General features: G+C 39.2%; 1 protein-coding gene across 1 annotated transcript; it reads left to right on the top strand.

The window, feature by feature from the left end:
- The first annotated feature begins 80,350 nt into the window (after window positions 1-80,350).
- On the top strand, window positions 80,351-143,946 carry LOC113115692 (netrin-G1-like). The gene is made up of 7 exons (XM_026283244.1): window positions 80,351-80,670; window positions 86,391-86,987; window positions 107,828-108,471; window positions 133,600-133,772; window positions 137,286-137,312; window positions 137,507-137,551; window positions 142,784-143,946. Exons 2-7 carry the CDS (start codon window positions 86,715-86,717, stop codon window positions 143,032-143,034), a joined length of 1,413 nt encoding a protein of 470 aa, XP_026139029.1. The 5' UTR covers window positions 80,351-80,670; window positions 86,391-86,714; the 3' UTR covers window positions 143,035-143,946.
- The last annotated feature ends 233 nt before the right edge of the window (window positions 143,947-144,179 follow it).

The following is a 144,179-nucleotide window of genomic DNA, read 5'->3' as shown; positions in this document are numbered from 1 at the left end:
ATGGTAACCGGTGAAGGGCCTGGTTCAAGACATACAAGTCCAAGATCGGTAGTAACCCACTGCCTTTGTTGGGTACAATGAAGTAGGGGCTGTAAAAACCCTAGCTCCATATCGGCTCCAGGGACAGGCTCAATTACATTCTTAACCAGTAAGACTGCAATCTCCACATGCAAAACAGGAGCGTCGGCTCCTGCAAAACAGGAGCATTCAGTTTGTCAATGGCAAAACGGTATGGGTAGCCAGGTACCAACACACCACACAAGCTGGGTCAGCAGGATCACATACATACCTGCGGTGGGGAAGCGAGGTCCAATAAAGGGACCTGAAGAGGGGTCAGAATGTGCTATGAAACACTTACTTAGTTCCATGGTTTGGCAGAGGGTGCATGAGTAGGGCCTTTGGCGATGCCCTCGAACCACCTGCTGATCCCTGCTAGCAAGAGAGGAGGATGAGTGTGGTACAGTGTTGGTCCATCTTCAACTCTCCATGCCCTTTTAGAACCAAAAGACAGAGAAAACCACTCTACTGTTGAGATTTTTGGAAACCAGATTCTCCACCCAACACTCCTCTGGGGAATGGAGAGGAGAATCCTTCTCTCTCTGTATTCAGCGGGCTGCTGCAGCTGGTGAACAGGTGGAGGCAGCAGCTGCCAACCAGGCAAAAGGTCGGACTGCCTCAGTCTGCTCCTGTGAAGTCGAGAACTGCTGGGCCATGTTCTCTACTGCATCGTTGAAAGGCCAGTCTGGAACACAGGGACCTTGAGGAAGCTCTTTTAGAACTTCTGCGCTATTTTAGAACTTCTAGATCATGTCCAACCATGTGCAGGTCTCTCATGCAGAAGAATCTGCAGTAATTTTTCAGGAGGAGGCAGGTTCTCCACAGGCTGTAAAAGTATCGCTGGCCAGATGAGTATCTACAGACACGGGATGGAAGGCATGGTTCTCCCTGCCATGTTGAGGTGGTATTTGGACACAACTGCATCGCAACCAACCACTCCATCAGGGGGACCCCCGTATACACCCTAGCTGCACCACCGTCGAGGGTGGTGAGGGAGGAGGAACCAGCAGATTGGTATCCGACAGTAAAAGGTCCCGTCCATGACTTCGGGAAGAAAGGCACTGAGGCAAGGTGACGAGAGCTAGATTAAGGCAGAGGCAACGGAGCTCCACCCCTTTGAGAAAAAGGAGCTTGGCCCAAGACTCTGATATGATCATCATACCGCAATGAGAACATGACTCATCCACAAACACCATCTCAGTGTGTTAAATGCCCAGGCAAATGAGGCAGCAATTGTGACCAACACCCAGTGCCAGGTAATGATCTCATCCAAAAACACCCGGTTGATAAATTGTCTATAGCAAGACCCTTCATCATCTTTAAAAAGACGTGACGTGACATCTTTAAAAAGACACACCCTTAAATGCTCTTTTAGGAAAAAAATCTCCTTTAGCATGCTGAAGCCACAGGTGGGATGGCCACCTGCAACACAAACAGGGGGTAGTGCAACCTGATGTGTGCAACCCACTCAACACAGAATACTACCACAGCCTAAGTGCCTTACCGCAGACAAAAAGAGCTCTAAATGAGCAAACTGAACTCATTCAGTCTTCTTCTCTCAGCAGTGTAGTCAGGATGATGTAATCGCTCATCTCTGAAGCAAAAAGCTGAATATGTGCTGCACATGCTGCCTACTTATACTCACACTGTAAGCAGTGGCTGCTAGGTGCAATAATAGCATGCCAATGTGCAGTGGGTCATTTAGTTTACACTCAAAGTGTATTGGTCTCTCTAAGTGAGATCACAATTTGTCGGTCATCCGACATGACATTGAGAGTGACCGACTGCAAGGGAACATTTCTTATTATCCATGATGAAAACAGATGGTCTTATTATTTTTTTTGTGGAAACTGTGATATATATATATATTTTTTTAATTCTTGATGAATAGAAAGTTCAAAGAATAGCATTTATTTATACATTTATAAAAATAAAAAATAAACTTACTGACCCCAAACTTTTGAAAGGTAATGTAGTTATTTCTTAATAGGCTTTTTACAATAACATTTAGCCAAAACATCTGTTTGTTTAATTATTAACTAATTAAATATTATTTTTAGGCCAAAAAATTGGTCATACCAGAAAAAAAAGAAAATTCTGCTGAATTATTCCTAATTATCCCTCAGGAATTCACAGTAGTTCTGTTGTAATACAATTATTTTTATTTTTTATGATAAACTAACAAAACAATTTTGTTCAGTAAATTTCTAGTGTGTTCTCAAATGGCATATAGTATGTAAACATACAGCTCAAGTTTCCGTGTTCATTAATAAGACCAAACTCAGTTTGCCATGACATACTCCTGTGGAGGGAGCTATTAATCACAGAGCCAGTTCTTGTTTACTGTGAAGTTTTTCTTCTTAGTGTAACCAATGTTTTGCATACTTAACCATTCGGTCAATATGTTACCTAGAACCAGCACATCACTGCAGCAACAATTAATTAATGGCTGTCTAGTTACACTTTACACTGTGGTGAATGTGACTTCCTTTTAGTGCTGAGAAGCAGCAGATAAAGCACCAAACTAAATTATCTTGGCACACAAGCAGCATGAGTTTAAAAGAGTTTCTAGACAATAAATAAATAAAAATTAGAAAAAAAGTTCACATAGAAATTTCATGAGTTAAAGCAGTTAGGAGGCAACTGTGAAATATAATTTTGGTAGTGGTGTGCATTATTAATTTTATGCATGTATGTATGCTTATATGGTATGATATATATATCAGGGCTATTCAATTGGCGGCCCTTGGGCCGAATGCAGCCCGCCAATCATCTTCATCCGGCCTGTGAGAAGAGTATGTATAGATAGCATTTTTGCCTTGAATTGTGTTTGCACTAATTAAGTTAGCTTGTCCACAAGGTGGCAACACTGGCCTGGGTCAGCCGGAAAAGAATAGGAAGAGACGGAACAGTGCCAAGTCCGTGGTTTTCCAGTGGAATTGGGCTACTTTAACAATGTTGCAAAGGGTTGTTTTTCATGTCCGTTGGTTGAAGCGACTCTAAAATAATATTTATCCCCTGGAATGTGAAATTAAGCAGGGGAACCCTACCCAAAAAAATGAGATTTTTAACTGGGGACCCCCTCGAAATGCGACTGGGCTAGTTTTGGGCTTGTTTTGAGTAGCGTTGGGAGGGTTTTCTTGTGAAAACCTGACAACAACTACAAACTACCACAGAACACAACATCAATAGATGGTGGCGTTGACAAGAGCTTGTGTTAGGGAGTTATGAGATATCCACAACTCTAGTTTAAAACAAATATAAAGACAGTGTTATCGTACATGACGCTGAAATAGTGAGACTGGACGAAGGTGATTATCAAATGCAGTAGCTATAGTTTGAAAGTCTGCTGAAAATTCGGCTGAAAGTATATGCTGGCTAGCTGCTTCAGACAAGCGTGCCAGTAGCACTTCAAACGACAGAAAAAACACAGACAATTATGTCAAAATACACAGTTTTGGCATGTTATTTTTTTTAAACATGGCCTTAAATTTGTTATAAAGTCCAACATGATTGTAAAGAGCTGGGAGAAAACCTGATATGTGTCAGATACCTCATGCACGTCAGATTTTAAAGAGACAGCATTGCTTTTAAAGTTAAACTTGCTGAGGTCTGTCATTGATGGAAATCACAGAAACGAAAAAGAGAAATCACTCGACTGTTCTAGTCACTGATTAACTTTTCTTGCTTTAATAAAGATCAATCTATATAGTTTATGCATATACAATCTTTAATTTATGTGAAGATTATTTTACATTCAATCAAAATAAAAGTTGTTATATTTTTCAGAGCCTAGTAAATAACACTTAATAATTATACTGTAATGTTGAATGGCTATAATTAATGGCTAAAATTGAGAGGATGATGCGTTTAATAGACATCATCAGCAGTATTATCAAAATATTTGTTAATAAGACTTTGCAAAGAGATGTCATCAAATATTTAAAATATGCCATTTTTAAGTTGTTTTTACATTCATTTGGAGGTTCAGTGTGAAATGATGGCAATATATTAGCAATCAATTAGTCTTGATTAATTACAGAAAATGTGTGATTAGTTTTATTCTGTTATTATTATTTTTTATTTTTTTGTGCATGGTCTTATACATAGTATTGCAGAAAATGTACTAATAGCAGTCATCCATGATTAATTAATTAAGCAAACGTATGAAGTAATACATTGCAAATTCCTGTTGGAATGATTAGAATTCACCAACAAAAAGTGACATAGCAATGGTGAATTTGATCGCACCTTAATATGCTGATTTTTAAATAAATGAATAGATAAATCATTGAACACATTTATTTATTTATTTATTTTTACATTACAAATGTCTTTACCATTACTTTTGTTTGATTTAATGCATCCTTGCTGAATAATTAACTCTTGAATGGTATTGTGTCACAGTTTCCATAAAAATATTAAGAACCAAAAACAGTTTTCAGCATTGACAAAAACAAGAAAATTTTTTGAGCAGGAAATCAGCATTTTAGAATGATTTCTGAGGGATCGTAATGGCTGCTGAAAATTAATCTTTGACATCACATAAATAAATAATATTTTAAAATCATTAACATGTAAAACAGTTATTTTACATTTTAATAATATTTCTCAATATTTTAGTTTTTACTGTATTTGTGATCTTTTTTTTTTTATTATTATTTTAATTTTTTTATTCCTTTTGGCCACCAATGTAAACATACTCGGTATATTCAATATGTAAGTGGTATCCACTAACAGATGATATATCTGAATCTCCCATGCTCAAGCACATGACGACACTTTTAGAACAATCTCTGCTTTACAGCATTTGTGTTGGTAGTTTGTTTTGGTCTGTTCTCTTGTGTATTTCCGTTTGAGTTTGAACAGCTGCGTTTCAGGTTTGTTTATTTTTCTTTGACAGGCCTGACTAACAGAAGCACTTTTTTTTTTTTTACTGAAAGAAGGCCATTTGATGAGCATATGAGCATTTTTTTATCCCCTAAAAAAGGGGGATTCTAGGTGCAAAATGCCTTCCTGATTTAGTAGCGGCCATCAAAAAGAAGCAATATGCTGAAAACGATTAGTTTAGCCAGGATTATTTCGCAAAACATCTTATGCGAGTTAGTGGCTTTTTGCCAGCATTTCTGCCTTTTATCAGCAAAATATAATTATGCCTTTTCTTCTCCAGCCAACAAGTTTCTTTTATTATGTTTAAACATGCAAAGTTCCATCCTATTCAAAGCCTTGAGAATCATTCCCTCCTGTCCAAACATTGGTCACGTAATACACACTTTGTGTTTCACAAAGCAGTCTGCAGAGTGCTTGTATGAAGGATTAATTCCTGCTGCCAATCCTGAACACCCAGGGAGGATAGACCTCCAGAGCCTAGCTCTCACCTGAAGCTGGATATCATTATTATCCAGGATAAAGCCTGAGCATTAACCACCAGAAGGAATTTCTTGATTGAGTATTGACAATTCGCTGCTGCCTGCAACTTTTTTAATTGACTTGTTGTTAGGTGATGCCTGTCAAGGGATCAGTTGAGTAGATGACAGGCGAGTCTTTCCCCACCCATTAATATTTTTTTTTTTTAATTGCTGGTTAAGATTAGAATCCATGGGAGACTTAAATTATTAATTCAAACAAAAATAAACATAATTTATACTATAATTTACTCACTCTTATATTGTTGCAAACCTGTATGACTTTCATTCTTAGGTTAAAAACAAAAGGAGAAATGCTGAACAATACACTGGTTAATTTGTCCATACAATTACTGTACAATGTATGGGCACTAAAGCTTTCAAGCCAGAAAAATGTTGCAAAAGCACCCAAGCCAAAAACGTCTTGGTTACGTATGTGACCCTCATTCCCTGATCATGTTGGATGACCGACGAATTGGGTATTAAAAAAAAATCTAATTTCTCGAGTATAGTTAAATTGTGGTACTTTTACTTTTACTTGAGTAAAATAAAACTAAAGCATTCCACTTTGCTACATTTATTTTTTACCAAAAGTACAAAGTACAAAAAATAAAAATAGACAAAGCAGCGCCAATTGATGGGCACTTTTCAGCTGCTGGGATGGAGCCCTGCGCTTTAGCTAATGACAGACAGGTCAGACTAGTATGCAAAACCAATTAAAACTTCCAGTTCGGTTGCAGGGACAGTTCATTCAAACCGTGCTTTGTTTTGACTGTCAATCACCTGCGTTTTTTCTTGTGCGTTTTAAATAGCTCACACATGCTGCTTTGTGGCCCTTGTTTCTGGTTAATAAACAAATTAATGCTATTCTAAAGGTTTCCTTGGTTCATTCTGCTTATCCTTTTTACCCAGTAGTAGAAAACAAATTTAAGTGTTGCTCTCTATTCCCTAGTTCCTTTTAAGGGTAAGAGCAAGGAGCAAACACAAACAAGTTTCCGGACAGCACATTTTACGAGTTTCTGATGCCCTCCGGTGGCCATGACAGGGGACTTGAGCCCTCCCTGGGCTTACATGAGGATCTGGGGCCTTCCCTGGGCTCAACTAAGGTTCTGTAGCCCTCCCTGGGCTAAACGGGGAATCAAGAACCCTCCCTGGGCTTAACGTGGAATCAGGAGCCCTCCCTTGGCTTAATGGGGGCTGGAGCCGACATTGGAGTGAGATCTGGGACTGGAGCCGACATTCGAGTGAGCTCTGGGGCTGACAGGCTTGACTTTAAAGCTGCCGACATGCTTGTCTTTGAAGCGACCAGCAGGCTGGAGTGAGACGTGACCGGTGAACTTGACAACGGCACAGCTGGCAAGCTTGACTTTGGTGCAGCTGGCGGGCTGCAGTGAGGGTGGGTGGGCTTGACAACGGCGCAGCAAGCAAACTTATCTTCGCAACTCACAACAGCTCACCAATAGTGCTGTTTCAGGCCCAGAATTTGAATGGCACAAAGCAACCTCAGATGTTTCTTACTCCCGAGGAGGAGGTGGTGGACAAGTTGTGACTTGACAATTGATGTGCCTCTGTAGTTGGGGGCCAGTCAAAACCCACACACTGCAAGCCTGTTGAACACAGCACCCCAGCCGATGGTAGAGGCATCCATGTGAACAACAGCATGCCTGGAGACCTGTTCCAGGGGAACTCGTTCCCGGAGAGATGCAAGGTCTGACCAAGGGGTGAAGGATTGAAACAACTCTCCATGGATATCCTCTCAATGGAGAGTTTGCTCTTTTCCCAGTTGACCCAAAGACCCAACCGGCTGAGGTGAAAAAAGTACCAAGTCCCTGTGTGTACAAAACGGAGACTGAGCTAGTACAAGCCAGTCATTTAGGTAGTCATTAAAGCAGCCTTTCAGAGGAAGCTTTAATTCTTTAAGTTACCTCTGCAACTTACATAAAGACTCAGGGCGATAGGGGGAACCCGGAGGGCAGGACCTCTTACTGATACGCTCATCCTTAGCATGCAAACCACAGCAATGGTCTGTGGTGCAGACAGGGCTGGGGAGTAACAAAATACATTAAAAGGCATTACGAATTTAAAATACAAAATATGAGTGTAGCGGGGGAGGCGTGGTTCAGTGAGGTCTGCGGCGGGTCTCCATCCTCTTTACATGAATGAACTTTGTTACAATGAGTAACTGTATTTTGTTATAATTATATTTTAAATAAGGGGTAATCCGATTACAGTTAAATTTGAAAAGGATTTTAGATTACCAGTGATTACTTCATTTTCATGTAATTTATTAATTTAATATTTGAGTAAACAGTTTGGGGATTTCAACCTATACCGCCACTGATTCTCCATTGAAACAAAAAACTGCATGCAGCAGCTGTTCATTTAGAAAAATAGTGAGCATGCATGCATGCTCATCATCACGACACAAACATTCTCCTAGAATTCACACTTTGCATTCAGTTAACAGATCTATATATTTAACGAAACCAGTGTGGAAAACAATGGTTAACAAACTGGATAGATCTCAGGTGCAGGGCTCGTAAAATCGCTAGCCAGACGTCCCGGGGCTGTTGTGTTTTCTATCTTTAATAGTAATGCTTTATGTGCTTTACAGATTAACTTGAAGTCTTTATTCATTTTGAAATGTTCAATAATAGATCATCTTTTACTTGAAGAAAGTTCATAATCTGATTCGTGAACAGATGATTATTTTGAGTCAATCTTTTAAAATAATAATTTATTTTGTTTAACGAAACCAGTGTGGAAAACAATGGTTCACAAACTGGATAGATCTGAGGTGCAGGGCTCCAATCACGAAAAGAAGATCAGTGGGACATCGACGTGGAGTGATGGAATGAGAGCGAGCTCGTTTGACTAGCCTCTCGATTCCACAGATGGCCCAACAATCACACGCCCCTTAGGGATAATGGGAATGTGTGACTCGGAGCCCTCAGAGGAATCAAAGAGGCGGGACAAAACATCAGGCTTGACATTCTTTGAGCTGGGTCGGTAGGAAATTGAAAAGTCGAAACAGGTAAAAAAACAATGCCCAACGAGCCTGACGGGCACTCATCCTCCTGGCGGAACAAATATATTCCTGTGATCTGTCCACACTATGAAAGGAACACAGGAACCTTTCCAGCCACTTACGCCATTCACCCAGCGCCAGGCGAATAGCGAGTAGTTCACGATTGCCCACATCGTAATTACGCTCAGAGGGGGATAACCGATGTGAGAAATAAGCGCAGGGGTGGATCTGACCATCGGAGGCAGATTGCTGGGAGATTATGGCCCCAACGCCTACCTCTGACGCGTCATCCTCGACAGTGAACTGTCTGGAGGGGTCGGGGGTCATAAGGATGGAAGCGGACGTGAAAAGGTTCTTAAGACGGTCGAAAGCCCTCCGGGCAGACTTGGTCCACTCAAAACTGGACTTGACAGAAGTAAGGCCGGTTAGAGGCGCGGTGACCTGACTGAAGTTACAAATAAAGTGTCTGTAAAAATTAGCAAACCCCAAGAAACGCTGCAAGGCTACATGAGAGTCAGGGACTGGCCAATTAATAACCGTCTTAACCTTAGCGGGGTCCATGCTAATGCCCTCCCCTGAAATGACAGACCCCCAAAAAAGTGACCGAGCGCGCATGGAAGGAGCATTTCTCAGCTTTGATGAATAGTCTATTCTCGAGAAGCCTTTGAAGAACATGGCGAACATGCTGGACGTGCACCTGGAGGGAGGGTGAGAAAATAAGAATATCATTGAGGTAAATGAAAACAAAAATATTGAGCATGTCTCTAAGACATCATTGACCAATGCCTGAAAGACGGCGGGGGCCTTTACAAGCCAGAGATCGGCTGAACACCATCCACAGATCGTGATACTCCTCCGGCACCCCAGACAAATCACCTGGGTCCTCCTGAAAAACAGAGATAGAGGATACAGGAGGGATAGCAGAGGTTAAACTGTCAACATGACAAGAAACGTTCCAAGATACAATGGTAACCTTTATCCAGTTTATCTGAGGGTTGTGCTGTATTAGCCAGGGGTGCTCTAAAACTAACTGGAAATATGGGGAATGAAAAATTACTGGTTAAAGTTAAAGTTAAAGTTACCAGAGATTGTGAGAGTTGAGGGAGGAGTCTTACGACTAACCCTCAGGAGAGAGCTTCCGTCTAGAGCAAAGAGGGGAGAGGGTGCGTCTAACTCCTTCAGGGGAATACCTTGTGCGCGAGCCCAAGACTCATCTATGAAATTGCCCTCGGCTCCAAAGTCAATCAGGGCCCTGCAGGAGGTATAGGAACCAGGCCAGTGAAGATGTATAGTGAAGGTGGTGCAGGAGTTAGGAGGAGAGACCAGAGTGGTTGCACTCGCCAGTAGCCCTCCCCTTACTGACGAGCTCTGGCTTTTAACGGACATGCGGAGACAAAATGCGCAGGTGAAGCGCAATACATGCAGAGACGATTGACAACTCTTCGCTCTCGCTCCGTCGTGGATATGCGGATGCCGCCCAGCTGCATGGCCTCGGGTTCTGAGGAGGAGAGTGGAAGGGGATCGGCGGGTGGTGAAGCCAGTAGAGCAGACTCCAGACCTCGAGCGCGGTGGCGGAGGTCGAAACGCTTCTCGATCAGTAATGCAAGGTCATTCAGTGAATCCAGACGAGTAGGGACCTCCCTGGACAAAATCTCATCCCTTACTTCACTGTTGAGCCCCTCCAGAAAGTGAGCGAGCAGCGCGGGCTCATTCCAGCCACAGGAGGTTTCCAATGTGCGGAACTCGATAGAAAAGTCTGTAACAGAGCGCTGACCCTGACGAAGAGAAGACAAGAGGCGGAAGGCCTCCTCCCCATAGACAGACCGATCGAAGACACGGATCATCTCCTCCTTGAAGAGGGAAAAGCGCTCGGTGCACACGGCCTTGGCCTCCCAGACTGCCGTCCCCCACTGGCGAGCTCGTCTGGAGAGAAGAGAGATAATATAGGCGATCCTTGCCCGGTCTCCTGAATAGGTTGACTACTGGAGGGAATACACAACCTCACATTGGGTTAAAAAGGAACGGCACTGGGTGGGCTCACCGGAATAACACCGCGGGTTATTAATTTGAGGCTCCGTGGAGTGAATAGATCCGGACAGGGCTGGCGGATTGAGACAACACTGGTGGAGCTGCTTGGTGAGATCCGTCACCTGTGCGACCAGGGTCTCCACGGTCTGTCTCGCGGCCGATAATTCATCCTCGTGCTTGCCCAGCATAACCCCCTGGATCTCGACGGCCGTCTGGATCGGATTCTCTCTTGCTGGGTCCATAGCTGGCCAGATTATTCTGTTGTGAGGAAAGAGGACCAGAGAGAGCAATTCGCGGAGTAGATACAGTCTTTAATAAAAAAAAAAAAGGAATAATCTTGCAAGGCAGGTAGGGAGGAGAGGGAAAGAAGTAGGAGTGCTAATCAAAGGAGAAGGGGGAACAGGTGCGGGAAGCCAAGTGCAAAGAGTAGCGCAATGAGGAGCAGCTGAAGGAGATTAACAGAGCAGAGGAAAGGTGATTGCGAAATAGGAGAGGAAGATGGAAAGAATCTGAGTGAACAGGGAGGGAGAAAGAAAAGAGCCACGGTCATGACATATATTGGATCCATGCACTCTGTCTTAAAGGGGTAGCAGCCTTTAAATACCTGCTGTTCCATTAGTGGCACCTGCTGTCAGAGAGTGACATTTGCATCTCATTCACAAGGGTAAAATTGGACCATTCTGTTTTTACTTCAATTTTTTTTAATTACATAATCCAAATAACATGTATTTAGCATCTTTTTTTTTTTGGATAGTAATTCAAATGTTTTTCTCTGTTTTAAAATAGAGCACAGACCAATTTTTTGTTTAAATGTAGATATTGCTATTAGTATTAGTGTGATTTTTTTAAATTTGATTTAGGATTTGTCTTAAAATTTCAAGTTAGTTTTATTATTTAACATTTCAATTTCACAAAGAAATATTCATCAGTTTGAATTTTGTCTAATTATAATAGGACACGTTTTCATTTATAATTAGTTTTAAATCTCATTTTGTGAAAAATAAATAAATATATAAATAAATTGTAAGAAAATTGTATGGTAATCTGTATTATGAATTTTATCGCATCGTAAGTTTATTGAATCGTTACATCCTGATATGCTACTAGTTTTTGCTGACCATGCTGATTTGTCCATAGTAAAGTTTGCTGATGTCTTTTTTTTATTTTATTTCGGGCTAGTTAAATTCATTTTGGGCTACCAAACCCTGAAGAGTGCCTGGGGACTACCAGGGATTTTGAAATTTTGCAACCCCTGAGGTCTGTTTTCCAAAAGCATCGTAAATAACAACATTGCTTGCGACAATGGGAAAACTTTCAATTTTGACTTACTGATTATTTTGCAACTCTTTTTCCCTTAAAATTGGTCCATTCATTAAACAAATCTATTGTATAACTTGAACAACTGTGCCAGTTGTTTTGGCTACTTTTATTATGTGTTTGGTGTTTCTGGATTTGTTTTGAAGCTTGGAATGCAGCATGAAATGGCATTGGAATCCCATTCATTTTATTCAAATAGAATTTATATTGATTGGAACATTTAAATGACATTACATTTTTTTTTTTTTGTTCATAGAAATTATGTGGAAAATTGATGTTCTTAAAAAGAAAATGTAAAGAAAACACAAATCTTACTGCTGGTAGATGTCAGAAAGCATGAAAACAAGACATCAAGTTAATACGTTCCTTTGTGTTACAAAGCTTAAGTATTTCAAAGTATTCTGAAGTAATGGAATAATCTAACAAAATATGTTACTGATTACTTTTTAAAGCTTGTATTTTGTAATCTGTAGTGAAATACATTTTAAAAGTAACCTTCCCAGCCCTGGGTGTGGATGGATCTACATGTGAAAGTGCACGTCCTTCAGGTCATTCACTGCAAACCAATGTCGAGGATGGATGCACCCAAAGATGCATTCCGGCATCAAAATCTTGAACAGTAACCGATGAAAGGGCCCGATTGAAGATACGCAGGTCCAAGATTGGTTATAACCCATCGCCTTTCTATGCCACAACAAAGTAGGGGGTTGAAAACCCCATCTCCATTTCGGCTGGAGGAACTGGCTCTATCACATCCTTCGCCAGTAGGACAGCAATCTCCACACACAAGGCAGGAGAATCAGTTGTCTTCACCAGGAGAACTGAATTGCATAGCAGAGTCTTAGGAAGCAATAGCCAGGTCCTAGATGCTGAGCAAGTGACTCCAATGGAACTACAGACATACCTGCAGTGGGGCTGCTAGGAAGAATGCAGGGACCTAGCCCGTGCATCTCATAGCCAGTACGAGGCTAGGTCTGAGTGTGTGTAACTCTTACCTGTGTCCGAGTAGTGACGAGAACATCAGACCACCTCAGTCTGCTCCTGTGCAGCGGATAACCGCTGGTCATGAGCCCTATGTGACCATATGTGTGTATTTTTCAAGCTCTAAATGTATTGCTTTACTAGTATTTATGTGTATTTAAATGTCTGAAACCTACAATATGCATTACGTGGTTAATATCACTGCATTGTTGTGATAATATAACAAGAGCAGTGTACGTCTCCCTCTGGCTCTGCACCAGCCAACGGGCGAAACCACAGTTTGAATTTGGCATTTATGCAACATCACTAAATGTTCTGAATCCCATATGTGGGACCATACTCCCAGGGGCACGGAAATAAAAATCCCATATGTGGGACCGTACCGCTCAGACAGTTACGGGAAAAAGCTCTTTTAGCGTGCTTAAGTGCACAGGGGAGATGTTCACCTGCAACACAAACAGGGGGTAGTGCAGCCTGATGTGTGCAACCCACTCAACATGGGAAGACCACCACCACTGAAGCCAACATGAAGAGCTCTCAAAGAGCGTGCTGAACTCCTCTCAGGACTCAGTAGAGTAATCAGGAGCAGAACGATGTGATCGCTCATCTCTGAAGTGAAAAGCTTAATATGTACTGCACCTGCTACCTACTCATGCTGTGATAATATGCAATAACCGCATGCCAATGTGCATTGGCTCATTTAGTGTACAAACAAAACAGATTAGTCTTTTTAAGCGAGATCACAATTCGTTGGTCATCCAACGTGACGTTGAGAGTGACTGACTGAAAGGGAACAAATATTCCAATATAATACAAGGCTTCTAATGTCATAACTTTGACTGAAATTAAAAAAATAAAACCATTAGTCATTGATAATCATCCCCAGTGGGTTGCTTAACACTGTAGTACAGATCACTGAATCAGAGTTGAACCAGATCAGTTCAATTTGTTAACAAATCATTCAGAACGTTATTGAAAACTTGATAAAACGATCTAAAAAGTGTTGATTTTCAAGAACTTCACTACTTTTGTTCTTACAGGTTTAGAAAGATATGAGGGTGAGAAATTAATTACACAATATTTACAGGATTTATGATTGACCTATTTGTTTAATCATAAATATTAACATGCACTATTGTCTCAATATTTCTACAGAAATTAAAACATAATCGGATGGCTGTGTGGCTGATAAATAACATTTTACATACATGAGTTTAGGGTAAGGTTACATAAATCCATTAATTTAAACCGTTTTTATTATTATTATTATTATTTTGGTATTGTAAGCTGGGAGCATAAACTTATGTACTATGAGACTTTAATGAGCTGAAGGACATCTGAGGGCAAATGCATTCAGCTACTATCAGTCGCCCTCCACGGCACCATTATGCGGTTCATTTTGATGCAGCTATAGCATCTAGTGAATTACAATTGGTGTTTGGATGATTACATCGTTGGACAGAGATATGTTCATTGCGCAGTGATCCCAGCAGTAATCAATATCTTTATGCAGCCCCTCTCCGACTCCTGCATGTAAAACATTCCTAGCACACCATCTCCCATCCACCCTAACATTTATTCCCTCAAAGAACTCATGGCCCTGCGGCATCGACACAGCTGACTGGAAATCTGTTGTTTAACCTACACAAAAGTTCTCTCAAACAAGCTGTGTCCATGTTATTGGAGAGTCATGGGCTAGTGGTCACATATTCACTGGAGTAAAACGTGTGACAACTAACCCCATTTTCTGTTACACAGTAGATATAAATAATTACAGCAGTAATATATATATATATATATATATATATATATATATATATATATATATATATATATATATATACACACAACCATATGGGTATATATTCTCAAGGAATAATACTATAGAAATTAAACTTGGATATACAAACCTGATTCCAAAAAAGTTGAGACACTGTACAAATTGTGAATAAAAACAGAATGCAGTGATTTGGAAGTTTCATAGATGACATATCAAATGTTTAAACTGAGAAAATGTATTATTTCAAGGGAAAGATAATATTTTAAATTTCATGGCATCAACACATCTCAAAAAAATTTAGGACAAGGCCATGTTTACCACTGCATGGCATACCCTCTTCTTTTTATAACGGACTGAAAATGTCTGGGGGCTGAGCAGACAAGTTGCTCAAGTTTAGGAATAGGAATGTTGTCCCATTCTTGTCTAATACGGGCTTCTAGTTGCTCAACTGTCTTAGGTCTTCTTTGTCACATCTTCATCTTTATGACGCCAAATGTTTTCTATGGGTGAAAGATCTGGACTGCAGGCAGGCCATTTCAGTACCCGGATCTTTCTTCAACGCAGCCATGATGTTGTAATTGATGCAGTATGTCATCTTTCATTGTCATGTTGGAAAATGCAAGGTCTTCCCTGAAAGAGATGATGTCTGGATGAGAGCATATGTTGTTCTAGAACTTGTATATAGCTTTTAGCATTGATGGTGCCTTTTCAGATGTGTAAGCTGCCCATGCCACACACACTCATGCAACCCCATACCATCCGAGATGCATGCGTCTGAACTGAGCGCTGATAACAACTTGGGTTGTCCTTGTCCTCTTTAGTCCGGGTGACATGGCATCCCAGTTTTCCAAAAAGTTTAAATTTTGATTTGTCTGACCACAGAACAGTTTTCCAATTTGCCACAGTCCATTTTAAATGGGAAGTCGTGGCCTAATGGTTAGAGGGTTGGACTCCCAATCGAAGGGTTGTGGGTTCTAGTCTCTAGGCCGGACGGAATTGTGGGTGGGGGTAGTGCATGTACAGTTCTCTCTCCACCTTCAATACCACGACTTAGGTGCCCTTGAGCAAGGCATCGAACCCCCAACTGCTCCCCGGGCGCCGCAGCATAAATGGCTGCCCACTGCTCCGGGTGTGTGCTCACAGAGCAGAGTGTTCACTGCTCTGTGTGTGTGCATTTCGGATGGGTTAAATGCAGAGCACAAATTCTGAGTATGGGTCACCATACTTGGCTGAATGTCACTTCACTTTCACTTTTTTCACTTAAATGAGCCTTGGCCCAGAGAAAACGCCTGCGCTTCTGGATCATGTTTCGATATGGCTTCTTTTTGACCTATAGAGATTTAGCCGGCAAGGGCGAATGGCACAGTGGATTGTGTTCACCGACCATGTTTTCTGGAAGTATTCCTGAGCCCATGTTGTGACTTCGTTTACAGTAGCATTCCTGTATGTAATGCAGTGCTATCTAAGGGCACGAAGATCACGGGCATTTAGTATGGTTTTCCAGCCTTTACCATTACGGACAGAGATTGTTCCAGATTCTCTGAATCTTTGGATGATATTATGCACTGTAGATGATGATAACTTCAAACTCGATAACTTGCATTTTTTCTCTGAGAAACTCCTTTCTGATATTGCTCCACTATTTTTCACTGCAGCATTGGGGGAACTGGTGATCCTCTGCCCATCTTGACTGATTAGAGACATTACCACTCTGAGAGGCTCTTTTATACCAAATCATGTTGCCAGTTGACCTAATAAGTTGCAAATTGGTCCTCCAGAATTTCCTTATATGTACATTTACATTTTCTGGCCTCTTATTGGTACCTGTCCCAACTTTTTTGGAATGTGCCCTGCTAATAAATTAATTATGATCAGCTGTTCCTCCATCTTGGCTTATCTTTCAGATTTTTTATGGGAAAGGATGTGCATGACCAGCGGTTCTGAAAAGTTTAGATGTTTCTAATTTAATTTTCTACCTGTTTTATTTACATCTACACCTATATAGCCTTAAACTTACTATTTACAATAAATAAATACTAATTAATGTAGTACAGTATAGGGTTTGCAAGACTGCTGGTTTCGATTCAATTTCGTATTAATACTTGAGTTACTCGACTACTTGTGGTATCCAGATCAGAGGGTCACTGCAGTCACCCAGATCCAGTACGTATCCAGACCAGATGGTGGATCAGCACCTAGAAAGGACCGCTATTGCCCTGAAAGACAGCGGAGACCAGAACAACTAGAGCCCCAGATACAGATCCCCTGTAAATACCTTGTCTCAGAGGACCACCAGGACATGACCACAAGAAACAGATGATTCGTCTGCAAAATCTGTCTTTGCTGCAGCCTGGAATTGAACTACTGGTTTCGTCTGGTCAGAGGAAAACTGGCCCCCCAACTGAGCCTGGTTTCTCCCAAGGTTTTTTTCTCCATTCTGTCACCGATGGAGTTTCGGTTCCTTGCCGCTGTCGCCTCTGACTTGCTTAGTTCTGGTCACTTCATCTACAGCAATATCGTTGACTTGATTGCAAACAAATGCACAGACACTATTTAACTGAACAGAGATGGCATCACTGAATTCAATGATGAACTGCCTTTATCATTTTGCATTACTGACACACTGTTTTCCTAATGAATGCTGTTTAGTTGCTTTGACGCAATGTATTTTGTTTAAAGCGCTATATAAATAAAAGTGACTTGACTTTGGGAGACTGAGACTCGCAGTGCAGCTGTTTGATTGGTGAGGACGCTGTGCTTATTCCACTCATTCTGTGTATAATATTGCTCTTATCCCAAGACTCAGTTATCTAGCAAACACCAGACTGTGCCAGCTTCAGCTGAGTACGCAGTCAGAATTATTCATTGTCCGTTATTAGTTTTTGAAGCCATTATACGTGCCATTCGAATAAGGTATTCGGCTTCAGGCACAATCCTAATTATTACATAACACATTTTATTTTTACATGCAACATAGTCATAGAAGTAACAGCTCCATGCAATATTGTAATCCTAAAAGTCACATCATACTTGCAGACTCTTTGTATGCATTGTGGTTAAAACCTGTTACCAGGCCAGCGTACCGCCCGCGGGCCACGCAGTGCTTTGATGGTTAACTTCGTGAAACACCAAAAAAAAAAAAAAAAAAAAAAAGGGTGAAACGTGTTATATATTTTTGGAAAGCTTAGCTTCTTGCGATTTGAATGGTACAAACTATTTTAAGAAACAATTAACACAGCAGGTACAATCAGTGCCTTTGTCTGACCAGCAACAACCAGAAAAAAAAGTAACAAAACTGAGGAAACTCACCTATAATGCCTTTTGTTGGTCCAAAAATCCATTACATTCCAAAAAAAAAAAAAAAACGGTGTAGTTTCACTGGAAATGGTCCAGACTATCCAATTCAGTTAAATATTTAGTCTATAGCACATGTATATGTTGATAAACATCCACAGACTGAAGTAGTATCATTTCAGATAAGCCGATAGAGCAATCAAAACATCGGTGTTTTCTCATGTATAACTAGTGTTTGCTTGCACAGATCACGAAAACAATGTTCTTATGAGGTTATGGCTGCTTCTATGAGGTTTTTATGGCCAGTTATAGCCAATAACCTTCACCTTGAATGGACTGGTCAGCCTCTCTTTGATGGACAATAGATCGAGCCTATTGCATCAGAGTTTGGAAATGACTGTCGTTTCTGATAGCCAATGAAATTCAGAGAAGATTAATATGCATTTTTAGCTGGAGGGATCAACCTATCAACACATAGCTCCGTGCGCGAGGTGTGAAAGTACTTTGTGCGTCATGCGCCATGGGGGGTGTGCAAAAGACACTCGTATAGTGGACCGATCACAGAAAGTTTTTGAGCTTGGAAAAAGTTTGACAAAGAGAGCAATGATGAAGAGAACGACGAAGACACACTTTTCACTTGAAGAAGTTGTGGAACAATGCACTAGGTGTGACAGTGATTAGTCGGAAGATGATATCAATGACGAAGAGAGCTACGTTTCATCAGTTCCAAGGCGGAGGATCAACTCCATAGCGAGGATCTGTTTTTGGACGTGAGGACGTCACTCTCGACAAGTAAGCGTTTCATTATATTTGATAACATTTATTGTATGTACTGAGGTATTAGGTGAGTCCGTGTGTTTGTTCATTTATTCGCTCATACAAAAGTTTGATGCTGGGTCTAACAGACGCAAAGAAGGATGATGTTTAAGGATTAGTCAAACAGCTACCACATTTTGATGAACTACTGCAGTACTACTCACATTTCCTGTTTCCTGAACTAAGAGAGTATAGATGACCACTTTCCAAAATAAAAGTCCTCACTAAACAGACACATACAAAATAATACAAATTTCTAATGAATCAAAATAAATTCAGTCCAGCACACTCCCCGCCTGGGATTTTAACAATCCCAAATCAATCTATCCATCAGGGGACAGAAGAAGGATAAGTTCAGAGACAGGACGTGACAATATTTTTTGAATAATAATAATAATAATGCATTTTATTTCATGACGCCTTTCAGAACACCCAAGGTCACCTTACAAGCAATATACAGGTCACTGCATTAGACAGAAACAAACAAACAAACAGCATATACATATAAAGTGGATTTAAGTCTCAATAATTTTTTTTATAAAAAAGCCTGTATAAAAATATATGTCTTAAGACGCTTTGTAAAAGTCAACAAGCAATCGCTATTGCGAACATCGAAGGGAAGAGAGTTCCATAGGCGGGGGGCAACATAACTAAAAGATCTGGCACCCATAGAAGTAAGTCGAATCCGAGGTACCACAAGAGAAATTGAAGATTAAGATCTAAGTGCACGTGAAGGAGTATAAACCTGGAGAAGTTGAGCAAGGTATTGTGGTGCAAGATTATGAAGTGCCTTATAAGTGAGTAGCAAGATTTCGAATTCAACTCTATATTTTACTGGAAGCCAGTGCAATTGCTGGAGAACCGGAGAAATGTGATCTGTATAAGGTGTTCTAGAGAGAACACGAGCTGCAGAATTTTGAACCAATTGAAGCTTATGCAGCAATTTGAAGGGAATACCTGTGAGAAGAGCATTGTGTCACAGGTCGGAGCGGACCACAGATGTCGTGAGTCTCGCCCCTCCCTAGTTTCCACCTCGAGGAGGTCCCAAGAACACCCTAATGACCAGACACACGAGAGAGAGTGAGTATAATTAAAACAACTTTATTTAAATTACTTAAAAGGTGTGAAGGGAAGGGAAAAGGGGATCTAAAATCCACTCTCGGGGCCAGAGAGTATAGGTCCGAGTCGCTTCTGACTCTGTCACGGGGACTCTCAGGTAAGCCTTTTGGTGATTTGTGTCCTTTCCTTCACGTGACTCAACAGGGTTTCCCTCAGTAGTGCCTTTGAGTTCCTCCTGCAGAAGAACCGTCGGTGGGGCACTTCCAGTCCCTGCACGCGGAGTAAAGAAGGTAAGTAATTCTGATGAATTGGGTGGGGTGCGTACCTGACGCCCTTCGCCACGAGATTCTGGGTCTGCGGTTGGAAACGCCTAAAAGGTCCACAGGTAAGTATGCAGGTGAGTATGCAAGGGCGATGCACTGGTATTTCACCCGGGGCGTACAGGTAAGTATACAGAAGGACGACTGGGTCTTTACTTTGGACGTACAGGTGAGTATACAAGGGCAACTAGAGCTTGACTCTGGGCATACAGGTGGGTATTCGATGACAATACTGAATGGATACAACTCACAGACCCTCGAAGAGGTGGACGTCAGGCTTAAGCCCTTTTCAGCTCGGGAGTCTAGAGAAGGTGTATATGTCACAACAACTGTGGTCTTCTTCACCGGGGCAGACTTCCCAGACCAACACTCAAACCGGTCACCTCCAACCGTGGAAACACTCCCACGATGACTCAGAGCCTCAAGCTCAGCCCTGTAGGACTGGTAACAGACAGACAGAGTTCCTTCACAAATTTACTTAGCTTCAGTGAATATATGGAGAAAGACACCACCTCTCGAATATGAACAGGAGTGGATAGAAGTACAGACTGAAGTTGCTGCACGTTGGGCCTTCCACGGCCTCAGCTGGTGCCACCACCCTGGGTGACTTCAGGTAGGTTTGTGCCACCGGGTATGTACCTCAGGAATGACTCGAACGCTTCCCTCTCCTCTCTTCCAGACAATGGACCAGAGATCTAGACAGGGGCGAACCTCTGAAAGCACTCCACAAACAGGTATTCATACACAAGGGGTACACAGCTGGATGTTCACATAGCACGATCTCCTTCCTGCAATCCTAGCAGATCTTCAATGTGTGTTAACTTCACCTCACACAATGCATCTGAGCAAAATGCTCCAATAAAGATATTCGTATACTCAGCCCTGTGTATGTATCTCTCTTTGCCCAAGCTCCACAGTACATCCACCAACCACTTCCTGTGTTTCTGATGCCCTATTTATGTGTCTCCTCTTCACCAAATTGCCCAATCAGTGATCGCCACGCTCAATTAGACACCTGTTCCCAATAACACGCCGATTTGGGTTCGTCAGCGTTCCCGGAAGCGGCGGTGTTTGCGATATATGGTCCAGGGCGGAACTAATGTTCCTCATTTTTGGTTCCGCCCCGTCACAGTCACTCCGTGACAATTGCAGTAGTCTATACGTGAGGTGACTAGTGAGTGAATGAGAACTGCAGTATTATTATTTGAAAGAAATTGACGTAGACGATTAATATTGCGCAAATGGAAGTATGAAATCTGTGTGATATTATTAATCTGGGCTTTAAAAGATAGTGTGCTATCCATGATGACACCAAAGCTTTTAACCTGAGAGGAAGGACAGATTGCAGTATTATCAATGTGTAAAGAGAAACAATTAGATTTAGACACAACAGATCTAGTGCCAACAAGCAGAGCCTCAGTTTTATTGCCATTTAATTTCAAGTTCGCTGAAAGCCAGTCTTTAATTTCAGCTAAACAGCTTGACAAAGATGGCGGAGGAAAAGAACCAGTAGGTTTGGCAGACAGGTAAAGTTGGGTGTCATCCGCATAACAGTGAAAATTAATACCATATTTCCTTAAAATATTACCAAGAGGGAGCATATATATAATGAATAGAAGCGGGCCCAAAACAGAACCTTGGGGAACACCAGTGGTGACTGTAGATCTTCTTGACCTAAAAACTTTTAATTGAATACGCTGACTGCGTCCAGATAGATATGAACTAAACCAAGACAGAGCAGTGCCAGTAATACCAATGGAGACTAATCTGTCAAGAAGTACGTTATGTGAGACAGTATCAAAGGCAGCGATCAAGCCAAGAAGGACAAGTATAGTTAAAAGCCCAGAGTCAGCTGCCAACAGTAGATCATTTGTTATTCTGACAAGAGCAGTCTCAGTGCTGTGGTGGGGACGAAAACATGATTGGAATTGTTCATGCAAGTTATTATTGGACAGATGTTCATGAATTTGAACTGCAATACACTTTTCAACTACCTGCCATCCTTAGTCACTTTAACGTCAGCTTTCCTCACCAGTCCATCTTTGCTTGGTGAAGTTTTCTCAACAATTGCCATTGGCCACTCATTTCTGTTAACCTGAATGTTCTTTACCAAGATAATATCCCCTTGTTTCAAATTAGATTTTCTGTCTTGCCACTTTTGTCGGGATTGCCAAGTACTAAGGTATTCCCTTTTCCACCTTGTCCAGAAGATGTCTGCTAACCTTTGTACTTGTTTCCATTCTTCCCTGAGCAACTCATTATTCCCAAAGTGTCTGGGAGGGGGAGGTGTTGCACCAGTCTTTTGTGTCAAAAGAGTAGCAGGGGTGAGGATAAAGGGAAATTCAGGGTAGGAAGAAACTGGAATTAAAGGCAGTGAATTCATGACTGCAGTAATTTCCGCCATGAATGTCATCAAGACCTCATGTGTGAGACGGAAATTTCTCTCAACAAGTAACATGCAATCAAGGATGCGAAGAGCAATCCCAATCATTCGCTCCCAGTGGCCGCCCATATGAGAGGCGTGAGGTGGATTGAATATCCAGGTGCAATGCTGTTCTTTTAGATATTTATGCACATTCTCCGAATTGACACAAGATGTATCCATTCTGAGTTATCGAGAAGCTCCAACAAAATTTGTGCCACAATCTGAATATAGATGCTTAACTGACCCTCTGATTGTGAAAAATCTTCTCAAGGCATTGATGAAACTACTAGAGCTCATTGCCTCTATCACTTCAATGTAAACTGCTCTTGTACACATATATGAAACATAAATGCCCACCTCTTGGAATTAGCATGACCTCCACTGGTCTTATGGGCAATCGCTTCCCATGGTCCAAAAACATCAACACCCACATAGGTAAAGGTTGGAGCTATTGTAAACCGTTCCACAGGCAGATCAGACATCTGCTGATGTCCTGTCTTCCCTCGCAGCTTTTTGTATTTTACACACTTGCAAAGCAGACTACGTATGCACTTTTTACCTCCTATTAGCCAAAACCTAGCAGTTCTGACAGCACCCTCCGTGAAGTGTGTGCCCTGATGTTTCACAGCCTCATGATGCCATACAATCAGTGTTGCCACATAATGTGTACCTTGGATGACGATAGGGTTGACTTCACAAGTTCTCAGATCTGACCTCACAATGCATCCACCTACACAAAGTAAGCCATTATTGTCAAGAACAGGAGATAGTTTCCTAAACACACTCTTACAAGGAATATTATGAGTGGCAATGATTCTCTGAATATCTGTTGGATGACTCTCATATTGAGCACTTTTCAACACAATAATTTTTGCCACTCTTCTTCAGTAGGACCTTTACAGCAGATATGCCACCCTCTACAACTATCATCTTTTGAGTGTTTGGAGGAAGAACTGGCAATGTGAATCAGATGTGCTATCACTCTAATGAGAGTGTTAAAGTTAGAGAAAACCAGACCAAAACTGGAAATTATGCAAGAAGTGTGGGCCTGTGAGCCATGAGGTGGAACCTAGGAAAGCTGCAGGTACATATCTAGATCCGTGATCTGCTGGGTTAAGTTCTGTGGGAACATATTGCCGTTGTGCTGGTGAACTGGATTTTAGGATTCGTTGAACTCGGTTGTTCACATAGACATAGAACCACCGTGTTTGATTACAAATGTAGCCTTCATCTGAATCATGAAACATAAAAGTGTCTGTTGCAACATTCCAGGACACACCAAGGCTACGTAGGATAGGAAGACCATTTGAGAAAAGTTGCAGATTCTTAATTCCATCTGCACGATCTTCTGAAGGGAAAGCTTTAATCACTCTTGGACAGTTGGAGATAATCTTGTGCAGTCTAAGATTAGACACTGCAAGCATCTCTTGTGTATGTTTGATAAGATCGATTGCCTCTGCATCTGTAGCACATGATTTCAGCATGTCAATAACATAAAACTCCTTCTCCACCAGCTTTCTGGTGTTACTGCCGAAACTATCTTCATATTCTTTGGCTTTTCTCCGTAGGCCATAGATAGCCACTGCTCGTAATGGGCTATTCCCGAAAACATGCTCACGCATTCGGTGATCCACAATCTCACTGTTAAAGTCATTGTTTCTGTACCACAGGAACCTAAGATAATCCTTATGATCCTCCCTTACCAGAAAACAATCAAACATGTGCTGTATGTCAGCAGCAATAGCCACAGGCTCTTTACGGAATCTCATCAGGACTTCTAGCAAGCTATTATTCAACTCAGGGCTTGTGAGAAGCACGCTGTTCAGTGAAACTCCCTCACAGGGCGCACTTGAATCGAACACAACTCATATCTTATTAGGCTTCTTAGGATGATACACTCCAAACAGCGGCAAGTACCACACTTTCTGACCATGCTGAAGAGGCGGTGCAATCTCTGCATGCTCATTTTTTAGCAAGTTGTCCATAAATTCCAGGAAATGTGCTTTCATTTGTGGTCGCTTGTTAAGAGTGTGTCTCAGTGCAAGAAGACGTTTCAATGCATAGTCTTTGTTGTTAGGTAGACTTTGTCTGGGCTCATGAAAACATAACAGAGCAACCCAACTATTACAGCTGTCTTGGAAGACCTCTTTGTCCATGATCTAGAGAAACCTAGTGTCCTCCACAGATGAAGCAATCTTATGGTCATGTATAGGAGAAAACTGAACAACCAATATTTTCACCATCAGACGCTAACAGAAAGGGGTCCTTGAGTGAGGCTTCTAGAGATTGTTGCCATTGTGGATTAACATCCAACTTTTCTTTTACCTTGATTTGACTGTAGCATGGACTCAGAAAGCTGTGACGGCCACTTTCCAAGATAAAAGTCTTGAAAGTATGAACTGACGGTGGACTATGAGCTCCCTTGAGACAAACATCCCCGACGACAACCCAGCCAAAATCAAGTTTTTGAGGGAAGGGCGCATTATTTGGGCCATTAATTTTTTATGCACTTTGTGCACTTGAAGGATGTCTCTGCCCAGTAATAGAATAATCTCTGCATCAGAGTCAAGAGGTGGTATTTCCTGTGCCATGTGTCTCAGGTGGCTTTGATGGAATGCTGTATCAGGAGTCAGAATCTCTGTACGATTGTTTGGAATCTGATTGCATTCTAAAAGAGAAGGGAGATGTACACTTATCTTTCAATCAATGGATTCCAGAATGAAATCAGAAATTCTTCTACCTGCTGTCTCTAGAAGGCCTGCACAGGTTTTTAATGTATAGGGCAAATTGACTTGTTTAATGTTGAAGATGTCAAAGAACCTTTTCTAACCAAAGACTGATTGCTTTGCTCTAGGTTGGCGTACATCCTCTTTGCTTTCTCTTTTTGTCCAGCTGGATAAACAGAAACTAAACAACTAGACCATGCACTCAGACCTTCTCCGCAGACTTCTGTGCATTCAGATGTAACTTCATGACTATCTGATTGGTCTCACTCCCCACCATGCTCTGAGGTGGGGGTAAATGCCTGCGATTTCCATGGTGCAGGACCTGGATGAAGAGCTGAAAGGTGATGGTCACTACCGCATTCTTTGCATTGAATTTCCACAGTGCAGTTTTTGGTGATATGATTTCTCTTTGAAACCTCTGCATCTTCTTAAAGGATGAGGTTTTTCATGCATTGGGCAAATCTGATTGGGACTAACTGATCTCTTTTTATGTTCAGACGGCACTTTAGTTGAGATACAAACTTGAGTCTTTTGAACAGTTATTGGAATTTGTCTTGGTTTCTCAAATCTTTCTTCTTTCTCATATTTTGTATGAGGAAATGTACTAAAACTGGGATCTGTACGTGCCTTTGTTTCTGAGCGGACAACATTCGCAAACACTGAGAAAGGTGGGAAAGCAACACGATGCTCTTGTTTATATTTAGATCCAGACAACATCCATTTTTCTTGAATATTATAGAGAAGTTTCTCAACAATAGGGTTCACTCCCTTAGAAGTGACCAAATATGCCAGACCTGGTAAGTATGCAAATGTACGCACGCACACAGCTCTTTTGCCTTTTGTCAGGAATGAGTCATTAATACATGGTTTAACATAATTTATACATGACTAACGTAATAGGCCACTTGGAAGTTTGAACAAAGAAATAAAATAAGTCCTCTGTAACATCGTAATATCTCAGCACTCTATAAATAGCCCTAGGTATAGGCTCATTTAGCATTTAAATAGGCCAACACACAAATAAAAACAAGTCTTTCTTAAAAGATGTAATTAAGATAAATTCTAAATTAAGATGGGTATTTGGCAATAATGAAATTAATTAAGATAAAGGCTCTGCCGGATTTGCTTCACCATAGCAGCTGACATAATAAAATAATAATGCCAACATTAGCTTATATAGCCTAATCTGTCTACATTATGCATTAAAGACTAAAAGACTGAAAAACTTTTACTCACCAAGATTAGGTAAGGCCTACCTGTTTTTGTGGAGGAAAATGATTAAATCCACTGTAGATGTCTTCAGCGCGCTCCTGCGCTCACTGATGGTGCGTCATTATTCACTCATTATTCTCATTATAAACAAGGTCAAAACTTTGCTTTAGTTGCTGGTGCTACCAAAATGTAAACGTCAGAGGCAAGCCTCTGTTTCAACTACTAAGCATACATTTTCGCATCTTGCTCGCGCTAATCGAAACACATTACTGTACATGACAGCTCATTTACCGCACAAGCCCGAGCACGGCCCGATTGGTTCGATTGGCAATGGGCTTCATCACACTGCCTGAACATGTGCAATTGTGCTTTTGAAGACTACTGACCATGCGCACCTGTCCACACGCTCGTCTGCTCAGAGCCTCGGTACACACTCTCCGATGGTAATGTTTACATCATGCCTACCTAGCGGTCCATAGCGGACTCGCAGACGCAGAAACTATAAGAGGCTTTAAGATGCAGTCTGTAAGACGCGAACGGGAGCATGACCTGACGTGCAACATTGCAGAAAATGTGCGTTCACAAATGTAGCCTATGTTGATCCAAATATGGAAAGCACTTTCAAATTTAATAATATGAGGTTCTCTCCAGAGATGTTTTGCCACATTTCTTCAATTAAGGATGATTGCTGCGTAGTATATGGTGTTGTCAAGTCGTTTATGAAGTTTATGAACTGTGAAACTGTAAAATACACAAAGGTTACAATTACTAAGTATGAAATTATTAATTAACAATGATTATGCAAAGACAATTAAGCTAAGAAAATATGCAAAGGATGATGTTTAAGGATTAGTCAAACAGCTACCAGATTTAGATGAACTACTGCAGTACTACTCGCATTTCCTGTTTCCTGAACTAAGAGAGTATAGGTGACTACTTTTCAAAATAAAAGTCCCCACTAAACAGACACATACAAAATAATAAAAATTACTAATAAATCAAAATCAATTCAGTCCAGCACACACACACACACACACACACACACACACACACATATATATATATATATATATATATATATATATATATATATATATATAACAAATAGCGAAATTACCTTTGCATTTATTTATACTTGGACTTAAATTTAACAAGTAAAAACAATAAACACTCAGGTGACACTTTACAGTTTACAATAAGGTTTAATTTGTTAAAATTAGTTACCTACCTAACATGACCTGATATGGCAAATACTTAATATGAACCTAAGTTAACTGTAGTTAATATATTAACCTAGTTAATTTCAACATTTACTAATACATTAAGAACAAACATTGTGCCTCTTGACAATATATAATGGATCTGAGCTAACATGAAGTAACAAAGAACAGTTGTTGTTTTTTAATATTATCAAAGATTAATGCATATTGTAACCGATGTATTGCTCAATGTTAATTAATGTTAATTTCATCATTTACTAATGTTAAACATTTACAATATTTACTAACATATACAACATTTACTAATGCTGGATACTCCACCCCAAAATGAAAATGTTGTCATTAATCACTTACCCCATGTCCTTCAAAACTTTTTTGAAAACCCTTTGATTATGTAGATTCAATCCAGAGATCATGCACAAATGAAAAAAATAAATAAATAAATGCTTTAGCAGTGGAGCCCATAGAGGTGTGCTGCATTAAACAGGCAATCAATAGTGCTGTCGATTTGCTGACTTTTAAGCACATTAAAGACTTCAGTGGCACTAGACCAGAAAACTACCATCTTAATGGTAGCGCGATCGGACATGGTCTTTAGCTATATGCTTTATTTTAATTTATCTGTGATATTGACTGATTTGTTCCACTAAACTTTCAGTTAGTCATTTGATTTGTTTTATTAAGTTTGTCTTGAAGATGGTAACCCTGAATGTGCATTGCAAAGTGAAACAGAGCTCTCTGCAGACAACAAACAAACATGTAGCAATGTAGCAATAAGTTCTGTATATAGCTCTCATGGCCAGAATAAAGCACAAATACTATTGATCCCCTGACTAAAGCACACATTAATATACAGAGAACAAAAAGGGATGAGAAGAATCTGGCTAACCCTGTAGTGAAATAATCATGATGGTGGGCATTTCTCCACTTTGTATTCACTAACAAAGCTTTTGAATTCCCCTGTGTAACTTTATAGTCACATGCAAAACCTTTGCATCACTCCAAGAATCTCTTCATTCTCTTGTAAAAAGGTTTGTTTTTCCCTAGAAAAGTTGAGTTTACTTGCAAAACGTTTGCATTCTGATGAGAAACTGTGCCTTTTTTTTTTTTTGCATTCTCTGGAATAACTTGCCATTCATTCACATAAGTTTTTAATTGCTATGAGAACTTTGCGCTGGTTCACATAACTTTTGCTTTCCTCAAAGAAACTTTGAGAAAGAAAAGTTTTGTGTTCCTACGAAAAACTGCATTCATCTGCAAAACTTTTACATTTCTCTGAGAAACTTTAGCCACTTTTCCACCATAGGTACAAAATGTCCATTCCATTCTGTGCCATTCCAGCCCAACCATTAAAATGCATCAGTTGTTGCCTTGGTAAAGCAAGTTTATACATACGATATGAGATGTAAATGGCGATAGCATTATGACAAGTATTTCTGTTTACTTAGCTCAAATAGCACGCTTTACCAGCTATACAGAGATAAACTAGTAGCCAGACAACAAACAAGTGACCAATACTGAGTGGCAGGAGTACCAAACGCTTAGCCGACCATGCAGAGAATTCTGGGCCGAGAATAGTTTGTAATTGGGCCGTGCCGATTAGAACGATAACATGGAAATATAACTGGAACCATTCCCTATGATTCAGTACTATGATGGAAAAGCAGCTTTTGTGTTTTTCTCTCTTAAACGTTTGTGTTTCTCAAAGAAACATTATATGCAAAGTAAAGTTTCTTCAAAGTTTTCAAAATTATACCATTATAGGAGACAGCTTGTTACTGGAGCAGTAGCCTCAAAGGGGACAACTTTGTACCTCTAAAGGGTGAATATTAGCACCATGAAAATACAATACAATACAGTACAATTACTACTCTAAGCAACTCATAGGCACCTTATAGGGGTAAAGAAGTAACAAAGTTGTCCCTTTGAGGGTACTGCCTCAGTGTCAAGCTGTTGTACCCCTAAAGGTACAGTTTTTGTACAATTTTTCGAAAGTGATGAATGCAAAACTTTTTAGAGTTAATGCAAACTCATTGAATATATATTTTTATTTTAATTACATTTTTATTTCAATCTTTTGACTTAATGGCCAAAAGTACGTGGAGACTTTTAAATAACTGGTTATTTCAGCTTCACCCTTAACTAATATTAAAATCATTGCATTAAAATTGAGCTATTACAACTTCTGCCTGGAATCACAGAACTTGTGATAAGGGTCCATTGAACACCTTTGGAATGGACTGTAATGGCCACTGTGAGCCAGTCCTCGTCAGTATGCCAAACATACATGTCTGACCTAATTTGTGTCCAAAAGGGAGCAACTCCTCTTGGAACATGGTCAAACATCTCATGATTTACCTAAAAAATACAGAATTGATGGAAAGAATATAATTCACTCAAGTTCCCTTGTTTGTCATATACTGACCACACTCCAGTCTGGTATATGGCAATAATGCACCTTTAAAATTGGTTGTCAGCCACCAATCAAATCAGAAGAAGAAGAAGAAGACAAACCAAAACCAAGACAGGGGATCATACTCCGGAATCATAACACGGGAACATTTGGTCACCATAATTTGGTCAAATCGACATATTAAATAATAAAGTACTTTTGATAATTTTTTACTTATTTATTTTGTATATTTCTAGTTTGTTTACTTGTTTTGATTGGTTTTTCAGGCTTATTTTGTCCTACAAGCAAAATCCTGATCCATATTTTATTCCAGTTGGTGGCAGAGAGACGTGCACTGCTCTTGTCGTATTATCCAGTGTTACTAACCACATAAGGTGTATATTAGGTTTCAGAAATTTAAATACACATTAGTACTAGTAAAACAATACATTTGGAGTTTGAAAAATACACATGTCTGTGGAAGCAACAATAACAATCCATTCAAATTTAATTTGCAGATGTTCTTTATTTATATCAGATACACATGGTGTAAGTAACTATAAAGTTCAATCTATTTTTCACCCAGCTCATTGGCCACTTATTACTTGTATTTCGGTAGAAATTAATGAATTCACATGCTGTAAATCCGACTGACAGGACTCTCTGCACTACAGCACGAACAAAGATAGTGGTGCCCATATCACATAACAGATCACGATCAAGATCATTTAGAAAGGTTTTTAAATGACTAAACACACTCATTTACACATATGTATGAAGCAGAATATCAGATTGTTCTGTACCTAGTATGCAAATTTGTGCAGTTGTGGACACATTCAGAGCTGGAGGCTGTGGAGACGCCGATCCGTTACTTTGTGGAGAAGCAGGCCCAGCTGTGAGAGCAGAAAGCCATGCTGGACACATCTCAGGCTGATGCTCACAAGACCTGGGTAAGCATACAGCTCACTGCTAATACTCCCACCACCTCTGCTTCGTGTGATTCTCTACACAGGCCCCATGTGGAAGACACGAGTAAGGTCCCAGACAAGGACCTCTCCCCTGCCACCTCCGGCCTTCGAGATCTCCACCCGGAACTGCTTTGCCCCCTCCGTAAGATGGAACGCGATGCTATGTTTGTTGGAGACTCCATTGTCCAACACATCCATGCTACAATAGCTAAAGCACACTCACTGTTTTCATGGTGCTCGTGTTCTCTATGTTTCTGCGCAGATACCTGCATTCCTGAAGTGCGACAAGAGTATCGGAGCAGTCATGCTGCACGCAGCGGTTAATGAAACCAAGCTGAGGCAGAAGGAAGAGGGACTTTGGAAGCCTGAATAAGATGGTACGCAGCACATCGGCCACGGCATTCATAGTTTCAGGACCACTTCCCACATATTGTCGAGTATACGAAAGGTTCAGTTGACTCTTTGCTTTAAACGAATGGTTATTGTCATGGTGTAAAAACTGTAGGAAACTGCGCTTTGTAAATAATTGGAATCTTTTCTGGGAGCAACCAAGACTTTTTTACACTGATGGCACGCACCCCAGCAGAGTCGGAGTGGAACTCCTGTCGGACAACATCTCAAGGTCTCCAAATGACTAGTAAGCCATTTTTCAAATAACTGCTATGATGGCTTTTGTTCTACCCACTTAAATTATGTAAGTACTTGCACTGTCCAATCTATAAAGACTTTAGTTTGTTCCACAAATAGTGGGATCAAAATATAAATTTAATCAGACTCTAGAATCAATCTGATTGTGATAAAACCAGAAAAATGCTCAATAAATATATATATATATATATATATATATATATATATATATATATATATATATATTTAAATATATATATTTTTTTTTGTATGGGCTTCTAAACATTTGATCAGTTGCACCAAAAGCAATTATTGTAAATTAAAAGATCACAGGTAATAGTTTTGATGTATTCTGCTTGACTGAAACCTGGCTCAAACCAAATGATTATATTGGTCTAAATAAGTCTACTCCACCAATCTACTGTTATAAGCATGAGCCCCATCAGATTGGTTGTGGCGGCGGTGAATATATATACTGATATATACTGATATTCTCAATGTTACTCAGAAAACATGATACAGGTTTATATATTTGAATATGTATGCTTATGTTACACTGTCAGATCTCTCCTATCTCTTGCTCTAGCTACTGTATATAGACCACCAAGGCAATATACAGATATCCTAAAATTAGCAGATTTCCTCTCATACTCCTTCGGTAAATGTTGATAAAGCAGTAATTGTATGAGATTTTAACATTCACATTGATAATACAAATGATGCATTAGGACTTGTGTTTACTGACCTAATAAACTATTTTGGAGTCAAGCAAAAAGGTCACCGGGCCCACACAATTATATCACATGGAATTGATCTATCTGATATATATATATATATATATATATATATATATATATATATATATATATATATATATATATATATATAGATAGATAGATAGATAGATAGATAGATAGATAGATAGATAGATAGATAGAGTACCTCAAAGTGATGATGTTACTGACCATTTTCTTGTGTTGTGCATTCTTCGTATTACTGATATTAACTATATGGCTCCCCGTTATCATCTGGAACTATTGTTCCAGCCACCAAAGACAGATTCACAAATAACCTGCCTGATCTATCTCAACTGCTCTGTGTACCCATAAACACATATGAACTAGACGAAATGACTAACAACATGGGATAGCAAAGTCCACTAAATGAGGTGGAGCTTTTTTTCATTTGGCTCCCAAACTCTGGAATAGCCTTCCTGATAACGTTCGGTGTTCAGACTCACTCTCTGTTTAAATCTTGATTAAACCTCTTTGGACAAGCATTCAAATAATGTATATACTGATATTGTACTGCAGTTACTGTATATCTGATCAAAAGCACATTATTATTCCTTAGCTTGGGTTGAACAAATCATTTTTCTTGTTTCTCTGGTTTTGCCTTACTAAGTAACTAGGAATTACACAAGCTTCAGGTCTGGTTCCAGCCCTTACAAAGACCTGAGATGACCAAACACCTGAGAATAGATGTTGCAAACCTCTCAGAGGACCTCAGATGATGCCAACCCTGAAACAACATAAACTACTAGATTTTGCTAAAAGTTTGGTTGCAAAATATAATCATTGCTGTTAATAGTGTTCATCGTCTGTTTGATTATATGATTACCTGAAATGCACAGTACATTTCTGCCATTTGTACATCAATTTAACTTCACCACCACACTTTTCTGTAAAGCTGCTTTGCAATGATTTGTATCGTGAAAAGTGTTAAATAAACTTGAATTAAATTGAAAAAGCTGTTATATAGAAGAATCAGCTTCCATGATTTTGAAATGACATACTCCATGAAGTTGAAATGATTTTGAAATTAGTTCAATTGCTCCACAAGCACTTATGCGTGTTGTGTTTGGGTGTCTGTATACTTTTTGGCCATGTAGTTTGCCGCTATGGGAGTCACTTGTGTCGACTGATCAGTATTTTGGCATTCTCCCTGATGTGTTCAGACAGTAGAAAATAAGAAATTCCCTGTATAGTTACAAACATAAGTATTGCAAACATAATTAGAAAAATAAATGAAGCCTGATTTACTGAAAGGACCAGGTGTAGCTTTTATGTACCAGGGTTCACCCGATAGACCATGCCTCATTGGTGCTGCTGTCCCATGTGTACTTCAAATGCTTGATCTGTCTGTTTGAAGATTCTCTTCATGGACAAAGTCTTGTGTGTATTTTATTATTGTCAGTCAGATGGATCTCAGCTGCATAAGCTGCAGCTAAGACAGAAGGCACAAACAACAAAGAAACAAAAACGAGTAGATTCGGTGCGGTGCAGTGCATGTGAGCTTGAGAGCTGTGATAAAGGCATGTGCAAACAGAATTATGATACTAAAGAGTGTTAATGACAAAATTAGCTAAATGTCACAGACAAATTACAATAAAGGGGGCATATGATGCTAAACTAACATCTAACAATGGGAAAAAAAATTCTTACCTATGGTTCTCTAACCATAGAGGCTGCTGTGTAATTTGCCCCCTGACTAAGCATTTAAATAATTTAGGGGAAGCATTTAAATAATGCTGTGAATGCACTTAAAGAGTGCAAAATCTAATCGTTATAATCAAATGGAATTAAACTGTGAATCGAATCATTCTAAATGTGCAAAAATCGTTCTTGAATCGATTTGAAAACCTGTGAATCATGAATCGAATCGAATTGCTGCCTAACATTCAATAAGTATCCATCTAATCTATCTAAACTTTCAAATTTTAAGCTTTACAACTTTTTCTAGTGTTAGGCTTTTTCAAGCCAACTTCAAAGTTTGTTCACAAACTTTACTTATCTAGTGAAATTTGTAAGAATATCAATTTACATTAAATAACAACATGTAATATTAATTAGTTAATGTTTAATAAGTTTATTAGTAAACATTAATATGCACATCATCTCATATTTCTTTCTGTTTGACTATTTATTAACTAATGATCTGTTAAGCTTAATAATGATTGTTAATGATTTATTAATTATTAGAATTTTTAGTTTTAGAATTATTAGTGTTACTTTAAGGGAAAAGTTTTGAAAGTCACAGTGCAGCAAGTCAATAAATTATATGATTTTTACTTCTTATATATGATTCAACTGTATTTTACTATAAAATTACATAAATGTCACATATTAGATCAATTATAGTTTTTCCACTGTATATAGTAAAATAAACTACTGTTAGCCAATTAATGAGTTTTTTATAGTAGTGTTTTTAGTTGTTAAATTAATTAAATTAAATTATGTACTTTCCTTCCTGGTAAATTCAAGAAAATAATATATTTTATATATATTTAATAAGAATTATAAAACCTTTTTATTTTTCAGCATAGATGGAAACCAATCCCTGCATGTATTCAGATCAAAGCATAAAAAGTCACAAAAAGTAAGTGTATAAGTTTTAAAAGTCATAGTGCAGGAAGTCAATAACCTGGGGAGGTGCTAAGAATAATTTCCTATGGATTCACTGCAGTAGCTATGGGTTAAACACTGGCTCACTAAAGCTGTAATGTCCTACTGTGCCCTGGCTGTAGTGACTCACAGGATGGATGGAATGATTAAACCACTCAGTGGAGAGCTTCTAACAAAACACATTAGAAACACTATGAGCAGCAAAAACAGAGAAATTAATTCACCTAACCTAGCTCTAACATCTGAAATTAGAGCCAGTTATGTTTTTGTTTCTTTGTTTTAATGACCTTTTCTGTGTGCAATTTGCCCCTGAGAAGCTTTTATTTTATTATAAAACTAAGATAATCATAAAGGGGTTAAAGTGAGAAAATGCAATCCAGGGACAGATGATGTAGGACTGTGCAAAGAGGGCTAAAGTCTGCGAAGTAGGGAAAAATCCATATTCATGGAGGTTTTCCAAAGAACAAGGGCAGGAGAAAACACGGAGTATGCAGCATGGTTTAAGTTAAGAGACTTGAATAGGCCTTATAAATTATTCTAGGACATAAAATTTCGTATAGTTTCAAACACAAAAATGTACACTGCACATATATTTTTCTGTCATGTTTGCTTTCTTTTTGTTTGTATTTATATTTAGAATACAGAAGGTTAAATAAAAAGTAGATCTTTAAAAAATCATTTGAACAGCAATATGCTGATTTAATGCTCGAAAAATGTTTCTTCTTATTATAAATGTTTTTAAAAAAATTGTGGAGACATTTTTTTCGGGATTCTTTGATGAATGGAAAGTTCAAAAGAACAGAAATTAAAATTATTGAAGTAAACAACAGAACATGCATTTGTATTTTTTTTTTTAAAACTAAATCTAATGTAAGGAATAATGTACAATCAGCCAGCAAATAGTTTGATAAATAATTAAAATAATATTAGCACATGAATAGAAAGAGACCACAAAGTGATACGACAGACATGAAACTAGCACAGTGTATGAGATTGTCATTACACAAAAGTATTTCAATGCAGAATGTCACAATTGTTAAATCAGAATCAAGTATTCTAAAAAGCCATATATGTTACAGTCTCTCTTAAGTCTCTCTCTCACATGGAGACGCTTTTAGCTGTATACACATACATTTTGTATCATGTAGGCGTTTCGTCCATACGGATCCGCCATTTTGGGAGAGTGAAATCGATTCTTTGAAACCGAAACCCAGATTGGATAAATCTGAAAACACCACTCTTATGTTTTCATCTGGACAGCGAATCCATATATTTTGTGAAACGATGACATCATCAGCCCAAATCTCAGTCCTAGTCAGACACTGCTACGTCACTTAACAGAACCAAAAACATGAGCAATCACTGAACGATTGACTTTTTTAACTTACATTAACACATATGTGGCCTATGGATTATAAGGAAACGCCACACAATACAAAAAAAGTATATTTTATGGGTTTTATTCTGACAGCTGTCTCTCAGAAGGACAGCGATCTTTGGGAGTAAGTACTGATGAAAAACAATCATAAAATAAAGTAAATCTTAGGACTCTGTTGTGCTTATTTGACAAAAAAAACAAAAGATCAAGCACTGATTTCAAAATGTGAGAAATACAATCCAGAAATAGTCTCAAACTTTAAAAGTTCAGAGTACAAATATGGGTAATTTTTGTATTTCTGAATCACCCTTGAGTGAAATGAAATGGAGTAAAATAAAATGAAATGAAATGAAATACGGTAGAGCCTAATATTGAATAACAATAACAGCACATTAGCCTACCAGTAAACTCCACCGTTTTCATGAAATACATGAGTACCAAAAAACACAATCTTTTAATACATTCTAATAATTTTATCAAAGTTGTGATATGTTTTAAGTACACTCATAATTGTTGCTAACATGAATTCCAACATTCCATGTAAACAGATTCAACGACAGGAAAATACACTGGCTTTAAATAAGGAAAATAAAACTTCAGTAACATTCACTGTACATACCCAGTCTTTGCACGTGTCCCAAAATGTGATCAAACCTGATCCACCTCACACATGCAAATCCATAAACGTCCTAAAATGCGATCCATGAAACATTCATGAGTAGCATACTATGTTCATATACACACTTTATGCAATTTGTTCACAACTCCTGCAAGAATGTACATTTACCTTGCCAAAATCAAGATATTGGCACCAAACTTGAGCACCCGTTTGCTTATGTTGCTCTGCTCACTCATGCGATACATGCAGGAGTGCCGCAAAGCAAGTGTTGCAAACACAGTTTCTTAAAGGACCCGCAACCAATTTATGCTCAACGTTACGTTTTGTTAAATTTCTTCACTTGGCTACATTCTCCCCTGCTAAACCTCATTGTCCTCAATGATCAAATACATTTTTTACTTCTTTAACAGCCTCCCTAAAGAACACACTCCCTAAGCTTGCCAACACTTGTGAAAAGACTTCAGGACTGAGTGAGACTGTATTACATGCAGACTTCGGTTCATTGAAAGGGTTTGAATGCACACCCGCATTGGCTCTTTTTGTTCTCCTAGGGGTCGGTACAGGCTTTTTCAGCAGGGTTTCTTCTGCACTGAGAGTGGCACTGGTGTCAGGCATAAATTGCTCAGGTTCAGTATACCTCGGGTCAGTATCCTCTAGAATAATTTTGGGCTGACCTACAAGCACTTCACCTTCTGCCGAAGAGCTTCCAATCGCTTTTCTCTCTTGCATACTAGGGTAAGTGACGACTTCTAGCACAACAAAATCAGGATCAGACTGAACTTCAACTTGCTCAGACTCTGCTGTTCTCTCTTGCTTTGTTTTAGGATGATAGTTCTCAGTGAATTCCAGCTCAGGTACAGAATTGACACAGGGTCTCAAGTCAGCTCGATGAAGTCTCTTGATAGGACCACCCTCAAGGGGCTCAACAGTATATGTAGTACCTTGCACATCTAGAACCTTGTATACCGTAGGACCCCATGAATCTTGTATCTTGTTCCTACCCAAAGGCCGGTGACGCAGATATACCTGTTGACCAACATTGATAATGGGACAATAGACCTTTTCATTCAAAGGGGCCAACCTCTCAGCAGCCTTGTGTTCAGCATATTTTCTTGCCTGTTCGTGAGCCTCTCTCAATCTCTCTTGATGAATCACTAACTAGTCTTGTTTTCTGTCTACAGGTTGCTCATGACCCAGCAGGGCATCAATTGGAAGGTGTGGATGGACTCCAAACAGTAAGTAGTATGGTGAGTATCCAGTGGTTGCATGTGGTGTGACATTTTAGGCATAAACCAACTCCGCTAGGTGTTCCGGCCACCGTCTTTTCTTTTCAGGGGGTAGTGTGCGCAGCAGATCATGGAGCGCTCGATTAAAGCGCTCACATTGGGCATTACCCTGAGGCCGGTATGGTGCAGTGCGGGTTTTCTTCACTCCATACATTTTGCACAGCTCAGCAACAACTTCGCTCTCAAAATTCCTTCCCTGATCAGAATGCAATCTTTCAGGTACACCGTATTTCATGAACCATTCCTTTAACAAGATTTTTGCTGTAGTGTCAGCTCTCTGATCCCTGGTTGGAAAAGCCTGTGTGAATTTGGTAAAAACATCGGTCACGATTAATACATTTTCTCGACCATCAGATGATGGCTCAAGCACAGTAAAATCAACTGCCACTACTTCAAGGGGTCTTGATGCAAGAAAGGACTTCATAGGGGCATGGATCCTTGGCTGTGGCATCTTTGTTAAGATGCACCTCTGACACTTTTTGATCCATTGGTCTACATCATTATACATGCCAACCCAGAAACAACGTTTCCTCAACAAGCTGATTGTGCGCTCTATCCCTTGATGTCCCATATTTTCATGAACACTTTCAAGGACAGATTTTTTTAGGCATGCGGGTAAGAGCAGCTGTTGACATTCACCATGACGCTGATCGTTTACAACTCGATAAAGCAAACCATCTCGTTCACAGATACTTTTCCACTGCTTTATCAATGATAATGTAGACTTTGATAGATGAGATCTTTCACAATGGGAAGGCTGTCTCCTCCTCTCCCAGAAGGGTCTGAAAGAACTGATGGTAGGATCGTTCTTCTGGAAATCTGCCAGTTCTGCAGTCGTGTAGCTTGGCAGAGTAGGTATGCTTCCCTGATTATCATTGTCTGCCTCTCCACCAGATTCCCACACACGAATCTGGCGGACTCTGTAACACCTTTCACTGGCAATTACTAAGTCAGGTTCCAGGAATGTCCCTTTACTGATTATGTTACAGATGGCAACACAGTCATCATACTCGTCCGGAGTGGTAGGCTCCCCTGCTAGAGGCTGCCTAGAGAGGGCATCAGCAGCAGTATTATGTCGGCCTGGGCGGTATTTAACTTCAAAGTCAAACACAGATAATTGAGCAACCCACCTTTGCTCAACTGCACCAAGTTTGGCTGTTTTAAGATGGCACAGAGGGTTGTTATCTGTGATAACCATGAACTTAGAACCTAGCAGATAACCACAAAACTTTTCAGAGATTGCCCATTTGAGAGCCAGCAACTCAAGTTTCATGCTGCTATAGTAACGGTCATTTCTTTCTGCTTTCCGAAGCCTTCTGCTTGCAAATGCAATGACCCTCTTACAACCACCCTGCTGCTGATACAGTATTGCCCCTAAGCCTTCATGACTTGCATCAGTCTCCAAGATGAATGGGAGACTAAAATCTGCATACCCTAATACAGGAGCCGTGGTAAGTTTCTCTTTCAGTAGCTCAAATGCTGACTGGCACTCAGATGACTACAAAGCACAGAAATTCTTCTTCCCTTGGCCGAACTGGCTAATACACAGACTCACTAAATCATGAAGGGGACCAGCAATTCTCAAAAAACCCTCTATGAACTTTCTGTAGTAACTACAGAATCCTAAGAATGAGCGCAGTTCCTTTACTGTGTTGGGGACTTTCCATTCCTTTACTGCCTCAATTTTCCCTGGATCTGTAGCAATTCCTTGAGCTGACACTTGATGACCTAAAAAGATTACTTCCTGCTGCAGGAAGTGGCATTTCCCAGGCTTGACTTTGAGACCCGTTTCCTTTAACCTCTTAAAGACTGTTTCCAACTTCTGTAAGTGCTCTGCGAAAGTGGGTGCATACACTAGTATGTCATCCAGATACACTAACATGATTTGGAAAATAAGATCACCCATTGTAGTCTGCATAAGACGTTGAAATGTTGATGGGCCATTACAAACCCCAAAAGGCATACGGCAGAACTCAAAAATTCCAAATGGAGTTGTAAAGGCTGTCTTATGTCTGTCACGCTCATGAACGGCAACCTGATGATATCCACTCGCCAGGTCAATCGAAGAGAAAAATGTTGCTCCCTGAAGTGCATCAAAACTCTCATCGATTCTAGGTAAAGGGAATGCATCTCGTTGTGTCTTGGAGTTGAGCTGTCTATAGTCAACGCATAGCCTGAGGCTACCATCCGTTTTTCTTACCAATACAATAGGTGAAGCAAAAGCACTGTTACTTTCTCGGATCACTCCTTTCTTGAGAAGCTTACTGATATGTTCTCTAACTTCCTTGTACTGTGTGGGTCGTATACGCCTGTAAGGCTGTGTCACTGGAATATCATCGGTTACATGGATCTCATGTTGCACCTTATCAGTGAAACCAAGATCTTCATCCTCGAGTGCGAACACATCAGAATACTGCATCAACAAATTACTCAGCTCTGTTTGCTGCTCAAGGGTACCACCGATATGGAGCTTACTGAGGAACTCTTTTGAGCTGTTCTCCAATACCTGATCACTTTTGGTGTTAACAGTTATTTCCTCAGTATCAGCTGAAATACATTGGAACTTAACCTCACATGTCTCATTCAATTTCAAACTCTCAATGTGAGTTACAGTCCCAAGCCTGGTTCGGGCCTGCAACCAGATGTCTTCTGGGGAAAGATTCACCACTTGCACAGGAAACAACTGTTTCCCTGCGACCACCAGACAGGGAACAACAATTAATCCACCTGGTAATGGTATATTCAGTGGCTCTAGTAGGTAGTCAAATGAGTCATCATGTGACATATGTTTTGTGCGTTTAGCCAGCACAGTCGCAACTGAAGAAGCAGGTATGTGTACCATGTCTTTTCCAGCTAAACAAACGGCTGTCCTTCTCTCTTGGCTACTTGCATGGTGCAGTTGTTGAAATGCCTCTCTCCAATTAGACTGCAATTTCCCACCAAGGGTGGTGTCAAACTCTGCATGTACCAGTTGTCTGCATCTGCTGATAATATTCATGCCAATTAGTGCTGGTACAAGAGGGGAGTTCAGTGTGTCTCTGACTACAAGGAAGCCGCATTCAGAGAGGACAATACCCATGGTTTCAACTTTCAACTCAATGTAACCGAGATAAGGTATGTCCAAACCATTGGCCGCAGTTATTTTCAGCCATCCTGATGTTGAGAGCATATCTTTATCCTCACCACACAGGTGTTCCCTGAAAAAACTCTCAGAAATAGTGCTGACTTGACTTCCTGTATCCAGCAGACAAGTGGCACTCACCCCATTTATTTTGAGATTAGCAATAGGACATTTTCCAACAGCACGTTCAAGTAGTCTATCACGACTAGTATCTACACTAGTTGAGCCAACTGACTGCCCTCGCATTGCCTGGTTCACAGCAACCGAGGGCGGGTGTTTCCCTGGGGCCCAGAGCTAGTAGCTTGGTCTGTAACAGCCTGTTTGTTTCTTCTCATGCACCTCTTAGCGATGTGTCCTACACCATTACACCGGAAACAAATTGGCTGCCCATCATCTGTAAACCTTGGCTGCACATTGGGGTTGCTTTGGGTTACAGGCTCTGACTTGAAGCACTTTGTGGTGAGTTTCTCCACAGCTTGGGTTAGCTCTCCTATAGCTCTTCCTTGTTCTGCTACAATTTTCTAAACTTCTTCAAGACTAACTGTTTTTGTTTCAGGTGCAACAGCAGCACATTGGGCTTCAACGGTCTCAGATACAACACTATGATTGCTGATTACTTTTGGGACACGAGGCTTGGGATCTTCTAAAGACCACGTGAGAGCTTCATCTCGCACTTCAATAAGTGTTGACTCTGGATTGTCTCTAACCAGCTTTCGAAGGTCTCTCCTAAGGCTAGCGTCTCTAATGCCCTCAATAAATTGATCTCGAATTGCCATGCTCGCATTTGCAACAGCATTTGCGGATTGTTTCTGAATAGAGATCAGAATCTGGGACAGTGCATGGGAGTAGGCACGAATATCCTCCCCTTCTAATTGTTTACGGCTATAGAATGTTTGCAATAGCTCAGATACACTGCGCTTTTCTCTGAAAGCTTCTCTCAGATATTCAAAAATGTCACATGGATGTTTTGCATCATTCCCCATTCGCAATCTGACCTCCTCTAAAGCTGCCCCTTTAAGAAGTGAGAGGACAAAGTCTAACTGGTCTTCCATAGTCTGACTTCTAGCATGCATCACCCTCTCTACCTCTTCAATGAACTCGTCAACATATCTCCCATCTTTGTTCAAATCACCACTGAATGGTTGTATGTGACGTTGTCTTGGTACATAAATGTAAGACCTGGTTGGCTCTCTACTTAAGTTAGCAATTGCTGCCATAGTTTCCTCAAGCTTTCTATTAAGTTCTTGAATTTGTACGTACATGTCATGCCTACCACTACTTGCACCCTGTTCATCACCATACTCATCAACTGGTAAAAGTGGAGCAACATCATCTGATTGTGACATTGTTGCAGTATACAATTTTCTTCAGTTTAACAAAATGGAAACAGTTGCTTTGGACAAAAATAGTCTCTTAATCAGTTCGTTATTATTTGGGAGTCAAAGGATATGTTCTCAGCTCCTCATAGAATACACCCCTCTTCCTTTTTAGACAGTCTCTTGATAGGTGTCTCCTCGGAAAGCACGATGCAGACCACAATGGATAAGGCACTCTTCGTCCTCTCGCTTAGCAGTATTGTCACCTCCAGCCGGCTGACGTCTGTTCGCTGGACAACCGCACCGAGGAAGTTTGCCTTCACTCCGTGTTCCACAAGCACCTATCTTCAGCTCTACCGTATTTAAACTATAGACTCCCAACAGTCAGATACCCCACTCCTGGTACCAAAATGTGGCCTATTGATTATAAAGAAACGCCACACAATACAAAAAAAGTATATTTTATGGGTTTTATTCTGACAGCTGTCTCTCAGAAGGACAGCGATCGATGGGAGTAAGTACTGATGAAAAACAATCATAAAATAAAGTAAATCTTAGGACTCTGTTGTGCTTATTTGACAAAAAAAACAAAAGATCAAGCACTGATTTCAAAATGTGAGAAATACAATCCAGAAATAGTCTCAAACTTTAAAAGTTCAGAGTACAAATATGGGTAATTTTTGTATTTCTGAATCACCCTTGAGTGAAATGAAATGGAGTAAAATAAAATGAAATGAAATACGGTAGAGCCTAATATTGAATAACAAAATAACAGCACATTAGCCTACCAGTAAACTCCACCGTTTTCATGAAATACATGAGTACCAAAAAACACAATCTTTTAATACATTCTAATAATTTTATCAAAGTATGACATGTTTTAAGTACACTCATAATTGTTGCTAACATGAATTCCAACATTCCATGTAAACAGATTCAACGACAGGAAAATACACTGGCTTTAAATAAGGAAAATAAAACTTCAGTAACATTCACTGTACATACCCAGTCTTTGCACGTGTCCCAAAATGTGATCAAACCCGATCCACCTCACACATGCAAATCCATAAACGTCCTAAAATGCGATCCATGAAACATTCATGAGTAGCATACTATGTTCATATACACACTTTATGCAATTTGTTCACAACTCCTGCAAGAATGTACATTTACCTTGCCAAAATCAAGATATTGGCACCAAACTTGAGCACCCCCGTTTGCTTATGTTGCTCTGCTCACTCTGAAAAACGTTCACATGCGATACATGCGGGAGTGCCGCAAAGCAAGTGTTGCAAACACAGTTTCTTAAAGGACCCGCAACCAATTTATGCTCAACGTTAAGTTTTGTTAAATTTCTTCACTTGGCTACACATATTAATAAATATATTGTTCCATGTTCGTTTGTATACCACGTGCAAGGTTTATGCGTATAGTCCAAGTCTTCTTCTCAGTTTTAAGTGTATCTCTGTGTGAATTACAGTGCCACTGTTCTGGCATGAATACAACATTGTTTTGTGTCAGTTTTGTGGTTTCGTGTGGATGCAGATATTTCTTGAGACAAGGGGGAAAAAAAGATAGATTAGTGAAAGCTCTGGCTTCAGTGGACATATCCTTAGTTTGGTCTTTGTTGTCAGTGTGCACTGTTTTCCATTGTTAAGTTGTCATGGTTTCTGATTAGTTACCATTTAGTTCAAGTGTTTGTATTTAATTAGCCTTGTTTGCATTGTGAATTTAAGTTAATCTTGGTCTTTTCTTTTCTGTTGGGTCTTGTCCATGTTATGTGTTTAAACTCTCCTTTTTGTTGGGATTATCCTATTGTAGATTTATTAAAGACTGCCTGCAACCTTCATCATCATGTTCATGTGTACTATAACAGCATTGTGACGTATTCTGAAGCAATATATATATATATAAGTGAGTGAAAGTGAAGTGACATTCAGCCAAGTATGGTGACCCATACTCAGAATTTGTGCTCTGCATTTAACCCATCCGAAATGCACACACACAGAGCAGTGAACACAAACACACACACTGTGAGCACACACCCAGAGCAGTGGGCAGCCATTTATGCTGCGGCGCCCAGGGAGCAGTTGGGGGTTCGATGCCTTGCTCAAGGGCACCTAAGTCATGGTATTGAAGGTGGAGAGAGCTGTTCATGCACTACCCCCACCCACAATTCCGTCCGGCCCGAGACTAGAACTCACAACCCTTCGATTGGGAGTCCAACCCTCTAACCATTAGGCCACGACCAATAATTAATATTTGGTTCTCTGTATGAAATATATCTGAACATCACAGTATATGGCACTAGTATTATGAGATAGAAAAATCAATAAACAAAAAAAGAAAAAGGTTAGCTGTGAATTAAAGACGTTGATCAATACGCACTACTGGATATTTATAAAATTAAACACCATGCTTCATATTTAGGGTAGCCATATGCGCCGTTCATACAGGACATGTCCCAGCCAGGATTTTAATAATGCCTAAAATATCCAGGTTTTGGCTATTTTCACTGTGCATGTTGATAATTGTGTAACAATCATGAGAGCTATAAACAGCAGAGCAAACGGCTCCTTATGCTTTCGAATCACGTTCACGTGTTTGTCCATTCGTTTGATTTGAAGCATTGTGGTGCACTTTTTTTTTTTTTTTTTTTGTATTTGTGCACAGCAAAGCTTCAAGTCAATCGAACGAACAAACACGTGTGCATATTTGCATCACTTTGATTGTTCCCTCTAGATCTCACCTTCTCACACGCAGCCCCACGATTGGCCGATTATGTACAATACCTGCATGTTATTGATCAAACTGCTCTGGATGTCATAGGCAATATTAAAAAACTGTCCGGGACGTGTCCCGTATGAACAGCGCATATGGCCACCCTATACATATTTATATAACATATTGTCTAAAAGTATGTAGAACTCTTCTAGCTTGTCTGTCAACACAGAGAAACAGTATCAGCTGAAGATGGTGCCGAGAATGGCCGCCGTGTTGCAAGCTCTGACCCAAACTGGCAGCTTTTTGTTTGTTTTGTATGTAATTTGGATGTTTCTTGTTCTGAATGTTGTCTGCCTTATTGTTTACAACTGACAAACACTTGATATTGGTTCTACAATTACTCACCTCAAACCGAGCTTTAACTTCATCAACACCGACCCTTTGTTTGGGCCGCCCGACCATGACGTCGCAATGGAGCCGGAGGAGAGGAAAGAGAGCCAGTGTCCTCATCAGATTAAAAAGCAGTGCAGAGTGACCACCACTTCCAAGTATATTGCCTGATCTCTCAGGGAAAAGCAAAGGAGGAGGTGTATGCTTCATGATCAACAACTCATGGTGCACTCAGAAAAATTTATATCCTGTACAATCCCTTTGTTCTTCAGACATGGAATACCTCACGCTTCTGTGCTGGCCATTTTGGTTGTTGAGGGAATTCACAGTAGTCACCATTACAGCTGTTTACATCCTCCCTCAGGCGGTAATAGATGCAGCACTCAAGGAACTGTATGGGCATTTATGCAAACAGGAGACCATGCACCCTGACACTGTGTTTATTATAACGGTGATTTCAGCAAAAGCCGATCTTAGGAGGATTGATCCAAAATTCTTCCAGCACATATCATGCAACACACGTGGAGATTGGATGCTGACAAGTCCCTCCCCAACAAACCTCTAAGGCAAATCAGATCACTCTTCTGTTCTGCTCCTGCCTGCTTATAGGCAGAAGCTAAAACAGGAAACACCCACCCTCAGGATGATTCAGCTTTTGTCAGACTCTATGTTACAGGACTGTTTCGATTATGTTAACTGGGAATGTTCAGTGCTGCATCCAATGACGACATCAATGTTTACACAGACACCGTCACATGCTTCATAAGGAAATGCACAAAAGATGTTGTACCGACCAAAACAATCAGAAACCCGAATCAGAAACTGTGGATTAATGCAGATGTTTGCACGGCTCTCAACGCTTGAACCTCTTGCTTTAATTCTGGTAATGCGGAGGATTATAAACAAGCCAGCTATGCCCTCCGCAAAACCATCAAGACCGCAAAACTCAAATAAAATTGAAGCACAATTCACCACTTTCATATACAGAGACATATACAACATCACGGTGTGGCGAGTGGGGCGGGGCCGAGAGCCATGGGAATGGGGCGAGGCCGGTGGAGTGGTTGAGAAATTAGCAACACCTGCTCGACCGACCAGAGGAAATGGAAGGATATAAAACAGGAGCGATGACAGTGATGGATGGGCAGGGATGGGCAGCGAGCTCGCCCATCCCTGGCAACTCACTCCAGCCCACCGCCTCGAGCGTCCATGGCGACACACTTCCTTACCTGCTCTATGGCACTGTGGATTCACCACAGCGGTGAGGGATCTTCAGCAGCCTGTCCCTCCTTCTCCCGGGCTTCGGCACCACTGTAACAATAAAAACTTCATAATCCTGGGAAGAAGGAAGCGGTAACCTGCGGACAATCAAAATCACAACTTTAATAATAAAATATACACAAAACAGCACAAACAAAACCAAAACACAAACTACAATCCAGGCCTGGTCCTCTCTCATCCTTCATTGTCGTCCCTTCTGTTTTATATTCTTCCATCTCCTCCGTGGGAATCGAGACAGGTGGGTCGAGCAGGTATTGTTTCTCAATCACTCCACAGGCCTTGCCCCGTTCCCATTATTCTCGGCCCCACCCCACTTACCTCACACAGACTACAAGGATCGTAATCACCCTGCTACAAACACCGCTTCCTCACTGCCTGATGAGTTCAACGCCTTCTATGCTCACATCGAAGTCAGTTGCTCCTCGCCCACACAGAGCACTCCCTCAGCCAAGACTGCTGAGGTTCGTCCACTCTCGGTGTCTGTAGTGGATGTTACCTGATCACTCCGGCATGTGAATATCTACATAGCGCAGGTCCAGACTGCATTTCTGGTCAAGTCCTTAAAACATGAGCTCACCAAAGGGGGAAGTCGTGGCCTAATGACTCCTAGTTTGACTCCTAACCCTAAGGTTGTGGGTTTGAGTCTCTGGCCAGCAATACCACAACTAAGGTGCCCTTGGGCAAGGCACCAAACCCCCAACTGCTTCCCAGCTATTGCTGCATAAATGGCTGCCCACTGCTCAGGGTGTGTTGTCCTCCAATGTTTCAAAGCATCCACCATTGTGCCAATACAAAAGACACCCAAAGCTTCTTGCGTGAATGACTGGCACCCTGATGCTCTGACTCCCATCATCAGTAAGTGCTTGGAGAAGCTTATTAGAGATCACATCTGCTCTATATTACCAGTATCACTTAACCCACTTAGATGTTGAATCATCCAACAAAGAAGAGGTGGGCACCCTGACTAACTTGTGCCACAACAACAACCTCTCTCTGAACTTCCTCTGAAAGAAACTTAGGAGCTGGTGGTGGATTTCAGGAGACGAACCAGTGAGAACTCCCCCATCACCATCAATGGGACTCCAGGGGAGGCGGTCAGCAGCTTCAAGTTCATCAGCATTCACATCACAGATAAACTCACCAGGACTACTTACATACAGTCAGTAGTGAGGAAGGCCCACCAACGTCTCTTCTTCCTCAGGCGACTGAAGAAATGTGGTCTGAGCTCAAAAATCCTCAGACAGTTCTACAGGTGCACTGTGGAGAGCATCCTGACTGGCTGCATCACCACCAGGTATGGGAACTGCACCACTCTGCACCAGATTAACCTGAAAGCCCTGCAGGGAATAGTTCAGACAGCCCAGCTCATCGTCGGGGCTGAGCTTCCCTCCCTCCTTAACATTTACACTCAGAGATGTGTAAGGAAAGTGTGGAAGATCATCAGAGACTTCTGCCACCTGAGCCACAAAGTCTTCTCACTGCTACCATCTTCTCACTGTTACCATATTGTGGAAATGTGTATATTGTATACAATTGTCTATTAAATATTGTGAAAAATGTGTACATTGTGTAAAATGTGTATATTGTTATTTATGTATGCTGTTAAATTGTCATGTTTTGTTGCTTATACTGTCATGGCAGAGTCTTGTACCAAATAATTTCATCATTGTTACACCTGTGTAAATAATGTGTGACAATAAAAGATTTCTGATTTTGATTTGACATCCAACACATAGGTTAACACAATCATGATGCAAACCAGCGGCATAGCAATGTAGTGGTTAGATCTGGGCTGTCAAGGATACGCGGGACTCAGATGCAGGTAACAGAGTTTATTAGCCCACACTGGGCAAACAGGGAAAAAAAAACAGAAGAATGGCTACTCCTCAGAGTAGAGCAAAAGAAATCTCTCAGCGGGGACCAGTCCAAGCGTCTTCTGTGACGCAACGTCAGGTCTCATCCACCAGAGCGTCGTTGGGGGGACGCAGCGTCAAGTCACACCAAAATCCCTGAAGGAAAGGACAGAGTGCAGAGAGGAGCTGGGGGTCAGGTCTCAGAAGATCCAAAAGAGAGGTGAGGCAGGGACCGGAGGCAGAACCAGTCTAGACTGACAAGAGCAGTACCCGGGGAAAGAATACAAATCCAAAAACACGACAAGGCAGGACTAGGCAGACAGGTTGAAACAATCACACTCGAAGCACAAAACAATCACAACGGTCTGACAAAAGACAGAGCACGAGAGGAACTAAAATAGAGGAGAGCTAATGAGGAAGGAGTGGCTACAGGTGTGACGGAACACAGGGAATTAAGGGTAACGAGTGGGAGGGGGAAGAAACACTGACAGCAGAACACATGAGCTGTCAAAACAAAACCCATGTGTTCTGAGACTAGACACACAGACAACAAGACAAAAATATAGCAACACAGACCTAAGTCATGACAGTACCCCCCCCTCCAGCTGCGCCACCAGGCGCAACCCGGAGGGTCTCACCTCGTCGCCGGCGGAAGTCCTCAATCAGAGTCTGGTCCAGAATATCCCGAGCCGGAATCCAACTCCTCTCCTCAGGACCGTAGCCCTCCCAGTCCACTAGATACTGGAAACCACGACGTCTAGCATCCAAAAGCTTTCTCACAGTGTAAACAGGAGTACCATCCACTAGACGAAGGGGGGGAGGGGGTATGGGGGAAGAGACAATGGGATTAAGGGGGGGGATCTAAACACAGGCTTAACCCTGGACACGTGAAAGACAGGGTGAACCCGACCAAGCGTGGGAGGAAGCTTGAGCCGCACTGCCACCGGACTCAGGACCTTGGTGATGCGACATGGCCCAATAAACCTGGGTGCCAACTTACGAGAAGGCTCCCGGATGGGCAGGTCTTTGGTGGAAAGCCATACCTTCTGTCCGCAAACGTACTGGGGAGCCGGAGTCCGGTGACGGTCAGCCGCCAATTTGATCCGTCTGGAAGCCCGGGCCAAGGCCTCCTCAGCCCTCCTCCAGGTGCGCCGACACCTACGGACAAAGGCCAAGGCAGACGGGACCGCAGCTTCGGGTTCCTGTGCAGGGAAAAGGGGTGGTTGATAGCCAACAGAACATTGAAAAGGAGACATACCCGTAGACGCCACCGGGAGGGAATTGTGGGCATATTCAACCCACGACAACTGCTGACTCCAGGAGCTCGGACTCTGTGATGCTAGGCAGCGGAGAGCACGCTCAAGATCCTGGTTGGCTCGCTCGGCCTGCCCATTGGTCTGGGGGTGGAAACCTGAAGACAGACTCGTAGAGGCCCCGATCTGTCTACAGAACTCTCTCCAAAACCGGGAGACGAATTGTGGTCCTCTGTCGGAGACCACATCAACCGGAAGACCATGTATCCGGAAGACGTGGTCCACGACCACCTGAGCTGTCTCCTTGGCGGAGGGGAGTTTGGGTAAGGGGATAAAATGGGCCGCCTTGGAGAAGCGGTCCACCACCGTCAGAATAACAGTGTTACCCCTCGACGGGGGAAGGCCAGTGACGAAATCAAGGGCCAGATGTGCCCATGGACGAGAGGGAATGGGTAGGGGCTGTAACAGACCAACAGGAGACTGGTTAGAAGTCTTATTCTGAGCACAAACTGAGCAAGCCAACACAAACTGCCTGACATCTTGGGACATGGATGGCCACCAAAATCGCTGACGGATGGCAGCCAGCGATCTCCGAACCCCTGGATGACAAGCAACTCTGGACTCATGACCCCACCGAAGGACCTCAGGACGCAGCGCAGCCGGTACAAACAACCGACCCCCCGGACACCCCCCTGGGACCTCCCCCTCCCGCACGGCCTCTCTTACCCGTCGTTCGACATCCCAAGAAAGGGACCCCACCACCACCTCTCTGGAGAGAATGGTACTGGGGCTCACCTCCTCACCGGGATTCTCGAACAAACGAGAAAGGGCATCAGGTTTAACATTCTTTGATCCTGGCCGATACGAGAGGGAGAAATTAAACCGCCCAAAAAAAAGTGCCCAGCGGGCCTGGCGGGCATTCAACCTCTTGGCCGAACGGATATACTCCAAATTCCTGTGATCCGTCCAGACCAAGAAGGGCAACGCTGCGCCCTCCAACCAGTGGCGCCACTCCCCCAGGGCCAGCCTGACTGCCAGCAGCTCCCTGTTACCTATGTCATAGTTTCGCTCGGCTGGGCTCAGACGGTGAGAAAAGAAGGCGCAAGGATGCACCTTCCCATCCTTGGGGGACCGCTGGGACAGGACCGCGCCTACCCCGACATCAGAAGCATCCACCTCAACAATGAATTGCCGTTCCGGATCTGGGAGACAAAGAACAGGAGCAGAGATGAAACGGGACTTGAGAGCACCAAAGGCCTCCTGAGCATGTACATTCCATTTGAACGATACCTTAGGAGAGGTGAGTGCAGTTAAGGGTGCAGCAACCAGGCTAAAGTTCCTGATAAATCGCCTATAGAAGTTGGCGAACCCCAAGAACCGCTGCAACGCCTTCCGTGAGTCAGGGGTTGGCCACTCGGCCACGGCCCTTACCTTAGCGGAATCGGCCTTGATCCCCTCCGTCGAGATAATATGCCCCAGGAACGAAACCGACTTGGCATGGAACACGCACTTCTCCGCCTTGACGTACAGCTGGTTCTCCAGCAGCCGTTGTAGCACCTGACGGACATGTTGAGTGTGGACCTGCAATGAGGGAGAGAAGATGAGAATATCATCAAGGTACACAAAGACAAATCTGTTCACCATGTCTCTCAACACATCGTTCACCAGGGCCTGGAAGACAGCTGGGGCATTAGTAAGCCCAAAGGGTAGGACCCGGTATTCAAAGTGTCCCGTCGGGGTGTTAAATGCTGTCTTCCACTCATCCCCCTCACGTATACGGATCAAGTGGTAGGCATTACGGAGGTCTAGCTTGGTAAAGACCTTGGCTCCCTGTAACAACTCAAAGGCTGATGACATCAAAGGCAGAGGATACCGGTTTTTTACAGTGATGTCATTGAGGCCACGGTAGTCAATGCAGGGTCGCAGGGAGCCATCCTTCTTCTTAACAAAGAATAACCCAGCCCCAGCAGGTGAGGAAGAGGGCCGGATGAGGCCGGCATTTAAGGAGTCCTGAATATACTTGTCCATGGCCTCTCTCTCAGGACTAGACAGGGAATACAAACGACCCTTGGGCGGAGAAGTGCCTGGGAGGAGGTTGATGGCACAGTCATACGGCCGATGAGGAGGCAGGGATGTGGCCCGGGACTTGCTGAAGACCTGACAAAGATCACGGTACCCCTCCGGGACCCCGGCAAGATCACCCTCCTCAACCTGAAAAACAGGAGACACAGAGCCAGGAGACAAAGCAGAACCAAGACAAGACGCAAGACATGACTGACTCCAAGAGAACACAGAATTGCCGGACCAATCCACATGAGGGTTGTGCTGCACCAGCCACGGGTGCCCAAGGACAACAGGAGCACCCGGGGAATCTAGGAGGTACAACTCAATTACCTCACAGTGATTGCCGGACACAGTCAAACTTACAGGGGTAGTGGAATGGGTGATGGAAGAGATGAGGAGACCATTTAGGGAGCGAACAGAAATAGGAGAAGGAAGAGGAATAGTAGGAATACCCCACCGTGCTGCAACAGAGGCATCCAGGAACCGCGCTAACTGGGCAGCTGCCTCATCGCCCTGAGCAGAGCGGTCAAACAGTTTGATCATCTCTGCCCTGAAGTCCTGGAAAGTGGCACAGAATGGAGCACGGGCATCCCACACAGCTGTTGCCCAGTCCCGGGCCTTTCCTTTCAAGAGGGTGATCACGAATGCGACTTGGGACTCCTCAGTAACATAGCGCCGAGGCTGGAGGGCGAAGACCAGAGAACATTGGGACAGAAAGGCACGGCAGGAGTTAGGGTCCCCATCATATGGCGGTGGACAATTGGCATGGGGTTCAGGCTCAGAACGAGTAGCCGATCTGCTGGCCAAGGCTTCAAGCTGGAGCCTCTGAATCTGGAGATTGAGGTCCGCTACCTGGGCTGTGAGGCCCTCAACCTCCCTAGTGGTGGTGGTCAACTGGCTGGAATGCTGTCCCAGAAGAATGCCTTGTTGACTGACTGCGACTCTTACTTGGTCTGCACCTGCTGAATCCATCGTGGTCAGACCGTTCTGTCAAGGATACGCGGGACTCAGATGCAGGTAACAGAGTTTATTAGCCCACACTGGGCAAACAGGGAAAAAAAAACAGAAGAATGGCTACTCCTCAGAGTAGAGCAAAAGAAATCTCTCAGCGGGGACCAGTCCAAGCGTCTTCTGTGACGCAACGTCAGGTCTCATCCACCAGAGCGTCGTTGGGGGACGCAGCGTCAAGTCACACCAAAATCCCTGAAGGAAAGGACAGAGTGCAGAGAGGAGCTGGGGGTCAGGTCTCAGAAGATCCAAAAGAGAGGTGAGGCAGGGACCGGAGGCAGAACCAGTCTAGACTGACAAGAGCAGTACCCGGGGAAAGAATACAAATCCAAAAACACGACAAGGCAGGACTAGGCAGACAGGTTGAAACAATCACACTCGAAGCACAAAACAATCACAACGGTCTGACAAAAGACAGAGCACGAGAGGAACTAAAATAGAGGAGAGCTAATGAGGAAGGAGTGGCTACAGGTGTGACGGAACACAGGGAATTAAGGGTAACGAGTGGGAGGGGGAAGAAACACTGACAGCAGAACACATGAGCTGTCAAAACAAAACCCATGTGTTCTGAGACTAGACACACAGACAACAAGACAAAAATATAGCAACACAGACCTAAGTCATGACACTGGGCATTTCTAAAATAAAACTGTCAGAATGGTTGTGCAAGAGTGATCTCTAATCCTTCAATTCATAAGGAAAGCAGAATTTGAGGGTGAAGAGCCTTGTCAGAAGGATGCTGCATGGAATATTGAAAGGGCAAATGGCGATGGGAGATGGAGGATAGTATGTCACATGTTCTGTTTCCTGTCTGTCAAGTCTTGAAAATCCATTCAGTCAGTTTTTTTTGTTTATGTTTGTTTTTGTTTTCTTTCTTCATTTTTTCTTTTTCTGGAAAATATGCTAACCGCATTGTGATAAGAATATAAATTACAACGAAGGCTTTTTTGTCAGTTTTGATTTGAAGGATGATTGTAGGATAATTCTTCATAGCTTCCTCAGCTGTGGTCCTGCAGTAATGACAATTCATTACAATCTTTTTTAATTCACTATAAATAAGAAAAAGGTCGGAGAAGCTGTAAAACGAAAAATATACGGCAGCTACCACAGTCACCATTATTGAATTATCGTGGACATGAGCCTCCAGCATCTCTTCAATAACAACAAACAGCTAAAGAACATTCACAATACTAAGGCGCGGATAAAGGAAACCAGTGTTGATTAGGGCAGACTTAATTTCAATAAAAATATAGCTTCGTTATAGATGGCTAGCCTTGAGTCAGGCTTTATTGGACATAAGAATAATCATTGTTGGTTTATGGGAGCTTTCCTACATAATTAGTTTATTAATATAATCAGCCAGCAGCCTTTCAGGCAGCTTCAGGCAGCTTCATGCAGCTTAGACTAGGATTGTTGGAAGAGAAAACAGAAGAAAGGAAGGAAAACTTAATTATATTCATTAATAATCTTCATATATTTTGAATGAGAAAGCAAAGCAAATGAAATGAATAGGCTAGACATAAACAGACCAAGTTATAGGGATGCGGGGACCTTTTTTCTTATTGTTTTCTTTTTCTGTAAATAATAAATAAACAGATCACACCTATTACGATTCTATAAATCAATAAACGCTGTTGTTGTTTTTATTTTGGTTTTTGATATCTTATGCTGTCATATCAGAGTTAAAGTGGCACCTAGTGGTGTGGATGCATTTCTTTTGTTCTTTTTTTTTTTTGGAATATATATATATATATATATATATATATATATATATATACACACACACACACACAAACAGGACATTAAATTTTTTTTACAAGTTCACATTTTCCCAAAACCCAATTGGTGATTAAATTAATGCCCAAAACACATTTTCAAACACAGTTGAAAATGTTGTCTTGTAAACACCCTCAAGACATGTTGCGTTCTGGGTGTTAATGCCGCATGATTTATTGAAATACTCTCCTTCCATAAAATTCGTGTCTAAAAGGGAAATTCATACAAATGCATATGCAATAAGGTCGGCCTTCAAAAATAACTGTTTCACCCCATCTGTTAAGTAAATCCTGACAGTAGTTTTTCATTGCCAAAAGAGGGTAGGTGCTATAATGTTAGCAAATCTGGCCCTAAGCGTTAACACAACTTTTAAAGATTAACTATGTGTAGTTATCCAGATTCAGAAAGAAGAGAAATAAAGTGATTTAAATGGACTAACAAGCAAAACCACAGAACATAACCATGAACATCTTACACTCACTGTGATTTTGGCTTAGGGAGCACCAGCTCCAGTCAGTCACAGACAAAAGCACCAGAATGGGAACCAAGGCATGTCCAGCAGATCACAGGAGTCAGTGGAATCAAAGAGGTAAAAATCTGAACCGCTTAAGTCTGTGATGAGGGCAGATAAAAGTCCCTTTCATCAGGGCCATGTATTTTCAGTATTTTCATACACCTAATGTTTGTGTGTGTACAAAGGCTTTGCCTCGTGTCACTGTCTCAGCTTTTAGAGACAATCTATAGAGGCAATGGCAATTGCATCAAGATTTAAACTCACATTTCCTTGAGTGCTTTGCAAAAACAAAAAAGAAATGAAAAAAACAAAATGTGCATGAAGCCTATGTTTCTAAGTAATGATTTTAGCAGACTTGTCAAAGTTTATTATGCTGAGCACACAAAGGTCTATTGAACTTGGATTTCCTATTATCCCGGCCTATCCTGTGTGAGTAGAGCTATAAAGAAGTCCACACATGAGTGAGTGGGATAAGGTGGTGAGCACAGTGGAGGTGAGGGTGAATAGGTATGCGTGGCAGCTCTCAGGCAGATGGAGAAGCTGTACTTCCACACGGTGGGATGAGCCTCAGGCGTTTCTCTCTCTCTGTTGTTCCCCTGAGACATCATCCTCCAACCTCACACTTGCTCAGTCTGCCTAATCCACCCATGACAGGATGAGGCCAGCACACACATACATACACCTATGCTCAGACAAATATACACAGACAATTGACAGTCCATTTACACTGTTAAAACATCTACATTTTTCACATGTACACAAAAAAAATTCATGTTTCTCATGATATTTTGAGCTGACATTTTTGCTTAAGATGCTTGTAATTAGCAAATTTGCTTGTAATTGTAATTTGTAAATTGTAAAAATGTAAATTGGTCTCGTGTTAACAGCAAGTTTATTATTAAACATCAGTTTGATTATATGTTTATTTAGCTTTTTCTTTTCTTAGATTGGAGTCTTAAGATCTTTATATTATTCTAAAAATGTGGAAATATTATTAATAATAATTATAATAATTAAATGTATTTATAGTGCATAACCAGTTTATATATATATATAAAAACATATATATATATATATATATATATATATATATATATATATATATATATATAATAGTATGTTAACAATACTAAAATAACACTGATGTAAATAACAACATGTTTTATTAATTTTGCATTGGTATATTATGTCATCTTTGTCAGTCCTAAAACAACAGTATTTTTCCCCCTCAAATTTTACCCCTGGTATATAAAATATAATATCCATGTCACACTAGGGAAATCACAATGTTATGTTAACCCTTTAAAATTAGACAGAGAGAGAAATGTAATAGTGCTTGGATATATTGATAATCTTTCATTTTTAATTAGATTTCTAATTTTTATCGCCATATGTAGCTTTGTAAATCTCTTCACTCTTTTGTGGATGCCAATAACATGATTCACGTGAAAGTTTAATACAAAATGTTGTTTGTGTCTTCTGTTCCCTTCTGTTGTTTTTCACAAGTAAAGCTGGTAGTGTCATGCCACATTGACTTTTGTCTCCATTCTCAAGGTCAGAAACTATAAAAAGCTGTCCAAGCAGGATCAGGACAGGGCAAAGGAACTGACGCACTGACCCCTTGTCTTAATGAACAAGAGATGACAGAAGCATTCATTATTCACGGTGGGCTGTGGTAAGATTGGCCACAGACACACTTCCAAACTATGTAACTTCTAATCAATTTGCCACAAGAGACTTTATAAAAGTTCACGTTTCTGCTTTCTGAAACTCAATCCATAAAATTTGTATACTTAATAATCTATATATCAATCATTCTACATTACTGAAGGCAGAGCCTTTCATGTGCTCTCAAAACTTGCTCTCAATATTTTTTTCATACAGCTTTTGAGATTATCTAATATGAATGCTTCCATATTGTTTCCCAGTAGCTCAAAGGTCAGCAATGTGAGGACCAATAAACAGTCCAATATGAGAAATGTCTCTGGATTTACACAAGGAAAGGGTTTGAAGAAAAGTTTACAGGTTTATTGCAGCCCCTGACTGAAGATCAAATCCTCTTCTATTCCGTTATATAATCCAGAAATGGGTTTTGAATGTGTAGAAGGTCTGAAGATTGAAGATGTTATGCGGTGCTGAAAAACAAATGGCTATTGTTATCATAGATCAACCCATTTCAGTGACAAGGCTCTGACCAAAGAAGGTCTTGACCAGTGTGTATGACTTTCATACTTTACAAATTTAGAGGCAAGAGAAAATGACAGAACTCTCATCTTTAAGATAATTTACTTAAACAGTAAGTAAGGTGGATGTTTACTCCATTAGTTCAATATTGACTGATGTCAGGCAGGTTATCGATCTAATAGATAAAAAAAAAAATTAATAAATAAATAAAAAATAAAACTACTACCCACAGACTAATAAAGGTTTATTAATAAAATAAAAGCATTGATTATGTTCTGGATTCAGATTGCCTGCTTTTGAAAATAGCATGTTAATTTAACGAATCACGACCCCACAAAGTACACTTTTTTTACTTTTTTTTTGGTTTTATGGTGAAGTGCTAAAAAAGGACTATTTTTGTTTGGCAAAAATCAGCGGTTATCGTAAACAAACATCAAAAAGCTATTAGATGTAAGAGCTGAATAAAGAACAAAGTAGACAAGGCCGTGATCCCCCCTCAGGTCACAAGAGTACTTGAAGGTCATTTTTGCTTTATTTTCAACACAAAAACGCCAACATTCTGTCAGCCATATCCTGTTATGCGCACCATGGTATTAGCATGTCCGCTTATTCATTACGATAAACCTCATTTTTTTGTGCAGTGTGTTTTTTATCTGTTCCTTAGTAACTCAGAACTCTCTGACTTGAAAGAGAATGTTACAGTGTTTCAATTTCACATTTGATCTCTCAAGCACAAGATTATCTTATCTTCATACCATACACTTGAATCCATTACCTCACCATGCTATGTAAGCAAAAAGTTATCAGAGAACTGATTTTAAGGAGGCATGATTGCTGTTAAAAAGTAATATTTTCCTCTTCTTTTCTGAATTTAGCTTGAAAAACAGTGTCCCTGTGATGTTCTAAGACTTGTTTTACTAGAAAATAAGATGATACTTAATAGAATACTGCATGTTGTGATGTTACAGTTATTCTAGATAACTTTATTTAACATATGTCATTTTTCAGTTCTCACTGCAGTGCCTCAGTGCGCCTAATTTACATCTGATGAAGAAAATTTGATGAAGAGAAGCAAGAAGATTAAGTCATCTAACCACAAAATTATGGACAAGGCACTGTGAGGCCATTTGCATTCAAGAGAACTTGAACAGTTTTGTAACTAAGAATTGAATAGCTGTGAAATTTAAAATAATTTAATAGGAAAATGGTTGGCCCTTTTGAAAAATGAGCCTGTCCTTAGTGTGATCCTCAGTCACCATGTAATAATAGATTCACAAGCATCATACATCCAGGGTTTCCAAATTGCTCCTATTAACCTTGTAAATGGACCTACCATCCTTTTGCACAGCACAATTATAACTGCCTAGTGGTTATCCATGTGATAAGAACAAATATACAGTGATTAACACAATGTCGAAATCTAATTTAATCAATATACATACTACAAGAAGTTTCCAATGTAGCAAGAAAAGAATGATATATAAACAACTGCATTGTCATCAAGGTATAAGCCAGAAGTCAAAAAATGTTACAGAAGAAAGTGGATTTTTCGCACTTTCTGCTGTAGCTGTGTTTAAATGCATACATTCCTGCCCCAGAGGAGCTGTAGCTTGTTTAGACGCTCTTCCAGACAAGAGGAGGTGGAAGACTGAGTGCTGAGGTGTCTCCAACACACTCTTTTCCACAGATGCTCTTTCTGCCCGCTGTCAGGAAGAGACTGTCAGTAGAAATGCACACTCCCTGAGGTACTAGTTACAGAACAAACAATATGAGCCCCGCTACCTTAAAATGGCATAAACAGTCATCTTCTTGAGCCTCCCATGTACAATTGCAAGGCTTCCTGTACGCATTTATTGAATCAATTAAATAAAATATGTTTTTCCATAAATTTTAGTTAAAATCAACAATTTTCTTAGAGTAATCATTGATAGATTGCTGATTGTTGGTAATACTTTACAATAAGGTCCCAATAGTTGATTAGAACAGTAATGCATTAACAAACAATGAGCAATACAATTGTTACAGTAATTATTGATCTTTGTTAATGTTAGTTAATAAAAATGCTGTTTTAATAATTAAATAATAATACTAATAAATAACAATTGTAATAATGCAACAATAAATCAACATGAATTAAGATAAATAAATGCTTTAGAATTGTGTTTCATTATTACAGTAGTTTGTGTTATTTAATGTCACCAAATAAAACCTTGTTGTAAAGCATTACATAACCACCAAATATAAACCATATATAGACTTTTGTTTTCTACCACCGTGCATTGTAAGCATTGCAAACATTATAAAGTTTGTGTTTACAGTAGCTACTGTCTATCATTTGTTGGCTGCATGTCAGAGGAGGCAGCTAACTTTAGCCAGGGCAAAATCTTTATTATTTAATTTATGCATTTTTTCCCCACTGAAAAAAAACTACAGATTTGCTATTTATTTATTCATAGAAACAGCCCCTAAAAAATGCATTACATGATGGCACATATTACATATTAGCCACAATACTGAACTGCTGTTGTATGTGAATGCTTCAGGTGTTTGCTTCTTTACTTAATAAATCAGGGATGAGACAGAGATGAGCCAGATGAGATGACATCACAATAAGCTCTTAGCATTATCTAATATTTTGAAGAGGGTGGTGACTGCTCCATCACAGAAAATAAAAAAGATGACTCATGTTATTGTTGCATGAAAATGTGGAGAGTGCTGCAGTAGGGTGCTAACAAACACTTATCCGTGCTGTCAGGCTCATATCATTATGAAAAGAAAACTAGCAATATATGCCCCAAAATTTCCAGGAAAGTCTCCATTGTTACTTGAACAATACAGCCTACGGCCTGAACATTTTGAGTGTACTTCCTAGTGCACTCAACCTGGCTGGAGAGTTCAAATCAACACTTAGCTAAAGTGAAATCTCAGTGTGAGAGAGCTCTCCCAGGTGACTATACAGCATCACTAATGGCCTTGTTCGGGGCCTGGCCAGCACAGCCTGTCGATAAAATTTGCTTCTGCGTTTTCCGGCTGCCAGGTCCCATCTGGAGCCAATTCATGATCTCAGACGGTGTGCACCTTTCACCAGCCACTAGCTCCCACTCTGCTGCAAAACACTCTCTCTCTCTCTCTCCATCCAGCAGGTTCTCTGTCCCCAGCCCTTCTCCCGTCGACTCCTGTGTTCGCTGTGACTGGCTTGGAATGTGTCCCCATGAGTTAAGCTGAACTTTATTGGTTCCGGTAAAGCAAAACTACTTCTGCCACTCTTGAAAGGACCCTGCAGCATAAACATCCTTTATGACTTTAGCAACTGAAAGTATATTTGCTTTTATTTTGCACTTATTCTTTCAGGATGGAACTTAATATAGATTTATAAAATATACAAAAAGCAGATTCTGCCGGATTTTGTTCACCCAATATCCATTTTAGCAGGGATGGGCGGATGATCTGAAATATGGATGCTAAAATATTAAAATGTCATGTTACTCTATTAAGAAAATTGATTTACAAAATTATGGATTGAAAATAATAATAATAATAATAATAACAATAATAATAATAATAATAATAATTCTATTATTTATTTAACAAGGAACTTGATGTACAGTATCTCATCCTTTTGGGTAAAAAAATTGCATACAAGAAGAAAAATGTTTGTTCAGACAATTTGAGCAGCAGTGTAGCACCTAAACTAAAGTTTTTAAGTTAAAGTTATTTTTTTATTTAATTTTATGTTAACAGTTAACAGTATTGGTACCATATTCATATTAGGGAAATTGGTCTTAATATTGCTTGGTATTGAAAAAAGTAATAATAATCAAAACACCCATTTCCACTTTTCACCATGAAGGTATCGTGATTCTGAATATAACATGCCGCCTAAAATTGTTAACTGAAATGTTCTTTGTGTAATTCAAAGGTTAATTGCGCTGAAACTTCCCCCTCATTTAAGCGGAGATTCTTTTTTAATTTCATCAGAAGAGTATTTGCCATTGCCATGACCAATGAAATGTCACCCATCTCATTTCTTTGGTTTCATCAGGATGTGAAAGTCAGGTGCTGCAGTCATTCTGCTGTTGCCTGGACATGCATGATTCATTCGTTTTAGACAGGGATGACCTTGATCTCATCCTCTCGGTCTCTCTCCTTTTCTTTTCTCACAGCATCACCACTTCTCTACAGACATACTGTGGATGAATCACACTTTTAGGAGTTTTAGGAGGAAGTAGTGGGAGCTTTTTTTCTCACTGTTCAGGAGCAATGAGAAACCAAGCATTTGTTCAGTGACAATGGATAATTGTCTGGAAAATCATGTAATGTTTTTAATAATAGGTCATTTATTAATGCCAAAGAGATATCATATTATAATAAAACACATTTCCACTACATTTAATAAATTTTATTTAAAAAAAATTGTTAATAAAAATAAAATAAAATAAAACTAATAAATGGTGCATAAAATTGTGCATTGCTTTTGACTTTATAATAGTGCTATTTAATGAGTAATAATTTCCTGTCATCTTTAAAATGCTAGTTCACCCCAAAATGAAGATCCTTCATTTCCTCACAAAACATGTCATTCCAAACCTGCATGACCCTATTTTTTTTAACGTGGAACACAAAAGGAGATGTTTTTAAGGCTGTGCTAGTTGCTTGTTTCCATGCCTTTACAATAAATGGACACATGAATGGACATTTCATAGTTGACATCCACGCGATTGGAGTTTTGGAGCTTGTGAGCAAGAACTGATTTATTTTGTTAATCAATCAAATTTGCCAAGTTGAACAAGAGAAATCTTCTTAGTTTAAAAGTGAATTCTTTGTGAGCCATATATTTATACATTTAGCAGACACTTTTATCCAAAGTGACTTGCAATGAATAAATTTATCACAGAGCCAAAAATTATCGCTGTATACAATGCCGCATTTATTAAAAAGCTATATTAGGAAACAAGCTAGAGCAGAGGGGAAATATAGAGAAGATAAATAATAGGATTTTTGTTTTCTTTTCCACTGGTTTAGGGTTGTGAAGTGGGTAAGTGCTAGTGAAAAATGTGTCTTCAAGCTGCTTCTTGAAAAGTGTGTTGGTTCCAGCAGCTCAGGTGGAGGTTTGCAGCTCATTCCACCAGAGAAGAGCAGAAATTGTGAAGGTTTTGGAAGGTGACTTTGTGGCTTGTTATAAAGGAACAAAAAAAAAAAAACTGTGTGGCTCGTTCTGTGACTGCAACTGTAGACAATGATCAACACACAGTACTATGCACTATACACTCCTTTTAAGCCATATGATAGCTTTGTGTCAAAAACAGTCCGAAATCTTACTTTATAATAATTACTGATAATTACTAAACACAGAGACTGTGATATATACAGTTGCATTTGTGATATTAGAATTAAATTGCAGTCCATCAACCAAGTACTGTGTCAAACATATTTCATTCAGTCATGATATTCAAAGTCATGTTCTGTTGACCTAATCAAAATTCTAAATTATGGTTGATCTGAATTAAAATATTCCCTGCTGGTTTTTACCTCTATAGAGTTCTTAGCCACAGCCTTGATGTACTGGGTCAGCATGAGGCTATGCTAATTATTAGAGTCAACATTGTGAATAGAATTGAATTTGAAGATTTTAACAATAGAACACTTTTGCCCTGACAAGAATTATATTTTGACAAAATAAGTAAATTTATTATGCAGATATTATCAGTAGAACATCAATGCCCTGAAGCAAGCCACACTACCATTCAATGTTTTATGGTTGGTAAGATTTTTTTAAAGTGCCCCTATTCTGAATATTGCCTTTCATTCAGCCTGTAATGTAGCTATATGTGAAGGTCAACAAACTGCAAAGAAAGAATTAACTCTGAAAAACCTAAACGAGTCGTCAGTAATACAAATCCCACTTCTGTGACAGCTACATGTCACAGGGTAATAGATTTGCATAATGCTTCCCTATGTTTTATGTTGGCTGGACACGAAAAACTTGACCTGCCCTCAAAAACTGTGGCTTGTTCATGTCGAGAAGACGCGGTGTCCTCCGTTGTGAAAGTAAATTTGTTTCATTTTCAGTTCTGACAAATTAGGCTCCAAAGAATAAGTGTTTAGTTGTACTAGCTTTGGTGCATTTCTCGAATCATCTTTAATATTTGCAAATAAATATGTGCACCTGCAAAAGCCTGTAACCTCCTCAAAATCTTTAGTTCATATCTCAAAAGTAAGTTTTTTTACAGTATGCCAATGAACAAATCAGTGCCAACAGAATGAAAAGTACTTGTGTCATTGTTCACAAACAATATAGTCAACATGCTTGATCATGTTGTTAATATAACAGTGCACAATGTTAGTATTGCCAAATGTAAACTATGGCCAAAGTTTGGATGACAGTTACTATATTGAAATGAAGAAGGCTGTGCTTCATATGCCATATATCCATTTCAAAAGTACAAATTTACACATCACTGTATGTGGGATATTGATTTAAAGAGACTGGATAGGATTTATAGTTACACTTTACTAGTGGTCCAAAAAAAAAATTGCAGTGCCATTATGACATAGAAAGAAAATATGAGCACAAAGGTGAAAATACAAAATTAGAAAGGCAAACACAGGAAACACTCCTTAGGCAGAACTTTGCTTTTGCATGCAGCACTCTATGAAGAATTGCAGTACAGTCTGTTTACACCTCCTGATGTGCCAGTCCGTTGGCCAACTGACTCTCATCGACATCAATGCAATGCAACATGGAATTGGAGTCAAGTGAACCATCTCACATCTTCATATATGTGGATGAGCCTGGCTTCAGCCTGACCAAAAGCAGAAGGTGTGGTTGAAATATCCAAGAAATGCACCAAAGCAAATGTAGCAAAAGTAAAGCGAAAGCAAAACTGTAAAATTCTTAATTTTTCCACTGTACCACAGCAGTACAACTCTGACTGCATCTCTAATCTATGGGAGTTTAGAGTGGGATTCACAAAATCCTTGCTCTTGAAAGATGGCTCAGTACCCAGTTTATTTGGACCAGCTGGCTCCACTACATCACAACCTGGAAGCATGATAAATAATAGATGTTTACATTTTCTATTGAGGGATCAAAATAAGGAACTATAGTAATGGACGTATCGCTTCCGGCACATGCTGTTTGTCATCTGACCAATCAGAGCAGAGTAGGCTCACAGAAAAGAGGGAGTCTGAATCTCAAAACAACATTGTGAAATATAATTACAATTTAAAATAGTAATGTTCTATTTAAATTTATTAGAAAACATAGTTTATTCCTACAATGACAACTTTTTCAATTTTTATTTGATTCAATTTTTTTAACTGTTTTGCCTCGTATGTTAATAGAGGCTGTGATAATTTTTTCAGGATTCTTTGATTAATAGAAAGTTCAGAAGAACCTAATTTATTTGAAATAATTTTGTAAATTTTAAGTGTGGAATAAAAATGTATCATGGAATAAAGGTATACATTTATCTAAATAATTATACATAACCATGTCATAAATCAAAATAGTATTACAATATAAAGGATACATTTAACATGATGAGAGGTAAAACTGTAGCTCATCCCACACTGAAATAAGAAAATTAGACACATTCATCTTTGTCTATGAGGCAAATCAATATCTCTGGTGAAAATATACCCACGTCTAGTCTTAGACGAAATGAAAGAGAGCAGACCATAGAGGCAGCGAAATACCACTGGAAAACTTGTCAATCCATCAGAGAGAACTGGATCTAAGTCAGAATCATTTCCCCACAGGACCTATTGAGTTTTATTACATAGACACTTTGATATCCTTGGGCTCCATTGGTAAGGATGGGATGGATCCACTGATGTGTGAATCTGAGGATCACATTTAAACATTTAGCATGGATGAAATGATATCATATCAGCTATCATAGCAGCCACTATGGTTCCAATCAACATCACCATCTAAATACAGCCCAAATACTCACAAAAGCTCTTTTGAAAGCAGAGCTCCCAGTGAGCTAGAGTACACTCACTTGTTTGCCTTATCTTTTTCTTTGAAGGGCATACAAAAAGGAAAACAGAGACAGGCATGTAATTTGAGGTAAGTGAGTGCATCAAAGTGCAGAGTTTAATCCCTGATTTGTTCTAAATTAAAAAAACATGGAGGGGTTGTCAAAGCAGGTCTTTTGACATCATTTCTTCTGGATTAAATGTATCTTCTTGGTTCAGCCTAAAGGCTGACATCAACAACCCCAATGTGAGCACAGACAATTACTTAGCTTTTTGCATAATCACAGTGACAAAACGTTGAATTTGCCTTACTTACAAATCTTTAGGCCTATTCACACAAAGATAATTGTACAGATAGCCATGTCAATGTTTTTAATTATTCATCATCAAAAAAAAAAAAAAAGAAAAAAAAAATATATATATATATATATATATATATATATATATATATATATATATATATATATATATATATATATATATATATATATGGTTTGCCTTTTTCATTATAGTTGGTTATGGTGGTGTTGACAATTCTTTTCAGTTTAGAATGTGTTTTAAAACTCTATCTTTATTAGCATCCTTAGAAGAATGCAGTCAAACTGAGCATTGTTAAATGGGACCATTGGCCAGTATAAACAACAGCAATGTTTGTACTGGATTACGTACATATATATATATATATATATATATATATATATATATATATATATATATATTTAACTGTGTCATGGTGCAGGGTGCCGTCTCAGCTTCCCCTGCGGTCTGTGTTGTCCTGTCTGTTCGGTAGCTCGTGGTCTGGGCAGTCAGCGCTGATCGTGGCGGGGTTGTGCAGATCACGAGCTGATTCTTCCCCACCTGTCGCCTCATTCCCCCACTCCCTTATATGTTTCTGCTTTCCTGTCTGTCATCATGAGTAGATTGTTTTGTCTTTGCCCATGTTTTGTATGGTTCCAAGTCTCAGTCTCACCTTCTGTTTTCCCATCTAAGGATCCGTAGTTCGGAGATTCGGCAGCGCGAGAGGTCAGCAGTGTGCCGGCCAGCTCAGAGATCTCTATGTGCGCCAGAGCATTTTAGTATTGTTTATGTTATTTTGTGTTTTGTGGCGAGAATAAAGGATTCTCCCTTTCTCTACTCTGCATCTGAGTCCTCTGTCTAGCACGCACCCTAACATAATCTACTCACCACAAATGGATTCAGCAGAGGAAACAGAGCTACACCGAGCTCTTCTGCAGCAGGGCTCTCTTCTGGGTCGACAGCAGTTCGTCATCACTCTCCTAGTAGGTCAAGCAAGAGAGTGGGGAATGGCTATGTGGGACAGCAAGCATGACCGTTGTGCGTCGTTTTAGGCATTCTCGAGGGAGCTCCGCAAGGTGTTTGACCGCTTGGCACGCGGTATTGAAGAAGCATGAGCATTGTCTCTGCGTCCGCTTAGTCCATTCAGTTCCGTGCGCTCGCCACGTCCTGCGGCTGGAATGAGAAGGCTCTCTGGGATCACTTCCTCCACGGCCTGGCTGAGCAGGTGAAGGACAAGATATATTCACTAGAGCTGCCCCCTGGCTTGGATGGGCTTATCGACCTTGCCATTCGGGTCGACAACTGGATTACTCTCCGTTCTCGACACAGTAGAGAGGGATGCCCCATGAGCACGTCACCGGGGTCCCGTATGGAGCAGCATGTGACACGATGTCTCAACACCGCATCCTCTCGGAGGAGGAGCCTATGCAGATTGGGAGAGCACAGCTGTCAATAGGAGAGCGACGCCGTCACTTGGATAATCAGCTGTGTCTGTACTGCGGTGAGGTGGGTCACGTGGTAGCGGCATGGCCTGTGGCAGGGCGTTGCTTTTCACGCAAGGGAGAGCGCATGGTGAGCATCACTACAACTCGACCGTAACCTTGTGGCCGTTCAGAGTTCCAAGCTTCAGTACAGTTTGGGGGAGCTGTTTTCCACGTTTCTGCATTGATTGACTCTGGAGCGGAGGGCGACTTCATGGATAACAGATTGGCAACTCATCTGGGGATTTCGGCCATTGCACTTGCCGAACATATTTCTGCCAGGCCCCTTTGTGGTACCCATCTCACTAATATAACTCACACCACCCAGTTTGTCACATTAACTTTGTCTGGTAATCATGCTGAGGAGATTAGATTTCACCTCATTCACTCGCCCACCGCTCCAGTGGTGTTGGGTCACACCTGGTTGGTTAAACATAACCCGCATATTGATTGGGCCTGTGGTTCTATTTTGGCTTGGAGCCCTTTCTGTTTAGCTCAATGTTTGGGTGCTGCTTTTCCCCCTGTCTTGTCTCATTCTGTGTTGCAGGAGGAGCTGGTCAACCTGGTGGATGTACCAGAGGCTTACCATGATTTGAGAGTGGTTTTCAGTTGGTCCCGAGCTTCATATCTGCCTCCACACCCCCCATACGACTGTGCGTCTGAGTCCTCTGGCCGGCACACACCCTGACAAACTGTCAGAAAAGAATAGGGTTCACAGGGTTTACTGCCTGTCTAAATATGTTCACCTTGGTTAATTTATGTACATATTAAAAGTATAAACTACTGTATCTAATCACAACTTAGAAAGATGTAAGACAACATCTGAACTGCTTTAAACATTTGTATTGTTATATCAGTCCCTCCAGAAAAACGCAGATTTTTTTTGTGATCGTTGAGGGCAAAAATCCTTGATTTTGCGACACGTTTTCTTAAAAAATGTGATGTAATATGCGGGATATTTTTGCAATTTTATGTGATGAAATTGCGTGAACTGCGGTTTGATGAAAAAGAGAAAAAAAGGTGATTCCCCCAACACCTTTTTCTCACTAGGCTACTACCTTAATGTAAAGAGTAATTTCTTATTACTTCCTATGATAAGCGAGCATACTAAATCACAGAATATTTAAGTTGCAATCTCTTATTGCAACGTAAATTATTTACATACTAGTAATATAATTACAACTGTCAGTTTTTGGTACTGTTCTGGAACAAAAAAAGTGTAATCTTACAACTGTAAAGTTGCATCAACTTCTGAATGAAACTGCAACAGTGTTAGTAGCCTAGTGAGAAGGGGGTGTTGGGGGAATCACCTTTTTTTTCTCTATTTCATCAAACCGCAGTTTTAGCAAGTTCTCGCGATATAATTTGGCTCCACTGTCATGTAACAAATCGGGAAACTGCTTTGCGTGTTCTTTTGCGCTTATTTTTGTTGGCAAATAAGAATGATTTGCGCGCTTCAAGTTTCACCCTAGTTTCACCACTGGGTTTGCAGATGATGTTCACGTCACGTAATTACGTCACTTCATAAGGTTTTCATGGCAATAGGAGAAAATGGCGCTTTACTTGTGTGAAGTAAACACAACATTTTTCAACTTTCTGCATATATATATATATATATATATATATATATATATATATATGTGTGTGTGAGTTTTTTGCAACGAAAATACAGGGATTATGAAATCATGCTAGCCCCGCATATTTTGCTTTCTGAAATCGGTAATTTATGCGGTAAAAGAGCGGCGTATTTGAAAAAATGCGACCCCGCATAAATATGCGCCCTTTGGCTGATTATGCATTAAATCAAGCGATCGCATAATCACGTTTTTCTGGAGGGACTGTTATATACCCAATAAGTTGAAACCCAGTTCTTAGATTTAAATGTGTAATCTGGCATTTTCTCTCAAAAATCTCCTGTCGTCACTAGCTTGCACTGAATTTATGGATACTCTGAAGGGCATATTTGTCTGGGCCAAATTGTTTTACTCTTTGTGGCTCTGCAAACAAAGAACACAATTTGGGGCTACATTTCAAAAAGCCTTCGAAATGGGCCACTGTGATGCTTTTGGACTCGGACTGCAGTCTTTGAATGATGCAACCTCTAAATTGGGACGCAGCTATTGTTATTGTTAGTTCGCATCCTTGGTGTGAATGCAACTTTACTTTTTCTTTCTGATATTTTCCATGTTTTTTTTTTTTTTCACTATAAAAATGACCCTTGACAGATCCAATATACAGTATTTGTTATGAATGTTATGGGACTGAAAAATCAGTAAGCGTTATAAATGAATCTGAATTATGAACATTTAATGTGTCACAAAGTAGTGAACTAATGGGATCATTAAAACAAGAAACTAAAGAAGAAACTGCCATCAGAGCCATCATATAGTTATGAACAAAATAGATGAATTAATAAATTGTACTTTTAGTGTCAGTAGTAGTGAATTTTTTGCCTTTCCCTCAGCGTTTCACAAAATAGTTTTAAACACCCACCCACACACACACAAACACACAATTATAATAAAAATAAATGAATAAACAATAGGACAGAATGCAATTTTTGGAGGTTTTTGAGAACCATGGAAATATCACTTGATCTCATGTAGCAAGCTGTTCTCTTTAAAGTATTATAATCTAATTATGTAGCAATGTAACTGATCCTGAAAATGCATGTGTGTTTTAATTATAGACTTCAGTGAGCTACATGATGTTACTCTTTTATTGGTGTCAAAAATGACAACTAGTTGTCTTCTTAAGAACTTTAAACATTGTTGGTGGTATATTTCCCTAAAATCGTCTACAATTTAAATCTATATATTTGTTATGTTTACTGAACACTTCCATTTGGTTACATAACATACACCATTAGATCACATACAGTGGGTATAGAAAAGAATCACCCCCTTTAAAATAATCACATTTTGTTACTTTTCATCCTGAAATAAAGACAGAGACAGTTTTTGTTTTATCCAGCTGTTTTTACTCTGTGCAACTTACAGGTGCTTCTCAATAAATTAGAATGTAAGGAAAAGTTAATTTATTTCAGTAATTCAACTCAAATTGTGAAACTCATGTATTAAATAAATTCAATGCACACAGACTGAAGTAGTCTTAAGTCTTTGGTTATTTTAATTTATTTAAATTAATTCTTTTAATTGAAGGCCACTGTTAAAGAAACCTGGGCTTCCATACCACCAATATGTCTCTACTAGTGTCAGCCTCAGACGTCACGCCCATGGACCGTCTGATGCATCTGGGACACAAAAGTGGAAATACTTCAGGATTGTCAAAGTCATCATCAGATTGGTTGAATTATACAGGATTTCCGGTAGACAGGTGTCAAGTTCTTTAACAGTCTGCCTGGAAACAAAAATGCTATGGCGCCAAACCCCCTCACGAAGGAGAACGCGAGTTTACAACTGTGACAACGAGCACTTATCTGGATCAACTAAATGCTGGATATCCAAAAGTAACTGAAATATGAAATAGGAAATAGGACCCCAGAGCAGGAGGAGCCAGATGGTGCTCCAGAGGCCAGCCAGGAAGATGACCCACTGTGGAGTCAAAGGCGGGAGGAGCCATGGTGGAGGAGGAGCCAACAACACCAGTGGGCTGACTGACAGAATCTGCACTGGTGGATGAGGATCCAAAGATGGAGCAGAGCAGGCGTAGGGCCAGGGTGATGCAGAAGATCTGAAGGGCCAAGGCAGAGCAGAAGGCTCAGGTGACCAAGGCAGAGGTGGGGCACCGGAAGACTGCTGCAGAGACGGAGCAACTGAGGATGGAGGTAGAGCCAGAGGGAAGGAGGAGCCTGACAGAGCCGGAAGGATGTAGCGATGAGGAAAAGCCAGAGGAATGGAGTCCCGAGGTGGCAGTGGTCGACGACAGACCAAGGTGGAGCCGGAGGGACGAGGGAACCTGGTGGAGCTGGTGGGATGCTGGGACACGGTGGAGACAAGGGAGGTAAGAGCCAAGGCAGAGCCGATGGGTCGGAGGTCCGAGGTGGAATCCAGGGCTCGCAGGCTGGAAGCAGAGACAGGGGATCCTCACACCAAGGTAAAGCTGGACCAGAGCACCCAGATGGCGCTGACTGATGGTGAGCTGAAGGGCTGACAAGCACCAGTGGAGATGGAGCAGAAGAACTGACTGGTCTATGAGGAGGCAGGACAGGGAGGCTCGGAGGGAACACAGGGGGATCAGGGCTGGACGGAACCAGCGGAGACACAGGAGATCTAGGGCTGGGCGGAACCAGCGGAGATACAGGAGATTCAAGGCTGGGCGGAACCAGCAGAGACAAAGAAGAACTGGGAGTTACTTCCCAAAACAAGTCAATTAAATCCATTTTAAAAATGTCCATAAGTTACTCTGTATATGGTCCAGTGATCAGTTGTAGCTCACACTCAGTAGCAGGAGTGTGGGCGGGGTCTCCCTTCAAGCCCTCGATCTCCGCCTGTACTCACACGATGAACGTTTTGCCGGCTCACACCTGGTCAGTAGCGCTCTCGTGTCCAAGCTCAGGGGCGTTGACTGGCTCTGTTGCTTTGAATAGCACTGGCTCTATAATCATGGCAGGCTCGCGGTCTACGGCTGTGGTGGGCTCTGGTATTTGCACTATGCAGCGGGATGACAGATGGCTGGTCTCTGATTCAGGAGTGGAGCTGGAGATATCCTATTCAGCAGGGCCAACGGTGAATGGAGATCCATTTTTCTCCAGCACCCACTCCACGAAAGCGGCGAAATCCTCTCTGGGACCGTTCGCTGGCATGCATGCTTTACACAACTCGCTCAGGCCGTGATAATAAAAAGCACAGAGCGAATGGTCTGGGAAGTGGGTAAGGCATGCCAGATCGAAAAAAATGTCCCTAGTATGGTCCTCCAGCGAACGGTCCTACTGCTCCAGGCATAGGAGTTGGACAGCTGGTAAATCCATACCGGGAGGGGGGAAAACAAAACAAAAAGGAAAGAAAAACGCAACTAAACTCACTTTTTCAGTCCGCTATTCTGTAATACGCGTGGGTGTGCAAAGGAAGCGCACTATGAAGGAGATAGGAAATAAGGCTTTTTAATAATACATGATAGGAAAAAGGGCACATCCAAACACAAATCCAAATCAGGTTATCATATGTCAATAGCAGACAAACAGGAACTAAACAGACAGTGTATTTAAACAAAAGGAAAGTAATGAGAAGAATGGGAACAGGTGGGGATTAATTAATTAAATAAACTAGGAACGGAACGTGACCAAATAGGGAAAACACAAAAGGAACAAAAGTCCATGAATGTGACACATGCACACAATGCACTCTTTGTCACAAATTCCTTCAACTGCTTCATAGTAGCTGGTGGCCTCTTGCTGCCTCTCTGACTAGTTTCCCCCTGTCTCCTTCAACCAGTTTGCAGCAATGTCCTGATCCAGGGATTGTCTTAATAATAGACTTCACTGTGCTTCTAGTGATTGATTAAGCCTTTGAAATGGTTTTGTATCCACCTGACGTGCCTGTCTACAACTTTATCCTGGAGATCTTCGACAGTGCCTTGTCATAGTTGATTGTTTGCTTCAGTTGTACTACCAAAGACTGAAATGTTCCAGGAAAGCTCTTTTCATGCGGAGCTAATCAAAATGATCACAGCTGATCACAGTTGAAAGTCAAATGGGTTTGGCTGCATCTGAAAACTGAAAAATGCTGCCTTCGGAGGATGCATTCCAAGGTAGGAAGGCATCAAGGCACATCCAAATTCAGTGTTAGCTTCAGTTCCTGTCTCCTGAGATGCCTTCATCTGGCCGTTTTTTGAAGCCAGCACAGATGTATCCTTTGCTGCCTTAGATATCGCACAATCCTGTGCATTCCATTCCGTGAGAGTTAAGCTAAAAAAAAAAAAGACAGGGTCTGAAAGTTGTGGCAGGTGGTCAGTTTGTGTAAATTAGCATTTTTGATCAACGTTTGCAAAAAAACACTGCCTCATATGGCAGCAAGTCAGCTGCCTAAGTTTTTAAATGCAGCCTTTGTGTACCATTGAGAAGTTGATTAGCTACACCTGATTGAGTTTACAAGACATTTTTCCAACTCAGTGATTTATTTATTTTATTTTATTAAACAAAAACTTTGCCTGTCTTTATTTAAGTCTGCAAAGCAACAAAATGTGATTTTTTTTATTTATTTTTTTTATTTATTTTTTTTAAAGGGGGTGATCTTTTCTATACACATTCACTGTATACATCTACAAGGATTAATTTCAGATGAAACCACAACTCACGGCCCTCATGGGCATTGTTTAAATTGTTACAATTGGCTTGTTGAATTTTCATTCTGTGTGCAGCATGGCAAAAACCCACAATTTTTCGGCAAATGCACTCTATAATTAGCCCTCCCCTGTGGTGTCTTCATTCATTATTTACACTGGTGACATCCACTTAATTCCACCTATTACAATGCTTGTATTGTCTCAAGTACTTTGCTTCTTTTATATTAATGCCCATTCAAGGTCAATTGTTCATGACATTTAAATGATGAGTGCTGTCTGAGTGATATATAGTCACTTAAAAGAATTAATTGCACTTTTATTTTTGGTTTCACAGTAAAAGCTAAAATAAAAATACATTTTAACCAATTAGAATGTAGCTGTTTGTATTGCTTTTTTGTTGTTGTTGTTTGTTTGTTTGTTTGTTTGTTTGTTTTTAGAAAGAAACAAAGAAAGAAAGAGTTTTAAAACTACATATGTTCTGTTGCTTGGTAGAATGGTAATATATATATTTTAAGAGCTAATGAAATTAAAGTTTTGCTTGAGCTTTAGGAATAAACCTACTGATATAAAGTCCCTAGTGAAAGGATCTAGTGGAATGTGAGTGCTAAAATGTTCTGCTCGTCAAAATGAATGATGCCATCCATCATATCAGGAAATATGGCTCAGGTGACTGAATTGCTCTTCAACAGACAGAGTCAGATGGCACCCAACCACTTTAATCTAATTCTGTTCTAGAAATGAGATCAATACATGGCATGAAAAAGACACACAAAAAAGAAGGCTATATCCTCATATTACTTCTCTCCACATTTGTCAATGCAAAAACTTCAACACCCATAAAGGTTTCTGACTAGATACTGAACTGTGATTTGCATTTTTGAAAAGCTAGATATAGATAGATATATATAGATAGATAGATTCAATGTGTTGTGATTGGCTGAATACCTCAAGTGTGTGACAGAAATGACGTAAATCTTAACATACTGTGATGGCGTCTCCCGGCACGACAAGCCAAAACCAATAAAACCCATTACAAACAAGGAATTTGTTGCATCCAGTAAGAACATAATTACTGATTAGAATGACGTATACTGTGTTTTTACGTGTTGTGTTGCGTACACATAAAACCATGTGTGCATTTGTGATCAGAGAAATAACAAACAACAAGCGCTACTCTACACTGATTAAAACTTGCGTTTGAATTATCAGTGATAAATTCTTAAAAATATATAAAAAATGTACTTACAGGCCCATTGTAGGCTATGCAGAACTGCAGGTTCAGGAAACAGCCCTCCATAAAATGCATCACACAGCGTCACACACTGCAGGAAAGAGTAAGCGGCGGCCAGCGTGCAAGAGTGAGGAACGACAGGTGGACTCGACAAAGGAGCTGCTGGCGGGGTTGCAGCAACCACATGTGATGACCCCGGGCTGGACTCCGCTTGGTCCATGGTGAAAGCTGATCCAGCGATCCACAATGCAAAGTTTATGTATGTCCTCAGCGACCAGCATGGATCAGGTCTAGGCATGATGAAGGGAATATCATCCTCTTTTGGAAGGCCAAACAAAGTAGCTTTGATTACACAACGAAACACCGCATCTCCACAACATGGTGACGGTGGCAAAAACAATATTAAAGGGGGGTGAAATGCTCGTTTTCACTCAATATCCTGTTAATCTTGAGTACATTTAGAGTAGTACTGCATCCTTCATAAATTCAAAAAGTCTTTAGTTTTATTATATTCATAAGAGAAAGATAGTCTGTACCGATTTTTCCCGGAAAAACACGACCGGCTGGAGGCGTGACGTGTGGGCGGAGCTAAAGAATCACGAGCACGAATAGGCTTTTGCGTTGAGAGCGTTTGGAAGTTGTGACATTACCCAGAGCCGTTGAAAAACATATTAAAGGCTCTGACATTACCGTGAGGGAAAACCCATCATCCAAAACAAACCATGGCTTACAGTCAGATTCAGCCGTTTATTTATGATCCAGAATCAGATCCAGAGGCTGAAACTGAACGAAAGCAGCAGCAGCAACGACTTGCTCCGAGCGGGGCTCGAACCTGGGTCTCTGGCATGGGAGGGGACGCACTAATAAGGAGGCAGAGATATTTGAAGCAGTTTTACTCACCACCTGCGGTTCCAACACACGATCGTGACCCTTTTTCCTTGGGATTGCATCATCCTTAAGAAATAAACGATACGCAAATCCGTCGTCAAACTGGGCCTTGTGAACAAGCATCTTCGAAATGCAGGGAACAAACAAAAACACTTGCACAACTCCGTTGATGCTCTGTAAAAATAAACTCCATCCACTGGTCCATTAATGCTGTTTTTTTTTTTGGTAATCTGTGCAGGGTTGTCTTGCCCTGGCAACCAAACGCTTTCGCTCTGATCAGTGAATTGCTCTGATCAGTGAAATGTCTGTGCTGCTCAGCCTCGCTATACGGGAGCGCGCGCTCTTCCGGCAGAAGTGCCTTAGGACCCATATAAGGAAATTCCGCTCCATCTAACGTCACACAGAGCCATACTCGAAAAAAACTTTCCGAAACTTGTGACAAACCGGAAGGAGTATTTTGGGAACAAAAATACTCCTTCAAACGTACAACTTAATTTTTGAAACTTTGTCCATGTTTAGCATGGGAATCCAACTCTTTAACAGTGTAAAAAACTCAGTATGCATGAAATAGCATTTCACCCCCCCCCCCCTTTAAAGTGAGAATAAAAGTTACATCTTCTTTCTTTGTGTGAACATTTCGGTGTTGTTATGCAAATCTTCCTACACAGTGACGTAGACGTGGGGGTGTGTTAGAATGAGCCGTATTAAGAGTGCGCGGAGAAGTCTTAACTTTTATAAAGAATATGTATTTGGATTTGAGGCTTTAGTCTTTGCAACTTCTTCTGCATCTTCTTTATGCACCAAAAGTTTGTAACACTCTAAAGAGAAAGGAAAAAATTAATTTGCATCATATGACCCCTTTAAATGGTCAGCAGTTTACAAGGGTCAATTTGAATTATTATAAGGGAACATGGTTCAGTCTGTGTATATTATATTGTTTATTATTAGTCTACCCTGTTTATTTATGATTTAAGGAATATTCTTTTAATGATATACTAAAGAGTAGTATACTAATGTGAGTGCCTTAGCTAAACATAATCAGCCACCCTTGTTACATTAGCTAAAAGTCCAAAGCCCATAAAGCCATTCAATGATTAGTAATCATTTATATATATTAACAAATGTTAAATAATTTCAACTTTAGATTGCTACCAAAAAAAAAAAAAAATATGAATAATTAATAAATGATTAGTAAAGATATGTGAATAGGGTAAATTCAGGTCTTTCGGGGCACTTTTTGCTAGTGAGGTGACTGTTCATAAAGGTACTAATTATAAGAAAAGAGTTTTACATATTTGCAAATGGGAAAACATTAACAAGAACTTTATCACTTATAAAGTGTTTCCAACTGAATGAATTTAAAATTGAAAACCTAACATCAAAATATAAAATGTAAAAATGTAAATCGAATTCAAAATATTAATAAAAGCTATAATAGTGTTTACATAATACTTTATTGACAGGTTGTGGGATACCATTTTGTATATATGTGTAAATTTGAATGACTGAAATCAGTAAGGGTCAGACAAGTTTGTCTAAAACCATTTATTATGTTTCTGTATTATTTTTAAAGACACTAATGAGTATTTTTTTTTTGATTGTTTACTGTAGTGTAACTAATGTTTTTTTGTTTTGTTTTTCTCCATGATTTTTCTTCCTAGTTTGGTGAGTGTTTGGACTTTGGCTATAACCTTAAAAAAATCTTACTTGGATTTAATATGGGAAAGGCAGACAATAAGCACATCCCTCCAGTGCCCTGTACTGAAATGACACATGAGGAATCCTTATCTACTGCATAATATATCTGACAGCATAAGTCACTGATATAAGACAGTTGCTGGGGGAAGGGAATGGTAGCACAGTAATGTTTTTGTATTGTTTGATCCAGTGATGTATTTTCATGAAGTTTTAAGGTCTTTCTTATAGTGAAGTAACAAGAACAATTCAGCTCCCAGATGTCTCAACTGCACTCTATGTTGCTTACATTGTGTGGGAGGTTGTAAATGATAAAAGCCATGGCAGGTGGGCTTCTCTTTGAAGCCATCAATAGACCCAACAGCCAAACAGCACTCAAAACTTTCCAGTCCCCCATAACAGATGTTGGGCCAAGAACAGGGAATTATGGTAAGTGATGCATGCAAAAGGCAACACAACAACCACACAATTAACCAAACATCATGCTAAACTTGACTCTTAGTAAGGAAATCCAGTTGCAATAAATCAAAACAGACTCAGCTATCAGAAAATATGGACAGTGAGAAGCAAACCACTGATGCCCATTATTGGTCCAATCGAAGCAAACCACATAAATGCAGGGCTTGAGCTCCGATGGTTGACCGTTAACTAGTGTGGTGGTTTAACTGATTCAGTGATCAAAGATTTAATAGAAATGTCAAGTACAGTGCAATGCTGACTGCAAGCAAAGGCTGCACCTTTCAGCGCTCACCGAGATGTGTGCCTCAGTCAAATGTTAATAGCTATTCAGGACTTGGCTACTGCGAAATCCCCTTCATCAGAATGGAAATTGCCTTGCAACGTTTTAATGGGTTTATAGGGCTTTGTTGCATATAAATGGCTTAGATAATCAATAACAATATGTTCTTGTTGAGTCACACGCGAGATCACAATCACACACAATCTCTATCAGCAAAGACATGCATTTTAAAGTCATTTTCATTGGGAAGATAAAGCCTTTTCAATAATTCTCCACTTACACTATATAATTTGATCTTAATGTACACATCAGTACAACAGTTGTTTCTATCTCCATCACTCTCTCTTATAAACACATTTACCCATTCTAGCATTATATAATAATGAAAACTAAATATAAATGATCAATTCCAAAACATTATAGGAAATGTATGTTCCACAAAACAAAGTTTCTCGTACAGTTTTGCAACAACATAAGGGTGGGTATTTTTTGTTTTGTTTGAAAAACTACTCATTCTTTTTGGTGTAGAAACTGCCCAAATGGAGAAATACAAATCCATCCTCATGTGATCTCATGTCAAACTTGTAATAACATTTACTTAAAAGATGGCAAAATGATATGACAGTTCGAGTTTGCTCGTATACTTAAATGTACAACTTCTATTCCCCTTGATGAAAGTCAACAGATTTTCTAATTAATCAAATTCAGACTGCATTTTTTTTTCTAAGGCTAACTGCAACCACTGTTGCAACCTAACCACGATTTAATCTAGGACATATAAAGAAGAATGCATTTTCTCTGATTTTCAGTGATACAAAAGTGAATATAGGAACTGGGACTGACATGCACAAAAAGAGACACAATGTACCATGATGATCCATTTGATTAATCCACTGTATCGCAAGTATTCTGACGCCATGTGAAAGGTTTTCAAATCTGGTACATTCAAATCTGCTGTCCTTGTTACAGGCACAAGAAATTCAAGTAAGTTTGAATGCAAGAGATTTGAAAGCTATCATACGGTTTCAGAGAAGACTTGGAACACAGCACGACTCGAAACTAGTCGTTTTTGCAGTCTAGCCCCAGTTCTCATGCAATATGCATAAATAAAATGGTATGACATGATGGAGAATAAACAACAGTGTCTTTGTGTGGCTGTATAATTTGATTAAAAAAAAAAGATATCAGTTTCAATACAGAGTGCAGAGAAATTGCATGAGCTTCTAATTGCAGCATTTGTATTGTGTAAATGTTGTGTAAGTGTTTGAATATCAAATACCTCTGAATATCAAATTTAGCAATAAATGAGACTTAACATTAAGGTAATAAGCATTATTAGTTAGTAATCTTTCAAATGATTGGAGTCGATGTATGCTAATGTGGAAGTATTGCTGCTCATTCAACATGCACACGATCTGAACTCTGATCTGAAAAGACTTGCGAGGAAAAAGACTAGAATATGGTCCTCATCTCCAGTCCTCCGTAGAGGTCAGTGGAAGGCAAGATTTATTTAGTTATTTCTGTAAGAGAGGAAAAGTCAGTAACCGTCATCTAGGCTATTAAAAAATAACAGTGTTATGTAAGCGGCTTTACTGTCACTTAATTCACGCGGATGCATGTTTGAAAACGATCATGATATTTTTTTCACTTTTATGTTTTTTATTTATTTACTAAATGGCAATTAAAATTCTCCATGCTTAGCTACTATTATGTTGTATGTTTAGCAACATTAATATAGGCTATGATTATTAATATATATATTTTTTAAGACAAAGAAATTAACAGTGGTTCCCATTAAGGACAACAGGTAGACAGCTCACTAGATCTGCATAGGCTAGGTATCTGACAGGTTCACCTGGTTAAACAGATGTCCAAATGTTCTCGCGGCTGAGTGTCCTTTAGGACCCAGCGGAGAGCTCAAGTGCGCGGCTTTGAATATGCATCATTCCCTCAAACTTACATTTGGAGAAGATCGCTTTCAGCAGGTTAGTTGTTCTCTCCCGGGCAGGGTAGGTAAGCGCTGGCAGCAACTGAATTCAACTGGAGATTTTGCTGTTTTAACTCGCATTTTGACGGCTGAGTGTCATTACAAGGACTTTTATTGACAAAGGCTGGAGTTCTTATCAGTAAAGTATGTCCACCTTGCCGATGAACATTTGACAGACGTGTAGGAGAACATGTGCACTGCATTCAGTCAACTGATGTGGAGTAACATTTCTGGGACCTGATCTGATCAGTAAAGACCGGATTCATTCACTGGATGTTTTCTGTCTGGAAAACTGTCAAGGTGGGTTATTTTTGTCTCTAATCATCATAGTCCATGTACAGGTTGCAACTATTTCAGAATTTCTGGAGGAGATCAATTCAGGCAGGTTTACTGTTTAATATGACCCGCGTATCTAAATTGTAGATTGTTCAGGTGTTTCTTTTTTTTATTTATTTTATTTATTTTTTTGTCTAATTAGTTATTTTATTTCAGACACCTCCAATCTGTCAGTTAATCGATATAGCTCGGCTTCATTTAAATTTAGATCTATATTTCCCTCTAAACTGCACAGTTTACCTGTTCTTATAATTATAGTCATTATTTTTGCTTTCTGCTTTAAAGTAATGCATATCGCACATTGACTTTGTAATTCGCGTAACTTGACCAAAAGCTCATATTATTTCATTACCTTTCCACGCCTCTTGCGCACGAGCGATCCAGGTGCGAGTTGGACAAAATATTTTGTCTCCAGAAGAAAGCGTTTTGTCTAGTGCTTGTAGTTAACTAGTAACCTGGTGCTCTTTTTCTCTCTTAAAAATAAAAGTTTCAGTAATTAAAAATAAATAAATAAATAATATTTTCCTGATGCAGCAAAAAATAAATGAATAAATGAAAAAATATATATACATAAAATATATACATACATAAGGCCCCTTTTTATTCTATACTTATCTAAATTATCAATATGTGCACATGCTTTTAAGAACTCAGAAACTATTGTACAGAACTGAACAACCTCTATGAAACGTCAAGATTTTAATTTAAGATATTAATCTTTAAAGAACCATATATTCAACTCAAGAAGCTTATGAGAAGGACATATCAAAGCACCATGTAAAAAAAAGAAAAAAAAAAAAAAATGTATAAGATTAACTGTCCATTAACCATGAATGTCTAAATCTTATAGGACGTTTTAATATATAAAAAAGGGATGATTACCCATAGATCACATTTCAGTCCTTTACCGATTATTTATTCATTGGCATTTGTTTCCCTCTTAACTGATGCTCAACAAATATGTTACTTTAATGGAGTTAATTGAAAGGACATGACTCTGTGTTGCTCTTAGCTGTGTGGACGGTACAGTATGGAAATGAGAGTAGCACTTATAACTTCATGCTTCTTTGTGTGTGTGTGTGTGTGTGTGTGTGTGTGTGTGTGTGTGTGTGTGTGTCAGAGCATGCAAACCATTTAGGAAAGATGCATTTAATTATATATGTTCCTCTGTGGTGAATATGGTCCGACGGGAGGCAAGCGACAGGCTGATTGGCATTACTCATGGAAAGATTAATGCATTCTTACATGTTTGGAAGAACATGCCAAATGCTTTTTACTATGTGAAGCTTTCCTGTTAAGTTTAGTGGCTTGCTTTCTATAAAAAGGAGATTTTGATTTGAAACATACACACCTAAAAATAAATGTTTTTTTTTTTTCTTTGGCAACTATGGTTCCATGAATAATATCAACAGAACCATTGCACTAAAGGTTCTTTAGATTATTAAAATATTCTTCAGAATAATAGAGGAAAATGGCATTTTATTGTAAGTTTCTTTTGGGAACCTGAAAAAGTTCTTTGGCATGACTGTGAAATCCACCATTTTTATGTTTTATTTTTAAGAGTGCAGATATGCTTGATTCTTTTTATTTCATTCCGACACAATTAACACCACAGCAGATGCTGATCTGTCAGTTCAGAGGCTTCACAACCTTAAAAAAGATTACAGGGTGCAAAGTTGTTAGAGCTTGTTTCAATTTCAGCACCTGAACAGCTCGTGCTACGTGAGCCCTGTGCTATGAGTGTCTACTGACTTAAAACACTTTAGTATGCTTCAGTTGCCTGGGGAGTAAAATACAAGTGGACACAAGGGGGTGTTTTCAGTGGTTCTGAGAAAAAAAAAAAAAAAGTAAAAGAAAAATACCCATGCCACCACTTCGCTTTTTTACGTGTGTCATATGAGACACTTGTGAAACCTTCATTGTCCTTTTTTGATCTCTGTTCAGCATTTAAAAGATTCAAATTTTTCGATGGAATTTGCCCCTCTTGAAGAGATCGCTCGCCCAAAAAGTGAAAGATTGTCATTTGTTCACCCTTATCTTTCCAAACCGGCATTCTTTCTTCTGTGGAATACAAGAGATGTTCTGAGGAATGTACTGCAGTGGTCGATGTTTTTCATATTCTTAAAATGATTGATGACTAAATCTTTCAAGAAAAAGACAAAAAAAGACAAAAAAGATCCAACAAGTACCTTTTTGCTACAAGAAGTATCATAAAAGTACTTAATAGAACTCAAATTTCTGTAGTTATTCATTGATTATCTTTTCCTCGACAGAGCTTCAAATTATAATTTTGTGTTCCACAGAAGAAAGTCAGTCATATGTTTTGGAACTTGAGGTTTCATCTTCCATGAATTATAAAATATTTTTTTTTCCTTTGAGACTCTGATCTAGGCATAAATTAAATAATGGAAATGATAAAAGATCTATCTATCTATCTATCTATCTATCTATCTATCTATCTATCTATCTATCTATCTATCTATCTATCTATCTATCTATCTATAACTAACATTTAGGTGTTATGACAGATACTGTAACTGACTCTCCTGACTTGAGGTCCTGACTCTCTGTGGTCATTAAAAATCCCATGGCACTTCTCATAAAGAGTTGGGGTGTAACCCTGGTGTCCTGACCAAATTGCCGCCACTGGCCCTTGTCTATCATGGCCTCCTAATAACCCCCATCCACTTGATTGGCTCTATAACTCACTCTCCTCTCCACCTGTAGCTGGTGTGTGGTGAGCGCACTGGCGCTGTTGTCCTGTGGCTAACCATCTCCTCATCCAAGTGGATGCTGCACACTGGTGGTGCTTGAGGAGAGACCCCACCACAGGATTGTAAATCGCTTTGGGTGTACAGCAATAGACAATAAAAGCGCTTTATGAATGCATCATTCATTCATTCATTCATTACTGACAAATGACCAATTTTGCACTATTTAAAAAATAAATGAAGAATATAAAAATAGAGACAACAAGTGAATTTAATCATCAAAACAATATAACTGAAGTTGACGTAAATAGAGATCTGCTACATATTACACACTGATATAATAAAAATACATAAATGAAACATTGGGCAATAACCAAAATGGTACCAATACATATCACACCCCTACTGATAATGATTTAAAGACAGGACAGTATTTACATATGAATCTCAATTCCAAGGTGGGCAAAGAAGCCACTTCTGACCAAATTTGGAAAGACCCTCCTTGTATTTGTGATGAGGTGGCACTTCCACAGTTTCCATTCATCTCTAGAAAGTTCCAGGAAGTTCTCGTTCCTCTGTTATCTCCCTCTGATGTATTCGTTTCCTCTCTAATGCAAGCCTGATAAGCTCACATTTCTCAAATTCCTAGTGTTAAGTGCATGGGGAAAAAGTCTCTCCCATCTCTACTGTAACCCAATCACAGGACTGGGAGTCTGAAGCTTTATCTGGATTAGGAGTGTGATAAAACACGTGTGATATCGGACCGCACCTTATCTATCCTTCTATCCGTGACTGCTGCCTTTAACTTATCGCCTGTTTTTGTGCTTTACAGCAGCCACTATTTCAGTCCTGGTACTGACATTTTTTATGAAACCCATATTGCTGACGGCTATACAGTAATGTCTTATTAATCACATCCTGCCCCATGCCAGGGGCTGAAATGTGGTAATTGGCTCCTTGTTAGACGTCAGCATGATTGAAAAAGCACATTTAGAGGCTGCTCTGTCTCATCTATCATGGCACGTCCCCCTATTTGAGGGGGCACAGACCTAATCAAGTCAACCATTCATTCCCCACCTTCAAGGATTCCTTATTTTGATGGAGGAGTGCATTCAGAAGCCTGTTTTTTCATGGTGTATGGCCAGTGTGTGTACATGCACTCATCATTGATTTAAAATGATTGATAGTAACTGATACACTGTAAAAAGTGAAAATGTTACTCTAAAGACTAGTTCACCCGAAATGAAAATTCTGTCATGGTTTACTCACTCTCATGCTGTTCCAGACTTACTTTCTTATGTGGAACACAAAGGAGACATTTATCAGCATGGTCATACTACTCTTTTCCATATAATGAATGTGCCTGTTGAGAAGGGACATTCAAGCCAAAATGTGAAAAAAGCACCATAAAAGAAGTATACATTAAGGTCTGTTCACACCAAGAACGAATATTAATGAATATAACAATATTAGCATCCACATCAATGGACGATAATGTTCTGTTTATTAAAAGTGTGTATTGCAGATATGTCATTTTAAAGCTTTTTAAAGCAGGATGGATTCTGATCGGCGGTCAATGTCTTTATAATTCATCTCTTTCTAGAAAAATTGCTCTGCAAGCATTTCCAGTGATATATTTCATCTGTGTCATTATCAAGGTATTTGTGGTGCGGACTCCAGTATTCACATAAAAGTATAACAATTATTAAAACGTTATAGTTATATGTAGTTATTCTTTATGTGATATATGCACTTATTCTTGATGTGAAATAGTTATATGTAGTTATTCTTGATGTGATATAGTTATATGTAGTTATTCTTGATGTGATCGGACATTTACTTACTGTACATGGTATATTCTAATTGTTCTGAAACCGTATGATAGCTTTGCAGGAGGAAAAGGCAGAAATTTATTAAAAGCCATTATTAATTGATAATCTGCTCCCCCAGTGCACCTTTCAAATCTCATTAACGTTCATATATCTTAAAATATGGTGCGCTAAAATGTGGTTTGATGCCAACAATGCCAAAGGTCATTGCTACTTATGTGTTGTGAATTATCTCAATGTAACAGATCTGAATATGTGCATATAAAAAAAGGGAGAGAGAGAGAGAGAGCGAGAGAGACAAAGAAATTTGAGATCTATGATAGATGGCAGATTTTATGATTTTTTTTAAATGTTTTGTTTAGTTCCTGGCACAAAGCTTTTGGATGACTTTAGAAGACTAACTGGTACCTACAGACAACTTTGTTGAAACTTTTATGATGCTTTTTTGTCATATTTGGAACTTGACAGCCCCTGGTCATGAGGACGAGTAAATGATGACAGAAATTTAATTTTTAGTTGAACTAGCTCAGCAGCTATTTCAACCTGACCTGCCCCTTAAAAATGATTTTAATTTGCCGTAACCTACAGTACTGTGGCCTGGTTGATTCATTATTTTTACGTATATAAAACCATTTACTTTATGTTGTCACATGAAGCACATTTTAGTCCACCTGACAATGCTGACAATATTTTTTTCAGTGTAGCACTGGTAATGAGGGCATCTGTCGCTGACATTAAAAGGTCTATGAAATCCATTAAGGTCGATGAAATCTGAAATATGCATAGCATTTCTATATCTAGAAAAATAATATTGAGTTCTTTCCACCACTGCTTGCCTCACACTAGAACAGAATCCTTAAAATCTCAAATTGCTGAGAGACCTCCGAGGGTTGCACTGTGGAAAGATGTGCAGACTTGCATGGTCTGTTTGTGCCTGCAGGGATGTTTGGCTATTTGTCTTCTATAATAAGCAGGTATTTTTAGGATATTTCTCTATGAAGTCCATCTCAGCTATAGAAAGCACTTGACCTGCACCTCCTCACCTTTTCCACTGGGCTTCTCGTTATTCGCACAACACCAGTTCTGAAAGCTCCTCCGCTGACACATTCTTGTTTCCCTCTTGTTTTATTCTCATCCCTCACAGACTGTGGAGAGCACACGGGAAACAGCAATGGATGGGAGGATGATCTGCAATGGCCTCCACTAATGGCTTGAAGAAGGAATTAATATCATTCTTTCACACCAGTGACCCACACTTACCACAGCTTTGTCAAAACATTTGTCTGAAGCTCCCCTGTAACACAATCAGACAAAAAGAAACAAATGAATACAATTAGAGCAGCCTAAGGAAGCTGAGTCAAAGCTGGCACAGATGCCAGCCTTTTTTCTGCTTTAAAGTTTGGTGTTACCACATAGGCGGTCTGCCTCATCACCCTCTGCCTGCTTATTATCTATCAGAATCCATTTAATGAGGCATCAGAAAAAAGGCACAGCCATGTACTTATTGCTAGTGTTTGTACTACAGGCCCTGTGGGTGAGTTGGTGTCATGCCACACAGCATTACCCAGCCTCATGGGGGCACTATGATGTTTGTAAGTCCCAGGTTTATGCAGAGGACCGCCTGGCCTGGCACTATATGGCCTGCCAGCCTGAGGCCACTGATATGACCAAATACCTGACCGTGTCTCTGGACCCACCTAACATCACCTGCGGAGACCCACCTGAGATGTACTGCGCCCTGGTGAGTTTGATACTTTTTTATAAACTTGATGAGACTCACATAACTAGTATACTGTATATAACAACACACTACAATGCTTTTATTACAAAGCTAGTATATTTGATCCTGTTTGGTCAATTGTGGCATTCAGCAGCAATATTCTTTGTAATTATTAATTTTCATTATTATTATTATTATTATTATTATTATATATATATATATTTTTTTTTTGTATCTGCACTTTGGTATTCTTTTCCCACTTTATATGATAATCTTCAGTAAAACACTATTTTCCAATGGTTCATGAATTTTTACAAATTAGTTTGGTGTGCGGATTTGTTTTAATGTTTTGTAAATGGAATCTGTGCACTTTTCTTCTCACATAATGAAATCATTTCAACTAAAATTTCACATCCATTTATTTGTTTATTTGATAAGTATCTGCATAACAAAGTACCATTCAAAAGTTTGGGATCAATTCGATTTTTATTTTTTATTTTTACTTTTTCAGCAAGGAGGCATTAAACTGATCAATTTATAATGTTACAAAAGATTTCAATTTCAAAAAAAAATTATCATCATTTCCACCAAATATAAAGCAGTGCAACTGTTTTCAACATCGATAATGATGATTAAGGTTTCTTGAGTGCCAAATCAACATATTAGTGTTATTTCTGAAGGATCATGTGACACTGAAGAATGGAGTAATTACTGCAGAACATACAGCTTTGCCATCACGGGAAAATCCACTTTAAAATATGTTAATGCAGAAAACTGGTAGCTCTATGTGAAATCAGACATTTGAGCTCCCCCATATATTCAAAATGGCATAATCAATATAACCCCGCAAATATTTGCCTGTTAGATTGGTAGACGAATCAAAGCATAGATTCATCGACTATTCGGGGTCACCCCTGTGTGTGTGTGTGTGTGTGTGTGTGTGTGTGTACAGACATACACTGAAGGAGGCAAGGTCATAAAGTGTTATTTAAATATTAATCTGTTTCATTCTCAGTGAAAACACAACGTACTCTTTGAAAATCTCACAGACTGTCAGCAGAACTGCAGCAAGGTGAAATTGTGCTAGCATGATGAGTACAGTTAATAACAACAGGCTAAATTATCAACACATCACATATACATCACAGAACAGTATACTAATAAAAGTATACTAATAAAATTGTGCATACATACTGTTTGATAAACTGCACATCTTTTCAATATATACATTTACCTTGTTTAATTTGAAGGGTTACTGTAAAGATGGACTGTAAGCAGAGGTATAATTTTGCGATAAGGGTATGTTCTCCTTGTGACAATTTTCCCAGTATAGTGTGACAACACCAATAAAATGTCAACCTTACTCTACATAAATTGACTTTTTCAAAAAAAAAAAAAAAAAATACCCTGACAAATATTCACTGTCACATTACTAGACAACAAATTAACTTGAAAAAACCTGCAATTATTATGATTGATTTTTGAATTATTATTATTTTTTCTTCTGTAATTCTTTTTAGGAACAAAAAGCAGCTTCTGTTCATCCAATATATATGTCCACTGTGCATCTTAACATTAGGCATATTACAGCCATCTATAGCTTGTTGTAAATATTGACACGTTTTCATTACAGTAATCTGACAACAAACTGACAGTCAGTCTAATGGACGTTACAGTGCTAGGTCATCATTTGAGGTAACAAGCCGGTCATGGAGGTCCATGCTGATCTTGTAGCCAGTGAAGCAATAAGAGCTGATTTTTCTATTCCATTGTGCCTTGGGGGAAGTGAGGTCGGGGAAACATGGGTATCATGTAACAGCAATGAGAAGTTATGTGTTAAGTGCAGTGCTCAAGGGCACAATAGCAATGCTCAGTGGTTACTGGTACAGAACACAGAGTATCTTGTTACTCAGCAATATTTTCTCTTGATGCTTCATTAGGCTTTTTTATAGTGGAAGGCGAGTGCAATATTTCTGATATAATTACACAGTTAAACTAATTTATTAACTCCACACCATGGCTTCAATCCATTAAAAGATTCGATCAGTTGTGTTTACTAAGAAGCTTAAACTTCCTGGCATGATCAAATATGATAAAGGGAAAAGGAACAGCAGATGGTTAATTTAAGATGCTATCAAATTTTTATGAGTAACCCCCCTAATGTGAGACAGAAGAACACAGATGACTGGTGTAAGGTAAACAAGGAAATAAAGCACTGTTATGGGCCCTATCCCAACATGCTCAACAGTTCACCTTGTGTAGAACATAAATTCAATTAAGTAAACACACACACACATAGGGAAAGAGAGAGAGAGAGATGGCTGTGTTCCAGCCATAGACAGGCCAATATCACTAGAATATCTGAATATCTCTGTATAGAATATATGTGAGACATAGCACTCCTCTCAGCCAATCAGATTTGAGGACATGAAAAAAAAAACTGTATAAAAATTTACATGTGTGTGTGTGGGGGGGGGGGGGGTATGTCTTCTTTAGACCAGATCAGACTTTAAGATTTGCTTTTTATTATTATTCCAAATAAAACATGTCACAAGAAAATATAATATAAATCTAATATTTAAATATATTTCAGTCTCATTAATTCAAAATGTTGCATTTAATTCAGTGTGTTACCTGTAATTTCTTTGTAATTAATTGTGAAATTCACCAACAGTTATTTCTATACATTTTTATTTTCAGTGTCTTCATTCACAGAATACTTTAATCATGGCTAACTGTTTATAACAAATTTCATCTGAAGTTGTGAGTTTTTAATCCAAGATGATTTTGTCATCAGTCAGCAGACAGAAAACCTATAAAGAACATGTCTGACTGCACATTTAGATAAAACCCCGTTAAGCATTTATGTTTTGAAACATAGGCAATGCTTTGTGAAATCTTATATTACTTAAAAATACTCACCAGTAGAATTGTCTGTCTATAAGTGAATAACGGTGTTTTTAAAATACTGTTTATAATTTACTGTTTCTCGATTGTTAAGTATGTCTGTGGGGAAATCTGACTCAAACTTATCTTTTTGAAGTTTTCCTGAAAATGTCTTTATATTTCAAAAAATTCTGCCCACAGGTAGATTCATGACAGGAATTTTAAGCAGCTAGCTGTACAGAACTTAAAACATATTGCTGGGGAGAGCGACTAGTTGAAATAATCTAAGCTAAAAACACAAAACGCAACTTGTGAACCCAGCCAGCAGTTATATACCACCGTTGATCAGTAGTATGGTCTCTAATAACTCTAAAGAGAAGGCAAAATGCATTAAAAGTGGTTGAGGAATGATCATTTAATTGGGAGTTAAAATTTTCTATGAAAAAAAAAACTAACAAAAAACAGGTTGTCTTCTTCACTAATAAAAGGAATTAGATGACATCAAATTAAAGTTGTCTAATCACAATCTAGAAAGGGTGTCTAAAATAAGATTTCTAGGTATTTGGTTAAACATTAGACTTGAGAACATGTAAAAAAAAAAATGGAGGATAAGTGCAAGACAGTGTTTAATATACTGAATATACTGTACTGAATGATATGTGTTGCTGGGCAGGTCTGGGATGCGGACAGGTTTGCATTAAAATTATTTACGTAACGTTAATCAGATCAGTAAAGGATTTTGGTAGCAGATAGTATATGGATCTTCAGCAAAGACCCAACTTGAAAAATTATAAAGAATCCAAGCACATGTATTAAGTTGTGAGGAATATAGATCATCTCCTGTTTCAGCATTATAGGTAGAAGTGGATGAAATGCCTCTCAATTTAAGAAGACAACAGTTAACTGTAGCATATTTGGCAAATATTACAGCACAGGATAATTCACATAGCACAATACGGGTACCAGAGAAATGTTGGGGAATGTAATAGTTGTTGATGGATTGTTGGAGATTTAGTAGAGGGATTAGATATTAAAAGTTTAAGTATTGGTCCAAGAGTGATTTCATCAGCAGTTCCTTTGTGGATTTTGCCTCATAGTTGATGTAAAAATGCTAGAATCTAGACAGAAAGATGACGGTATGAGTGAATTTGAGGATATCTGGGTAAGGGAATATTTGTGGACAGAGTACAGACATTTAACACAAGTGTATTCAGCATTTGTCATTCCAAAATTGCTCATTTTCAGAAAGGTAGGGATCTCAAATAAGTTGTTGTTGTTGTTTTTTCAGGAGAGTCATTTGCAATAGTGATGGCATTAGGATGGATAAGTGAAGCAGGTTTAAAGGAGGTTTCAATATGTTCAGAGTCTAGTTCGTGCTCTCATGAGTATTGAAGCAAAACCTTCAGACACTAGACAGGATTTAATGGTGGAAATATGGCAAGAATTATGTTACAGCAAAAAATGGGTGAGAGTATTATTCATGTGGATCCCAGCTCATGCACGACTGAAAGGGAATGAAGCAGCAGATAAATTGGCGAAACAAGCTGTGCTAGACACCAGTATAGAAATGAAGGTATCAAATAGCAGATATAAAATAATAACAATGATTAAAAGGACAATAATGAAAAGGTGGCAAACAACAGTGGGAAATTGGAAACAAATGAAGATGTGTATTAAATACAGCCACAAGTGGGGAAAGGGAGGTATTCAGGTGGGAACAGAAGAGAGGAAAACATATTATCTAAAATAGGACACACGGGACATAATAAAACGATGAAATTTATGTCCAAGCAGCCAGGGGATGTAGTGTCTGGATTGTGTTTGCATGTATGTGGCAGTAATTCGCGAGAATTAATGCGATCCGCCAATAAACGACAAAAGAAAAGAGCCGATCTCCCTCAGGACTGGTGCGAGACGAGACTGATGTGCGGGTGTGTAGACACTCCTGTGTGTGCGGGATGTGTGAGAATAAAGTGATTTATTGCACAAAAGCAACAAGAGCGGCTAATATAAAGTAAAAATGTTGATAGGCGCAGCCATAGGCAGAGTTTCTATTTATAACACATGTTTGCAGCGTTGAGCAATATAGCCAATTGCAGACATGTCTGTTGATTATTTCTGGAACGCAATGGCCAGTCAGAGGTGTTAAAGGTGTTTAAGATCCTGTCCAAAATGGCACGCTTCATGTGCACTTGCTTTCTTGTGGACTTATACTTATACTTAAGCTGATTTATACTTTTGTGTCGAACCTATGCCAAAGCTTACACATAGATGCACATCATAAAACATAGCCTGACATACCCCTCTCCAAAAATCTAACAGCGTGTCAATTCTACTCAGACCGCAAGTGCTGTGATTAGTCTGCTAGAATCCTTCCCTCCTTGTACTTGAGTTTTGTGTGTGTTTATGTGCACTTTAATATATTTTAATATTACACCTTATTTAAAATAAAACAAAGCAAAGAGCAAGCATTTTATCATTTATTATATTAAATAGCATTATACAAAAGTAGTTGTCTGCGACAAACAATGTTGATCTGCCATGGTACAAGTCGTCATAGAGATGGAAAGAATGCCATCATCTCTTGTTCCATTGCTGTCTCCTTTTGTAGTTTTAAATAATGATTTGATATTTATTCGCTGCCGTCACGGCTATAATGCTTCTCCAACGTGCCGCTTCTTCTTTGGCTTTTGTCGTGGTTCTGCAGGTTACACCAGCAACATGACAGTGGACACTGCACTGTAGCAGTCTGCATGTGTACTGCACGTCAACGCAGACAACGATGAAGTAGTGTAAATGAAAACTGACACATAGCCTATGTCGTAAAGGCTAACGATTGCGTCATAACCAGCGACTCTCCGTCGCACAGTAGAGAAATTACCGCATGGACAGGAGGAGAAGCTCGCAGGCAATCTTTTACTGTCTGTGAGGCAATCGGGGAGACGTGGAGACATAAAGTCAAGGGAGATAATTAATCAGAATACTTACCAAAATTTGCTCCTGTTCACGCTCGCCTTCTCTGCAAGATTTGGTGGGTGATTCAGATTTGTCTTAGCACAGCTATTAGAAGACTTACAACTGTCAGACAGGTTGCTCTCGTGAGTCTTCCACCCATCTGTCAAAGCAGCATCACGTCATTAAATGCATGAGCAGCCTATGCTTGCTTATCTGTAAATAATAACTGTGGCTTGTGAATGTTGATGATTTAGTAGCAAATAGTTTATCCAGAGAATTTTTGCTGAGATGTTGTAATTAGGTGACACGGACCTTACTATTTCATGGATATTTCATGGATGTACTTAGAAAAAAAATCTATATAGGCTACTTTTATGGGCGGGAGCGGGACAAAACATGAATGTTGTGGGAGGGATCGGGACAAGATATATATTTCTGCGAGATCGGAATATAATCCTGTGGGAGCAGAGGAATCTGTCCAGCGCAGGTCTCTGCTCTATGTGAATGGGTGCCGTCAGAATGAGCTCAAACAGCCCATAAAAACATAAAAATAAAATCATACTGCATGCTTGGGTCAAAGATGTATAAAAATATACATCAGTGCATAACTTATGTCACTAATTAGCTAATTTTAGAAGATGCATTAAATTCAACTTGGTTTCAAGTCTGAAAAAAATACATTCCCTCAAATTAAGTGGTCATGATGCTGCTGGTTATCGTGTCCTTAATAATGTGACATTGCACACTATTATTACAAAGAGAAAACAAACAGTCATTGTTGGTCTAATTTGTGCACCCCAAATATTACCTCACTCTATATGAAGCTTGAGCATGAGGACAACATGACCTGTGGTTCCACAATAGCTATGGATCTGTTGTGTTTTAGGATTTATCACCTCTTTCATTCATTAGCACCTACACAGAGGTGGGAGTCTGGGCTGCACACACACACATAGCAGAAGATGGAGTGTATGGGACAGCTTTATTGCGGCAGGGAGTTAACCCTGATATTATTTTTAGCTGCAGCAACAAGGGAATGTGTCCAAAAAACATGTAGATGAGTCTTTTCTCCTCTAATTCTCTCTAACTTTACATTTTAAGTTTGTTTGCAACATCAACAAAAATCCAGCATAAAACACAAAACAATGCAACGTTGTCTTTCCTTTGTCCATTCATTGTACTGAGCAAACAGAAATACAGTGCAATGACCTGTTAGGGATGATCATTTTGAACTGAGGTTTCACAACACCATTTTGCGCACATTGTGCCATTAATAAACCGGTTTTAGCATAACACATTAATCTTGTTAATTAAAACAAAATGTTCAATTACTCTACATCTATTCTAATTGTTTTTGGGAGGGGCCATGAGTGCAAGGATGTTCTTGCAAGACTTTAAAGATCAATTATGACTACTAAAGTGGGACAAGCAAAGCACCTAAGAGACGCTGGTACTTCTGAAGTCTAGTGAATATTAAATCATTTCAAAGAATGCTGAAAACCCTCCAAGGAAAGGCCCTGCATTATAAATAAACTTTTGCTCGTTCATCAAATTCTAATAGTTCATTTTATTTAAGATTTTAATGGTTATGTGTACATGACACAATTCCTGGTTTTTGGACACTTAATGCCATTACATGTAACATATTAAGTAAATGGAGGAATTATGTTGCATTTGTTTCAAACCTGTATGAGTTTCTTTCTCCATGGGCAAAGACAAAGCGGGGGAATATGGACAAAACCATCCAGCTATAGATATTTATGCTGAATAAAAAGCATAAACATTTGGAATGATGAAACGACTGCAACAATATATGGTTTATGAGTATTTTTATCTCCAGGAAATAAATAAAGCATATGAATAATTGACATTCCATTTATTACAGTATAGAAACATTTCTGCCTTATTCGATGATAAAAATGGAAAAAAAAATTATATAAAATGTCATAAAATTAGGAATGATTAGGAATATAAAAGAAAAATATAATAGAATACTAATTATTATTGTACACTGTTATTGTACAGCAGTGTATTTGATTTTTTAACCAATTAAAAGTAAGAAATTCGAACGTATATCATAATTTATAATAAAAAATGTATTATATTTGATCAACAAAACAAATAAATTCAGGTTTGGAACACCATGAGGGCGAATGATGACAGCGTTTTCATTTTTGGGTAAACCATCTCTTTATAGCAATAGTTTATGCAACAACAACAAAATAATAATAATAATAATAATAATAATAATAATTACAATTTGCAGAAAAGTGAATTACCGACAGGTCATCCGAGATGTAGATGAGTTTGAGTTTGTTTCTTCAGAGTCATCTCTTGCTTTTCAGTGGATCTTCTGCAGTGAATGGGTGCCATCTGAATAAGAGTCTAAACAACTGATTAAAAAAACATCACAATTATCCACAAATAATCCACAAGAACTCAATCCATCGATTAGGTGAATTAAAGCTATTTATCCAAATGAAGACATAAGCTCACCTACATCTTGGATGGCTCTGTAAGACAAAAACTAAGACCACAAAATAACACTGAACTATTAGTCCATCTATTGGAAATAAAATTGGAAAACTTGGCATACTGATTTGAATTTGATTCAGAGTGGTCCAGACCTGAAAGTGAGACTCCTTTAAAGCTTGAAGCATCAGACTTGATGAGCATTTGTAGAACAATGGACAGAGTCACTAGATTACTCTAATTGTTCTGAACTGACCTGCTCTCACAGAATGCAGGAAAGTGAACAGGGGTGCTAAATTACCATGTGGTCCCCAAGCATCTTAGCAAGGAAACAAGGATGAGCATGCAGCTTATAGCTGCTTTGAGATCATCTGAATATTGATGGGCTTTATGGCAGAACTGTCTTTGTTTGGCAATAATAAACAGAGCTATTTATAGAGCCTCTTGTTTGGTTGTTCAGTTGACAATCACTGAATTTAGTACAAAACACTCTACGGACGATGACAACATGAAAAGCCCTGATATGGTGGCTTTGGGTTGGAGAACCACACTTATGCAACTATTCAATAACCACGCACAATTTCATGCTCAACAAGGCCACATAGGCAATTTCCTGTCAGAACTATTCTTATGTGCAATTTTTCTGTAAGCCGTATGGTACTTTCTCTCAGCCTGTATTTGGATGAGGATAAAATACCATTGTGCTGAGACATATGACTCTGAAGCTTTCAGACGTTTAATTTCTCAGTGAATGTGCAAAGATAATGAGATAAATAATGCAGAGATGTATAAACAAGACTGACAGTTTCCCGGACCCGTTATCCCATTGTGGATATGCTGAGAATGAAACAGAGATGCGAAATACCAAAGCCATAAAATCCTCTTATGACAGGAAACAAAGAATGAATGAATGAATAATATTATTCTTATTTCCACATTGTAAATATAAATAGTAGTAGTTGTTCTAGTAATAATGATCAGTTCATGAATTAATTGATATCTCATTTAAAATACTCCAAATTCATCAGAATAATTACAAATTCATGTGTGTACATGTGAAGCTCTCCTACAGTCTGTTGATAAATATGAATAATCAACAAATTTCGTTTTTATTTAAAAAGTCTAAAAATTTAAGTAGTTATGTATTAAATATATAGTATATATGGTGTATCTTCCTATCTGTCTATATCTATCTAACTTGAATCTATAGATAGATAGATAGACAGACAGAGAGACAGATAGACAAAAACCGATTTAATTATTGAAAAATTTGTTCAATGCTCTTAAGTCTAAAAACTTTTGTCAAAAAAAAAAAAGTTAGAAATATAGACGGTTTCATCGGGCGCACGCGCCTGGACCTAAGTTAACTTCCGGTCTGTGTTATATCGGTCTGGCTGCAGTGCCTTCTACAAACGCAGTTAAAGCCAAGGTGATGAGTAAATTGAAGTTGGGCTCAGGTGGTTGTGCTGCGGGATGTGTTTCGCATACATTTATTTATTTTTGGAGACTCGCCACAATTTTAAAACTGATCGATTTTCAAAAAGGCTTCGTTAAATAAACACGAGTAACGTAACATTACGTAACGTACTGCACGTTTAATAATAATAATAATTCCTTACATTTATGTTTAAATATCAAAACGCGGCACAGGTGTTTTTATATCGCTGTATTTCTGAAGTAGGACTTGCATGTTATATGCGTGATAAAGCAGCGTGTGAGCGTAGCTCTGCTTTGTTTACAGCTGTTACTGGGGAAACCTCTATTTCTCGCGCTTTATGTCTATGCTTTAAAACATCTCCTGCTGGCAAAGAATGAATTTGCATTTTCATTAAGTCAGCCTGATCCACGCAGCAAACATATTTTGTTTGTTATCAAAAAATATCTACTCCAGAGGGACTTGACTGTTGTTATTGATTCTATTTAGAAGTCTACCGGAAGTTAAGTTAGGTCCACAAAAGCGCTCACGCGCATTAACGTTTATGTTGATGCCGTTGAAACCGTCTATATGTCAGGAATATGCATGTTATTGCATAATGGCTTTTAATGCGGTTTCCAACAATTATTTAATCATCACTCTTTTTAATTTCATTTCACAACAGGCTATATATTACTTCCTTGCTGTTATGGGAAAACCAACCAGACATAAATTACCGTGAATCAACTTGCCTTATCAGTCTCATTTCCCCAAAAAGCCAAGCTGAAGCCAAGATTCAGCAAATAAATTAATGAAATTAAGGGCTTTTGGCAATCCAGCGCAAGCTGTCTGCCAGCAACACGCTCCAAATGGCAAGGGATTCCTTTCAGAGTCTGGCCTGCTGGCTGGCACTGTGAATTTCCCATCCTCCGTCTGATCTGAGCGGCTTGGCAGTCTTTGAGACAGAACCTCATGAGCATGTGTCAGACCTGCATCCGAAGAGAGCGAGTGTTGGACTGAAGGCTTGTTTAGGATCACAGGGGTCACAGATGTTGAGAGAAATACAAAAGCACTGAAGCAATAGAAAGACACTTCTGTTTGGACAGTTTCTGGAGAGGTAGTTTATGAGTAATGTATTTCATAAAATGCCAGAGTCATAAACACTGGAACACTTCATGTGGCATGTGGGGACAACAGTTGCTTTAATGGCTTGAGACTTTTCTTTAGCACAAGTACTAGTGTCATTCTTCAACTATTCCATTCGGACTTGTCAGCATGGGGCTCAGCTGAGTGGCTGAAGGAGAGGAATTGACACTGCCCTGTGTAGGTTTGACAGTGGAGAGAGAGTGGCCAGTAGCCAAAACTTAAATACATTATGTAGTTATATTACATTGAATACATTTTTCAGTCTGGTTCTCATGAGCACCTGGAAATTTGGTTTGTTGAAATTTGAAATGAATGTTAATATTTTGCAACAAAATAATGTTAATTATTGCAACAAAATAATTTAATAATAATAATTATATATGATTATATATAATTATATACTGTATATATATATATATATATATATATATATATATATATATATATATATATATATATATATATATATAATTATTATAATTATATAATAATAATTATTATTATTAGTACATTATTTTGTTGCAATAATGCTATATATATATATATATATATATATATATATATATATATATATATATATATATATATATATATACACACAAAATAAATAAATAAGTCTCTGTCAAATACTATCTATACTAACAAAAAGTATTAAATTAAAATACAGTTATTTTACAGTAAACTTAATAAGTTTTTAGCTGTCAATAAGTGAAATGTCAAAGTTTTGCGTTTTGCTCTGAAACCAGCACTTCACACCCAAGATTTATGTTTTCATTTCAAATGGAACTGAATCTTATATAGTATTAAAGTTATTTACATTATTATTAAAAATGTATCGCTCCCATTATAATCAACAAACCTGAGTAAAGCACCCATTAGGGTAATGCTTTGCTGACATATAACACAAAAATGTATAGTATACAAATAATACTTTTAGATTAAGGAAATCATGTCCCTTGCCCCAAATGGGGAAACCTTTTTTTTAAGCTAATAGTAAAAGATGCAAAAATGAACAAGATGGTGTATTTACAGAATGTACCAGCATGGGTGAATGAGTCCAGACATGTAAGACAGCTAAACCTTGAGATGTGTAGTCAAAAAGGTTTTAAGAGACAACACTCGGTGTGGAGTGAGTAAGTGAGGACTTAATATTAATCAGAAGTCACAATGCTTGAACTCATCTTCAGTTTCTCCACCAGATTTGAGAAACATCTCATTAATCATGCTATGACATTTCTATGACTAACCTTACAGTGAAGTGGCGATCAAGAATACATGAATAGTCAGATGGTTAATCAGCTGAGGCTGTTGTATAATTCTCTTCACAAGTGTGACATATTTAAATTATTAGAGGGCCACTTGTTTAATCGAAACTACCTCTGTATTGTTCCGTGCAACACAGAGAGCTTAGAGCAGATATGTTCAGAGTTGCATTTGTGTTATACAATAAAATAACAAAGAGGTGAATGGGGAGTAAAGAACCAGGAAGGGCAGGTGTGAAAGTCCAAGGAGCGCAAACATAACAGCTATGTTATGGTATGGGTGAACAGTGATGGTGATGGGCTTAAAGGTCACTGGTTGGCTGGCAGCCCTGCCATGTGACACATATGAACCTCGAGGACATGTTATGCATAAACCCAATAAAAGCATAGAAGAAATACAAATACTGTACATGGATCACAGATACATGGCAGCAGTGATGCAGTATAATATCTATCTGGTACTTGCATTGTTCAGAAATAAAAATTAAATGCTCCTAAGCCTACTTCTACCACAGAAGAAAAAGAAAAAAAAAAAGTACAGAAGTCAAAATTATGAGACGAAAGTTAGAAACTTTTTTCATATTTATGACTTTTTATTCATAGCTATGACTTTTTTATTATTAATTCCCCCTATTTTTCTCATAATTGTAATGTAGTATCTCATAATTTTTGCATTTTTTTTATAATTACGATTTACCAAATTATGATAATTAATCATGATTTTTACAAATTATGTATTTATTAGTGTTGGGCATATATTAATTTTTTAATCTAGATTAATCTCACTGTAATCTTGGAATTCATCAAAATTAATCTAGATTAAATTGGCTCATTTGAATTCTGCTGAAGCATTCAGAATATGTGTGCTACCCCAATAAAATAATGACTAAACGTTAAGTCTTTGAGAACAGGTTTCTAAAGCCAGGTGGTGCATTAGACTAGGGGCTCATCTCCTGTTTCCAAAATGCAACACAAACTGCTTGAGAAAGCTGTAAACTAATTCCATGTTGCACAAGGTGCAAACAACCTTACGGCTTCAGCTGCATCCATGTTAGCACGTCACGTTTGATGTGGTAATTTCACAGTAGGCTTACACATTGGTTTAAAGACACATTCTCGCCCCCTACAGATTCGGCTAGGTGTACATCCACACTGAAATATCAAGGTGAAAGTCATCATAGCTCGCGTAGAATAGACCCAGTTCCCAACCCAACTTTGAAAATAGATTAACGGCGATATTTTTTTTAATCGCCCGATAAGAGTCTCTAGCATTTATTAATTTTTTTAGGCAGAAATTAGCTTTCATTGAAATCCCGTCATGCCGTCATAGGTAGCAAATAACAAAAAAAAAGAACTGTTGATTGAATTCTGACAGCTAGGTGTATCCGGTCTCCTCCACCCCCTCTGAATAATAAAGTGGTGATAAGTTTACCCAAGCCGGACGAAGCCCCATGGGATAGATAATGAGGCCAGTTGTTAATTAATGTGAAGTTCCCCTGGTCTCTGTATGCTCTGTGAATCCCAATTAGACTGAAGCTTAACAACATGTTGCACTTGATTTTCAGTTCACTTCAAAGCTCAGGCTCCTTCTGCTGTTTTCAGCATCCCTGCTTTCTCAAAGTCTTTATACTAAAGGGCACGCCGCATGGCATGGAGGAAAGACAGCAATGTGTACACTTCTGCTTAGATGCCACCACAGCTTCTACCACTCGCATGTCAAGTTATTAAAATAAGTAATTTGATTGTCTTCGCTAAATGTGAAAATGCTGGATGATTCTACAAAATTACAGCCAACCAGAATAGTGTGTGCAATCTGACTTTGCTGCAGCCTGGAATTAAACTACTGGTTTCGTCTGGTCAGAGGAGAACTGGTTCCCCGACTGAGCCTGGTTCCTCCCAAGGTTTTTTCCTTGCTGAGTTTTGGTTCCTTGCCGCCAAAAAATCTTTTATAGTAAGTTACATAATGGCACCACGACCATTTATTTAATCCATCTTTTTTTAATGTGTGACCTGATGCCACAGATATTTAACATCCTGACATCCTGCGAGGATTTACTTGGCCCAGGATCTTATCGTAATGTTTCATTTTATGGCCAATGAAGTGATTTCCAGATATCCAATCGTGAATCTGTCAGGCCGACTCCACAGATCTTATTCTGCAGCGTGTGCAGGTCTAGCTGGCTTCACAGTTTACCACTGCTTTGCTTCATTTCTCCCATGGTCAGTGGGGTAAGACCTGCACTGCAGTAAAGTACCTCAATGACTATGTATACCATTAAAGTGCTATTGAGTTTCTGTCAAATCGCCAGCACCTAAAATCTCTCACTGTCCCTCTGCTCAGCCCTCTCTATTATCAGGCCCCTCCAGCCAGCATGGCTCAACATCACATAGGCATAGACAAGATTGCCATACCTTGACTGAGTCTGCATTAGTTTCAGCCATTCAAACCTTTCTTTAAGGTCTGTGTGAGGCAGGATGTGATGTATCCTTGTGATTCTGGGCTAACCCATAACCATTCATCAATGTTAGCCTTAGCAATTCTGTTCCTCTGGGAGAGATTGGGGTCTCAATCTCATATAGCTGCTTGGGAAGACCCTTGTAGTAATTGAAAAGAGGCTCTGCGTCATGAAACAGACAGAGTGATTCCTTCATATGGCTGTGGTAAAGGCCTTTTCTGAAGAGCAGATAAAGGAAAAATCATTGGTTTCAAAGAGTGGGGTGATGTTTGGTACACAGCGGGGTCAAAACAAGGGGTCAAGATTTGGCTGGTTAGGATGATGCCATTATCCCTGCTGGTATATACTAGAACTACACCACCTGGTTTTAAAATCTTTCCCCATTGACTACAATTAAAAATTAGTTGTGTATTCGGACTAAACACGTTTTGCAAGCAACTTATATGCAGTATAAATGTTCTTTAGCAGATTTCAAATTGTGTTATATTTTGAGTTAACAAATAATACTGAACATTTACAAACCTTCAGGCCATCCAAAATGTTGGTGAGTTTGTTTCTTCATTGGAAAAAAAAATGGAGAAATTAAGTATTACATAATTTGCTCATCAGTGGGTCCTCTGTAGTAAATGGGTGCCATCAGAATTAGTTCAAACAGCTGAACAATTTAATAATCCTCAAGTAAACCAGATGACTCTTTTTTTTTTAACTCAATACAATGTAGCATTATTAGACAAAACCACAATATTGGAATTAGTTTGATAGCTTCACTTTCCCAAAAACTGAAGATAACAGAAAGTTTCACATTTCTGGCTATGAATGGGGTCTTTTATCACAGGGATGGCTCCATGTTTTAATAGCAAACGATGTGCAAATCAGCGTTGACTTGGGCCTTGTTTATAAAACATTCGTCACTCAAATGACAAAGGAACTTGCTACACTCCGTTACTGCCCCGGAAAAACAAACTGCATCCACTGTTCATGTAACGGCCCGGGTTCTTGGGGAAGCTGAACATGGTAAACCAACCCTCATATCCAAAAACGCACTTATTTGGAGGCATTTTCAAACATATCCTATGCAGCACTGCCGACGATTTTGAAGCACGTTGATGTGCACGGTCTCGCTCTCCTCTGGCCAAAGTGTTCGCGGGCACGCTTTTCGAGGAGAAATCCTCATATAAGGAGTTCCACTCTATGTTCCGCTCTTGTCTACGTCATTAGATCCACAATCCTAAAAAAACAGCCGAAACTTGTACCAACCAAGTAAGATTTTCGGCACAGAAATTCTAAGTCATTCTTCTAAATTATTTTTTAATTATTACTTTGGCCATGTTTAGCATGAGAATCCATCTCTTTAACACTGTGAGTGTGAACAACTCTGTAACACTGTGGATACACGAAACACCATTGTACCCCCCTGAAATAACTGAATTGTGTGTAGTAAAATATTGATACTCCTGCTTTGTAAATTCCACAAGGAGCATATCATGTATTTGTCTAGAAAGGAAACAAGAGAGATTAATAAAGATGAGTAATCAGACATGATGTTGAAGCCAGACTTCCTCAGGCATTCCCTTGATCTGAGCCTAAACCGCGAATCCCACAACATCTTCTGTGTTAGAGTACTCTAATATTTCATTGAAAAGCCTTTTCTTTTTTTGGGTTTCAATGCATTATATCACATGAAACAGTTTGGTCCTTAAAAACTCAGTCTAGGCTGCAGGCAGTAATTTGGTGCATGGAATGAATGGGAAATTTAGAGGCTTTAGTGTGTGATCTGGGGTGCAATTTTCAAACATTTGTCACATCAGCTGATTTGTGCAGCAGCTTGGGCCTATTCATCAGGCCCTGCTGTCACTGGACAATGAATTTATCTTCCTCATCCACATACTCTGGTTCAGAAAGCATCAACAGAGGCTCCGCTTGTCAGACTCACAGCCTTCATGTCTACCTCTGCTGTTGTTCTTTTCAGTCACTGCATTCTTTATGATGTATCATTATTAGACAAATTCACAATAACAGGATTATTTTAATAGCTTAATTAAGTCTTCTAGCCCAGTTGAATTTTAGCAAAACTTGATACTTTTTTTTATTTATTTATTTTTTTTTTTTTTTTCAGGATACTGATGAATAAAAAGTTCAAATTAACAGCACTGATTAAAAAAAAGATATAATATAATATAAATTTGTTTAATGCATCCTTGCAGAATTAAATTATTTTTTTCCTTAAAAAAAAACAATCTTAATGTCCTCCAAACTTTTGAATGGTGGTGTATATTTTAATGTATTAATTATTTGATTATCTTTTCATTTAAGATATTGTTGCTATGATGACCAACAAAATCTTTTGATGTAAGAATCAAAATATTGATCAAAGTACATTTTGATGAAAATCTTAAGTTGTTAACATCATTTCAAAAGAATTTAGATTCATTAATGGTTTATTGTGAGGATTACAAAGGATGTTGTTGATATTCGCAGTGCCATCGAGAAAGAACTTAATGGTACAGTAATGCATATACTTAATTGAAGGCTTGTGTCAGTGGCCAAATTATTAAAAATGTGTTTGTGATATTATGTAACATACAACCCCTGGCAAAAAGTATGGAATCACCCCTCTCAGAAGATGTTCATTCAAAGGTTTAATTGTGTAGAGAAAAAAAACAAGCACATATATGCCACAAAACAATTTTCACTCAACAAAACAATATTCTGGCTGTATAAAACACTTAAAAAAACACCAAAGAAAGATAACTATAGTCAATTACAACTGTTTTTACAGCTCAAACAGAGGAAAAAAATATGGAATCACACAAATCTGAGGAAAATTATATGGAATCACCAAATAAAAACACTACTAGTACTTTGTTGCACCACCTCTGGCTTTTATAACAGCTTGAATTCTCTGAGGCATGGATTTGACTAATGACAAACAGTATACTTCATCAATCTGTCTCCAGCTTTGTCTTATTGCAGTTGCCAGATCAGCTTTGCAGGTTGGAGCCTTGTCGTGGACCATTTTCTTTAATTTCCACCACAGATTTTCAATTGGATTGAGGTCTGGACTATTTGCAGGCCATGCCATTGACATTATATGTCTTTCCTGTAGAAATGTTTTCACAGATTTTGCCCTATGGCACGATGCATTATCATCCTGAAAAATGATGCTACCATCACCAAACATCCTTTCAATTGATGGAATAAGAAAAGTGTCCAAAAATCTCAATATAAACTTTTCTGTGCATTTATAGAAGATGTAATGACTGTCATCTCTCCCATACCTTTACCTGACATACAACCCCATATCATTAATGATTGTGGAAATTTGCATGTTTTCTTCAGGCAGTTGTCTCCATAAATTCATTGGAACGGCACCAAACAAAAAGTTCCAGCATCATCACCCTGCCCAATGCAGATTCGTGATTCATCACTGAATATAACTCTCATCCAGTCATCCACAGTGCAAGATTGTCTTTCTTTAGCCCACTGAAACCTTGTTTTTTTCCGTTTAGATGTTAATGATGGTTTTTGTTTGGCTTTTCTGTATGTAAATCCCATTTCTTTTAGGTGATTTCTTACAGTCCGGTCACAGACATGAACTTTGTTCCTCATTTGTTTTGTTGAGCATTTTCTGTTTTCAAGGCATATTGCTTTAAGTTTTCTGTCTTGGCGCTTTGATGTCTTTCTTGGTCTACCAATACGCATCCCTTTTACAACCTTTCCATTTGATTTGTACTTGGTCCAGATTTTAGACACAGCTGACTGGGAACAACCAACATCTTTTGCAACATTCTGTGAAGATTTACCTTCTTTGAGAAGTTTGATAATCCTGAGCCATGAGTTATGTCAATCATCTTGGTTCAACACATCACTAATGTGTGCAAGCACTCTTTTTTAACTGCAGACTAATTAGCAATTGTAATCAGATACAGGTGTTTGTTTTAGAAATGCAAAGTGCATGGTGATTCCATATAATTTTCCTCAGATTTGTGTGATTCCATATTTTTTTCCTCTGTTTGATCTGTAAAAACAGTTGTAATTGACTATAGTTATCTTTCTTTGTTGTTTTTTTTAAGTGTTTTATACAGCCAGAATATTGTTTTGTTGAGTGAAAATTGTTTTGTGGCATATATGTGCTTGGTTTTTTCTCTACACAATTAAAAATTCGAATGAACATTTTCTGAGAGGGGTGATTTTATACTTTTTGCCAGGGGTTGTATATATTATTCTATCAATTCTGTACCATCTTTCATCTTAAGTTTAACATTTGCTACCTGTTTTTCTGCTCTGGGTCAGATGGAGTAATAATACTGAATGTTTTCACTGGAGCTCACAAATACTCAATTAACACAGACTTGTATGATGTCAAACTAACATCCTCGTTCAAACCACTGACCCGCTCACAGAGACAATATTGGATTGCCCCTTTAGCTTCATGAGGCAGGACCTCATTAGTGACCAGTCTAACATGACCTTTATGTTGAAGGGTCTGTGATGCACACTTCTATGGTGGCAGTCTCATCAACAGGGATTAATAGAGAGCAGCTTTGGAAATTACTGCAGTGTGGTGCTGCTGATGGAGATGTCAGCTATTATAGTGAGCACCACTACACTGTCTTTCCTCTTCTAACAGAGACCACACGTGGAATGAGATATAATCTACATTGATTTTTCAGTGGCCACCTTCAACAGTGGTCACTCTATCCCCAAGTGTTAACGGGAGAGAGTGTATTGATCGTGATAAGGCAGCTGCTTTTGGTCAAAGAGCCACTGCAGGAGAATCCAGTGGAAGGTCTGGTCCTCTTTGACATATTAAGCCTCTCAGTTTTGGCTTGTGTCAGTGTTGTATTGTGGTTGAGGGAGAAATCAATTATAGTGTGTGCAGGTGGTAATTCACTCCTCTACTTTAGATCATTTAGAAACATGTAGACTTAAAATAGTTAAGCTATAAATGACCCTTATCTTCCTCATGTTGTTCCAAATCCATACATATTCTCAACGGGACACACTTGATAAATGACAGTTTACAGTGAGCAGGAACAACAAACAAAAAGAGAGAGAGAGAGAGAGAGAATCCGTAAATATTGCTCATGGCTGTGTTAGATCTTGAATTTAAGAACAAGCTCGATTTTCATTTTAAGAGTGAATTTTAATTCAGTTTATTAAAATTCTGCATTCTGTTTGCTTTAGACAACCACAGGAGGAAAATGGGAAAAGAAAATTCACACTTTTTTTATGTAAAATTTGAAGATTGAAATCTACTGCTACTATGAAGTGTTTTTGTATAACAAGAATGTAGGCAAAGGTAGTATTTTGCACTTTATGGAAACTATGGGTTTGGAGGGGCATGAATACCAGTAAATGAATTTTCCTTTAAAGTAGATGTGTTTATTCTGCCCAAATGAAATGGTCTTTGCTCAGCACAGCATCTAAGAACCAATCTCCCTGTGAACATTCCAGAACCAAACAAACAAGGGAAATACATTTTGATCCAACAACACAGAGCACATAATTAATTTGATGAGAGGAAGCATCACAATCTGTCAGTTCTTCCACTGACAGCAGCGATGGGGATAAAATTATTCCACAAACAAGGCTAAATATTTTGTCCCAAGAGCCTTTAGATATTATGCATCTTTGTAACTGCATTCCGCCGCTGTTTGTGCCTGAAACAAAACAAGATTTATGGCAATTGCAGACGATCAAACATGTATACAAGATGGAAATGAATGGGCGTCTCCTCAAAGTTCATGGCTGATTGTCATTTGTGCTATGGCTCAGAGATGTGCAGAATTTTAATGAGAAAGTTGATCTGAAACACAGTGGCTCGGCGGTGCAGGGCAGACACAGACGCATGAAAAATGCATGGAGCTCTGTGTGTACCTCCAGCTTCACTCATCGAAATTCCACTCCCATTCCAACTGGCCAACAAGCAAGAATATCAATTATATTAGCAATTTGGGTGGTAGTGAACAAGCGGGTAACCGTTGAGCAGCTCTCATGATGCACACCGCTCTGAATGCAGGCGATTGCCATTCAGCGTGCCATATTCAGCAGTCACCTCAGGAAAACATCCAACTTAACTGCTTTAATGGAGGCTGAAGTATTTTCACAAGAATGTATTCATTAACATACTGATTCATGTGGAGAATCAAACGTCTCGGTGTAGGTTTCCTAAGTTCACCTCAAATGAGTGCCACTGTCTAATGGGAAACCTGTTAATATTAGCGTACTGCATAATTAACACATCCGGTCTCTCTGTTTGTGTTTCAGGAAAACCCATATATGTGTAATAACGAATGTGACGCTGATACCGAAGAGCTGGCCCACCCACCCGAGCTCATGTTTGACTCTGAGGGACGAAACCCAACCACGTTCTGGCAGTCGACCTCCTGGAAGAAATACCCGAAGCCCCTTCAGGTCAACATCACGTTGTCCTGGAACAAAACAATAGAACTCACAGATGACATTGTCCTCACCTTTGAGTCTGGCCGACCCGAGCAATTAGTCTTGGAGAAGTCGCTGGATTATGGTCGTACGTGGCAGCCATACCAGTTTTACGCATCTGACTGTTTGGATGCCTTTACAATGGAGCCAAAAGCAGTACATCAGCTGACCCCAAGCACAATGCTAGAAATCATCTGCACTGAGGCCTATTCAACGGGCTATGTGTGGAAGTACGATAAGACTGTACGCTTCGAGATCAAAGACCGCTTCGCCCTTCTTGCTGGTCCGAGACTGCACAACATGGCTTCTCTGTATGGGCAGCTGGATACCACCAAGAATCTTAGGGATTTCTTCACCCTTACTGACCTTCGCATTAGACTTCTACGGCCTGCTACTGGAGCCACAATGGTGGATGAGAACAATCTTTCTAGATACTTCTATGCCATTTCGGACATTAAAGTGCAGGGCAGGTAAGTTAATTAATTTACATAACACACCTATCATTGGGTTTTATTAAGTACTTTTGCTTAATTACTTCTAAAAGTAAAAATGCTAAATGAAAACATCACTATATAAATAAAATGCTAATCAAATGTCCATTAAAAACAAATATGCGTTTGAGGTGGATTAATTACTTAATACAGGCTCACTGGAAGAATGTGCCTTACTTATACATACAATTCACTGCAATGTATTTATGATAACAGGGGCAAATTCTTAAAGGGGGGGGGGGGGGCGGGGGTGAAATGCTCGTTTTCACTCAATATCCTGTTAATCTTGAGTACCTATAGAGTAGTACTGCATCCTTCATAACTTCAAAAAGTCTTTAGTTTTATTATATTCATAAGAGAAAGATAGCCTGTACCGATTTTTCCCGGAAAAACACGACCAGCTGGAGGCGTGACGTGTGGGCGGAGCTAAAGAATCACGAGCGCCAGTAGGCTTTTGCGTTGAGAGCATCCAAAACAAACCATGGCTAACAGTCAGATTCAGCGTATATTTATGATCCAGAATCAGATCCAGAGGCTGAAATTTAACAAGAGCAGCATCAGCAACGAAGTCTCTATGTGGTATGTACTGAAACTGTACATATTTGCTTAGCGGTTTTGGAAAATGACTAAGTTCCACTTTGTCGTCTTTTTTTTTTTTTTTTTTTAAGCTGTACATGTGGAAAGTGCAGTTTGATGACAACATCGCATGTTGTTTACTTGATGTGCTTACGCGCCGATAGCTAAGTTAACAAAACAGAGATATTTGAAGCAGTTTTACTCGTGAAGTTTGATGACAACATCGCATGTTGTTTACTTTATGTGCTTATGCGTCGATTGCTAAGTTAACAACACAGAGATATTTGAAGCAGTTTTACTCACTACGTGTGGTTCCAACACACGATCGTGACTCTTTTTCATTGGGACTGCATTATCCTTAAGAAATAAACGATGTGCAAATCCGGCGTCAAACTGGGCTTTGTTTGTAAAACAAGCATCTTCGAAATGCAGGGAACAAACAAAAACATTTGCACAACTCCGTTGATGCTCTGTAAAAATAAACTCCATCCACTGGTCCCTTAATGCTGTTTTTTTTTTGGTAATCTGTGCAGGGTTGTCTTGCCCTGGCAACCAAAAACACACTTCTTTTGTGACTTTTCGCGACGCTCTCGCTCTGATCAGTGAATGTCTGTGCTCAGCCTCTCAGTGCTCTGCTATACGGGAGCGCACGCTCTTCTGGCAGACGTGCCCTCAGGACCCATATAAGGAAATTCCTCTCCATCTAACGTCACAAAGAGCCATACTCTAAAAAAACTTTTCGAAACTTGTGACAAACCGGAAGGAGTATTTTTGGAACAAAAATACTCCTTCAAACGTACAACTTAATTTTTGAAACTTTGTCCATGTTTAGCATGGGAATCCAACTCTTTAACAGTGTAAAAAACTCAGTATGCATGAAATAGCATTTTACCCCCCCCCCCCCCCCCCCCCCCCTTTAAGTATTAATTTCATGCAGTTTCTTGAAGAATATTATGCTATGATCTCAAAATAATTTTACATGATTTGCATGATTTTACATCAGTTAAAGTGCACCTGTTATGCCATTTTTAAGGTCGCTTATATTGTTTTATGAGTCATTTAATACAGGTTTACATGCAAGGTAAAAAAAACACAAGTTTTCTCAAAAAATATAATAAATCTTACCCAACTTCTAAATGATTCCCAAATGACTCGTGAAAGCAGTTCAAAGTATCAGTTTCTCTAAACCCCTCCTTTCTGTGAGCCTCACTGCTGTGATTGATCAGATGGCGCAGAAACGGTTTAACTGGCTGATCGACAAGAGACTGATTCACAAGCGTTTCAGTGGTAATTGTCAAGTGTTAAAAAGTTTGTGGTAATAATAAGATGTGATCAAACAAATTTACTCTCACAGCATAGTATACAGCGTCTTCTCGACATGATGTTAACCACACAGAAATTTTACTGTTTGTGGGCAGGCAACTTGGTGACATAGAACGTGTGCAGATATTATGCAAATGTATTACTTTGTGACATTATTAGCAGACACTTTTTAATAGACAATAACTTTATTTATCGTGCACTGTTAGTTTCACAACTTTGCAGATAGTTTATATTCACATACAGCTACATGACACATGATCATTCGCCTTAACGTTTGTGTAACATAACTAGCTCCATATGTATGGCTTTTCTGAAATATGTAAACTTGCAAGGTAGCTCACCTGGTACAGCATTGTACTGTACTTGTAGGGCACAATCATGATAAAAAAAAATGTAAAAAAAATAAAAATAAGTCGTCGCGTGTGGCGACCCATACTCAGATTTTGTGCTCTGCATTTAACCCATCCAAGTGCACACACACACACCGAGCAGTGGGCAGCCATATTGCTCCAGTGCCCAGGGAGTACTTGGTCTTGATATTGAAGGTGGAAGACAGCGCTTCACTCCCCCCACAACAATGCTTGCCAGATCTGAGACTCAAACCCACAACCCTCAGGTTATAAGTCAGACTCAACTGCTAACTGCCCCAACTGCTTTGATAAAAGAACTAAAAGACTTGTAGAAGCAAGATAAAAGATTAAATTATTGGCAAGTTTAATGCATGCCCCTTACCAAAAAGTAGTATTCTTCAAGTTTATTTTATTAATTATACTTAAGTAAAGTTCAAGTTTATTTTAATTGTATTTTATGTAGCATGTATACAAATATCAGTGTTCTAGTAGTATACTTGTAAGTGTACAATAAGTCAATACTCATTGGGATGAAATTGGCCCATTTTCTAGTATATAAAAGTATACTTTTAAGTATACTTTAAGCATAACAGTAGCAAACTTTGAGTACACAACTAGTTTACCTCTATGTTTATAGTTTGTAACTGGGATTATACTAAAAGTGAACTTATAGGTTTAATGATAGTTAACTAATTAAATACTTTGTACACTTTGAAGTATGGTCTCAGTAAGCTTCTAGTTTAGCAGTCTTATACTCCAAGTTATACAAGTTATAAGTTATACTGCACTCATAAGTTTTCTTTAAGTGAACTTTACATAATTTAAGTATACCACTATGTCTATATTTAGGTTTTAATTTGTATATATTTTGTTAAATGAATATCTGAACATACAAAACATCAAACAAAATAACAGGGTATCTGCTTGGAAACAAATATATTTTATTCTAGTTTCATGCATTCTTTTTTTAAACACTTTAATGTGGGTACGTTTCATAAAAAAATAAAGAAATAACATTTTGAACAAAAAAGTTGAAAAAAGACTGATAATCAAAATGTAGATTGAGTTGATTAACACCCCAAAGCTTGACTGTAATTATTACCTCTTCATCGATCGACATTTTATTCCATAACATTACAGTTTTGATGCTGTTTTATGTCACATGATTATGTCTTAGTATCTGTTGTTTCTTCTTCTTCTTCACCTGTTTTTTTTTTTATTTTATTTTTTATTTTTTGGAAATTCTGTACAGAAGATGTGTACTAGTGACCTCTACCGTAAAACAATGAAAACATAGATTCTAGGAGCACAAGTATAGTTCATATATAAGTATACTTAAATGTCATTTTAAGTGTATTTCTGAGAAGTACATAAAGCACATTTCTGATAAGTACATAAAAAGTAAACTAAAAGCATACTTTCCTATTTATTTATTTTTTTTGTTTAAAAGAAGCATACTAATAGCACACTTGAATGAACTTCTTTATCGTAAGGGGCAGCCCTAGCCCACCTTTTGCAGGAATCCATATGCGTAGTGTCAAATGACAGAATAGGCTTAATGAGTGACGACTCATATTTTTCTCTAAAATTAGAAGTTAAGCTGGATGGAGGGACATTGCAATGTGCAATAAATAATAAAATGGACATCAAAGGTCTCATTTAGATGGTATAAAAAAGCAGAAAGTGCAGCATGACTTCACAATGTCTTCTCAAGTCAAATTATGGCACAACAGAAACATAAACACAGAAGCTGCTCTCCAAATTGGGCCGGAATGGCTCATAAGCAGTTGGTTTATGTGAGAATAACTTGGTTCATAATGACACATTTGATAGGTCCCCTGGGAATCTAAATGCACAGCTCTAAATTAAGATTCAAAGGACTGCAGTGGTAGATTAGGGCAATTACATAGTGAGCTAATTGGAAAGAGATTAATCTACTAATTTAGACCATTTATTGCTGATTAAATAATAACCACTGGGGACACATCACCATGCAAGTGTTCCTGTTGGGCAACATTAATATGACTTTGCATCTGGGGGTATTTTATATACAGGTGCATTTCAATAAATTTATAGTGTCATGGAAAAGTTAATTCAACTCAAATGGTTAAATTCGTGTATCAATTAAATTCAATGCACATAGACTGAAGTTTTTTAAGTCTTTGGTTCTTGCAGTTGAGATGATTAAATTACTACACAAGACCAATAAAAAAATATTTGTAGTGAATTATTGCCCCTTTGGAATGTATGTTCATTTACTGTACATGCACTCTAAAAATGGCTGGGTTAAAAATAACCCAATTGGCAACCCAGCACTGGGTAAATATTGGACAGAACACGTGCTGGGTTAAAGTAACCCATCATGCTGGTTTACACATTTTAACCCAGCATGCTGGGTTATTTAGAAAACCCAAGTTAAGAGTCATTTTTACCATTTGTGTGTTTGCGTTTTTATGATTCTGGGTTATTCTTGCTGGGTTATTCTCATAATTTCACTTTTGCTTAACAAAGCAATCATGGATTAATAAATAATGAAGAATACAGGTTATTTAGACTGTTAAAAAATATTTTTAATGCCATCTGATATTCAAAAATGTGTACCAATGACAAACAACATGGAATTTTCCCTTTTTTTGTTTCCAGTAAATGCAAAAAAAATAAAATAAAATAAAAATCACAGAATTACAGTTGCAATAAATAAGAAAATTATTTCTAAATGACCTGTCTAGCTGTTTAACTATTACATTTTGACATGTTTAGCTATTTAAATACACAGTGAAATGACATTGACAATAAACATTCTTTAAATTTAAATGTAAAATAATTTAAAGATGTCCTTAAATTTATATCAAGTATATAAAGACTCCTATGTAGGTAGATGTGCACTGCTTAGGGCAGTTCAACATATATAGTTCACCCAAAAATGAAAATTCAAAGATCTACTGTACACCTGAGAGCAGTGCACTCTGCTTTAGAGCCTGTCAACGGAAGGACAATTTTCAAAAGGAATTGCAAATTATGTTTTCAATTGCGTTTTCCACATGTGACAAAATCCAAACACAATTGCAAATCTTGAACAAAAACACTTTCAGAAACAACGAACAAAAATTACCTTTTCAGTTTTCATGAATGCACAGTGACTGCCAAATTTCAAATGGCAGTACTAATAAGCCTCTCATATTGATCAAATACTGCATCATAGCAGCTTTACAGTATTAAATAGGAAAATAGTGTGTAATAATGCAAAGGGACAACAGTAAACACTCAGTTTTCAGTTAAAGTCAGTATCGTATCTATGTTAGCATAGATGTCATCGTGTCATGTATCGTCCCTCTGTGCGATCAAGTCGATGATATGGCTTGATATTAATTGTCCCCAACTAAGGAAAACCAAGGAGCCAAAACTCCATCGGTGACAGAATGGAGAAAAAAAACCTTGGGAGAAACCAGGCTCAGTAGGGGGCCAGTTCTCCTCTGACCAGACGAAACCAGTACTTCAATTCCAGACTGCAGCAAAGTCAGATTGTGCAGAAGAATCATCTGTTTCCTGTGGTCTTGTCCTGGTGGTCCTCTGAGACAAGGTCTTTACAGGGGATCTGTATCTGGGGCTCTAGTTGTTCTGGTCTCCGCTGTCTTTCAGGGATGTAGAGGTCCTTTCTAGGTGCTGATCCACCATCTGATCTGGATACGTACTGGATCCGGGTGACTGCAGTGACCCTCTGATCTGGATACAGACTGGATCTGGTGGCCACGGTGACCTCAGAATAAGAGAGAAACAGACTAATGTTAGCATAGATGCAACATAAGAACAAGTACATGAGGTGTTACTAATTACCATGTCTGTTTTTTCACTGTGTTGCCATTACCTGCCAAAACTCAAAGGGAATCACAATTACTTTAGCAATTTACTTTAGCCTCACATGGAAAACTGTCCATTTTTGCCAGAGGTGGGACCATACTATGGAGAGTGTTTGTATTGGGAGGTGATGTCACTAAAAGACAATTGTGCCAAATGCTTTAAACAATGGAGGTTAAGGCACTACTAAAGGCTGCTGCCACTCGAGAGATGCGTGTTAAAGAACAGACAGTGCAACCCGGATCTCCCTATATCCTTGGCACCTCACACAATAAATAATTCTGTCATTTTTACCCCAAATGCAACTACTATCCCCTGCTAACAGTTAGAGCCACATGGTACTATTGTTCAATATTCACTATTAACCAAATGCTTTTCACCTGAGGTATAAAATATAGGGTAAGATGCAAATAGGTAAATAAGTGTAGAACGGCAATGTTGTTTTGCTGACGTGCATCAGAGTGCAAACAGTGAGAGATTTGGGGTAAAAACTACAGAATATATCCCAATAAAAAACATGCCCCATAGTATAGTCCCACGCTTGACACAAATTGACAGTTTTCTGTGTAAAGCATCTGTAATTCAAATGCTTTTCAATTGCGTTTGGACTATGTCACAATGTATGCGTCCACATGTGGAAAAATGCAATTAAATATACAATTTGCAATTTATTTGGAAAATAGTCCATAATATCCTTACCTGTCCATTGATTATGATCAATTCCTGAGAGATCTGCTGGCATTTTTAAATCGCCATGACAATTGGATGGGGTTTTGTGGACTCTGCTCGGTTAACGAATTCCATGTTTGTTCCAACCTTTAAAATAAAGTAAAAAAAAAATATATATATACAAATTGTTATATCTAAGCAGAATATGATATAGTCATTGGCTGAAAGGTGTGCTTTCAAACTGTCTAATCAATGGGATGTTCCAGTTATTATAAATCACAGTTTTATGTTAATATGCTGGCTATATCAAACACACACAGTCACTGGCACAGATAAAGGAGATCACACTGCATGCGCGCACACAGACATTTCTATGACAAGTCACGCAGGTATTGGGTTACTCCGCAGCTCTAAAACAGTCCATATATAAACACTTATAGATGTACCAAAGTGATAAGGACAAGTCAAAAACACGAGCTGGAAAATTGGTATATGATGTTTACGCTGCTAAATTAGGTACATTCTGAACACAAAGTTCATATATGTGCGTTTAAGTTACGTGAGGGTTAACGTTAGTTGATTATAACAGACAAGCAATTATGTAAAATGTATAATAAACACGAACTTAACGTTAGACGCATCAATAAGACTGCACTCGACGAGTTATTCTCTCACAAATGTATCCATGTGCTTTTCTGACAGGAAAAAACACATTTTGAATTATAATTTGTATGTAAAAAGACTTCATAAACCACAAAAGCATCAAAACACCTCACTAACGCGGCCTAAGTCAATCGCTGTGCGTGCGCCACTTTGAAATGCCCTGAGACGTCAATTCTTTTCCGGAAAATTGTTCGAGAATTTACTGAACCGGTTTATTTGAACTGGATCGTCGGTTCTTTTAGACCTGCAGTCCGACTATATTGTACGTAATTTCTATGATTTACATGTCGATATGGACAACTGTAGGCATTTACATTAGAGCAGAATCGTACTCACTTTTTGAACTCATTTGACTCACTTAAATGTTAAATTCGCTTTTCAGTGTCAGAAACGACTTTTTCCTCTATTTTCACAGGTATTCGCATATTTCAGCCATCCATCACTGTCTGAAACTTAATAAAACTATTAATCTGTCGTCTCACGATTATGCGAGTCACGTAACGTAGGTTGGCCGTTTGAGGTACGTTAAACAGTTCATCATTTAACGTAAATAATGTTGGCCTGTAGACGTTTAACAGTATTGTTGCCACAAAAAAAGTTATAATTCTGCCAATTTAAAATAATTATTAATGAAAACATTTAAAAACTTACCTTAAAACAGTTGAAAGCCATGGCTTTGCCCCGTTGTTCTTCCAAAATGACAGTTGGGGAGCGATTTAAACATCTTCAAGGCGCGTTAAATAACCCAGCGCTGACCTGAAACAACCCAGCGATGCAACCCAGCAGGTTTAACCCAACACGTGGTAAATTGAAACTACCCAAAAGTGTTTAAAAAGAAATAAAATAACCCAACAAAATGACCCAACAGACTCAACCCAGCCGTTTTTAGAGTGTGTACTCAATACTTGGTAGGGGCTCCTTTTGCTTCAATTACTGCCTCAATTCAGTGTGGGATGGAGGTGATCCGTTTGTGGCTCTGCTGAAGTGGTATGGAAGCCCAGGTTTCTTTGATAGTGGTCTTCAGCTCATCTGCATTTTTTTGGTCTCTTGTTTCTCATTTTCCTCTTGACAGTACCCCATAGATTCTGGGGTTCAGGTCTGGTGAGTTTGCTGGCCAGTCAAGCACACCAACACCATGGTCATTTAACCAACTTTTGGTGCTTTTGGCAGTGTGGGCACATGCCAGATCCTGGAAAATGAAATCAGCATCTTCAAAAAGCTGGTCAGCAGAAGGCAGCATGAAGTGGTCCAAAATTTCTTGGTAAACCGATGCAGTGAATTTGGTTTTCAAAAAACACAATGAACCAATGCCATAGGGCTGTCAACGAATATTCTAAATTCAAATATGTATTCGAATAGTTTTTAAAAAATGAATTTCGAAGGTGAAAATTAATATTCGAATAAAAAAAAATGTGGAAAAAAAGGCCCACGGTAGTAGAGGCGTGGTTGTCTGCTTTGCGAGTGGGTGCGCTAGCACGCCTGAGGGTTCAGGGACAGGTCACAGGAGTCGCACTGTCTGGCACAGCATCACTGCTGAAAGTTGACGCGTCTTCATGGAAGATGGCAGCAAGTGCAGAGCCCAACTCAACCGCAACAGAGAAAATGAGGTAAAATTGTTGACCCGCGAGATAAAGTTGTATGCAAGCTATTTAAGATACAGTTAGCATACCATTCGACGACTAGCAACATGAGGTCACATCTCAAAAATGTGCACCCAAATGAGCAGAGGCATAATTATGAGGAATTCCAGCTAAACAGTCACGTCTTGACACTTAACGTTTCTTTGCATCGCCCTCCACAAGCTCTTTGTCTGCAACATGACAAGAGGCCATAACGGATAAAATAATTTTGTTCATTTGTAAGGACATGAGACCGATCAGTATCGCGGATGGGGCACGCTTCAGGGAGTTCTGTCAAGCAATGGATCCGAGGTTTGATTATTTATCGTTTCATGTCAAGGAAATGTTCCATGTTTACCACAGCTCGCTCAGAGCATTCAATGTCAGTTCTATATGCTGTAAAACTTCAATAAATATTAATAATATTTGTTTCAATCACTGAATGAAGCCTGCTATATTTGGGACAGCAGTCGTGACCTTAAATTGCTTGCACAAAAATTTGTTTGTTCATTTAAACCATTATGCACAGAGAACGTGAGGGTGAGAGAGCATGAGGTATGCAGTCTTGGCCATTAGTTGATTTCCCTGTTTTTGTGTAGGTAATACGTTGTCATATATGTTTAAACTTAAATAGACTATCTATAAAAGTTTATGTCTCTTTGTATTATTTTGGCCTGTTATTGACGTAATGCGCGTCATTGACAACATGCACAACCAGATGTTCGAATAGTTCGAATATTCGTGTATTTTTTTAGAGGGAATATTTGAACATCATTTTTGAGCAATTTTGACAGCCCTACAATGCATGCAGATTACATTGCACCCCAAATCATCCCAGAATGTGGAAACTTAACACTGGACTTCAAGCTACTTGGGCTATTAGCTTCTCCACCCTTCCTTCAGACTTTAGGATCTTGGTTTCCAAATGAAATACAAAACTTGCTCTCATCTGAAAAGAGGACTTTGGACCACTGAGCAACTGTCCAGTTCTTCTCCTTAGCCCAGATAAGACACCTCTGATGTTGTCTGTGGTTCAGGAGTGGCTTAACAAGAGGAATATGACAACTGTAGCCAGATTCCTTGACATGTCCTTGACCTTGACCCCAGCCTCAGTCCGTTCCTTGTGAAGTTCACTCAAATTCTTGAATCGATTTTGCTTGACAATCCTCATAAGGTTATGGTTCTTTCGGTTGGTTGCGCATCTTTTTCTTCCACACATTTTCCTTCCACTCATCATTCTGCATACTTGGATACAACACTCTGTAAGCAGCCAGCTTCTTTGGCAATGAATGTTTGTCTTACCCTCCTTGTGAAGGGTGTCAATAATTGTCTTCTGGACAACTGTCAGATCAGCAGTCTTCCCCGTGTATCTTGGTGAACCAAACTGAGAGACCATTTTGAAGGCTTATGAAATTTTGCAGGTGTTTTGAGTTAATTAGCTGATTGGCATGTCACCATATTGTAATTTGTTGATATGAATTGGTGGGTTTTTGTTAAATGCACAATTTGATTTCAAAAACTTTTCCATGACATTCTAATTTATTGAGATGCACCTGTAGATGGTGGTGCATGGTTTGTGATCCATCATATTGTACTCCTTTAGAATTTAGAACACACATTTCCATTTGCAGACCCATTGCAAAATATTTATATTTATTATACTGTATAGTTCAAAGGAAGTTTTTTCTTATTTTCTTTCTGCACATGGTCCATCACTGAGCCATAAACAAACAAAATAAGAAAACAGAAAATGTTTGACATTTGGCAAATTGTTTCACCTGATGCAGAGTTTCACTGTAGTGACAACAACACAATATTACAAAAACCTTTGAAAGGATAGTTGATTCAATAACAAAAATAATTTGTGCAATTAATAGCAGGGTAATAAATGCATTGTCAACTTTGAGCAGGCAATAAATTATAAATATGTTTGTGTAAAAAGACATTGAACTTGCATGAACTAACATGAGTTTGTCAGAACCCCACACGTTCACTTTTGGAAATGAAAATAGAGCAAAAGGGAGATAATTAGAGGTAACCTTATGTCTTAATGAAGGCAGTGGGGCTGCTGTTGTTTGGCTTTGATGTGTTGAGAGTCTGTAAGAAGGAGGAGGTGTGGAAGGTGCAGTCCTTGATGTTGGGAAGGACCTCCACCTATAGTCTCCTTATGAACTACAGCTTCCACACAGTCTAGACCAAATTATCCTCACACAAAGTTTTAGATTCATTAAAAGCTACAATTGATTCATCACACTTCAAAAATACTGCTTTCTGTTTAAAAAAAAAAAAAACTAAAATTTTAATGATTCAATTAATTTAATGGCACCTTCCTTCTATGATAAAAGAATTAAATTCTTTGATCTTCTCTTTTAACAACATAAGGAGGAATAATTCATATTGTTTATAATGTGCAAAATTATCTTTTCAAATGTAGAAAAACTATTTTAGGTAATAGAAAGAAAAGAAAAGTGATTCAGGAAACAACTTTGTTTACGATTAGAGTGTTAAATCTGAGGACTCTCGCTTCTTTGCAGTCACCATATTTTGCCATTTATTAGTTCCTGAGGCAAATCAGAGGTGAATACAGGTACATCCAATATCTTCTCCTGCCTGTGGGTTTTCAATTCAATTTAATCCCCAAAATCTCTGACACAGAGAAGAATATTATAGAGGTCGTTTGACCAGGTTTGTGTAGTTATTCACTTGAATTGGGTTATTAGTGTTGAAGGAAGCGATGCTTCACAAGTCTCCAGCACACAAAAGAGCTCAAAAAAACATTAAAATAGTGCAGGTATGATTCCTAAAAAGATCTGCATCTTCATGGTAATGTTATTCTGAAAGTTAATTAGACATTGACAATCTAATGATAGATAGATAAACTAAACAAGATAAGATTGTTATGTGTACAAAACCCTGAGAATGAGAAATGTAAATGTGATTACACAAGAAAACAAATAAAGTTGAACATACAGTAAATCCATCTTTATCCACATACATACAGTATACTTGTCAGACACAGACGAGGACACAGAGGATTCAGTGATAAGGTAGTTTAATGTGAATCAGAGGTTTCAGACACAGGTGAATCTTGACACGTGGATAGAACGGTGACAACACAACTTCCCTTATGGTGAACGGTGATCCAGATGGTGCTCAGATGAAGACGATGGGGACAGGAAGACTGACGAGGATGAAGAGGGTTCAAGAGTTCAGGCAGGTTTAATAATGGCGTTCAGGCAAGTGAGGAGATCGGTGCAAGACCAGACGATGAGTGATGGTGACTGATGGCTTTATATGTGGTTCTGGTGATGATGCACAGGAGTTCAGAATTCGGGTGATTGGGGACGAGTGGGTGTGGCGTAAGTGTCCGATTCCGGGAGTGTAGAAGGTGTGGCTGTGACAGTACCCCCTCCTCCACGGGCGGCTCCTGACGGCTGGGATCTTGTGCGACGACGGGGTCTACCTCGGCCACGGGGAGCGGGGCGGTCTGGATGGTCTTGATGAAAGTCAGTGAGAAAGCTGGGGTCCAGGATGTCGTTACGATTAACCCAGCAACGCTCCTCCGGGCCGTAGTTTTCCCAGTCCACAAGGTACTCCAGTTGAGGACCCCGTCGTCGAGAGTCGAGGATAGCTCTCACCCGGAAGATGTCGTTGTCGTCTTCGATGGCCGGAGGAGGAGGTACGGCATCATCACCAGGTTCTGTGGATGGAGGAGACAAAGGTTCAGTGAAGGGTTTGAGGAGTGAGACATGGAATGAAGGTGAGATACGGTACTGTGCAGGGAGTTGGAGTCTATAGGTCACTTCGTTCAGTTGCCGTTCAATAGTGAATGGTCCGATGTATCGGGGACTCAGCTTACGGCAGGGCAGTCGGAGGCAGATGTCCCTCATCGAGAGCCAGACTTGTTGTCCAGGTTGGTATTGCGGCGTGGGTCCTCGACGAGCGTCCGCTTGCTCCTTATGCCTCCGCACTGCCCGCTGGAGATGCACGTGAGCCGAGTCCCAGACCCTCTCGCTCTGTCGGAACCAGTGATCTACCGCTGGGACCTGCGAGGGCTCACCTGACCATGGGAAGAGCGGAGGTTGGTATCCAAGGACACATTGGAAGGGGGTGAGCCCGGTGGTAGATTGCTGGAGGGAGTTCTGAGCGTATTCGGCCCAGGGTAGGTACTGGCTCCAACAGTCCTGGTTACGGTGGCAGTAAATCCTCAGGAACCTCCCCAGCTCCTGAATCTTACGCTCCGTCTGGCCGTTGGTCTGAGGATGGTATCCCGAGGAGAGACTGACGGACACCCCTAGAAGACGGAAGAAAGCTGACCAGACTCTAGAGATGAATTGGGGGCATCTGTCGGAGACGATATCTTCTGGGATGCCAAAGTGACGGAAGACGTTGTGGAATAGTGCCTCTGCCGCTTCGAACGCAGTGGGGAGTCCTTTGAGAGGGATGAGTTTACATGATTTTGAAAACCTGTCGACCACTACCAGTACACAGGTGTAGCCTTGAGAGAGAGGGAGGTCAGTCATGAAATCAATGCCGATATGGGTCCATGGACGTTCAGGAATGGGCAGAGGCACCAGTTTACCTTCCGGGAGTCTTCTAGGGGTGTCTGCTATGGCGCAGACGGAGCATACTTTGAGGTAGCGGACCGTATCCAGAGCCATCGATGGCCACCAGTAACGCTGTTGTAGGAGCGAGAGGGTCCGCCTCCTGCCTGGGTGTCCAGAGCCCGGAGAGGTGTGAGCTAAGTCCAGGAGGGTAATCCGATGTTGAGAGTTTCCCTTCTGGACCTCCCGGCGGAGCAGGGTGTTGAAGGTTTTCCTGTGCAATCAGATGATCAATACTCCACTGGATAGGACTAACTATCATGGCTGGAGGGAGGATTGGTTCTGGAGATTCGGGTTCGGGATCTGCTTGATGAAGACGGGAGAGGGCTGCTCCGACCCCGGTGGATGAGGCGTCCACTTCCACGATGAACTGGTGGCTGGGATCAGGGTGGATGAGGATTGGAGCGGTCTTGAAGGCTTGTTTGAGCAGGTGGAAAGCTTCAGTGGCCTCGGGGTTCCAGGACAGAGACTTGGGCCGGTTCCGGAGGAGAGAAGTTAGAGGGGAGCTGAGTAAACTGTAGTCCTTGATGAATCTTCGATAAAAGTTGGCAAAGCCCAGGAAGCGTTGAAGTTCTTTTATGGAGCCGGGTTGAGGCCAGTGTGTGATGGCGTCCACCTTCCCCTGGTCCATCTTTACGCCACATGGGTCGATGATGTAACCTAGGAACTGGACTGAGGGCGTATGGAACTCACATTTTTCGGATTTGAGGTAAAGGTGGTGTTCCCGGAGTTTTCGGAGTACGAGGATGACATGATGGATATGTTCTTGCTTGGATGTGGAGTAGATGAGGATGTCGTCGATGTAGACAATTACGAACTTGTTAAGGTAATCTCTGAAGACTTCATTCATGTAGTTTTGGAAGACGGATGGACTGTTGGATAACCCATACGGCATGACCCGGTATTCATAGTGCCCGGAAGGAGTGATGAAAGCGGTCTTCCATTCGTCTCCCTTCCGGATGCGGATTAGTATGTAGGCACTCCTCAAGTCCAGTTTCGTGAAGATCCTGGCTCCGCGTAGTTGTTCCAACGCCGCTGGGACCAGGGGAAGAGGATAACTGAATTTGACGGTTTGTGAATTGAGGTGGCGATAATCGATGCACGGCCTTAAGCCTCCGTCCTTCTTGGCCACGAAGAAGAAGCTGGAAGCGGCAGGGGAAGCAGATGGTCGGATGAACTCCTGAGCGAGGGCTTCCTGTATATACTCCTCCATGGCCTTCTGCTCCGGGATGGACAGGGGATAGATTCGTCCTTTAGGAAGGGTTGCTCCAGGCAGGAGGTCAATGGCACAGTCCCATGGCCTATGAGGTGGTAGCTTCGTTGCCAACCGCTTACTGAACACATCCTGGAACGCCCGATATTCAGGAGGGATGATATGATCCATCTTCGTGTCGGGGCTCTCCACTGATGTGGACTGGACCGGTAGGGAAGACTTCCTTAAGGGAGGACTGACCTTGGGGATTTTAGCTGGAGGAGTGATGCAGGTATGATGGCAGGACATTCCCCATTTCAGGATCTCGCCAGTGGGCCAATGGATGTGAGGTTGGTGGAGGTTAAGCCAGGGGCGTCCCAGGATGATGTCTGCGGTGGATTCCTCCAGCACCATGAACGTGATGTCTTCTTCGTGCAGGAGTCCCACGCGGAGGATGATTGTGGGGGAGAAATAGTGGACACGACCTTTGCCCAGCGGCTTTCCCTGTATGGTGGTTACTTTGAGTTCGACAGGGCTTCGGTGATGTTTGGCGTTGAGACGAGTTAAGGTTTGCCAGTTGATGAAGTTCCCCGCCGAACCGGAGTCGATGAGGGCTTGTACTGAAACAGAAGAGCAAAGGTGTCTTAGAGTAACCCAGGTCTTAGTTAGATGAGCAGTTTGAGGAGGTATATGGATGGTACTCACCGCTGGGCGTGGAGGTCGAACTGGACAGGATGGTAAGAGGTGTCCATCTCCCCCACAATAGAGACATAGCCCGGCGTTGATCCTCCGCTGACGTTCCGATGCGGACAGATGGTGAGAGTCCACTTGCATGGGTTCAGGTGCTGGAGGAGCGACAGATGGTATAGCGGGCGGAGGAAGTACAGCAGGAGTGAGCGGATGACAGGCAGTGAGTCTCTGGGCAACTCGAATGGATTTCTGAATGAGATTCTCTAGTCCTAGTGAGTCTTCGTACACAACTATCAAACTTTGTATCTTGTCATTCAATCCGTGGCGATAGGCTGTAATTAAGGCAGTTTCATTCCAGCCGCTTATGTAAGCGAGAGTACGGAAGCGTATGGCATAATCACTCACAGATTCATCTCTCTGTTGGTGAATGGTAAATAATTGGTCATGGACAGACAATGCAGAAGTTTGATGGCTAAAGACGGATTTTAACTGGGAACAGAAGTTAGTGACGGATCCAAGGGCAGGTGAGTTCGAGTCCCAGAGAGATTCAGCCCATTGGAGGGCCTTACCTGAGAGTAGGTTGATGATGAAGGCTACTCGACTGCGTTCGGAGGTGAATAAATGAGAGTTGGATTCCATATAGAGGGAACACTGTAGCAGGAACCCGCTGCAATCCTCCGCCGTGCCGCTGTATGTCGCTGGTTTGGCCATGGGACTCGCAGGGGCAACTGAAGAAGTGACCGGAGTTGTAGCGGTGTTTGAGTTGTTGACAGCCGGTGAAGAAGGGGGAGTTTGTTGCATCAGTGAGGACCGTACAGCGTGAACCAGTTGCGTGAAGGGATCCGCGGTGCGGTCCTCGCCCGTGTCCGAAGAGCTCTGCATGCGGTCTGGTCTTCTGTCAGACACAGACGAGGACACAGAGGATTCAGTGATAAGGTAGTTTAATGTGAATCAGAGGTTTCAGACACAGGTGAATCTTGACACGTGGATAGAACGGTGACAACACAACTTCCCTTATGGTGAACGGTGATCCAGATGGTGCTCAGATGAAGACGATGGGGACAGGAAGACTGACGAGGATGAAGAGGGTTCAAGAGTTCAGGCAGGTTTAATAATGGCGTTCAGGCAAGTGAGGAGATCGGTGCAAGACCAGACGATGAGTGATGGTGACTGATGGCTTTATATGTGGTTCTGGTGATGATGCACAGGAGTTCAGAATTCGGGTGATTGGGGACGAGTGGGTGTGGCGTAAGTGTCCGATTCCGGGAGTGTAGAAGGTGTGGCTGTGACAATACTCATACAAACCCATATATAAAAAATATAAACAATCAAGCAGTTGATATTTGTTATATATATATATATATATATATATATATATATATATATATATATATATATATATATATATATATATACTAGGGGTGTCCATGGTTAACCGGTTAACCGATTAACCGTTAAAAATTGCGTAACCGAGTGAAACATTTTGCTCGGTTAAGTGACGTCAATGGCGTGCATTGAATTTAGTTGTAATACATTTTTGCACCACCAGAGACCGCCAGAGCGCTCCCAGACATTTGTAATGTCCACAAGAAGTCGTCATTTTTCAAATATGAAGCGCGCGGGCAAAAAAAAGTACAGCGTTGGAGCACTTTAAAATTGAGAGTGACTGGGCAAAATGCAAGTATTGCAATACAGTGCTTAGATATACTTCAAGTACAACCTCGTTGTTGTAATCTCAACAGCCAACACCCGGGCATCATTAGGCCGGTCAGGACACACTGGATGCGTGGCGAAAGCTGCGTGGCGTGTCTGTTTTTAATTCGGCTCCCATGTTAACAGGTTAGAGCTTGCCGACTGCCTGCGTGAGACGCCTGCGTGTCAAACATAGTCATAGTCATAGCCTTAGCGAGGCGGCCGCGGAGCCTGCTTGTTACCTTTTGCCTTATACATTTTAGGCTTATTCTCAAATTCAGATTGTGTTAATGGGCGGCATTATTAGGCCGGTGACACACTGGATGCGTGGCGCAAGCGTCTCAGCCGCGGGGCGTGTCGGTTTTTAATTCGGCTCCTATGTTAACAGTTTAGAGCATACAGACCGCCTGCGTGAGACGCGCGTCTCAGGCGCGGCTCGAGCCGCGCGGCAAACGCTTGCTTGCTAGAAATAGAAAAGACGCCTATTTTTACCGCGACACGCGCGCGTGTTGGAAGCTTTTCCAGGCTAAATATAATAGGAAAATGTGTTTAAATGTCATTTTGTACACAAATACATATGAATTCCTGATATTTTGATATTTGAAAGTCTATAGGTTGACATAAATTCAGATATAAATGTAATAAAAAAAAAATAATAATAATTATCGATTTTCAAATATTGCACCTGTCAAATATAGTCTATTTCGCCGTCAATACTTTTGATGGTGTCCTTTATCAGTAGGCGTACGTGTAGGTGTGTAGAAAAAAGTATATGTTGTAATGAAGACATGAGCCTGGTCTGTCAACGGTCTCCCTCTACAGCAGCAGCGCGCCAGCGCCGCGTCAGGCACGCTTCTGGTGTGTAAAGACACAGAATCCGCCACGCTTCTGGGACGCTTCAGACACGCGGCGCTCACGCCACGCATCCAGTGTGTCACCGGCCTTAGGCAGTTTTAATAGGACAATTTGACCGGAGAGATTAAATTTTGTCGGACATTTCTTTTTTTTTCGGCCAATGTCCGGAAATTACTATGGTTATGGTTACTATGGCACACTATGGTTAACCGAGTATTAACCGCTAAGGGCCTCGGTTAACGGTTAATGAAAAACTTAAAAACGTGCAGCCCTAATATATACATTCATACACACACACACACAGTACAGACCAAAAGTTTGGAAACTACTATTTTTAATGTTTTTGAAAGAAGTTTCTTCTGCTCATCAAGCCTGCATTTATTTGATCAAAAATACAGAAAAAAAATGTAATATTTGTAATAATTTGTAATAATGTATATATATATTATTGTTGCAAAATGTAAGCTATATTATCTCCCACCTCTTTTATAAAGTTGGATATTTAAGAATACTCAGGCCAGAATATACCATATAGCAAACACTTAAATGCTTATATTGTTACAAAATGTAAACTATATCATTGGCCAAGTCTAATCTAATATTTATTATGTATAAACTGCATATAGAAAAGAGCAACCAGCACATTCTTCAGAATTCGCATTCTGTGTTACACCAAAACAAAGAAAGCCATACAGGTTTGGATGAAAGATTTAATAGAATTAATAATATAATATTCAGCTGAACTATCCCTTCATTGACTGGTATTTGGTGAATATTTAACAGCTAAATGAAAACAGGCCATGCAAGGACTCATGATCTAAAAACTGCCTTCAAGATCTTTTTGCATAGCACTCCACTTTTAGGATTATCTCATATTCAATAAAAAATATATAAATATTTTAATTTTTTGCACCCCAATTTAAATATGCATGATCTGAGGAAAGATTATTTAGATGAAACGGTCCAAAGGAAAGATCCCTGTAAAAGCTACATCACTACATCAGACTCTTGTGCTGTAAAACTAAAATAAATGCTTTGCACGTCAAAGAGTGCCAACTTACAGCATCTTGCACAAAGATGTACCTAGTAGTTCAACCCTTCTGTTATCCTCATTTTTCACTCATGTGATTTATGTTCCCTGAACTCACACTGATGCAAAATCACAGTGAATATGAAAACATTTCAGAAATGTTTTTAATTATATTATTATTTATTTCACATTTTAATTCATTAACATTGTATTAGTTTTATATTGAATGTTATATTTTATTCTCGTGAACTCCTCAGAGTGCGATTCAGAATAGCAGTTCAGATTGTTAAACTGCAAATTGCTCCGTTCGCGTGAGGCTTGATTTGAAAGTCATAGGCTGAGCTTTTGAGAACAGATGTTTGTCTGACCATGTTTCTTGCCAATCATTTCTGAGTCACATCTAAGATATTTAATTATGCCTAATGAGAGGCTTTGCTGCAGTCATCAATAATAAACGAGCAACTGAAAAAAAAAAAAAAAAACATCAACATAAACTCTCCCTTGAGGCACTGCAGTAAACTTGAATATCAACACATTTTGCAGTCTCAAAAATAACACTACATTATTCATTTATCCCAGCTGCTTTAGAGCCAACATTATGCAAGTTTTCTGTTATAACAGAACTTATGTGAATATAAATACGCATATGCTGATTAAATTATATTGAAAAGCACAGTAATGTCAATCATTTCTATTATGTTTACGCACCATTTAATTCCACATTGTCCCAGAAACCGTTCCGCTGCTATACTTATCAATAATCATAGCACTTTAACACATACTTCTACATATGCTGTGTCCCCGCTTCACTGTTTATCCAAGCAGCTTTGAAGATGAGGAAGAGGTCGTGTTTGATCAAGGCAAGGATGGGACAGAGTCCCTTATTAGCATAATATTCATGCTGATCGGAGTAAATGCTTCATAATAGGGCCTGTCGTTGAAACAAATTGCAAGCGTAGCTCTTAGCAATGCCAACCAGAGTGCCACAAATTCAAATCGGATTTAGTCACAGTGGAATAATCATAGTAGGCGAATTAGGCTGTGATGAATTCCTAATATTTCCCCAGAAATCTGGAGAGCCCCTCCAGGGTCGACTACATTTGGAGGTGAGACACAAACAATTTGCCTGAGATGTATTACATTCCACTCAGATGAGTTAGGAAATTGGCCACCACGCAGAGTCAGTCAGTCCTAATAGGAATCCTCATTTCGACAGCATCACAATGGTGAATTATGTGGCCATGGCTGTTATTAAAGTTTCAATACACAGAAGGCACAGGGCATGTTAAAATACAATTGTGAGACTTACATGTTGCTGCTCATGTATCATATCATGCAAAACTCGTCATTCTGTCATACTCGTTTGTTTTAAGTCAGTTTTACTAAAATGACAATATGCATATAGATTTTGTGCAGAAGCAAATTAAAGTATTGTGTTTCTTATAGAGCTTATATCTGAGTATTCTCATATGTAAATGATACATTTGGGTGAGCACTGATCAGTTTTTTGTGTTCCTTCTGTGTTCAGCTTCAGTTCAAGCAGCTCAAAGCGGGTAAACATTATGGACTACGATTGGATTGTTTGAAACAAGGAACGTAATTTTTCAATGCTTTTGCATTTTGTTCAGCAATTTTGTTAACAAAAATCTCACTTTTAAATTTGTTCCTTTTCCTTCTGTGTTTACTTCTCCTGTTGATACGGGTCACATCACAGTCAAAGCTCAACAAAAAAATGTTATGGCAGATGTCGAGAGTAACTAAGGTTGGTTGACATACAAAAGCGAGCGAACCTTCAGCTACATCTGTGAAGTTCAGGAAGACAGACATGTACAGCATACTCTTGCCTTCCTTTTTGATGAGATGGCTGTCAGATGTCTCTTTGCCTCCACTAGTTTACATTTCGAGTCCAAGTCTGCTTCTCAGTGCAAAGACATCTAAGACTTTCTAATCCTCAAGGCCAGAAGGTGCAGAAAGTTTCCAGGGGTCAAACAGCATGAGTAAACCTATGACTTTCACAGATACTGCTGAAGTTTACTTACAGGACATGCCAAAAAGTCTTCTTATATCGCTCATAAATATTTAAAGGTTTCATATGATGCGATTTAAACTTTTCCTTTCTCTTTGGCATGTTACAAACTCTTGGTGCGTAAGATCTGTAAAGTTGCAAAGACTCAAGTCTCAAATCCAAAGAGATATCCTTTATTAAAGTTAAGAATTGTCTACGCACTCCTAAAATGCCTCGTTTTAAAATGCCCCCACATGTCTACGTCACTGTGTGGGAAGATTTGCATAACGCCACCCAAATGTACACGCAAAGACAGAAGGCGGTACCTTATTCTCACTGTTGCAAGCCAGCACCATGTCAAGGAGACACTGTGTGTTTTATTGTGAAAGCGAAACTACTTTGTTTGGCCTTCCAAAAGTGGATGAAATCCGCTTTGTCATGCCTAGAGCTAATCAACGCTGGTTGCACTGTAGATAGATAAATTAACACATTTCATTACATCTAATACACAAAATAATGTTATTTTTAGCAACATCACATGACCCCTTGAAGTTCTCCTTGGTGTTTGCATCAGTTCAGTGAATATGTATGCACTCCTGAAAATATGCGTCATTCAGTTTTTAGGATTTACACATTTACACATTGCATAACTAATGTTTGTTAAAGTGAGCAATCTTTAAATGGCCAGTATTATGAATTCAGAATTAAAATAATCAACTAAAAATGTTAACTTCAGTTATATATTTTGACTATATATTCTGAGTAAAATACAACATATAGAGGTCACTTCTGTGGTCACAACTCAGGATAGACCAGGGGTGTAAACTTGATTCCTGCAGGGCCAGAACCCTGCAGATTTTTGTTTCAATCCTGCTCCAACACACATACAATGTAGTTTTCAAATCTGAAGAACCTGATTAGTTGGATTAGGTGTGTTTAATTAGGGTTGAATCTAAACTCTGTTGGGCTCCAGCCCTCCAGGAATTGAGTTTGACATCCTTTAAAGACATAAGTGAATGGTCACATGGTCATGTGATCTTCCAATGAGATGACCTGCTTCATATAAAATAAATCAGCTTTTATAATAATATATATTCAACATAATAAATATAGTAATTTCTTTGGATAAAACATTTAATAAGGTAAAAATTACTGAGTGCACTGTTAACTTACATCCAAAGGTAAGACTTCACATTACAGCTTTCATATCCGTAGGCATTCGCAAACAATACAAAATATGGCTGACAATGTGATACACATCAGTATGAAGATAACTCTGTTATTTAGTCTCATTTGCAGAGGCCATTAAGTAATAACACTATAGAAAATTATATGCATAATTTCAATAAACTTATGGTATTCCAGCATAAAAACAATAATGAAGAAATTGCCATGCACTAGTTTTTTGTTATTTGCTTTACCACACTGGAATTTTTCTTTATGAGACATGGAGCATAATAAAAAGGAAAATACAAAAACATAAAACAAAAGAAACGATGTGATGCTAAGTACAAATACCTTGGCATTAAGGACAGCAGAGCTTATAATAATTTAATATGTGATTTCATTTAAATATAGTAATATTATAAATATTGCAAATGCATAGGATGTATTTCTAATAGTGGGTGGTCTCACAAATACTATGCACTGAGCTATAGGGAACTCAAACACAGAGAAAATGGAAACACATTCCCGGAGAAACCAAGGTCAGGATGAAACATAACAAGAGAAACTGACATAAAAGTCTTCCTTCTCCTTCCTCTGAAGACAGACCATATATTTCAGACATTGCTACAGTATGTTTCATAGTAATGGGGCATGGGATTATAGACGGCTCTTTGTGAGGGATAACATTTAGAGGGCATTGCATCATTTGATTTTATAACGTAAGCCACACACGTCTTCCGTTAAAACACTAAAAACGAAGGGTATATTATTCTCATTCAGAACCATTTCTCAGATTCATTCAAATAGTGAAAAGAAGCCCCTTTGTGGCCAAAATTCATGAATATGACTTATGAACTATACCTCACAGACAATGCCACTCAGTATAACGCCCTGAGCCATATCTTTAGAAAGCGAGTGCGCAAAGCAAAACACTTATGTCCTCGATTCATAACAGGAGGGAGGAGAGTGGAATTAAATGAGTCACTGAGTGGTGCCACTCTTAGATAATGGCCAAAGCCCAGTGTGGGAGAGCAAGGAGAAAAAAGGCCAATAAAGAATTATTAAATGGATTTTCATCTTTCTGCCAGCACAAATGGTTGCTGTGCCAGGCGTTCTCCCAGAGGCACCCATGGAATGATATTCAACGGTCCCTCCAATTTCAATATGACAATGCCAGCGGCAAAAGCATCACATCCCTCGCTGCTGCGCCGCAGATACACTGAACTTCGTGACATCGGCTTGATGATCCAGTTTCGTCTGGTTTTTAATTAACCTAAGGGTCAGATCTCAAAGCACAGCACTTTAGGGATTTTTACTATCTAGATGAAGGACGGTTAGATACATCCACAGATTAGAGATATGGAAGAGATTTAATTGACTACTCTTTATAATACTCCAGAGAGGTGATGAATACGTGCACTTCAGTAATGTTGAAATTGGAAAGTAGCCTTTACGTATTAACGTCAAAACATACACAGAAGCTCACAGCATAATAAAACCGAATACTTTCTAAAATCGTCTAATTGAAAGAAGATATTGAATGGGTCCATCAAAGTCAATGCAGACGAAACCATTTACTGTAGTTCCATATGATGTTAAATAGACCATCATGAAAGCTGAAATTAGAGGTTTTGTTCCACTGTTTTCCCGCAGTTATTAATCATTTATGCGCAATGTCACGAAAAGTAGAAAGTCAATGGGAATGGATGTATTTCTGTAACACGTCTGTCTCGAGTTAACAGCAGGAGGCAGCCACATATCCTCACCGCCGCGGTTCTCCAAAGAGCAAAAGTCCTCTATGAACACATTGCAGAAAAACAAACACTGCCTTGATATCATACCGAACACAAAGCCTCCAGAGAGGTGTAGCATATCCTAAATGCTCAATGATCTCATTAACCGCTGCCCATCACACAGGGAGGCGGAGGTCAGAAGTAAACAACACGGTTGGAACCTTTTGTCTCATGACAAAATCAATGACTGCAAATTATATTTAGTAGATATGGAAAGTGAGACCACTCATCTCGAGTGGCAGCTAAGATAATCATCCACAATCGTTTTAACTAGGAAATTAGGATGAATAACTACACATGCACTGAAAAAAATGGTGTAGAAACAAATTTCACTCAGAGATTGTTAGTCAATTTCACAAACCACGAATTAAACATGACATTTAGAAAAACTGGAATAGTATTTCCGTGTAAAATGCACTCCAATAATCTTTGTTTTGTTTACAACTTTGAAAAGTCAGTGTTTGTGTCTTCCCATAAAATAAAATCCATGAAAAGCATCCTTGTTTTGACATAGACTCCAGACTTCAGAAACCGTGGTTTTCTCTTACATTTAATGCTCTCTAAACACTCTGAAATCTCAAAAGTCAAAATCTCTTTCCCGGCAGACATCAGAGGAACTTTGAAGAGGTGCTGTTAGTGTCGATAGACTTTCCACTTCTTTTATTCTTTCCCTTTTTTCAATGTTAAAGCCCAACCACTGAGAGGCTTTCATTCTGCTTTTGTGTCACAGATGTGACCCACGCTTCTATTCAGTTTCTCCGCAGGGGCACACTTAAATGAGCTATGTTTTTAATGGCATAATGAAGCTCGCTTCCGCTGCATCGTGGGAAGTCAACGTTAAAGGTTGGAGTTTGTAATGGATATGCCACAAAGAGGCTCCGAACGTATCACAAAATAAATTAATATTATGATTCCGATAAGACGTCCAACATTGCGGCTTGTACTTTGTTCACGCCACCAACATAGAAAAAGTAGCCTGTGCTGACATTTGCCATTTGTTATGTTTTGTTCTTCATCCTGTTAGGTGCAAGTGCAATCTCCATGCCAACAGCTGTGTTTTTGACAAAGGGAAGCTAGGGTGCGAGTGCGAACACAACACCACGGGGCCGGATTGCACACGCTGTAAGAGACACTACCAGGGCCGAACATGGAGCATGGGCTCCTATCTGCCCATCCCCAAGGGTACTGCCAATATCTGTGAGTACATCCTGCCATCTCCTTCTCAACATGATTCACGGGAAAGCATAGCGCTCCATCAAGCACCGAAACTTTACTTTCGAAACTTTTTTTACTTTACTTTTTTTACTTTTTTAAACACCGATATTTTACTTTCAGAGCAACAAAAAAGGACCAAAAATAAGCCTGTAGGCAGCACAAATTACAGAAACTTGGGTTTTTCTATAGCTCCAAGTTCAGTTTATTTATTTTATTTTTTATAGGTCATTTTAGTTTTATTTAGTTGACTATAATCATTTTAGTTAACAATAATAACCCTGCCTGAAATCGGGAGGTAAAGATATAAACAAAAGCATGTACGAAAGAAACATGTTCAAACATTATTGCATCATCCTCGAGAAATTACAGTGAAATAAATAGTTATTTTGAACTTTCTATTCATCAAAGAATCCTAAAAAAAATTTAAAAAAATTATTAATAATACATTAAATAAAAATCACATTGGTAATAAAAAGAAACTGAGCCCCAAATCACCATATTAGAATGATTTCTGAAGGATCATGTGACACTGAAGTCTACTGTAAATTCAGCTTTGCTATCACAGAAATAAATTACATTTTGAAAATATATTCATTTTAATTATATTCATTTTGAGTAATTTTAATATAGTCATTTTATTGCAATAATGTTTCACAATATACTCTTTTATTTATGGATTTTTATTAAATAAATGCAGCCTTGATTATCATTAAAGACTTTTACAAATTCAATATATAATATAATAAAATAAAATATAATATAATATAATATAATATAATATAATATAATATAATATAATATAATATAATATAATATAATATAATTTAATATAATATAATATAATATAATATAATATAATATAATATAATATAATATTCTGCATGTCTGTCAATTATCTTCTGTTATTTTATGTTATGCGCTTTTGTGTGTGTGTGTGTGTGTGTGTGTGTGTGTGTGTCTGTGTGTCTGTGTGTGTGTGTGTGCTTCTCCCAACCTATGATAGCCAGAAGTCATCCTCTTCTTTAGCTTCATCTTGGCATTGAGTAGTGGCACATCTGTCAAGTTCTCGACCCAAGGCAGGGGGCTCATTGCCCTAATAAATCTAATGAAGTCAGTAATTGTAGCTCAGGGACAGCGAGAGGCTCGGCACTGTCCAGATGGTGGGAGGAGAACCCTCTGGCCCCCTCAGTGCAGGTCCACTCAAAACTAAGTCACTGCCATCAAGCACAAGCCTTCACAAGCAAAGGATGTTTTACGGCTATAAGGAGGAAAGCAGCAGTGACATATGATTCTTCTTTTCCACATTCTCAACACTGCAGCCATGCATGTGTGATTTTGAATGGCAATTTTAGATTCAGTGCACCTGAAATGCTTTTGTGTGAGTGAGAATGTGGTTATATATGAGTATACATGCTTTTGAAAGCCTTTAATATCGCTCTAGCCTTTCCCCCCGTTATGAAGGCCTTCATAATGTAGGGGCAGAGCTCAGGATGACAGCCAGTTATTAAAAACCCAATACCAGGACACATCTGTGCCCGACAGAGGAAACCAAGGACCACCTATATCAAAAGCAATATTAGCACCTGTTTTGGCAAGAAATCCACACTGCAACAGGCTTGCATATGAAATCCAAATAACATTACTACCCCTGCAGCTTTGGTGAAATCAATAGTCCTCGACTGTTGCATCATTTCTCTTCCCCGCAGATGAGCATGGTCGCAGCAACATGCCACTTCTCCTATGCTGTTCATATTACATGTGAGGTTATGAAACATATGGCTCTCATATAAAGATAAGTTTAAATTCAATTTAATTAAGCTATAATAGCTTTCATCTGTCATCAAGTTTTCTGCCGTGATCACAGGGACAATTTATCTGTGTTAAGTATGCAGGACCCTGCTCATACAGATGTGACCTTGCGTCTAATAATTCGGCTTTACACCGGCATCATACTGCCAGACAGAGTAAAGGAGATTTCGTTTTTATGTACACTAGCTTCTAATTAATGGGTTACTGTTAGCCTCATCAAAATGGTAATCATTGAGGTTGAGAATTGAGAATGTGTTTAAACCTCCAAATTATTTCCTGAGTTTAAATTGGATTTTTAACAGTGTATTTAGTGTATTATTATTGTTGATCACATTTATTATTAATAACGATTACATGTAATGCTATTATTAATAATGTTAATGTTAATGAACTAATGTTATGTACTAGTGTATTTGTTAATGTTTGAGAAATTGCTCGTATTCATTTATGCATAAATGTCACATTAGCATTGCATACAGCTGCATGCTTCATATAAACAGCAAAAATGCCTGAAATGCTTCTAAAGCATGTGTGCCAGCCTTAACCAGACAGAACCTTAAGATCTTGATCTTCTGTTTGCAGAGGAGGATTGCTCTTGTTGTGCCCCATGTGGAAAGAACAGGTGCTTGAGAAGGGAAGAATTATGTGTGTTTGGTACTTTTGTGATAAATAAGATGTGTGTTGGTTTAATCAATGCACACTGAGCTCATCTACCAGCTGTCCACTTCTGCCTGTTTTCCAGGCTTGTCATTCATAGCTCAGGTGAGCAGAATTCCCAATTAGCTTTGAGTCGCTATTGCTGTAGGGGGGCCAATGATATGCCGTGAGAGTTGAATCTGATGGATAGAAAAGTCAAATAATTTATTAAAATGTGTGCTAACTAACAGCACCACTGATTAGTGAATAATAAAAAAAACATAAAACACTCTGGCAGGCTGCATGTAGTTAGAATGAGCTACACAATTCATTTTGTAGACAAACGCAAACTGTTCCTTTTCTTTTAATCACACAATTCATATTTGTATTTATTTTAAATGTTGGAGTGGATAGTAAAGGAAAAACAGTTAATGAGTATCTGGAACATACCTGGAAACTTCAATATTGTTTAAAAAATCCCATATACTGCCATTTGTATTATTTCATAATGTGATGAAACGACATACGTTAGTTTATATTTAGTCTAAATTTAATGATTTTACAACATATCCCATATTTTTTTTATTTTGCAGTTTCATTAAAAATATTAGTTTTATAATTACAAATATTCTTTAGAAATAAAACCTAACAACTTTGATTAAATTTTTTGAATAAATGAGTGAATGAATGAATGAATGAATGAATGAATGAATGAATGAATGGAAACCATTTAAATATGAGCTACTGGCCCAAAAGGACAAGAAAAAGAAAAACATTGTTGAGCCTTGCAAATGCAAGTCTTCTTTTTGAAACAGCAGGTTTTTTACCCAGTTTTGTAATTGCAAGTAATGATACTATGGCAAACATAACTGCTTATTACAATCAGAGAGTGGCCAGAATCATATGAGCTGGTTTGATTATGTTTTTTCCTCCATTTCTGACATCCTCACTGAAAACATGAAGCTGTGAAGCAAGGTTATCACATATTTATCTGATTCTTTGCTTCTGTTAATGTAGTTTAATTGATGCTTGTTCTTTCTTTTATTCCAGGTATCCCAAACAATCTTGGCACCTCCGGTGAGTTTTTCCACTCATGGCATAATGAATATAATTTGTATCGTATTTGTGTTTTATATAGATAAGGATACTTTAATATGCAAACCAGAATTCTATTAAGATCTGATCATAAAAGTGACTAAAAAGCCAGTTGTGGACTATAGATAATTAAATATTACTGCAAGAAATAATTTGATTCTATTTTTCATTTCAAGTTCGACCAAATGCTTCTTCACTTGGAGCAGCGAACCGAAATCAAGGTAAGACTTTCAGAAATCATCTCATTAATGCCTGTAAAACATCCAACCACAGTTGTTGTTTTCTGGCGGGGCTTCTCTCTAGCTTGAGGATACAAACCCTCAAACTAACAAAGTGCCTTTGTTTGGGTATACTTGTATCTCCTCTACGATTTCAGTCTAGCCTCAAATCTCAAAAGACTATCCAAGAAACTGTTTTGAGCGACTCATTGTCTGCAGTTAGTTTGTTGTAAGGTTGTTGATGACAACGATATGCTTAGAATTAGAAAGCAACAACATAAAAAATGTATGTTGTCATATTCAAAAATCCATTATGCTATGCACTGTGATTTGACAGTTGGTAATGCTAGTCAGATGCTACTGAAATGTATTTTGTCTCTAGCATATGGAAGGTCTCAAAGCTTAAAGATGAACTAAAAGCCACACAACTCTTATTTGGATTTCATTGGGCCTTTAAGAACATTTCTTTGAGGATTGGAAAAAAATTAAAGACTCCTGCTGATTCTGTGCAATAGAGAGTGGTCTCTTTTCTGTCAGGACCAGTAGCAGAACAAAACCGAGGACTGTGAGAATCTGTCTGGTTGTTCTTCACCTGCATCTTCTAGATCCAAACCCTCTGTTAGTAAGCAGACAGTAGTGTTTAATGTTGACCTCCCGGATATCGGGCTCTTCTAATAACCTCTCAAATGTAATTAGTCTCAAGTGTCTGTTTTCTTCCTTTTCATGCAATAGAAGAGAGAAAGAAGTGAGGAAAATAAGATGAGATGGCAGTAGGTTTATGTACACTGATTTCAAAGACTTGATTGATATTAATCCCTTGAGCAGATGAATACAGTGGAGAAACCATCACTCAGACCATAAAAAAAGATTAAGAGAAATAATAAAATAATAATAATAAAAGGAAAGAAAAGTGGTGGAAAATATCAAACGGGGGAAAAAAGACTAATAATCAATCGGGGGGGGGGGGGGGACTTTATGATGTATATGGGAATATAAGCAGAAGGCACAAAATAGTCTTATGTGATTCTGTTAGTGAATGTTCTCTTTATTTTATTCCAAAAAAAGGGTTTTTCGAATGGTGGGTAACAGCCTGAAAATGTATTACAGGTCTGTTCCATTAAGAAAGAAAACAATGCTCATTTCAACTAGCCTACACTATAAATGTGCTTGTTCAGATAAATAGGCTTGCACATTTTATGGTATTTTGTCAAAATATATAAAAAATAAAACAATGAATCTACAATGAAAAAGAAAAAGAAATAGGATAATTATGTTGAGATTTGCTAAACATTACATTTAACAGTGAAAAGAAAATACCTAAACCTAATAAGGAATAATTGTCTGTTTACTTTAATAAAATGAGCAATTTTGGTACTGCATTTGGGACTGAGATAATTATAATAATGATTACTTAATGAAATGAAACTTATTAAGAACTACTAAATAACTATGACATATTAGAAATTTTACCATCAAGTTCTACGATGAATTACTACATAATGAAAACATTAACATTTCTGATACGTGAGCAAAACTTTGAGCATGGTCATAAAATTCACCACTAATGTTTCTCAAGTTACTCACTCTAGGTACTCTGCTGGTGATCTGGACCATTATTTTAGATAAATTAATACATATATACATTTATGTATGTACTGTGTATATTTATTTATTTAAATAATGATCCAGATCACTAGTAGTTCCTGCACAGTGACCATGTTCACAATAAAACAGACAATTGTTCACGTCTAGGACACATTAATGTTGCGAATTAATAATTAAGAATTACCTCAGCCCTATATTCGCTTTTATTTACTGATTAGTTTATCATGTTTCCATATTCATTAATAGTAGTTCCTGAAGAATTACTTTAGTACTATTTGTCCTGAATTATTTCTTGCATAGTTACCTATGAATTACTCACCATTTGTCTAAAGTGTTACCACTAAACTGAAGATCTTTAGTCTCATCCATTAAACACCAATTGTTCATCTCAGTAAGGAACACTGAAACCTGACCTGTCAGGGAACCGATAGATATGTCGTATGCATTCGTCACTATTGTTCAAGTCAGGAGCTGCCTGTTCCATTAATATGTGAAAAAGTCTCCGTACGTGGCGAAGACGCAATACAGCACATATCCCTCCAAGGGAAAGGCATGAGCTTGGCCAGGGTTCACACCTCAGTTTTTTTCTTAGGTCAGAAGGTAAAGCACAGCACAAGTGCAAATGCAATCTACGTCACTGTACACTACATGTGAAGGATGACCTTGCACGTCACTGACGATGAAAATGAAGACCGGGACAGATGCGAGTGTCTGTGTGTTCAATGCTCTCTCAGTGCACGTACATATTTAAAGAAAGAATCAGTCAAAGGAGCTGCAGCAGCGGGGTCTGTCTGTCTGGGTACATTGAACTACACCCTTTGCCCGAAGCTAATGTTGGGTACAGATGCTCATGGAAAGACAATAGCTCTGTAGGGTCTTCTGGAGGCCTGTCAGCATTTGGATAATCCCATACAAGGTGAACAAAGTAAACTCCAAGCCTGAAGATTCAAAGTTTATATCCCAGCAAAATCATTCAAGACTTGTCACTCAAAACTCTGAGCACCAGTTAAACCATGCCATATGGTCTTTTCACGAGTACACACTTACATACAATTGGGAGGGTAAAGTTTAATGCGTATTTGGCGTGCTGTCCAGAGGGAGGGCTCCGAGCTCGGAGTTCGGCCCGAACCCAGAGTACTCCCCCCTAACCTATATAAGTGGTTTAGGACTAGAAGTGTGGAGAAGGGGTGGTGGAGGGATGCTGCGAGACTGTCAAATGAGTTGAGGTGAGACTGCTGTATATATACACCTCTTACCATTGATTGCTGAGTGCTCTCCACATGTGTTAATTATCTGCTCGTGCTTCTCCCGAACTTTGTTAATAAAACATCATTTCGTGCAGAGACGTTTTTTTTTTTTTTTTTTAAGTGATATTTCAGTGTTGAAATTGCCCTCAGCACTTAAAATGCTTAAAAGTTTCTCTTTTTGGAGTAATGCATTTGTATTATAGTAGAATTACAGTAATAGTGCAGAAAAACTGTCTATATTTAAACTATGGAAAAGCATAGAGAAAAAAAATAAAATGAGATCTTAGTCAAATCACTGTGGATATAATGTATTTTACTTTTTAAATTATATGTAAATTTTTAATAAATGGTAAAATGGTTTCTGATTCATCAATACAGTTTTCTAGCAATACAGTAACAGTTTTGACACGAAAAAACCCTTCACCATGTCACTGTGCAGCTCACAAAAAAAATCTGTTTCTCTATATTTTTAATTTGCAGCAACCTTTTTATGATGGCTATGCTATTGTACTTGTGTTGGGCCTTATAGTGCCCTTAAATTGTGACTACATTTATGAAAAGGCACAGCCTTTCATACATTCTCTACTGACAAAAACATTTCAAACTGTTCTAAGCTGGTTTGCTGGTCTTCATTAGTCTCCCTGACTGGGGTGTGCATGCAAAAACAGAATAGTTACAAATTACATCAACGTATCATAGTTCAATGATTTAATGTTGCACAAACCATAGTTCCAATAAACTGCATCAAAAATGTGTATGGTTGGAAAGGCAGTTCCCAATCAGTGGTTAGAAACATGGTTTCTTGATAGTACAAAATGCAGACTTAAATAGATCATGCTCTTTAGGAAAATATACAAGCTGACCTGTAGTAAAATCTAAATCTTTCATTTTATATATGTATAAATCTCTACGTCTCTTATTTTGTCAGGAGAATGAAGATTGCATGTGCGTAAGTGCTTTAGTACCTAGGGAAACCTAGTAGTATGATATGAGAGAGAGCTCAAAACTAAAATATCTGGAAATAAAGTAAATCAGTGAAGAACAAAAATAGCAAAGTATTCCTAAAATGCCATGCTCCTTATTTACAGCAATAATCTGACACGAATTCAATACTGAACAGATTAATTTGTCAAAGTAATTACTCCTCTGTCTGCTTGCTGTCATTAATGACAGTTCTTGATTGTTGAAGCAACATGGCTCGAATGATGGCTGTGCGACAAAGTTAAGTACTAAGAATTACGTTGTGCGAAAGCCCCTGATGTTAGTTTTGTGGCGAGTTTGGAACCAAACCAGACTGTTTTTTTAGAGAATTAGTTAAAAAAATGTAACCACTTAAACACTAGTTTGGCCAGGCTGGGAGACCATTGTAAACCAACTAAGACCTAAGCTTAGGGTGGTTTAAGTAGGGGTTTTAGTAGCATTATTGCTCATAGCTAGTTTTCTTCAGTTTTGTTCTGTCCCTGCTTCTCAGAGGATTTAGATGAAATCCATCTGAATAAAGAAAGCAGCATTTAATTACTCCCAGTTTCTGAGCAAATAGTCCAGTCTCTCCTTTCAAAGCAAATATTTCCCTCAATAATGGAAGCTAGTACAATGCAATAGCAATCTAATTTTTTTCCACTAAAGAACTTGTTTACAGGTCAAGGGAAGGGAGATTAGAGCAATTCGGACTGGATTGGCACCATGTCATACATTTTATTGCACACCGCCTGTTTATCTTGAATTTGAACTTGAATTTTAATTATATGGCATTTATTTATTATATAAATTTTTCGATTATGGATCCAGCTTCAGGAAAAGCATTGTTGAAAGGTTCAGTTTCATTTAATGGTAGGTGTTGACTGAGTCTGCTGTAACCATCACTTGCTAAAACGCACTAATCACCTGGAGTCACCAGCAGTGCAGCATCAACCTAATATCATTATTTCGTATGATTTTTTGAAAAAGAAATAATAATCCATATTAATTAGCCACCAATTTGCTAAAATGTAAAATAATTATGAATTGCCATGAGATTATGTTGGCAGAATTTGGACTTCCACCACTAGCTTCATACCAGAGATGTGCCAAAAGTCAGCAGTGTTGTTTTCAATTTTGGTCACACACTGAAAAATGTCATACAAAGATATATGTCCTGCCCCAAATCCCACCTCTCACTCTATGATTAATCATATCACTTCTGCAATATTACAGTGGGACTAACATCCCCTGTGGTGCCCTTAAAAGTCACCGCTGAGCCTCTCGCCAGAGCTCATCATAAACAACCACACAAACAGCAACCTGATGATCATCTTGATGGATGCGCTTTTTTCCCTGGAAAGTGTTTCCTGGCAGGGGGAGGAAGCGGTGTGTGTTCACCTTTCTTTTTCTCTGCTCCCCACAGCTCGAGTGTGTGACAACGTGCTCCTGCGCTGTCAGAACGGTGGCATGTGTCACCACCACCAGCGCTGCCAGTGTCTGGCCGGTTTTGGTGGCGTACTGTGCGAGAAGACCCAATGCCAGGGTGACTCTTGCGAGGATCTGCAATCCAGCCAGCTGTCCCTCCGCCCCCTGCCCGCAGCCCAGACTCTCCCGCTGACTCTGCTATCTCTCATCCCCTCCCTGCTGGCCACCCGGGGCCTAATATCACTCTGAGGGGAACGCTTTTGCCCCAAAAACATTCTCTACGGGCGGCTCCAATCATGACTTCCTGTTAGAGGACACCTGATGAATAAAAAGAAATGCTCCCTTGATGTGGAAGAAAAAAATGAACCTTGTTGTTTTTTTAGGAAACCGTAAAGTTTTCTACTCAGTACTATGTCAATTAAAGTTTGCCTGAGATGATGGATAAACTGGAAAAATGTGCAAAAAGAAAACAACAACCAGAACAACAACATAAAAAAATCTGACACTAATGAACGTTTTTATCTTTGTTGAATTAAGAAGAAATGAAATCAGTACACTGTTCCACAGCTCTGTAGCCAAGCCTCAGAGCGCAGAAACACGGCAATAAAAAATGATTTCAAGACAAATCATCGATGTGAAGGTGAATCAAGATTTGCTCTTAGACTGCCTACTGAATTTACACACACACTACCACGACTGGTGGTCAAACTTCTCACACTTAACCTTTTCCTGACCCTCTCTCTTCTTCTTGTAACTCTGTGAAGTCGTGTAAAAGACCCATGATATGTGTCACACAAGAATTGATCCAGATTATCATTCAGAGCTGGTGTAAAATCAAATATACTGTAACATGAGAGACAACTGCTGATTATTTTGTAGTGGGATATTTTCATGACAATGAGAATTAGAACAAGAAGAAAGACCCTGATCAACATTGTGACTTTTTGCATCGCTGCAACAACCTGTAGAATTTGGGTTGGTACTTTAATTATTGCCCTGATGGAGTTGTATATTCCTGTTTAGTTGCCAATCTTTTTGCTTAAAACATACGTTTACATTCTCACCGACCCAACTCTATGAAAGGTTTCACCAAAGGGCTTCGGTGAGGAATCCTTTGTTGCTTGAAGCCAGCTATGTTTGTGAATTAAAGATGAAAAAACTTACATTTTATTGCCATTTTGTCAAAGCAAATCTTGAAAGATAGCATGTGATTTCTATTCATGTGTGTTCTCAGAATTCAGGCAAGCTCTTAGTAACCATTTTAGACATCCCAAAAATTGCAGGTGTATGGAATTTAGCAATCGGTGTTCTCCCAAACATTAAGATTGTTAAGAAATGGGTTAAAATGCTAGAAACATCCATCTGCCAAATTATACACACTTTGAACTCAAACT

Source organism: Carassius auratus, chromosome 2 (assembly GCF_003368295.1).
Source record: "Carassius auratus strain Wakin chromosome 2, ASM336829v1, whole genome shotgun sequence".
NCBI lineage: Eukaryota > Metazoa > Chordata > Actinopteri > Cypriniformes > Cyprinidae > Carassius > Carassius auratus.
Note: the sequence above shows the minus strand (reverse complement) of the source record. Positions and strands in the feature narration are given on the sequence as shown.

Bases quoted from the DNA above. Each gene is read 5' to 3' on its own strand.
- LOC113115692 (XM_026283244.1), top strand. From the start codon at position 86,715: ATGAGGCATCAGAAAAAAGGCACAGCCATGTACTTATTGCTAGTGTTT. The intron at 86,988-107,827 runs GTGAGTTTGATA...TTTGTGTTTCAG, and splicing joins CTGAGATGTACTGCGCCCTG to GAAAACCCATATATGTGTAA. The intron at 137,313-137,506 runs GTGAGTTTTTCC...TTTCATTTCAAG, and splicing joins AAACAATCTTGGCACCTCCG to TTCGACCAAATGCTTCTTCA.